The sequence below is a fragment of the Camelus bactrianus genome, chromosome 1 (assembly GCF_048773025.1).
Source record: "Camelus bactrianus isolate YW-2024 breed Bactrian camel chromosome 1, ASM4877302v1, whole genome shotgun sequence".
Taxonomy (NCBI): domain Eukaryota; kingdom Metazoa; phylum Chordata; class Mammalia; order Artiodactyla; family Camelidae; genus Camelus; species Camelus bactrianus.
The window spans coordinates 62,444,344-62,580,145 of NC_133539.1; the positions used below are offsets into that span (position 1 = coordinate 62,444,344).

The window sequence follows — 135,802 nt, forward strand, 5'->3', positions numbered from 1 at the left end:
TTACCATGAAACAGCTTTTACTAACAGAAAAGTTTTTCTAATTTTCCCAAACCAGTTCTCATGCAATGTACCTGCATCGGTCCTAGCTCTGTCCTTTGAAATATCCTTGAACACGTGTGTTTCTCTTCCCATGGCCACCCTCCAGAAATCTGACGACAGTGTTTGTATCATGTGGAATCCCCCCTCCATTCTTTTAACAAATATTCTTCCAGAGCCTGTGTAGGAACCAAGCACTGTGTTGGCATGTTGTAAACTCTATGAGGACAGAGAGTTTAGTCTGTATTTTTATGTGCGGTCTCCATAGCACCTAAAAGGCTCTTACATACAGTAGGCATTTAATAAATATTTGCTGAACAAATGACTACAAAGATGAACGGCATAGCCTCTGCCCTCAAGGACTGAGGTCTCGTGGGAGGAGCAGAACTACAGGCAACCATGATCCAGGGGCAGGGAGAGAACGTCGGTTAGGGGAACCTCGAAGGAGAGGTTCCAACATAGCGTTCACTACTCCCACCTCCCTCATCCACTAGCACTGATCACAGCATTTTGTTTTAGCTATCTGAGGACAGAGACTATCAGGTGTCACTTAGCTTCATATCCCCAGTGCCTAACACAGGGACTGGCATTTCATATTTGTTAAATGAAGTGACTGATTAATGGGTGGCTAAATGAATTAATATATTAATATTCCCAGAGGAAAAACTTAAGGGAACTGCTTTTATTGGCCTAAACTGGTGTTAAGTTTCACCAATACAAAAAAAAAAATGGTGGAATAGAAATAGAAAGATGAAATTCTTGGGAGAAAGTGACCATGGTGTCCTAGGGTTCCCCAAAGTCTCATTGTTGCAACATTTAATGAGCACCTACCCTGAGTTAGATATACTGCCAGACTGTAGGACAAAACAAATAAGACACAATTTCTGCCTTTCAGAAGCTCCCAGACTAGCTCACTAGCTAGTCATCAACATATGTGGCAAATTGGCCACTGACTTGTAGACATTTTCTCCAGAAAGGGAAACAAGCAAACACTGTCACCATGACAGTTTCACAGCAACTTTATTCAGAACTTTTAGGTGTATGGGGACTTCTCTGTCTCACCTGGCACCTGAATCACAGCTCCTCACCAACTCTGACCCTTGGAAGGAAATCGAGAAGCAGGAGGCTGAGCTGGTGTTCACAATCCTCCTGAACTGAGCTACAACCCATTTGATGAAATATTTCACTGTTACAAAGTCACACGCTAGCATGAGTGCTCTGACAATGTGCTGAGGCCGCTGTGAGGCGCTGGGGGGTCAGGAAGGCTCCTGGAAAACAGAGATGCCTGAACTGAGGGCTGAGGAAATTGTCCAGGTCAGAAGATGGAGGAAGGCCATTCTATGCAGGGGGATGACACAGGCAGAAGCCCAGAGGTGTGAGAACACAGCAGTTCGGGGGTATCCTGTCTGGGGAGTGGGAGGGAAAGATAGAGCGGGAGACAAGGCCCTGCTAAGGAAATTGGATTTTACCTCGAGGGCAGGAGGGAGCCTTTGAAAGAATCCTAAAATCCCGCGATGATCAGAGTTGCATTGTAGAAGATTACTCTGACTTCAGTGTAGAAAATGGATTGGAGGAACAAGGATGCTACAAGAGAGATCAGTTAGGACACTATCTGGGACATATTTGGAAAGTAGATGGAGAGAATAGACATCAAAGATGTTAAAGAGTAGCTGCCAGAACTCAGTGACTGGATGTCTACACTGGCTTTCAGGTTTCAGATTTAGGTGACTGGGTGGGTGGAGATACCATCACCCCAGCCTGATAACAAGAACAGCCTAAGGAGCAGGCATGGGGGTGAAGACAATGAGTCACATCGGGGGCATGTGGAGTTTGAGGGCCTGTGGGCCATCCAGGCTGATCCACAAGGAAGATGGATGTGGGTCGGAAGCTCAAGGAAGGGAATTGGTCATGACACGGACCCAGGGGCCTCCAAGAGACCAAGGCAGAGGTCGAAACAGTGGAGTGTGCCCATCACCCAGGGAGAGGGTGTGGGGTGGGGAGAGGAAAGGGTTATCCGAGAGTCCCAACAGTCTTTTGTGAAGATTTCCAAAACATTTTAAGGAATCCTCTGGGTGCCTCAGAATTATTACCAACTTAGAGCAGCTGCCTGTCTCAAAGCAAATACAGCAATGCCAGAGAAAAGTAATTAGAGAGAAACAGCAGTACTAAGAGAGGAGCCTGATTTTCAGATGTCCCTGGTGGGTAGCAACAAAGGCCCATGAAGGGAGCTTCATGAAAGGAAAGAGGAAGGCATTGGATGAGGCCACTTTGAGCGATGTGGTTTTGGCTTATTTGAGATGACTCCCGGGGCCAGACCTGTACTCTACCCTCCCAGGTCCAGCACTAAGCAGTAGGCTTCCCAGGGCGCTGCATCCTGGCCTCCCCGGCTTTGGTCATGAAATCTTTGCAAGTTACAGGCATCTGAGGCACACGATGGCCCGATCGATCGAGCCACATGCATATGTAAAGCTGACTCCTGGCTGTGAGGAATAAAAATCAATATTCAAAAATCTGAATTATTCAGATGCTGTACCTCGGAGGTGATTCATAACCCAAGGGGCGCCTCAGTAGGAAAACAGCGACTGAGGATTTGTGTGAACATGGCTTAGTCCACAATATCCCATACCATCAGTCAAAGGGCTGACAAAAGATAAAGTAACAGAATTGTTCTTACGCAGTGTCCCGAGGAGAGCCTGGAGGAGCAGGGCTGCTGCTGCTGAGACGTCTAGACCGTGGCAATAAGAAGAGAAGCAACTTGCCATCACGAAGGAGCAGAGGGTCCCCGGGCTCTCTATAAGGGCTAATGTCTTCCAGAACTCCTGGATCCTTTGCACAAAGGAAGGCAGTTTAAGCTGGGGGAGGGAGGATTATTCCAAGTATTCCCTTTTAGAAGAAAACTGAAGAGCTCCCCTAAGAAAAGTGGTAACAATCTTATATCCTTGACCCCAAATCACCATGTCATGTAGGTACAGAACCTAGTGCTGGGGCTGGTCAGGGCCTGTGCCAGCAAGACCATGAGCCGCGCCTGGACTGGCCTAGGGGAGGGGGAGGGGGAGGAAGACGTGGTGTGAATGGTCTGGTGACAACTCACCCCACAAAGGGAAGAAGCATCGAAAGCCATTCTAGAGAGAGGGAGGCAGCGCAGCCTACTGCACGTTCCAGAGCCTAGGAAGGATGAAGACCTGAGTTGTGAGTTCTTGGCTTCATGGCTTCACCACCATGGGACCTCGGACAAGACAGTTCTCTCTCAGCCTCAGATTCTGTTACAGCAAAATACTGATAATAATCCCCAACTTACTGGGTTCCTGGGACGATCAAATGAATCAAATGAAAAGAAACACCTTGCTGTTCCCTCACACTGTGTATTAGTTAGGATATTACTTTGGTTGTTGTAACAAAGGGACCAAAATAACAGCGGCTTAAACGAGATGGAAGCTCATTTCTCTCTCATGTAAAACTCCCAGCTGGATGGCAGCTCCGGTCTGAGAGGACATCCAAGGCCCAGGTACCTTCTATCTCATCACCAAGGGTGTTACCTTCCTTTGAATGCTTCTGAGAAGTCTCCCTGCCACTGCCATGTTGCAACTAGTAGAAGGGGTACAGGGGCCGAAGGCAGGCAAGACGCTTCCCCAAAGCCAGGAGTTTATACACCACATTTTCTCATTTTCCATAGGCCAGAATGTGGTCACATAGTCATATCTAGCTGTAAGAGGGGCTGGGAAATGTAGCTGTTTTCTGGGAAGTCACATACTCAACTGAAAACTCTGTGATTATAGAAGAGGAGGTAGCTATTGAGGGACAATTCACAGTCCTTGCCACCCCCAATTTGTCTAACTCCTTTTCATCCTCAGATCTCAGATTTATGTCCCTTCCCTCCGGAGGCCTTCCCTGACCCTCCAGGCCACTTAGACTCTCCCTTTGCTCCTTCACATCATTTTTGATTTGCTGTCTATTTTTCTCACTAGAATATAAACTCCTGGGGTGGGGGGCTGTGCCTGTCTTCCTCCCTGCTGTTTCCCTGTGGCACCCAGAGCTAGTCACAGAGCAGATGTGAGATACACCTGTGCTGACGGACTAATGAGATCTGTCACCAAAGGGCCCTGGGACTTCCTCAGGGTGGGACTTTACAGCTGTGAGGCCTCCAGTGCTCTCCAACTCAGGACTTGTGTGGAACGGAACTGGTACCTCCTGCTGCTGCGCAGGCAGTGGGGAGTGGTCACCGCCCCAAGGGCAGGCAGAACTTTCCTTTTGCCCCTTAGTCCTCTCTCTGTGTAGGTCTTCATAACAGTGCCCATCCTTCGTCCGGGTCCTTGAGAGGGTAACTGTGCCCTTTCATGTTAAATGCTGGCTCTACGGCTCTGTTTTTCAGATCTGGGAATGACTAGCAGGGGTGGGAGAGCTTTCCCTAGCACAGTGGCCAGAACTGAGGACCATTCCATTCCCAGTCTCTAGAATGTAGCTCTCAAGCCTGATGCCTGCTCTGGGATGGGGAGGAAGGGCCCTCAGTGAGGACATTCTGGGGCAGCTGACCTGAACCCACCATGGGGAAAAATGTCCATCAGAGTCCTGACCCATGCAAACCCACTGTTTTGTGTCTGAGCAGCTCCTTAGAACTCCACTTTGGTGACCTCCAACTCACTCCTGATTTGACATAAATCTCATTATTGTCTTAGAAATCTCCTTCTTAGCTCCTTTTCTTTGTTACCAAGATTTCATTAGGGATCTCATCAAACATGACTCTGGCTCCCATGTGGAGAAGGGGAGCAAGCCCCAGGCCCCACTTCCAGGACTTCAGACACAGTCTCGTCACCCTCCATGTCTTTCTTTGATTGGAACTAGAGGACACCCAGGCTTGGGCTCTCAGTGGCCAGCCCTTTTTGGCAGTCTCCAGAGCCATGGAAGGGGCAAGTCACCAGAGAACAAGCCCCGGGGGTTGCTGGGTGCTCACGTTATACTGATACACAAAATGAGCCTTTTCAAGAGCCAAGTTCAAACTTCCTTGCTTGTATTTTTCCGTAGTGGGAGAGACAGCCTGCCAGCAGCCCCTGAGAACTTTGCTCCCTGCCCCCCATGCCTGGCATCAAGGGCATCTTTTCCCTCCTGACCACGTCTCTGACTGAGCTGGGAATAGACACAACTGCAGTTTCATTCCTGCAGCCAGGTTTTTTTTTCCCCCCATAAAATGGCTATGTCCCTTTAAGTCCCTGCCGGTCTCCTCTCTTGGATCCGCTGTAGGTTAAATAAATCAACTGACCAGACTTTTCTCACTGGGGGTTCTGGGCTGGAAATTCCTCCTACTTGTGTTCAGAACAAAGAGCAGTTAAGAAGGGATTAACTTTTCCCTCTGTTGGTTTCTCCCTTCTTTCTCAGAATAATTCCCTTTCTAACTCAGGGATTTGGGTTCCTCTTGGAGTCATGCTTCTTTCCTGGCTCTTTATTGACTGTCTGTAGAGCTGCAGAAAGTTTCCCGGCTGCTTTGGTCTTCCCTGCACCCGAAGTGGGGGCAAGTGTCTCTCTGCATGGATTTCACAGCATGGCTTCTTGCACCCCTGACTCTTGGATTCATCCCTTTCTCTCTGGGACTGGCCCTCTGAAATCCCAAATAACATTCTATTGATAATGTTATTTCCCAAAGCAGTCTTCTCTTCTGGGAAAAGAATATGTTCCTCAACTTATACATATATTCTGGTTCTCATTAAAATCCGAAAGCAAAGGGTGGCAGAGAGCATCGTTTGGGAGTTAAGATTTCTGGGTTCTCATCCTACCTCTGACATTATTAACTAGTGTGTGATCTTGAGAAAGTCATTTCTCTTGGCTGAGTCTTACAGTCTCCTCTGTAACATAAGAGGTTCCTTCTAGTGCTAATGTTCTCATGTTTATATTAAATAGTCTTGCAATCCTCATGACACTTGATCATCATAAATATGCACAGATGAAGACTTAACCTGGTGACCAAGGTGATTATAACAATGAGCAGGATCCTGAAGCACCTGTCCTCAGCAGCCAGTTACCCGAGTCTAGATCTTGCTCTATCTGTGCCCTTTATGGGAAAGGATCTAACAGATTAATGGAGCCCAGTGATAACTTGGACCAGACTCAGAATCAGACCAGAGGCCTGTTATCCCAGGGTCTATGCTGTTCCATTTTTATTCCCAAAAGTGGCCCTGGGTTTTTCTGTGGTCTCATGCTAAATAGAGGTCTGAACTAGAATCAGCTTGTGCCTGGGATACAGTCAGGGTGGGGTGGGGGCAGGGCTCAAGACAGACCACCATAGGCCTCTTTCAGTTCTGTTAGGGCTCTGCAGACTGAGGTACTGCTCCCAGCAGCCCTGGGACTGTTCCACATCAGGCTCACTTTTCCCTGCCCCCAGCATGGCCTAAAAGGCAGGTTGGGCCGTGCTGGGAACGAGTGATGTTTGCACTCAGCCACAGTATCACTCAGCAGCCACGTGTCACTGACTTCAGCTTTCTAAAAACCTGGAAAGAAATCTGCTCTTCAAACAAATGTGAAATATTTGCAAGTTTTGAAAAAGGAGCTGGGTCTGTTTTCCAGAGGAGAAAAAAAGGGAGCTGTAAATGTGGTAATTAGAAACAGACATTTCTTCCATTCTTTTAAAGCAACAAAGAAGTTATAAGGCTTGCAGATCAGACCTATCAGACCTCTCTGTGAGAAGGACACTTTGGAGACACATGAAGTTGGCAAACAAATTCAGGAAAGCAGGCTCTGCCTCAGCAGGGAAGCTGCAGACCTGCAGCAGCCAAGATGTCTTTTCTGGAGCATGGTTGTGCCCAGTAAACACAGTTGCCTACAGGATTGGCCCAGGGCGCATGTTTTGGGGATGGGTAGGAAGGGTGGATGTGACGGAGGAGGAAAACAGCCTTGAGATGGACGCTTCAGGTTGTCATGGAATTCTCAAGAAGAAGATGCCACAGTCTTCTGTTGTCCCTATGTCGGTGTGAGAAGGTTGTGTCCTGGGTCTAATCTCAGTTGTCCCCACTCCCCAGTACTGCTGTCAGACTGTTCACTTTCATCTAGGCTCCCTCAATGGAGAGAATGAAGAGTGAATCATGACTGCCTCCCACAGTCACACAGCCCTGGCTCTACTAGAAATATGCCAAATGGGAAACTGGTTGCTAAAACTTACTTGGCCAGATTTGTTTGTATGTTATTGTTTTATGACCTCCAAAAATCTGATTAACCGAGGTAGCATTGGAACAAGTGTCTCTACTTTTCACCCTATAGATATAGCTTCCTTTTGGCTTTATTTGACTTAAAGTGTGACTATGTTAAGTTTTATCCAAATATTAAATTAATAGTTGTTATGCAAGCCAAACTTATACTCGTTAATTTTGCTCATGTTTAAAACATGATTCACATCCATGGCTGCATGTTGGTATAACCAGGGAAGCTTTATAAAAATTCCCATGCCTGAGGCCCACCTCCAGAAAATCTATTTTAATTGATTTGGAGTGGGGCCTGGGCATTGATTTTTTTTTTTTTTTTAAGCTCCCCAGATGATTCTAATTGCAGCCAGGATTGAGAACTATTGTTCTGAATGATGCCTGAGAAATGTGCTAATTTAGTGGAGGGAAAACAGTCAAATAAGATCTTAGTTTGAATTGGCTGGATTGTTTTGTCAGCGTTCAGCTCAGTATCTGGATAGGAACAAAGCCAAAATTTCAGTGCAATTATGTAAGTTTTGGAGGGTAAGCCACGTCTCCTAAAACTGACTTATTACTGTATCTATATCTCCTCTAGAGCAATAATTTGGAAATACAGTTTCAGAAAAATCTCATGTTTTGTGAATATAATTGGAGTCCCTTAATATTCAATAATAATCACTCCATGATCTGAATGGATAGGAGACAATAATAAAGAACTCTCATATTTAAAAAATAATCTGCACTGGAAATGTTTCTCGTAATAGCAATTAATAATGAGCCAAACAGCACAGATTTATATTGCCTTGAATTTTGAGACATCACTTTGGTGATTTACGATGACTAGAGGTTCAAGTTGCTATCTCTTGCCCCACAGATGAACTTCTGGTTCAATGTGTCTGAAGGCGGAGTGGGGAAGACAATTCAGATAGCAGAGCAGAATTAAACAAAGGACAATCACTGAATAGGCGAATTTGAGCTCATTAGTGGGCTGGGACTGATCACCTCCCAGCGGGATGATTCAGGAGCCACATGGTTGGAGCCTTTGTTTTCCCTTCTCTGGGAAAGACAGGTCCATTAGATCTCCTTCTGCCTTAGAGCTTAATTCGTTTTTTGTTTTTTTCTTGACACCGTGGAAGGGATAGTACATTCCAAAAGTTAGAGGACAGCTAAGGGAAATTTGTCCTCTTTGTAGAATATCATTAAGCATATGGTGCCTCAGGGGAATGGGGAAGGCCACTAACAGACAGGAGCCAAGAGAGGAATTAGCTCATAGTAGAGAAGGCTTTTGAGAGCAGCTGGGCTAGATACAGGAAGAGCTGCCAGGTAGAGACTCAAGCTTGGGAATGAAAACTCAGGTCTCATCATGTTTTTAAAGATTTGTCATCTTTTGAATTGGTAAGTATAGAGTGAGGCCCTCAGAAAGGAGATGCATTAAATTCACTGAGGACCAAAACCCCCAAAGCTTCAGTACATGGGGCCATTCCCCTGGAACGATTCCAGGGCTGGTGTCTGGCTGCCCACAACCAACATCGGGGATCCCAAGCCTCGGTGTAAGAATACAGGCTGAAATACTCAGGGGGTTACCTGATCCCATATTTGCAGAGGCCAGAAGCTACCATTTAAGGCTTGAATAGTGCTCCCTTTACAAGTAAATGACAACCTGGAGAGAGGAATAGTAAGCTAAGGGCTTCACATTTTCTAACTGACTTTCTATTCAAAGAGACTCAGAGTAACTATCACCCCTATCAAGCTCTCACTCAGCCTCCTGGTGGAAAGGGACCCACTGTGGTCCCTGAATGATGCTCAGTCACGCCCCTGGCTTAGCCTGGTCTCCCTTCCGCAGGTCTCTGTCTTCAGTGGGATGAGAAAGACTTTGGCAGAGGATTTTAGGCTGTGAATAAGCCAAGTGCATCTGACTGGCAGGGTAGACAACAACAAAAAGATAAAGTGGAGAAAAGGCCTGCATAATTGTGGACTGAGGCAAAACTTTGAGACTGAATCCTGGGGAGGTCCTGTTACTCATGGCCCTTGCCTCATGGTTGTGGATTAGATATAAACATCTACCTGTACTGGAGGCTGAATTCAACTCCTTTACCAAATATGCAAAAGATCAGTATCTGTTACATAGATCTCTATCTGCCAGTCTGTCTCCTTCTACAACCCCTGACCTGCTCCATACAGGGCAAACCACCTCTCCTCCGGTGCTCCCTAAGCAGTGCCTTGCATTGGTGTTACTGAGCTTGTTCCTTGGACTATGTTGGCAGGGAAAGCAAATCTCCCAGGCTCTGATGGACCAGTGACTTACTTATTCAGCATCCTCATCAGTGGAAGGCTCACAGTGAATGTCTATTGAATGAACCTGTGTGTCTATGCATTCATTCCATCTATCATTTCTAATAAACATTGAAAGTCAAACAGAGAACTAGGTATCCAGTAATAATAAAGTAGAAGTATAAGGTTGAAACATACTATTAAACCCTTCACAGCAAGTTAAATTCTCTCTCTCTGCCTACATCACCTCACTCTCCACATCTGCAAAGGAGGAAGTACAGGGGACAGGTCTTGGCTGAGCACCCAGAGGACTTGGATCAAGAGTCAGGGGAGCTGTCTTCTGTCTAACTGACCGTGTGACCTGGGGCAAGTCCCCTCCTATGGAATGAAAAGTTTATGCTAGATGACCTCCCAAGGTCCTTAAACTTCTGTCATTTTGTAATTTTATGCAGCTAACACCATAATCCCAAGGTATGTCTTATGGCTGAATAATATTCCATTGTGTGTGTGTGTGTTTGTGTGTGTGTGTGTGTGTGTATGTATATATCCCACAACTTCATTATTATTATTATTATTATTATTATTATTATTATTATTATTATTATTATTATTATTATTATACCTTTTGACTCCAAGGTATTGGAGGAAAGACTGTACCATGGTTTGAAGGGCAGAGGACACAGTAGAGAATGCACCAGCCCGGCCTTTACCCAGCAGCCCTCAGGCCTGGAGGACCCAAGTGAGGTTCAGCTTGAAAACACTGTGTCACACATGCCAGACCACAGTTGCACAAAATAGGAGAGATCTTGTTAGGAAATGACCACAGCCCCCTGGAACTGTGGAAAACATTGCCTCAGACAGAAAGGACATTTCTAGTGGGGGAAAAAAATCAGCAGCATTGTGTTTGCTAATGCAGTCTCCCCAGGCAGTTCTCAGCGAATCCTGCCTACGCAGGTCCCTGGCTCTGGGGCAGTTCTTTTCCGCCCGACACTGGTCCTGATGATAAATGCAGGCTCTCTCCTCTTCTGGCCCCAGCTGTCCCAGGAATCAGACTTGGAAGTTATTTTCAAATTCATCTTCAGGCTGCCTTTCAAATGCTTCTTCCAGAGGCAAAAATCACAAAATGCGTTCATTAGAATGGGTTTCAGAGATCATCTCGTGATCCTAATTTAATTGCCTGTCCATGAAGAAGCATAATGTCTCAGCTAGGGAAGTGCCTTGCTCAAGGTCACACAGAGAAGTCCAGGAGGAAGGAGTCCTGATGCTCATTCCAGGCTCTTTTCATTTCCACACTGCCTCGAGCCACGGGGCCAGTTCTCTGCTACCTTCTCACAGCAGCTATTTCCAAACCAACCAACCTGCCAACCAGGTAGCCAACCTGCTTCCTATGAGCCTAGGACTGTGCACTCTGGGGCAAATTATTTTTTTTACTGTCCCAAAATGCAACAGTAAACACTCACCTTTTGGCATAGAGTAGGGCTGGTCTGCATGGTTGTGTCTTCTTTTGATCTCTGGAACTGAAACTTAGAGTTCCACTTATTCCTTGAAAAACTTCTAGAGTTAGTTAGAAAGAGTTGCATATTTTCAAGTGAGTCATATCCCAGTTCTGGGGCAGGGTGGCTTAGGCAGGGAGCAGCACCAGGCAGAGAGGAGGCCCCAGCCAGCACAGGTACAAACCCAGTGCTCGCCCTAGCCCAGCCTCCTCTGTCAGCCGCAGCCACGCCACTTCTTCCTGAGTTTCCTAGGCTGGACCAAGTGCAGCCCTTGCCCAGTCGATGCCCCTCCTGCTAACTCACTCAAGATGATAATAGCTCCTTTCCTTCTTAGGCCACCATAGACAAGACTAGAGTTTTTTTAATATAAATATATTAAATAATATAATGGACAACATAGACATTTATACATATATATACTTCATATGTTTATAAATGCACCATAAAGAGATTTAAGAAGACATTTTTTGAATTGCTTATTCACAGATATCTCTTGGAAGTTCTTTGCTGTTCATCTTATTGCAGTCCAGACAGATCTAGTGCAATCTGTTCTCTTTTAATTTGCTGCTACATCATAAGAAATGGTCTGTGGTCGGAAATGATCCATTTTAAGGGGAAATATTTACTAAAATAAAATAGAAAGTAAACAAAACCAGATGTGATAACATTTATAGATTAGAGATTTATAAAATAAAATTTAAAACATATTTATGGTAGAAAACTTGAAAAATACTTTTTAAGAATCCTCAATCCCACCACTTAGCATGGTGCCATCTAATACGGCAGCACTAGCCACATGTTGCTATGAACATTTGAAATGAGAAAATCTGAATTGAGAGGTGCTGTAGGTGTAAAACACAGCTTGGATTTTAAAGATTTAGTACAAAGAAAAGGGATAAAACCTATCATTAATAACTGAAAAATACTTATGTACTTGAAAGTATATTTTGGACACATTAGATTAAATAAAAGATGTTATCGAAATTAATTTTACCTGTTTTTTTAATGTAGCTATTAAGAACCTTAAAATGACACATGTGACTCACATTATGCTTCTACCCGACAACTAGACCTAGAGAAGACCCTGCTAACATTTTGGTGTGTTTCCCCCATTGTGTGTGTGTATGTATTTGAGGAATCCAGCGTCTGGTTAAAAACCCATGTGTGATTTTCCAGGCCCAACCCTAGGTGAGGCTTTCCCTGGCAGGCCACCCCAGGAAAGCTGCCCTCCCTGCACTGGCTTCGGCATCCAGTCTCAGGAGAGAGTCGCAGCCTAATCTCAGGCCCCCTGGCCAGTCATGCCCGTCACGTATGTACACCCCTAGCTCCCGAGTCTTCATCCCTAGGTCTCTTTATCTGAGTCCTTGGGCAGAGGGCTTCCAGGCACCTATGCTGAGACTTCCATATAGAGGAAGGAGGGAGAACCTTGATGCTTCTCCCTGCTGCTACCCAGTACCCAGCACCCTTCCACCCTCCGGCCTTCCCTCTCCCTATGCTAGGGTCTGTAAAGCTACCAGAGCCTCTTATTCAGGACCCCTCAACACTGAGATCACCCCACATCTGTGCTGACCCATCTGCCCTCCACCGAGGTGTCTTTTGACCAGGAAAATGGAACAGGAGGGAGTGGGTACCTTCTCCAGGTGTAGCCTCACGCTTATACTATCACAGCAAGTGAGTAGAGGCTTCTCTGTTACTTTCATTTTGGCTCATGGTTGCTTCAGTCAGCTCTCTGACACCTGAAAGCTCAGCTCTATTCTAGCTTAGCTGAGCTCCTGACAGTAATTTTTTAAAAATAAAATGGGGATCTTACTGAAATACGATTTTTTATCTGGGTCAGTCAGGGTCCCAACAGGAGACAAACAGCATTGTCAAATTGGGATAATTCAGGGAGGTCTTATTTGTAAGGGGGATTAAATAATAACAAAGACATGGTTGGCGTGTGAGAGAACCACAAAGGATAGTTCAGAAACCCAGGGTTAACAGAGCAGAGCTGCTACTATCCCTAAATCTGATGGGCTAGGAGGGAGGGAGATTCCCAGAATCAGGCAAGAGAGAACTGTGCAGAGTTGGGATGCACTGAAAGGAAGGAAACAGCCAGAATAAGGCCATGTCATAGGATGGAGCTGGGGGAATAAGTACCCGACATCCCTCTCCTCCTTCCCTCTAGCTGAGGTTCTCCTTTGGCCGAAACCTATGAGAAGCCAGAAGACATGGAACCCCTGTGGCTGTGGTCCTCTCTCAGTGCAGAAAGCAGCATGGACAAGGGAGAGTGAATCTAGAGAGGCAAATCACTATGGCACTTTCCTCGAGTACCATTGCCTTGTGGCATAGCCTGTAAACCCGATTTCCTTCCTAATGTAACCAGTGTCTAGTCCTAATGCCTGCACTGACTGAGTGGGCACAATTTACAGGACACCCAACCCCAATACCTCAATCCTGCTTGGGTTTCTAGCCTGGGCTACCCCAGGCTACACACTCACACTGTACACTCAGAGTGTACCATTTGATGCTCTGTGTGTGTGCACACACACATGCATGTGCGTGCAAATGTGCATGTGATAGAATCTCAGTCCCTCCCAGAACATGCTTCCTTCAATATTAGCCCTGGGTAGGAACCCCCCAGGGCTTGCATGCCTATGGCTTTGCAGAGGTGACCCATCTCTGGTAGGCTGGTTCCTTTGAATCCTGCCCTGGTTCCCACTTCTACCTCAGCCTCTTCTTTCTTTACCTTGTCCCACATCTCTCACCCACTGACCCCTCTCCAGTACTATTACTTCTTGCTGGCCAAACACAAGTGACTGGTGCCCTCCTATATACCACTAAAAGAGGGGTCTCGGAAGAGTGGGAGATATTCCTAGGCTAAGATGTTCACAATGAAGTGAGTGCCCAGGGACAGTATGCAGAACTCTCCACTTTCTAATTGAATCTTCAATTGTCTAGTCCAAGTTTGCTGGGGAATTAGATGAAGAAGTTACCCAGGGTGAAAAATTCCAGAGCTGAGGGTCTGGGAACATGGCAGGGAGAGGACTGGACGCGAGAAGACAGGGTTGACCTTCTTTTATCATTTGTCTATAGAGCCAAGGGATGCTGAGTTGAAGCTGAGACCTGCCAGATGCCAGGCAAGGGTTTCTAGGGTCAGCTAGGGGAGCTGTGTCCAGGCTCATGGTCAAAGAGGATTATTTGAAGAGGAAGTGGGAGCCCAAGGGAAGACTGTAGAAAATATCGAGAGATGGTATTGTCACGGCAGGGATGTGGCAAGCAGAAGGGAGTCGTTTTCTAGAACAGGAAACAATCTGTTGCAGGGATTATTATACCTCCAAAGGAAGAAAAGACAATTTAAGTTTTGGGGGAGAAGGTAATTTGAATACAAATTGATGAGGATGACTTCTGAAGGAGCACTCATTCCATGCTTGTCAAGGCCCTAAAAATGCAGGAGGACCCACACCCAGCAGGAGCAAGCCCAAGGGGCAAAGATGCCTTTCTGGCTGGGGAGGAGGTGAGTGAGCAGCGGTGATGTCCTCTAAGCACTATGTGTGGCACAAAGAGGGCACACTGATGCCAGCTGACTGTCAGTGTCTGCACAGTCACCTGATGTCCACTTCAGATGCATTTTTATATGCTTTCATTCATCCCCTCATTCATTCACAGGTCAAAAAAAATGTTTAATGGAGCCCTTTGCTCTGTGCTGAGTGCAGCACTAGGCACTGAGAGACATGAAAGAAGAAATCAGGGTTTCCACTATCAGGGAGCCAACAGTGTAGTGGAGGAGCAAGCCAACATTTCTGAGTTTCCAATGCATTAAAGGGCTGGGACTGGGAGGCGGTAAGTTTGACAGTATAAGGTTTAGGGAGGAGTGAAGAAGACTTCACTTAGAAGTGGAGGGCTGAGGGAAAGAAGCAGAGACTGGGAGAAGGAGGAGGAGAATGAGAAAATTTATCAGGCAGGCAAGTATTCCTTGACCCCCTCCCACTAAAAATGGAATGCAAGCATAAGGATGTACTAATTTGTCTTGTGAATCCTGACACAGAATTTTCCTCTTAGATTTACCTAGGAAGGTGGAATCTACACATTAGGTTTTCCATGGATAAGGATGAGGGGCCCTGAGATTCCTTTGTATTCCCAACTCCTCCAGGGCCTGGCTATTGGTCAGCTGCTGAAGAGTGGACAGATCTGAGGAATCGCTAATCATGGAAAGCTGTGAAAAGATGCCTGGGTGAGGAGTCACGTTTCCAAGTCAGAGAGACTGAGAAACTGCCAACGGCAGCTCAGGGCCTTTTTAAAATGTTCCTGGATGAGAACCAGAGAAGCTGATCCCATTGAGCCCCCAGGCTTGTGGGACCTCTTGGTTGGAAAGCCTTTGCTTCTGTCTCCCTTTGTCCAGCCTCACCCTCCGGTTTACACTCAGCTTTGTCTCCTGCACTTGGGAAGTCTGCTCCTCCAGAATGGGGCTCAGTGCACCTCCCATTCCTACCCTTCCATCCTGTCATGACCCATTTCCCAGATTTCTGGCAAAACACCTTCCTCTATGGCCAACCTAGAAGGGCTCCAGCTTCCACGTCGGTCAAGCCCAGGGGAGTCTGGACACAACAGGAAAAACAGCTTCTATAAAGCACTCACCTTTTCTAGCTTACCCTACTATTCTCTTCCTCACAGGACCGGACCCTCTGGCCCTCCTGTCAATCACTGCTGGCCCTTTGAGAGCCTGCCATTCCAGAACTCATTCTGTCAGCCACAGGCTTACTATAACCAGTAACCTCCAGCAGAAAGAATGTAAAATTATAACATGCACATGGAACCTGCTGTGATGAGAGTGAGCAGAGATGATGCTTAACCTGAGATCTCCCAAACGAACTGTGTACCAGGTACAGGCTGACAGCCTGAGAGCTGTAGCCAAACCAAGGACAAGGATAGAGGCTATTTAAGGAGCCAAAGCAATGCAAGAATGGGAGAGGACTGATTAATCTATCAAGGGCTCATCTACACATCATCAAACAACTGTCTGTGTCTTGTTCTCCTCTGTGTCCCCTGGATAGGTCCTGTTTTCCGCATGCAAGACACTCAGTACTTATTTGTTGGATAAACAAATGAATATGTGAATACTTAGACAGATTTGTCTCAAAGTGTCTGAGGTTTTGACTACCCTGATGAGATATTTGGGGGTCATAAAGACCCAGGCATTGAATATTTCAATATATATTTAAGCGTCTGGAGCTCACATATTTCCTTGTTATTTTCACTCTAGGAAACTATGCACTACTGGGCAGAGGCAAGAAAAAAAAATCTCTGCTGCTTGTTGATAAATGAGGAAAAGAAGAAATTGTGAGGGGTGTGTGTGCGTGCATGTGGCTGAGGACAGGGAAGAAGAAAAAGATCATTCATAAATGGAAAATCTCAAGTTTTAAAGATTTTTCTTCATGAAGACTCCCCTGATCAGCACTTCTGAGGAGAACCCTGTCCCTGCTGTTTGTACTAGCTACCAATCAGTCTTCAGGGGTCTGCTCTAAAGTTGTAGCTGGCGCCCACTTTCCCAGCACTAGGGCCTCCACGCAGACATCCTGGCCTCGTGCAGGAATGATGACAACATCTAATTCCGTGGCTCTCTCATTGCAAGAAAGAATGTCCTAACTGTCCACCAGATGCCTGCTGTCCCCTCTTAGGGATGAGGGTGTGTCAGGTAATTCTATAATTAGGCCTAGACCTGCTGCAGAAAAGGTAGAAACCTTGTCTGGGCCCCATGGCTTAGTACCAGCCAGTGGAGTAGTAGATCCCACTTCCATCCTAAGAGGGCAAGGGTGTTGGAAAAGGAGGTAGGTGGCTAGAGCTGTATAGCAAAGATGCTTATTTAGAAGGGAAGAGATTGTTCCCTGTGACTCCAGTGGGCTGGCATTGGGTCTGGGGAGCAGCTTAAGTGGGGTGAATGCCGGCAAATCTGCCAGCTTCACAGAGATAGGACTTCTGCCTCCCAGCTGATGCGCAAGCAGGGGAAGCCAGGACTGCCACAGGAAATGGGACGTTCCTGGGGTGTGGCCCCCAGTGTGGTTGGTGGGGCTCACAGTTATGCTGCCTGAGAGAGGGGGGGCTCAGGGAGCATGCAGGAAGGCCGTGGCTAATGGGCTTAGAACTGGCCACATTTGAAAAGTCTCTTATTTCCCCAAATCACAAACTTTCCCTAAACAGTGACATGAAGCTGTTTATATTTCCAAGCAAAATATGAAATCTCTTGCTGACCAGATTTGAAGACAGATTGTAGACTTTCCTTCTCTTCAAGTCGGGTGGGAGGGGAGAGAGACATTCAGAGAAACACACACAGGCAGACACAGCCATGATGAATTAGTCTTTCTGTGAAGTATTTGACCAAACACATGAAATTAATTGGAAATCAGCCATCAGCCCTAATATCTGTTTATACCCAAGTGAAAAAAAAAGGTCAGACTGTTAGGTTTCTGTTTTTCTGACATTTTAAATAGCATGAAATAAAAATCCAACAGTGAGACAGCAAATGCTTTGTTTCTCTTAGCTGGGGGGTGGGGAGTGGGGAATAAAAATCTATCTCATACCCTTGTCAGTTAATAGATTGTAGTCGAATTGCCAGGCCGGAGAGTATCCTATTACATGAAAAGAAGCAGACGGGGTTTCCAGTTTATTACTAACCCCAGGATCAACTTCATAGTTTGGCTGATGTTTTCTCTTTTCTTTTTTCTTTCTCCGTTGATGAAAATGAAAGTCCTTTGTGCACAATCTGCCTAAACTTTTAGAGTCATCTAATTGTTTTTAAGTCACATGGTTCCTGTGGGGACACAGGATGGCACTTCTAAACGCATAATCCTAGGGGTAATAAAAACCTAGGTCTACTGATCAAAGGTAAACTGCCTGTTTACAACCCTTCTTTCAAAGGCCTTTCCCATCTTCCTGACAGTTTTATAGAAGTCCTTCTCTTTTTCTTCAACCCAGATCAAAGATTTGGATGTGCAGGGTCTCCCCACCCCCAACCTGGCGCGGAAGGAAGGGATTACCCCAGGAATTAAAAACCTCAGTGAAGTGGGCTTACCCACCTCCCTAGGGGGTAGGGGCCATACCCGCAGCCTTTTCTTAATGATAGGAGCAGAGCCAAACAAAAGCAGGATAAACTCAGGGTGACTTCTCTCTGTTCTTGCCGCGCAGGAGATAATTTACTCCCTCTCCCAGTCTTCCAAGAGAAATTTCCTGATCTTTTGTGCACAGTTTTAATTAATATCTACAGGTTGCTAGAATCATGTTTGTTTATTGGTCAGTGATCTTCTGTTCCCTCCCACCCATGATAAACCCAGGCAACAGTCCCCATCCAGGGCACTGGAAGCTCCCCCTCAAACCCTGAGTCTGGGCATCAGTGAATAAGAGAGAGGTGGGAAGAAGCTTCAGGGTGTGTTGCATCCATTCAGTCCACAGCTTCATCCATTTGGTGATTTGTTTTCAATACCATCCTCTGCCCTTTCCTGGGCACACCTGGATCTACTGGAGACCTTAGTGGTCAAGGTAAATTTCCTGGAAATAGCTTGAGGGCTGGACCCGCCTCTGTCCCTGGGGACTCAGTGCCTAATCCTATAAAGAGACATCAAGAGTGGGAACAGGAGAGCCATGAAGCTCCTCTTTTTTTGAGAACCACCAGACCCACCTTCCTTGCTCCTGTGCCGCTCTGACCCCAAACACCAGGGTTTGGTTAGGACAGACCCTCATGGCAGAGGTGTTGATAGGGGTCGAACACACAGGTTCCCAAAACCATGGAATCTTTTTGTGTAAAGGGATTTGAGAGATCATGTAAGACCCCTCTGTGGTCTAGAGGAATCCTACAGAGAAGCAGGACAAGTCTGGCTCACCCAGAGTCACCCACCTAAGCCAGATCCTGAAGCCAGATCTCCTGACTCAGGCCTCTGCTACCTTAAAGCTCAATTTAGGATACCCTTCAAAGGAATTAAACTCTTGGAGTGTTTGGTCCCTTGGGGACTACTAATTTGACTGGCTGTTCAGGATTTAATGACAGTGGGTATGGAGAATTGCATAGGGAGGTCTGTAACCCAGACATACTCTCTGAAACTGCCACTTCTAGAGAGAGAGGACCCTCTGCATTCTGGCCCCACCAGTCTCTCCACCCTCAGTTCCCTATTCCCAATAACTGCCTCTGCTCTGGCCAGATCCCTCTACTCACTGCTCCTGCTTCCTCTCTTTGCACAGTCCCCTTTGCCCTGCCTGGGTGGCATTCTGCCCTGGTCTTCACTTAAGCAATTCCTATCCATTCTGTAAAGCCCATTTCAAGTCCCAGTCCTTCTCCCTCCTTTAGTAGTACTCATTATCTACTCAAAATGCGGCCACAGACCTGCAGTATCAGCCCCACCCCAGAACTGCTTCATCAGAGCCTGCACTTTACAAGATACCCTGGTGATTGGTATGCACAAGCAGGTGTGAGACGTATGCTCTTAACTAGTGGTACTCCAAGTGTGTTCTCAGGACCAGGACCAGCAGCATCAGCATCACCTGGGAATGTGTTAGAAATGTGCATTCTTGAGCTCCACTGAATCAGAACCTCTGGGGGTGGTACCCAACAATCTGTGCTTTAACAAGCCCTGCACATGATTCTGTGCATGTTTAAGTTCAAGAAACCATACACAATCCTTATCTCACCCAGGGGCTCATGGGCATATGACCATGGTTTAATGTTCCTTATCACTGTCTTGAAATTCCTGACTTTATCTCTGAGCTTATGTTTTGCAAGTGAAATCTGATGAGGCACCAGAGCCCACGTGTGAACAGAGATGTCCACCACCATTCCTTGCCCCTCTGTTTGCATACAGTGTTCCCGAAGCCCGTGAGTGCAGAGCGCCAGTGGATCCATAACACACAGAGTTCAGCCAGACTCAGCCAGAGTGCAAGGAAGGCGTGCTACATCTACGACTGTGTGAGTGGGGTGATGACAGGTCTGAGAAGCCACCTTCTCCCTTGGAACCAGAACTTGCTTTGTAAGCAGAAGAAGGCAATTTAAGAAATACGGATGACCAAGGAACTCTGTCGTATCCTTTCTTACTCAAGTTACTTTCCTGTAGACAATCACGCTAAAAATTATGGCATAGAAGAAAAGGGAAAGAGAGGACAATCCATGGTTCCTTTTTCTTTCCATCTGTTCTTTGTCGACAATAAGCCAAAGGTAAAAAGTGTTGGTAGAAACGTGTGAGTGTCAAATGGCTAAATAAAAACAGTTGAGTCTGTTTTTTGCACCATTTCCTCTGTTTTGGTAAGAGTAGAATAAATACTAGAAAAATGTACAAACTGCAAAATGTGAATTGTGTAATTTTGGTGGTTCCACATACTAATTAAATGTTCTTATAGTGCATTTAAATGGGTATTACACAATGTAAAGATGAAAGGTAAAATTCATGTTAATAATTTTTAAAACCTTTAAATAGAACATCAAATAACAAATAAAAAACATGACAAGGTCAAGAGAAACTGCAGAAGAAAGGGAAAAGTTCTATATTTTACTACATTTGTTTTGAGGGAGGTGATCTGGTATTTATTTATCTTGATGGAGGTACTGGAGTTTGAGTCCAGTACCTTGTGCATGTTAGGCATGCATTCTACCACTCAGTTATACCCACCCCCCACCATTTTAGTACCTTTAACTGCACTTTTTTCCTGCTTTTTGAACAAAGGCCTCTACATTTTAATTTTCACAGGGTCACAGTAAATTATGCAGTAATCTCTGTCCTAGCTCTTCCAGTATTCAAACTGGAACACTTCTGAGAATGACATGGAAATATTATAACTATCGATAATTCCCCCTGGCCACAGGTACAAACTGGGCCTATCCTAAGCAACCTAGGACATATGGTTGTCCTCAATTCGAAACTCCGTAAAGGTGAAGGAGAAAGCAACATCGGAGTAAAGGCATTCCACTTTCTTTCTGTCAATTGTAGGAAATTTTACAAAATTATATTTCCTGTAAAGGTTTTCTAAGCGTGCATTGTGTTAACTAGTAGGCTAACTCTAGATGCTTTAACAGGTTATATGATGGGCTTGAAAATAGATCGTGCCTGCTTTTTCCCTGTTCTGCATGTAGTCAGAAGAATCTTCTTGGTTATTTATTACAGTTATTATAAAATATTTACTATATTCCCTGTGCTGTACATTACATCCTTACAACTTAAAATTTATTTTATACCTAGTAGTTTGTACCTCAGTCTTCTTCACTTATATTGCCCTTCCCTACTCTCCTCTTCCCTCTGATAACCACTAGTTCTCTGAATCTGTGAGTCTATTTGTTTTGTTATATTTGTTTGTTTAGTGTCCCCAAACCTTGAAACCTCAACTTTTTGTGTACTTTTGCTTTCCTCTGACATTCTTAAAAGTCTCTGACGTTCTTCTGTACACAGCCTTGATTTCGTGCCCCTCCTCCCCTCTTTGCGGGTGTGCCCTCTAAAAATAGGAGCTCATCAGCAGAAACGCTGTTTTCTTTAGACGTCTTCTCTTTTTCTTCCTCATCAGGATCATTCACAATTTTAGGTTCTGAATTTTATTTTTAGAACCATCCTTTTTTTTAGCCATACTCCTTTTCAGAGGTTCTCACCATGAGATCATCTGTTTTGAACTTTTCGAAGTCTGCTTTTTTCAAGTCTGTAAGTCTGAAGATACACATCTGACTCATCCTGCTTAAATGGGATGGGCACTTTCCTCAAAACTCTCATGAGTTTCCCATCACTAACAGCTCTTTGCCGGCAGAATCAAGTGTGGACCGTCATTTTCCCTTGCTGTCACTTGGTCCTTTAAGGTGCCGAAATTTTCAATCAAGCCACTTAAGAATTTACTAAACACCTTGCTTTTCAAAAAGCAGGGGACTTACAGACTTCCACAAAAAGTCTATTTAAAAAGTCAAAATTTGTCATTGTGTTTTGTCTCTGTGCTAGTTTTCAAAAAATGTCTGCAACAATATCTCCCATGCAATTTAATCTTCTTACAATGTGACTTTGATATTTCTCCCCTCAGTAGGTTGGATTTGTAGTCCCATCACTTAAACAGAACAGGCTTGTGTCTGTGGCAGAATGGATGCTATGTGACTTCCGAGGCTGGATCATAACGTGTGATCTATGTGGTTCTCACTAGGGATGCTCATTACTGGGATCCAACAGCCACACTGTGAGGAAGACCACACTAGATCATGTGGAGAAACCACATGGAGAAGTCACATGTAGGTGTTCTGGATGACAGCCCAGGTAAGGTTGCAGCCAAAAACCAGCAACAATGGCCAGACTTATGAGTGGAGAAGCCTCCCAAATCAGATTATTAGAACCTCCAGTTATACCAGACTTCACATCTTCCCAAATGAGGTTCTAGAGATTGTGGAGTAAAGACAAGCCATCTCTGCTTTGTCCTGTCTGAATTCCTGACTCACAGAAACTAAGAGAGAGAATGTGATGATGGTTTTTTAAGCCACTGAGTCTTGGGAGATGATTTATAATGCAGCAATAGCAAACTCACACAATAATTAAAAACACATTAACTAAGGAGCAAAAATTAAGACTAAGTAAGAATGCATTATCTATACCCTTCTGACTGATCAATCCTTGGTTTACTGCCATTCCAAAAAGCTATCCCTGTAATTTAAGTCCAGTTCCAGCAGGTGGAAGTGAAGTTATGATTGTACTAGTCCCCAGTCACTGGGCAAAGATTGCACTCCTTTTTCTAAACCATACTTTTGTATGACATTTAATCTTGGTTATTAAAGCAGTTAGATCATCCCTGCTTGGTATACTATGTGAATTTAATAAAGAGCAAAATTAAAGCATTTCTCACATCTCTAGCTGATTAACATAACACATCATTCTATCTAATTTCAGACCCCCTGCTGGAAAATGTTCCCTCCTATTTTAATTTATTGAGTCAGAGATCATTTGGTTGCAATGAACAGAACCTATTTAAACTGGCTTAAACAAAAAAGAAAATTGACTAGAAATAGAGGGATCTGGTGGAACCCAAAGGCAGGAAGTGAGGCCGGGCTTCACAAGGATTGATGCCAGAAATGGCAAAACTGATGGGACCAAGGCTGCTTGTCTCTTCAAATCTCTTTCTCTTTAGAGCTCCGTTGTCTCTTTTATCTAACTCTTTAGGGGCACATGCCTCATCTCTCTCTCCGTCACTTCCTTCCTTTCTCCAGACAGCAGTTTGACATATGGTTAAGGGCAATCTTTGAAATCAAAATGCCTGGATTCAAATACTAGTTCCACCATTTAGTTGCTCATAACTTTGGGCAAGTTCCTTAAGCCTCTATTCTTAGTTTCCTCATTTATAAAGAGGGGAATGAAGATAATAATGGTACTTACCTCACAGGATTGTTGTGAGATGAAGTGAATCAATATACATAAATGTTTTGAACAAGGCCTGGCACTTTGCAAGGGTCTGCTTTCATTATTATCTCTCCCTGCTCACTTAACCACATCTGAACATGGGTGCCCCAATCCCAGCTTCATATCCAATTTATAGTTCAAGTGTCTGGCAGAAACCTGCTAGGTTTCTAAGACCCAGTTCCACATCCCCAGGAGAGAGTATCTGATTGGTCCTGCTGGGGTCACATGTCTTCTCATGGTCAAATCAGCTATGGCAGAAGATTAGAGTGGGTGGTGAGAGGTCTTAGCAGGGACAGGTAAAGTAGATTCTCTGAGATGGGGATATGGGTCGGTTCTCAAGAGAGCGCTTGCACATCTGTACTCTCATATGTGCAACCTCCTCCATTTCCAATATGGCAGCTCTGGTACTTTGAGCCTCAGCTTTAGCTCTCTGCTCAGTAGGGGCTGTTCCTGTTACTGACTGATCCAAATGGCATTAAGAAGGTGTCTTCCTCCAGCCAACATGCACTCCCCTCTCTCCCACATAACTAGCTCTCTTCCTTCTGCTTGGCACTGAGGGCTCTAGTCCTCTGAGATGCCAAAATGCAAGTGTCTCTTCATACTAGACGAAGGCTTTTACAAATCCTCACCTGGATTTCCTCCTCCGAAGCCATAGTGAATTTTCCCTCTTTCAGAGAAAACAAAAAGGATGAGTCAGATCCCTCTCATCTAATATTGTGAGTTTAAGCTATTAAGCATGTGGTAGCTATTTGCTTGTTGAAGCTCTCGCTGGTAATGGAAACTTAGAGAAATAATACTTAAAATTATTGATTTCCTCATAGAAAAAAAAGAAAATTAAACAAAATGTTGAACAGAAAGCTAATTGGTTTATCAAAAAGATAATGAGATTTAAGGAATGCTCAAGTCTCCTTTCATTTCTGTGCATCACTCTAATCTCCATTGGACTTGGTCATTTGGGGTAAAATGCTCTGCAACTGCATATTTCAAAAATCTTAACCTAATCTTCAGAAATACTTGAATGTCATGGACAAATCGATAGTGCTTTAAATCATGGAGCAGAGCTGATTAGTGGTCCTCCCTGGGAGAGAGATGACCGCATCTGCCCACTCAGTGCCAGGCTAGCGTCCAAACTGGCATGAGCCGACCTGGGCTTGCTCTTCTCTTATTGGTGAGTCTTTCTGTAAAGTCTCAGAAACCTTACAATGGCTGATATTCTTATTGTTTTAGAGTGTTACCACTAGACTTTCTTTCTTAGTGTCTGAGCTTGTGCATTCTTAAGAGGATCCTTTCAGAGAAAACAAGAGGTTTTTGGGTGGAAATGACCCATGACTGATCATTAGCTCTGCGAAATGACCAGCTTGAAAGGAGGTATCATGTTCCCATCAACTATAAATGAGAAGATTGCTCACAACTTATGGTCCATATTCCCAGTGCCCATATTTCCTCTCCTCTGAGTCATCCTGTAATGAATTGATTGCTTCTCCCATTTTTTTCTTCATAGAAATTGCTCTCTATGCAAGATTGTCAGACTTACTTACCAAATAAGTTTGAGCCAAAAAAGCAACCTCTTTCACTCTATCCACTTCAACTAGAAGTAGACAGAATTAACTTAATCCAATTTAACAAAGCTTAGAAGAAAATGAGTGTGACCTGTTATTAAATTATTGCTTTATTTAATAAACTGTAGCTGTCATAAATAATACATATAAATTCTCCAGAGCATGTGAAGACAATTAACACAATTTACTCCAGTAATAATTATAGCATCATTTATGTTCAATTCAGATGCCCACAAGAAGTATTATACTTTATGCTGAACTTCCCTGGTTTGCTCTTCCAAAGAGGTCACCCCACTTCTTTTTAGCCTGTCACTCTAATTTAATATTTTTTAATATTTTGTGTAGCACTTATTAGTCCCTGATATTTTTATACTTCTTGTTTATAGTTTTTTTTTTACTTATTTATTATTTACATTCTCTATGACTGTTAGGAAGAGTAGAGCCCTTTCCTGCATCTGTCTCACCACTGTATTCTCAATGTCTAGGATGAAGTCTAGAATATAGAGGCACCCAAAAAATACTTGTTGCATTAATGTGCCCCCAAGGGCCCAGGACCTCCAAGCCTCATTATCAGCTCCTAAAGAGTGTATCATCTCCCTTCCTGGCTCCTGCTTGTTGTGGAACCCTGTTGGCTCTCCATAATCCACGTCTCGGGTGCTCTGGCTATAGTTGTAGCTATAGTTATTGCTGCTGCTGGCAATGATAAGGGTGGCTAGGTGACCAGTTTGCTGGGGAAAAGGAGAGGTAACCTCTGGAGACATTCCACAGGCTAGCTCCATTTTCAAAAGGCATTTTTTTCCTTTGGGCAAACTCTGAAAGATTCAAGTTGGGCTATAAACTTAGTCTCTCAGTAGGCACTGGTCAGGTACCTAGAGTACAAATCCATGCAGAAGCCCATAGGTGCACTGAACTCCAGGAAGCACCTGGAAACCAGGCCTAATGTGTGCTGAGTAATAGGAACTGTAATCCCAGTAGCAGAGGGTACAAAATGGAACCAGATCCTCCTCACAAACTTCCATATTCCTGATCTTGAGCTCTCAGTCACCCAAGACATCAACTCCCTCTCCACTTGCACCACCTCCAAAGCGCCCCTAGTCCTCCGTGAATCCCTCTTGCTTCCCGCATTGGCATCGGCATAGTGGCACCGCACCTCTCAAGGGCTTCCTGCTTGTTTCCGGTCAGTTACGTATTTACATTGAGTCACCTTGGAGTCAGAGACTACATCTTGTCATTTGTCTCCCCCTCCCCTAGCATGATGACTTTCACAGAGTAGGGATTTTAAAAATGTATTATCTACCTCCCCTTTATATCTTCCTAAGCAACAATGCTAATCTAGACAAAATCTAGGGCTTATACAAGGATATAAAATGTACTGGAGAAATTTAGGGGATGGTAAAAATGCATCATTGTCCTTAGTTCCTGATTGTCTGGCAGCTCCCATATCAAAGGCCAAGCCTGAGGGCCACAAACTCATAATTCCTTCCACAGTGTAGAGTAGAGAGCTACTTCTGCATGATGGCCAGGTTATGAGGGCAGCCCTGTGGAAGATGGAGATTCTAATACATGTTGAAGAGGTGGCCATCCTCCACTTCCCACTCAGTGGGTGCTGGGAGAAGAATAAGAGATAAGAACTGAAGAAGGAAATAATAAGGTCAGAAGTACAGCTTACCTCTCCCCCCAAGTTTGAAATCTGAGAAGGAGGGGATGCTAAGTAGCTTTTGAGGAAAGCCAAAAGCAAAGATTTTTCACGAGCCTTCCTATTCCATGGTGGCCCCTGTGAGAGAATCAGCTTGCAGCGTCCTATTACTAACAGGAGGAGGCCACATTAAGAGCTAAAAATGACCGCTTCAAAAAATGGCCAGCTTCAGTGCCTGCAGGCCTCACTCCAGGCTTATGTGCCATGAAAGGGCCCGTAAGTCCCCATATGCCCCTTGGTAGCTGAGGTACAGCAAGTGGGCCTAACAGGGGGCTCCGTGGTGACGGACAGAGTTAGTCCTTCTCAGAGGCCTTGGGGCAGATGGGGGAAGTGGCTGAGACACAGAGGGTGTCTCAGAAGTGGAGATCCTCCACCCCCTGCTCCAGTGGGCACTGAGAGAAGGAAAAGAGATACCCCAGTAGCCAGCAAGGTACCCCAGGCCCCGACTGACCACAACATCCCCTGTGGAAACTGGTCAGACATCTGGCTGTCAGTGGGAGCCCACAGGGCCCAGAGGCCAGCACGTGATAAGCAAGTGTTCCAAGGCCATTGCCACCATCTTGGGGTGGACAGGCGGATGGGAAAGAAAGCAGAACTTCTAAGCATTTACCCCAGTGAGCCTCTCAGAACTGGAAAAGACTGAGCTACTGTTAATTGGCAAGTTACCATTCTCTCCTCACTCCTGAGTAGTTGTGCATAGACCTGAGGCTGTACTGCACATATTTATCAAGTATTTGCTCTCTTTATCTGAAGCTTTACAATAGTATGGTCTAGTGTTATGACTGCCAGTGACATCAAAAAATTTCTGTGTCTTTAGAACACTTTTAAAAATTGATATCTATAGAGAATGGATATAGTTCCAACACCAAGTTTGAAAGAGCACTTAAATGGGTATCCTATTAAGAACAAAAGACATCTTTCTGCTTGGCTTGTACAAAGCTGCAGTAGGGTCCCCCTGTGTACTAAGATGAGTCCCTTCTGGCCTGTCTTCCAGCCTCCCACCCTCCCCTGTGAATTGCAGTGAAATTCAGGGGAAAGGAAGGCAAGGGGGAAATGCCGACAGAAGGGCAAGTTGATAAAAATTGCCTATTTATCACTGCACAATCTCTGCCCTTTTTTATCCGATTGATTTTCATTCTCTGCTGTGTATGCCGCTGTGTCTAGGAGAAAGAGTGTACTCGTAAGCAACCTTGCAGTTGAGTGATGATAGCTTAGGTAAATTAGAGCTTCAGTCAAACTCTCCCCAACCCCAATCTGTCCTCTGATCCCCACTCTTCAGGAAGAAGAGCTGTGTGTGGTAGAAAGGGGTGGGACCCGTCTGTGGGTCTCCATCCGTTACCATTTGTGTGTCCCCTCTGACTGTGAGCTCTGGAAGCCAGGTCTCTGCAGTGTATCCATCTCAGTGTACTTGACTATTTTCCTCAGTGTCGGATGAGTGAGTGATGCATGAAAGAATGCATGAATAATCTGAAGCAGAGATAGTGGCCCAACTTTCTCAGAAGACAGTAAATCCCTGTGGGCTTGACGTGACTGGGGTAAGGTCAAGAAGCATGTCAGTCCGCTGTGGGGGAGATCTGTTAGTCCTTGTCTTCTCCTTGCCTAAGAAACAGGTCTGGGGAAGCCACAGAGAACCTTAGGGTAGCCTGAGATGCTGGCATGACAATGAGAGCTCTAGGGTATCCCAGGTTACTCCTGACCAAGAGGAGCCTCAAGAACCTGTAGTGATTCTACAGCAAAGATTCTAGAGCCTTCAAAGCACACTTGGCTCCCACTTATGTGACAAGAACCCCTGGGGGAATTGTGGGATCGCAGGGAGGGTTGGGGAAAAAAGGGAAAGACCCCTCATGCCTGAAACTGTCATTTCAATGAGGGAGATTAGAGGGGGATGGGAATTCCTCGAGAAAAGCAATATAAGAATGAGCAAGGGGAAAGAGGTGAGAAATGGAGAGAGTCCTCAGAAAGGACTGGGGGCTAGAGAGGGCCCCAGGAGGGACTGATGGAGAATCTGAGTCACAAGGGATGTGGTCATAGCTGTTGGAAGGTTGGGAGTCATTGCTGATGTGGGGAGGGAGAAGGCAGAAGGAGCTACATCTTGGAAATGCCAAGAGATACTGAAGCCTTTTTAAAATAAGAAATATCAAGAGCCAGAAAGCCTCAACTCTCCAATACCCTCTTTTTTTCAACAAGAACACTGAGGCCTTGAGAGGTCAAGCCAGCATCAAGGCTACAGAAGCCAACAGCTCAGGGATATGCAGGCAGGGCTGGGGTCAAGTATCCCTGTACAGTGCCCCTTGAGTCCCATGCAGAACCTCGGGACCCCCAAGAAGAGGCAGTTTGACTGAGGAAGTAGCCAGCGTAAAGAAGGACAAAAAGGATTTTTAAAAAGTCAGGAAATCTATGAAACTTTGCCAAATACTAGTAGATACCCTTCAGTGAACAGTATTTAATCCTGTTAAAGCTTTGGAAGGAACTGGCAAATCACTGAGCCCTTCTTGACTAGAAAGGAATTATTGATGAAAAGAACTGGATTGAGGCCAATGCCCTTCCCTAGATGAGCCCAGAGCAGCCGTGAAAATCAAATGTAGCTCTTCTGAGATGCCAGCAAGACTCCCTGTGCCTCCCCCCAAACCCTACTCCCCGCAAAAGAAATCAAACTCTCCTCAACATAACCTCAAGGGCAGAATAAATGCATTTCTAATGAAGGATACATTTATTATAGGTTTAGACTCTACTGTTTCTGCGTTTTCTTTAATTAGTCAACCAATTGAAGGAAGAACTAGGTCTGATACGAAAACTCACGTAAGAGGCTCCTTCTGTCTAGGACCACAGATCTAGCGCCCCCTCCCCAAGGGCCCTATGAAAGAAAGGTCACAAATATCAAAGCTCATTTCTCTGCCACCTGGGTGTTACTGGAGTCTTCATGACTCAAGAAGGACCCAGGGAGAGAGCTCTTTATGAACTTTTGGACCCAGTGATTAAAGATGGCCCTGACAAATCTGAGAGTAGGTAAGTAGTGTTAGGAGAGGGAGAAAGTGCCGTCAGAGGACGCTTATTGCAGTGTTGTTATCTGCGGCAAGGAAGCTGAAGGTCATCCACAGTCCACTGTGGGGACAGGCGGGGGAATTCAGCTTGAAGTGCACAGAGCAACACACTTGGATCTTAAAGGCACAGTGCGGGGGGTGGCGGGGTGAAGAAGGGAGGAAAGGAATGTGCATGTGACACAGCACCATTTATATAAAATAAAAGCACATCACAGGAAATATACAAAGAGATATAGATTACATCCATGGTTGCCTACAGGGAAGGAGAATCGGGGTGGATGCATGGAGGAAAAAGGGAATGAATCACTAACACAGGAGCAAGGCCTTGCACAGACCAAAGCGGGGCAGTGTGCCTTGAGGTCCATGGGAGTGCGGGCCACAGCCAAGGGCCCTCCTTAGGAAGATTAAAGTCTTTCCTTGTGAGCCTCAAGAAAAATTCCAAATAAACTAGTGCTCTAGGTTCTGTTCCTGTTCTCTGAAGACACCCTAATCCTTCAGAAAGGAAACCTGCTGTGCCTGGTGAGTGACCTCATGGAAGGTGAAAAGCCAGTGGGCTGGGAGAAGAGGGGCCTCTTCCACTCAGTTGCCTCCTGGATGCTACAGCCTATCTAGGGGACTTTGACTCAGGATTCCAGGTGTCTTTGGGGGTACAGAAGTGTGGCCCACAAGGAGCTAGCAGCAGTAGAAAGAAGTACTACTATCCACCAGGAAGGAACATGTTCATGACACTGATGGAACCTTCTGATTAGCTCTGAAACAAATATTATACTCAGAGAAGGAAGTGGCCCCTAGCAAACTCTTGAGGTGCATATAATTATCAATCTGCAGATAAGTAAACTGAGGCTTGTAAAGTTTAGGCAGTTTGCTTCAGGTCATGCAGCTAATAAGTGATAGAGGCAGGATTTAAATCTTGGTGTGTGTGACACAAAGCCTGAGTTCTTAACCTCCATGTTCTAATGCCTCCAGCCTAAGTCTTTGTGCCACATGCTTGTAAACGTGCGCGAGCGCGCACGCACACACACACACACACACACACACACACACACACACACACACTTACATAGGCATGTTACCAAAGTTACATGTTATGAAACAAATTCATATTCCGGTTGCTTCTTTCAACCTGACCTCTCAAGGGCACCACGGAAAGGTATTTCTCAGGGGCAGACACAAGGGCAGTTGGTATGGACGCAGAGTTCCTTGTGTAAAACCAACAAGAATGGCAAGGAGAAGACAGGGGTGGGGAGTGGAGTGGATGGGAGAAAATGGGGAGGTTTCCCAGTGTGTAATGTGGCTTCAGAAATACTCGTGGAAGACAGATCAGAGAAATGCTTTGCAGCAGACATGTCCTTGTGTGTAATTCCATCAGAGGCCAAGAGAAGAGACGAAAAGAATGACTGTCATCCATGCACTAACTTACCTGAAGCACCTCTGACAGCAGATGATGGTGAGAGAAGAGGGGGTAGAACTTCAGGGTCTGAAGGGATATTTAGAGATCATCACAGCTAACTCCTTAGTGGGTGGTGGAGAGGACAGGGACCTGCGCCAGGCCATGCAAGAACAAGAGCAAGAATCTAGGCCTCTGGCTCTCCGGCCAGTGTTCGCCCACCTGTGCCACAGTGCTGCCCTCCTCAGATCAGCCTGGAGGGGTGACTGGCTCCGGTCCACCCACAGACCCTGCTCCTTCTTGCCAGCATTCTCACTCTCTCTGGGAGACGATAGACTCTCAAGAGAAGGGTGAGAGGCAGTGAAGTCAGGAGATGTCTCTTGGATTGGAGGACAAATGCTCAGGGGTGAAGTTCTGGACAGATGAGCACTTTGGCCATGGCTGACCTCCCTCCATGCACCTTCTTTTCCAGCCTCTTCTTCAGGCCCCCCTCCCCAACCCTTCTAAGCCTGCCCACTCTTTCTTTCTAAGCTGAGGATGGGGGCCATGACCTTAATTTTTGAAAATTCTGGTCAATTTATTTTTCAAAGAAAGACTCGGGCCCTGATACAACCATGCAGGGGGTTGGGGGTCAGGGGGCTCCCTCAGCAGAAGAATCAGAATCTGTCACAACAGATTTTCTTTCTTTCCACCAAAGCAAGAGACACTCCCAGAACACAAAAGACACTGAGAATCCTGTCTCCTTGGGGGATTTAATTATTGCCATTAGTTGTCCTCCTCTTCAGCAGTGGCATCTTTGCCTCACTGCTTCCGGAGAAGAGGGACACAGAATTTCAATTCTTCCCCAGGCCGGGTGGGAGACATCCCCTGACAGGCACCCAGTGGGAGGTTAGAGAAGTGGCCACCTACACAGTTTCTCAGAGGCTCTGAGTCCCCAGACACAGCTACCATTCATTGGCTGATCCCTGAAGTCTACCATCAGAGTTTTATTTGTTTAGCTTCGGCATTTATTTGACAGTCAAAATTCAAATATTCCTGGAAGGAGTGATAGTTATGACCAGCCATTTGCAAGTTAGTATAATTTTTTTTTAGAACTCACCCCAAAGGCATGTTTTAGAATGAGAGAGAAAATCAGATTGCCGAGAAAGGGAAGAAAGTGGAGGAAGAGAAGGGTCTGCATATTAGAGGGAAGGAAAGGGCCCAAGAGGAGGCTAGGGTGTAGAGGACAGACCCAACCTGCCCTCACCAGCTGGCTTAGAGCCCTGGATCTCAGTGTGAGTTAAGCAGCGGCAGCACCAGAGTCACCAGGATTCTGTCAGATGTGCAGATTCTGGGGCTACATCCCAGACCTACTGAATCAGAAAGTCTGGGAGTGGGGCCCAGAAATCTGTTTTAACAAGCCCACAAGGGACTTTGATTCTTCGTGAAGGTGGAGAACCACTGGCTTGCAGCGTCTGTCCTCTGCTGCAGGATCGTCCTGTACCCTACTGCTCACAAGCTCCCTTCTCTGATCTGCCTTCTCCTCTGCCCTGCAAGAGTGAGGCATGAGAAACCACCACTGCGTGTGGCTAGGAAAGTGTTCAGCACACTGTAAAGCTCTGCAGCCACAGGAGGAGGGATAGTGATGGAGGGCAGGGCCACCTTTGGTCAAGAGCACAAAGGCTTACAGTGGAGCCTGGGGAATTGCTGATAAAGGTTGAGTGAGTGAAAGTGAGGGATCAGCTGAAGGAAGTTCCCCAGGGCAGCCATCTGGGCATCTGAGAAACTTAAGCGGGGATTGTACTGAATGAAGAGGTAGAAATATGGAGACAGAAGCCTGCTTGAGCCCTGACTGAAGCCCCATAGTGTGCAGGTTCTGGGCCATAAGGCATCACTGGGTGAGTGAGCTCACCTCCTCCCTTCCCTTTGTATCCACTCTTTTTGGGTGAATTTGCTCAAGGTGCATCCTTTAGGCCAGTTCATCTCCTGGTTACCCCCACCATCCTTCAATTCCCAACCCCCATGCCCCACCCAGGCAACACTTGTGGCAGAGGCAAGGAGCAGCCCCAGGAATCAGATGGTGAAGCTTGAAGTGATTCTCTGCAAGCTGGACATGTCCTTCAAGTCCCCTTCCCTGCTCTATTTTTCTCCATAGCACTTGTCAGCATCTGACATTATGTTTTTTTCTTGTCTGTTTCATTCCACTAGAACGTGAGCCCCATGAGGGCAGTGATTTTTTTTTTCTGTCTGTCTTTCAATCCTCACGGCCTAGGATAATGCCCGGCATACAGTAGGTATTCAATAAATTTTGGGGGGAAAATGAATGAATCTTAAATTTGTTCAAATCTTAAACTTCACTCCATGTTCTATCAATATTCATTTTAATATAAAAATTATCCCCTCTCCCAAATACTTGAGTGAAAACCAATGCCTCATATCTTCCACAAAGCTGGGGCTTCAGATGCCTGCATGCACCTCAGCTCCAGGCTCCACCACAGAGCAAAGCTTCACTTATGATCAGACAGCAGGAATGTGAGAGGGTAAGGCTGCAAGGGGCAGGGCCTCCTTGTAAAGGAAGGATCAGTTGACAAAGGCTTATGTCTCTGGCCTCAGCCAGAGCCATGTCTCTGACAGGAGGAAGTATAGGACAGTTATAACCAAGTGACAGACAATGCACACAAACTTGTCTACCCCGTGCCTGGCACACAGTGGACATCCAATAAGGTTGGCAGAATCTCTCTTTGCATCTGATCATCAGTGAAATCATGATGAACAAGACATTCAGGAAACAGCGTCATGAGATTTGCTCTCTTTGACCTCAGGAACCGGGTCTTAGCCCTTTTGTTTCTCTGGTGCTTGGCATCGTATGTGTCTAGAAGGCCCTAAATGAATGCTTGATGAATGAAAAATATTGTTTCCATTGATTTTTTTCCTGGATATTAAATTATATTTCAGGACTTGTGGCTGAAATCCATTCTAAGATACATTTAGCAATACTTCTACATTAGCAAGTAGAGAGTACTGAACCTCCTTGCATCTTGCTCTGGGAATACAGAATCTTGCAAATGGGCATCAGCAAGTACCCCAACTTCCCTGATCATGTGTCATTGTGGGAGGCTGTAGGGAGGGATGCAAAAAGGCTATATGAGATTGAATTTGTTTTAACACCAAGAAATCAAGGGGTACTAGAGTTCCCTGCTATCTTTTTCCTTGAATCTCAAATTTAGAGCTTATAAGGGACTGAGATCATCTACCCCAGTAGCCTAATTTGACAAATGGAGAAACCAAGGCCCAGAGAGGGGAAGGACACTCTCTGGGAGGATGTGAAGAGAATCATCAGAACTGGAAACTTGGTCTCTTGACCCCCAGTTCAACATTCTTGCCATTTTCTTGATTTGCCTCTATCTCTTATGAATAGAAAGTAGAGAACAATTCTAATTAATTCATGTTTAAATTCTATATTAAGGGAAAGATTTGTCTGTAAAGATATATTTATTGAGCTCTTCATACTTAGTACTGTCTTAGCTACTGCATGGGACAAAGCAGACACAAAATTGTCCCAATCTATTGCATAATGATGATCAAGATGATAATAGTTAAGTTTCCATTTTTGAGTCCCTGTTATATAAAAGCATTGGGTGCTTTACATGTATTACCACAAATAATTCTCCCAGCAGCCTTATAAAATAGATTTCTGTGTTAGGCCTCTTTGGGTCACTCATGACAGCAACCCAACTCAAACAAGCTCAGGAAAAAAGGGAATTATTGGCACAGGTAAATGAAAATACCAGGAGCTGTCTAGTTTCTGGGTAGGCTGGATCCATGAGCACAAACAGTGTTGCTAGAAATTTCTCTCTCCTTCCATCTCTTCTATATTAGCTTCAATCTCTGGTATGTTCTTTCCATATGATGAAAAAATGACCCCCAGTAGCCCTGGCTCCCATGAGCCTTACAGTTTATAATTTCAGAAGGAAAAAGTTCTGTTCTGATGTGACATCCACATCAGCTTTCCTTAAGGCCTCTTTGGGTTATGTGAGCACATCTGTACCAATCATTATATCTAGGAAAGTGAGATACTTTGGCCACTCCACATCTCCATACGGTGGGTGAGGAGAGGGTCTTTTAGCTGTGAAATGGAGGAGGGACAATTCATAATCCCATTTTACATAGGTTGAAACTGAGACTCACAGAAATTAAGTAACTGCCCAAGGCCAGAGCCTGTTAGAGGCAGAGCTGGGACATAAATTCAAAATACTTATCTCCAAAGCCTATGTTTTTTAAATTTTTCCTGGGTTTTTTTTTTGGGGGGGGGTATTCATTTTTCCTAGGTTTTTTTTGGTGGGGGGAGATATTCACATACTTTAAAATTCACCATTTTAAAAGTGTACAATTCAGTGAACAGCCTGTTTTAATCATCATCCTAATTTTGGTGTGATCAGTGTTCAGTTGTGATGTATGTGTTAAGCAATTTGTTGCTATTAATAGTTTAATTACCAGAGTTATTGAATGATTTACCTTAAAAATAGAAATCAGAACTAATTAAAGATTACCCATCTAATAATGTCATCCTCATTTCCTTTTACTCTGACGTACTCTTTTAGGTATAGCCAGCAAACCCCTACTGGAGAGGGTGCTGTCACCCATTCTGAGTTTCACAGCGGGAAAAAAATGCTACAGCTTGGAGTACTGCTACGTCTTGCCATAAATAAAGCTTTCCCCACTGTAAGACAGAATGGGTAAGCCCTCAAGGAAAGATACAGAGTATTCTAGGAATATTAGTAAAAAATGACAAATCTGTTCAGAAACATTGCAGATAAGGTTACAATTAAATCAATACCATTTCTAGATTCCAGTGATGAAGTCTAAAAAGAAGTACAGTGAAAAGAGAGAGAGAGAGAGCGCTCTTTCCCTGAAGAATCTAAAGCATTTTGGAATTAACCGAAAAAGACATGCAAAATCTATTCAAAGAAAATTACAAACCTCTAATAGGAAAAAAAAAAGCAAAAACAAAATGAAAAACCTTATTGAATAAATAGAGCTTTTAGAGCTTTTGGCTGTAATCACCCAGAGGGGCCATGAAACTGTGGATGCCCCAGTTCAGTGCCCACTGGCCCAGGCTGCTTCCGGACCCAGCACTGAACTTAAAGGGATGCAGCAAAACAGGTGCAGACAGCGAGCAGGACGGAAGGCACAGGAAAGCTATCAATGTCAAAGCACGACAAACAACTCTGAATATCCTGTGGAGAGAAGGACCAGCGGTTTCCAATGGGAAAATAAAGACTTCTGACAAGAAACAGGGACTTCTGTCAGGAGAGCAGGAATTTCTGACAGGAGAGCAGGGATTTTTGACAGGAGACCAATGGTTTATGACAGGAAAACAGGGATTTTTGACAGAAAATGTTGATTTTCTGACAGAATATCAGTGGCTGACGAGAGAACAATGATTTCTGAAGACTGGTGATTTTTCCCAGAACAGTGATTTTTTAAAAGTAGAGGGGTGATTCCTGACACAACAGTGATTTCTGACAGGAAAACAGTGATTGCTGATAAGAGAGCGTGGATTTCTGACAGGACGTTAGTGCCCATTACAGTGGAGAGTAGTGATTTCTGACAGGTTTTTGACAGGAATGAGGGTTTTTAGGAAGGACAGAAAGCAGTAGCACAGAACAAACTGGAAAACAGCAGAAGAGATCGAATTCCTTCTGGAGATAGCTGTTCGTCCTGGATGTGGAGGGAGGTTCATCAGTAATAAGACAAACTGGATCAGGGGAGGCTCAAATTGGGAAAGATCTGGGGTCCAGCATGTCATTTGGCAGAGAGGGACTGAGTGGGCTAGAGGGAGAGTGTCTAGATTTACGTCACAGATGTGAGCATGACTCGGAATGCATTCCCATCAAGAGACTAGGAGGAGGAAGAGAGTGAAATCTGGCCCTTCTTCAATCCCCCAAACCCAGGAATAGCAAAGTCTTGGTTTTGATTCGGCAAATTCTAATGAAGGCTTTTACTCTCTTAATTACAAATTCTTGGCAGGGGGGTTAGGAAAGGACAGAAGTGATCTCTCTAAGGCCGTAGCCCTAAAGTTATTCAAGAACCAGATAGCAGCTTGGTGAGAAGTCAGCCTTGTGGTAGAGAGAGAAATGAATTAAAGGAGGTGGAGGTGCCCGTAACGCGCCTCTGACAGAAAATTCCTGGGGGGAGGGACAACCGATTCCCTTTGTTCCCGCTCACCACGCATGCGCCTGAGAGCTCCTGGGCGGGGCCCCGCAACCTCGCCTGGGTCACTCGCGCGAGCCTTTCTCCTGAGGTGGTCAGGTTTGCCGCGAGCAAAAGCCCAGCAGCGCACAGTGAAGCAGGCTCTGTCTCAGAGGGAAGGAACGCTTTTTCTCGCAGACTGAGCGCTCATTGACCCCAACTCCAGGCGCCACGTGACTGGATTCTCGCGGGCACCGAGCGCTAGGAGAATTCTAATTGTGCCGCTCCCCAGAACAGCTGCAGCATCTCGAGCCAGGAGCTCCAGACTTGTGCTTCCGACCGGATGCGGGGCTCAGCGGGCTCTTTACACTCAGCCCTGCAGGCCTGCAGCCGAGATGGATGCACGCGGCCTCCTGCAGAGAATTTCCCTCCGTCCGCCCTACCCCTACCCCGCCCCAACCGCGCGCCCACCTTTTGCCCCCTCTGGGGGTCTCTACCGCTTTCCTCCTACAGACCAAGGGAGCAAGAGCTTTTCTTCTCAGCTGCTACCGCCTCTCCTCCCTCTTGAGGTTCCTTTCAACCCCACACTTGATTCAGAGGAAGACACAATTCCCCAGCTTTCCCGCCTCTTGGTGCCCCTGACTGGCTCTCCAGCCACTTTATTGCTGCAAATGCCAACTGGGAAATAGGACGTTCATTACAAAATTACAAATGAGAAGCAGGTTTGAGGTTTTTGTTTTTTTTTTAATCTAAAAAAACTCGCATTTCTGAAGAGAGCAGTGGTTTTTCTCAGGCGATGCTAGGTGCCTGCTGGTGCCTCACTTTGAGAACTATGGTAATAGACCTTCTCAGGCAAAGCTCTTTCCTGTGTCCCTGCCCTGGGAGGCAGGTGGAGAGGCAGGTGAAATCTCTCATGTCCTCAGCAGTGATTCTTACTCCTTCATTATGCCAGTCACTTCCCAGGGGGGGCAGCAGTGGGAACCAGCAAGCTGTTCAGAGCCTCCACGTTAGTCCCTGTCTGTGAAGATTCACAAAGTTTTCCAAGCTGGGTGACTTTGGGCAAGTTGCTTAACCTCGCTAAGCCTTAGTTACCCCATCTGTAAAATGGGGATAGAAATTCCTACTCACATAATTGTTGAGATGATTAAATGGGATTGTGTGTGTGTGTGTATCTGGCACCCAGTAGCCTTAATAAATTTGGTCCCCTTATTTCTCATTGAAGGTAAACAGTACCCTTGGGAGCAAAGCCATAGCAAAAAAGACCATGCAGCTTGTGTCAGTCATTAGGCACCCAGCTGAGCTTCAGTGAACCACGGGTGCTTCACTCAAAGTGTCAGGTGCCCTGGTAGGGCTTTTCTGCCCAAAGACTCTCTTTCGTGCACAAAGGCACTATAGGGTGAGCAGCAGCTGCAGGGTATCTGTGCTGGCAACCAGCCCACCCTGCTGTGGAAAGAGAGAATGGCACTTGTCAGGTGAGCATTTATATTACCTCTTGCCTCACAGTAGGACCAGGTTCCCTGCTTCTCCTGCTTGTAATGGATGCCTTGGCCAGGTGGAGAGCAGCTGCCGTGGTGTTAGGTTCCCCTTCTCTCACTAGAGAGGTGTCCTTGAATGGGGGCTAGCCTGCCTGCATGTGAGCTCTGGGAAGCACTCCTCCTCCCAGCAGGCTTCTCACGGGGGTGATTTGCAGGGTCTCAAGCTCAGAAGCTCTGCCTTTATGTCCCAGGGCCCCCAAAAAGGCTCTCTTTAACCCCAAGCAGGATTTTTTCTTTTCCCCAGTAGGAAAAGACTAAAAGATGGAGTTCAAGGACCCTGCCATCCTGAGACTCTACATAGCTCACGTGGGAAGAGGCTTCCTGTGCAGGGCTGCCTTGATCATTACCCCTTTCCGTCTTCATTTCTGTCTTACTGGGTTGGTAAGACACAAGATAGGATTATATTTCCAAGCATTAACCTGTATATTTTCTTTTTCCTCTGCTTCTCACTGGTACCCAGGGGCATTCCAGTCCACACTGACAGAAATACATATGCTCATACAACTCAATATCAAAAAAACAAACAACCCAATCAAAAATGGGTAGAAGCCCTAAAAGGACATTTTTCCAAAAAAAAAAAAACAAAAAACAAAAAACCAGAGATGCCAACAGGTGCATAAAAATATTCTCAACATCACTAATTATTAGAGAAATGCAAATCAAAACCACAATGAGGTATTATCTTACACCAGTCAGAATGGCTATAATCAAAAAGTCTACAAATAATAGATGCTGGAGAGGGTGTGGAGAAAAGGAAACCCTCCTACACTGTTGGTGGGAATGTAAATTGGTGCAACCACTATGGAAAACAGTATGGCAATTCCATAAAAAACTGAAAATAGAGTTACCATATTATCCATATGATCCAGCAATCCCACTCTTCAGCATATATCCAGAAAAGATGAAGACTCTAGTTCAAAAAGATACATGCATCCCAATGTTCATAGCAACACTACTTACAATAGCCAAGACATAGAAACAAGCCAAGTGCCCATCAACAGATGAATGAATAAAGATGATGTGGTGTGTGTGTATGTGTATATATACACACACACATATATATAATCAAATATTACTCAGCCATGAAAAAGAATGAAATCATGCCATTTGCAGCAACGTGAAGGAATCTAGAGAATATCACACTAAGTGAAGTAAGTCAGGCAGAGAAAGACAAATATAGTATGATATCACATATATAGAATCTAAAAGTAATGCAAATGAATCTTTATACAAAACAGAAACAGACTTACAGACATAGAAATCAAACTTACGGTTACCAAAAAGGGAAAGGGAGGGGGAGGGATAAATTAAGAGTATGAAATTAGCACAAAATAGATAAGCAACAGGGGGGAGTGGTGGAGTGCATGCTTAGCATGCACAAGGTCCTGGGTACAATCTCCAGTACCTCCTATAAAAATAAATAAATAAACCTAATTACTTCCCCCCCACCAAAAAAAAAAGGAGAAAAAGCAAATAGGAAAAATGAAGTAGAGGGGACTGTTTGGAAAGAAGAAAGGAGATTATACTGGAAATGGAGAAAAACTTTAAAAAGCTACATATATTTAATAAATTTAGAGAGATAGTAGAGGATAATCTGTCTATAGAATAAGAACAAGATATAATAAAAATAAAAAGAAAACAAAATAAAACATTTGGATATTTAAAATATAATAGTTAACATTAAAAAGATAAGCAACAAGTATTTACTGTGTAACACAGGGAACTATATTTAATATTTTATAATAATCTATAATGGAAAATAATCTGAAAATAATATGTATATAACTGAAAAGAAAAACCCACACTCACAGAAACCACAGAGCCAGGGTTTAGACACAATGGCTCAGAGAATGCCTGCAGAGCCAGATTTTCCTCTCCCAAAGACTAGACAGAACCGAGCTTGGAGAAGCAGGGAGAGGCAGCTGGGCCCAGATGGGAAGAGTGAAAACACCTGAGTCCTTGAGGTGGGGGAGAGGGTGGTGGGAAGAAGAGAGCAGGTCAGAGGGCATTCAGTGTGGGGATCAGTGTGGGTCCCTACTGGTACCAGCCCTGGGTGCTTGTAAGACGTAGAACAGCAAATGGTGGCCTTAGGGGCCAGAAGTAGGAATGAGGCGAACAGGGAAAACCTCACTCCTGAATGGAACCAGGTGGAAATTTCTTTCTAAGTAGGAGGAGTGATAGACGCTACACTGCTGAGGGGTGTCACTGGGGTGGGAATGCTCTCCTCAAAAGAAAAGATTTCCAATGGAAGAATTCTTTAGAAAAAGCCAGAACCGTTTTAGCAAAAATCCTCAGTTTCTCAGCACAAGGCTAACTGAATTTCTCAAGTAACTGGAATATCTTTTTTTGAACTATTTTTAGGAGGAAGATTAGAAATCAAAAACAAATCTAAGATTTATTTTTTAAAACAACAAAATATCAACAGCTCCTGGGGACTCCCCTGGCCAGTACAATCCATACCTATTACACTTTTACAATAGGAACAATTGATGTTCTGAAGGATGACCCTTGAGTCACCAGGGCATGAAAGGGAAGTTTCAGTTCACTCGGCTGCCAGGATCCCCATTTCCTTTGCATTATAGTGAAGTGGAGCTTGACTGTATTTCTAAATTAACACAAGCTCCTAGAAATTGATTTTTCCAGAATTCTAACATCCTTTGGATAAAGGCGACATTGTATATAAATTGAATGTAATGTGATCAGGAGTGGTTGGTCTTTGAGAGGAACCCCATGTGGTTGCATCCTGTAGACACTTGATTGGACTGGTTCATGCTAGTGGTTGTCAACTGGCCAGGGGGAGAAGGCGGCAGTCCCGCCCCCAACCCCCCAGGGAATATTTGGTAACGTCTGCAGACATTTTTGGTTGTCACAAATGGGAGGTGGGAGCAGAGGCAGGATGCTACTGCAGTATAGTGGGGAGAGGCCAAGGATGCTGCCCAGCATACTACAATTCACAAACCAGCCCTCCACAACAAAGCAATACTGGACCCAAAATGTCAGTAGTACTGAGGCTGAGAAATCATGGCTCAGGGTGATGCAAAGAAAAGCTATACTCCTAATGAGGGCAGAGAGGGTGTCTGCACCAAGGCTACTCACAGGCCTCAGGGCCAGGTTCAGCCCTGTGAGCCATTGCTTGGGACTGGTCTCACCTTACCCAAGCTCTTAGGATGGTTATAAGATCTAAAGCTGGGACATTCATCTGCAATGAAATACAACAATCAGGATGTATGGCTGCCCTCAGTTGGCAGCAAGGATACCCAGTCGAGCCTGGAGTGGAACATAAGGAGTTGTTCCACCAGGACCTGAGACCTAGGTCGGTGCACATCTTCCTTGGGCTGGGCTGGGAGGGTGCTCACGTGGGTGGAGCTACCTCTTCTGGCTTCTACTGGCAACCACATTTTCTTGTAACCAACACCTTGTTTCTTTGGATACATTAATGTCATCAGTAAAGTCTGACTTCAATCTGGGACCAGAGTCCACTTAACATGATTGCATTACTTGACTCTGATCCATTCATTATGTTTATATTTTATAATTTAATGCAGGATTTCCCTGATCTGAGAGCAGAGGGAATTCTTTTGAGAAGCCAGCTAATTGTGAGTGCCTGAATATTGAATAGTTGACATAGTTTCCTCTAGTCCAGTCCTAGTATTTGTCAAAAATATTAATATGATATACCAATTAATAATGTTTACATAGTGGTCATAATTCATAAAACCTTTTGTAAATATGTATTTTGTTAACTGACAAATACTCAAAGTACAAATATTATCATGTAGGAGTAGGTAATAAAAAAGAGGGCTTGGGGGAAAGGATATAACTCAGTGGTAGAGTGCATGCTTAGTATGCATGAGGTCCTGGGTTCAATCTCCAGTACCTCCATTAAAATAAATAAGCAAATAAATAAACCTAATTGCCTCCCCCTCCAAACAAAACAAAAAATAAATAAAACAAAATATTTTGTAAAAAAGGAGGACTTACACTGGGAAAAGTTAGGAACCATTAGTTTGACTCTCAGAAGGTTAATTTCTCATTTTTCTTAGTTCTTAAGCAGGGAGGCACAGCACCCCAGGGTTGCCATCCACCCTCCATGTCCCAAAGGATCTGCTTGCTTACTCTGTCCCTAAGGACACATTGGGAACAGTCTTAACCCCTTGCATTTGCATGCTTTACAATTTCTAAAACATTTTCACATCTATTATCTCATTGGCTCTTCCAACTGCCAGTGAGAAAGGTAGAACAGGGGCTTTCATTTCTACTTTAGGGAGGAGAGCAGGGCTTGGGGACCTGATTTGCCTCAGGATCTTACAGCTGGCAGAGCTGGGGCCTAGGCCCCTTCCTCTGACTTGGGACCCAGAGCTTTTTCCACTCCCCTTGCATTGGTTACAGACCCCTCTGAGGGTTCTGATCCACCCAATACCAAACTCCACTCCATCATAAGTAGTGGATGAAGAGATCCAACAAGTATCTAAGAGCTTGAGTGAACTCATCTTTCACATACTTCTGAATCCCAGGTAATTTATGAAAATTGCATAAAGATAAAAGGAACAGAAAGTAATGAAAAAGCCCACATTCAGTTGCCATGGAAATCTATGCTTACCTTAGGGCTCATATTTGGTAAAATTTCCTGAAATTTCTCTTAAGTGTGCTAAGTGATCTTGGGGTTCTCTGAACCTCACTTTCTAAATCTGAAAAGTGAAAAAAAAAACAAGCCAGGTTATTTTATCTTTGACATTCTATTAGTCTAATTCTATGAGTTCTGTCAACATCATCATCAGAAGAACTCTAGGATAAATGAATATTTTGTTACCTTTGGTCAAGAGACATCCATCTGATCATTCATTTGTTCATTGAATCATTCAATAAACTTTGATCAACTGTAAGGCACTGTGCTAGGCTCTGTAGAGAGTACAGACTGGAAAACAGACCAAGTACATTGAACACAAATCTGTGCAGCTAACCTCTATAAGGAAATCAAGAACAACTACAAAAAAGTCATTATAATTGGCTTACAGTTGATGCTTTAAACCACTTTTGATGAAAAGTTACAGGCTCTTCTATTGGAATGTAAAATATGAAGACTAAGAAAATTTCCTGCAAGTGACTCAGAAATTCTCTGAATTCTAAACAGGCTCTCAAATGGCTATAGCGTTTAGAGAAAACTAGCAGTGGAACTCTTTACCTTCAGTTCTTTGTGATGAGAATCTAAAACTTATCATAAAAACTTCAAATCAGGTTCTAGTGCAACTATCTCAAGGGCAAGAAAAAATTTATTTGTTAGATTTTATCTAGAGTCTGGTATTGACTGCTGTCCACTAAGGGACTTTCCTCCTGTCTTAAAAAAATTATAAAGTACAATTTCATTATTCATAAAGTATCTTTTCATTTGATCAAAAAGTAACTACATTTTATTTGGTAGAGGGAGATGGGATTGATTTGGCAAATGGAAACCAAGAAGATATTTCTAGATGGATGTTTTCACTTTCACTGTTACAGGAACAATGACAAAATTAGGCAGGAAATTACAGAAGTCTGTGACACAAAGGAGGAAATTACTCATGTGGTACCTGTGTAGAGAGGATACACGGAGAAGGTGCTGCAGACAGATAAAATGAGGGACTCGGTAAGCTTTTGTTTTTGTTTATTTCTGAGCATCACTGCTCACATCAGTACCAGGTGCCTTGCCCCGAGTAAGGGCACAAAGATGGGTAAGATGCTGTCCCTGCTTTCAAGATGCTTGTAGTCCATTTTGGGGAGACTCAGCCACATAACTAGACAGTTCCAGCCCAGAGTGATCAGGACCCTAATGGGCCAGTACTGGGATTTGGGCGTATATAGGAAGGCCCTCACACATAGGCTGGGGGAGTCTCTCTAATGTGCTTTCCAGGACTGACATTTCATATGTGGCTCTGAAGAGAAAAATACATACAGAACTACCGGTATGATAAGAAATCCTTCAGAAGCAAAAATGGGACATGAAAATATTATCAAATCCTCTAATACGTTTACTCAATCACACTTGGAAGGAGACAGGCAGACACGGAGGCTCTGGAGCCGGCAACACCTTCCTCCCAGATTTGCTCAGGTTGTTAGGGGCTCTCCAGAGACATCCACTTTTCCCATTAGCAGTGAGTGGGGCCAATGGATGCACAATGGCTGTACTAATATTCACTTCATTGGATTACAAAGCCGAGTAATTGCCATTTATGTTTCAAGTAATGGTGAGGGCATTCATCTGTGTTTTCGTTTATTTGTACAGCAATTAATTTGTACCCAAATTAACAATAAAAATGGTTATGTGATCCAATAAAGTAGAAATGATGTCAAGAAAAAAAATAACCTCATCTGTTTTACCCTACTAAGCAAGGCCAAATCACACTTTTCCCCTTCCACTGTTGTTTGTCTTTCTGGAGCAGGTTATTTTCAGGCAGGCAGAGTGGGAACTGGGCGTGCATGCTGGCCTCTGTCAGGGGTCCAGCCTCAAAGGCTGTAGACAGGAAAATGGGATTTGTGTGATGAAAATTATTGTTGACTTGAAATGATACAGGCAGGTCACTACTGCAGGGTGCTCCCAAGTAAGGCCAGGAAACAGGCCCTCTGGAATTGTTTAAGGCAAAGCTAGACACCAACTAACTCAGATATTAGCACAGAATTAACAAACTGGGGCTCTTGGGCAGCATATGGCTAGCAGACACATTTTGTTTGGCAGGAAAGGGTTTTAACTCTTTGGATTTGTTTCCAATGCTTAAAAATTAGGATATTTCACATGAATATTCAAATCTCCAATTCTCTTGAAAAGCTGGAATGTTGCTTGCGCGGCATCTACATTCCTGCCTAGCAAAACTTGGTTGGAGCTGAGTGATCATTGTCCCCTTTAGTCAGGCGGTGCTGACCAATTTACTGCAATCCCCATCACTCCCTATTGTCCTGTACTGTGCCTGCTTCTCTTGTTATTAACTCAGTTGTCTCCCACAGGAGTCTGTGACCCTGTTTTAGCATTTTCCTTACAGAAATAACTTGCTTTGTTCACTCTTTACATCAGCTTCACCTGGAGCATTTTGTTTTCATAGAGTTTGAATGTCTTGGGCATAGAGGGTTCTCCCTGACTGAAGGTCTTACACCTGCTGCTGTGCTCTTTGGTTTTGGCATTGAACCTGTTGCATAGCTCCATAGACCCATCCAAAGGGAAGTTACTTAGGACAGCATCTTACCTAACTGCCTCATCTAGGAACAGAGGCTCAGAGAGGCCAAGGTACTCATTTAAGCTACACAAAATCTTGAGACAGAACCAAGACTAGAACCAATTCCAGTACTTTTCCTACTACATTTTAGTCCCTTCTGGGGTCCTCATTCATGATACTGCATGTCTCAAAGCAAGAATATAATTTCCTAAACTTCGAAAAGTTTGAATAATGTAGGCTCGTTGAGCATGGCTATCTGCTCTAGAAGATGGCACCCAGTGATAAGATGTGGTGTTTAAAGCTTATTTTCTGATTCCATCTGTTGACTTCTGAAAGCCTTGAACTGGGAGTGAGGCCAACAGGGTTGGAGTCCCAGCTCTCCCTCTTACCAGCTGTGTGACCTTGGGCAAGTTTCCTCGCCTCTCTGAGTCATAATTTCCCAAGTACAAAAAAGGAATGCCTGCCTCACAGGATGTCCTGACAATCCCAGGACATAACAAACATGAAAGTTCTCAGAAAAATGAAAAATTTAGATCAAGTTACTATTACAGGTTATTGAGCTTAGATATCAGAGAATCTCAGAATTCCCTTGTTTTACAAATGAGGCACTGAGCCTTCGAGAACAGGGTCATTCAGCCAGCTATGGGCAGAATTAAGATGAGCAAGCAGATTTCAAGTCTTCCTTGCCACTACCATCGTTGGACTTCTGGATCTCATTTAAAGCTATGTGGGCCCCAGCACGTGGGCACCTGGCCATAGGGTGAAATGGGAAACGCCCTAACCTCTCCACACAAGGGTTTGTAGAAGCAGAACCCCAACCTCAGAAACAGAGCCATTAAAGGGCTCTCATTCTAAGTGCAGAGTCTGCATTTGCTGGTGGCTGATTCCCAGTCCAGGAGCATGGACTTGGGAGGCATTATACTGTGCAAATGAACACTTTTTGCAAATCTATGGGAACTGCCAGCTCTCTCAGTTTAACTAGATCTCTGCAGTGACATCCAGACGTGTTCTGCATTAAATTAGAGCTGGTAATTTCAGAGGGAAACAGCTCTGAAATGGCAAGAAAGACAAAAATCTGTTCCTTGAAAAATGACACCATATGTGCCCGCATCGCTGCAGTTAGGGTAAAAGGCTTTCCCTCCCTTTGTTACTCATCAAGCCGCCAATGTTAATGTCAGATTTGCAACAGAACCATATACTAATGGAACCCAAATTAGCTCTAAAATTAGCTCTTAACAAGAAACTGGAGGCTAGCTCAAGGCAAGCAGATTTCTCTGACTGTGAGAGACAGAAAGCATTTTAGCAAAGCAGCCACATATTGATATTCTCAAGCCTCAAAAAAGATCCCTCTTTGCTCTAAGTGAATTGCCCGGGAAAAATTGTGCACAGCCTCCTGTCTGCCTGTGCCTGAGGAACTGGCAGCTCAACCTGCAGTTTTAAGAAACCTTCCCCCAAACAAAACAGCTACTGGGAGTCTGGGGTGTGGGTGAGGACAAAGAAGGATTTTGAGGGTCAGATCTGGGTTGGGGACTGGGTCCTAGGAGTGACAGTGGTTCCGATTTTAGAGCGTGTTTCATTATCACTGCTTATCTAACACCTTTAGAGAACTCAAAGACTACAGGAAAACCAGTGATGGAAAATCTTTATAAACAATATTCAGCAACTGAAATGGTTCATTGTGAGTTATTTTCCACCATCCTGAAAAATTTTGAACTGAAAATTTTTCTAAAGAGTATCATATCAGTAGTACCATTCCTGAGATATTAATAGAATGGTAAACTTCATTAACAGGTCTCCACACCCACCAAGTTTTTGCTGCCCCTGGCTCCTCAATGGTCTCAGGTTGGAATTGGAAGGTCAAAGGGTCTGCATTTTGAAGGCCACTTTGCTCTTGGGGTTCACTCCAGGTTTGTGGACCAGGGCTGGGGGCAGGAGGGCACAGGGAGTAGGATGGGTAGTTAGAAGCACTGAAACTTACCCAAGGGAAAAACAACATAATGAAGAAATCAAAGTAAAGAAGCAGCTGGGGAGTAGCAGGAAGGTGGCATTAGTCTGGGTGTGGGGTAGTGTGAATTAGGCATTCCTCCATCAGGAAAAATGTATCTAGTTCTTTTGGATGAGGTGCCTATGTTCCCATATACTGTGAAAAACAACAAACTCCCAATTGGAGCGCCTCTGAACCTGACATATGGGGCATGTGAAATCAACTCATCTTCACGCCCAGAACATGTGTTGAATGCTGTCGGTTGTGCATCAAGTGAGTGGGCTAATAAGTCCTCCTCTCAGCCTCACAGAGCTCAGTCTATTGGGATGATAAGATGGGTACACAGGAAACCAAAATATAAGCACCTAATATGGGGCGAGAGCTCCGAGGAAGGGCCCGAGAAAGCACTTTGGGGCTGCAGATGAAGGAGCGATTAGTTCTGTGTTGTATCTGGGGAATCTGCACAAAAGAGGTGGCATCTGAACTGGGCCTGGAAGGACTGGAAGAAATTTGTTCCGGGACTTTTAGAGTCAAATTCTAAGCCTATTTGTGAAGAAAAAATATTAATCTCATGAGAACAGTTCTGACTTGGGTTCTAACCCCAGCTCAACATTAAAAGATTGCTATGTAACTTCAACCAATTCATTTAACTTCTCTGGCAATTAAAAAAGATGGTGTATATGAATGTGATTTATAACAGAGAAAACTACACAAATGCTAGTTATTAGTAATGAATGATACGTGTATTGCCTCACAGAGTTGTTATGAGATTTCTTTGAAAGTGCTATTCAAAAGGAAGTTACTATTATAAAACAAATTCTAGAATTTTCTGGCCCCAGAAAGAGCTACAAATGTAATAAAGGTTTATCAAATTATCAACAACTGAAGGAAAAAACTGAAGCCCAGAACATACTGTATTAGGTTACCTGGAATTATAACTGGCAGAAACATTTTTCTTATTTAAAAAGAGCCTTTTAAGTGAAACAAATATCAAGTTCTCTAATGATGCTTTTAAATCAGTTTTTAAGATGAAGAACTTGCTATCATAATTGCTCATTTTCCCTGGCACTGCTTGGCAGGACAAATCTCATAAACTTACAGCCTTTTGTGTCAATACAAATAGATCCATCTTCTCTGATTTTCTCTACAGTTTAGGATCAATGGTACAAATGTACTGGCACTGGAGAGCATGGGCTTGCATTTTGTCCTTTTTCTAAATCTGCCAAGAGTTTCAGGAGGTGGTTTCTAATAAATCTTACTCATCAATAAAACAAGCTCCATTTGAATCTATCCCTCAAACTCAAGAAAAAGAAAGACTCCCAATTAAAAACAAGAGACTACAAAACTTGACAGTACCTAAATGGGAAGTACAATTTGTTAGGGCGGCTATAACAAAGGACCGCAGACTGGGTGGCTTAAACAACAGAAATTTATTTCCTCAGTTCTGGAGGCTGAAAATCCAAGATCAAGGTGTTAGCAGGGTTGGTTTGTCCTGAAGCCTCTCTTCTTGGCCTGTAGGTGGGCAACTTCTCCCCATGTTTTCACATGGTCTTTTCTCTGTACCTGTCTGTGCCCAAATTTCCTCTTCTTATAAGGATTCTATTCATATTGGATGAGGTCCCATCCATATGACCTCATTTTACAGTAATTACCTCTTTAAAGGTCTTATCTCCAAATACAGTCACATTCTGAGGTACCACAGGTTAGGACTTCAACATATGAATTTAAGGAGGTGGGGGGGGACAGGACATGATTCAGCCTATAGGAAGGCAACACTCAGTATCTCATGTAAAAGGCCACAGAAAATCTCCATAACACCAGTGGAAGGCAAAGACTTATTACTCACTCTCCTGTACAAACCACGCACATCTGTAATGTGTGTTTCACCCAGTCTTGGGGCCAGGTGTGGCCTGTGCAAGAGCACAAATGGCACAAGGCTGTACCTTTCCATCAAAGCAGCCCCATGGGAATGGGCTGTGGGAGAGGAGGTGGGGCTTGTCTGTCAATGTCAAGGTCTGCTGTGCCAGCAGCCAAACCGCAGCTGCTGGAGCAGTGGGAAGGAACAGGAGAAGAAGGGAGGGTAGCCGTGCAGCTTTTCTAGGAACCATGTTGGTTGTCTGACCCCCAACATTTTTTTTAAAGGAATTCTTCCCAGTTAGGAAATCTGGGAGCAGATCCTGAGTCCCTGGAGATCTGATCCCCCTCTCCCACCCCAAACCTAACGACAGATGACAGTTGATGGGGAAGACAGAGATGAAAAAGACTGTCTCAATAGTAATGGGCTCTGCCTTTTCAGATTTCCGAAGAAACCTACAAAGAAAAACAAGTGTGTTCAAACACCACTCCACCCAACCCTGCTGATGGGGGGCCTGGGCCCCCCAGTCTGGAAGCTCCCTGCTTTTCTTGTGGGAACAGTGGATGTGCTTTGAGGCAAGCTCCAGAATGCCTGTAATTTTCCACCTGTGGACCTCCATGACAGACACAAGCCTAAACAGGAGTGACATGGGAAACAGGGAAGCATAGCTTCTAGTCTAATGAAACAGGATCACCTAGAGACACTGGGACTAACCAGTCATGACAATGACTGGAATTACTGAGTGCCTCTTGCGTACCAGGATTACAGATATTATACAATTTAATCTCCGCACTCTGAGGTAGAGATCATTATCTTCATTTAACAAATGAGGCCCAGTTCAGCAAAGTTCACCTCCCCAGGACCACCAACTGTAAGTGATGGCTCTGGGATTGGAAACAAAGCTGAGATAGCTGTCCACAGGACAGCGCTGCCTTCCCCTGCGCCCAGCCACTGGTAACAGAATCCCATAGGCCCTGTGGCTTCCCTGCAGGCCTACCATACCTCAGGGGCCAAAGTCACTGGAGTCAGCCCCAAATGGTTCTCTCTTCTGCCTCTGCCAAGTGCAACCTCACATGGCCACTCAGTGTCCTGCTCAGGAGAGCACATAGAAGGCCCTTAACAAAGGGGAACTAAACTCAAGTACCATCAGGTCATGACATAAGCCACTGGGGTGAATGCCATTACCCTGATTTTAGATAAAGGTCCTGGGAGGCCCAGGAAAGTCCTTTGCCAAATTAGCAGAGTGCTGGCCTGTCAGCCACAGATGAGCTCTCAGCTTCAGTCCTGCAGGATGAGGGAAAAAGGATGAGAGCAAAGACAAATTTCCAGACCTGAAGGGACAGCCCTCTGTGATCTGTGGTACCACTTTTCCTCTCCTTTACAGTAAGGTGCTTAATATAGAGTCTTAACGATAATTTCTAGTCTGAAACAGCAATTTAATCAAGACGACAGAAAGTGGAGAACAGCTATGTCTAATGCTGTCACTGTGTTCTTTTGGACAAATCATTCCCCCATCACATGCTTTGCTTCTCTAGCTGCCAAACTGAGCCGATAATGCTGACCACCTATTTCCCTTAGGGGAAAGAAGAGAGTATTTACATCCAGCAGAGCCTGCAGCTCCTGGAGAAAAGTATTAGATAAACACTGTACCGTTCAAATGGAATCTGGGCTTGTTTTTACTTTTACTGCCAAGCTAGAAGTACACAGCATTTCAGATATGTCCTCTAAAGCTTTAAGAGCTGTTTTCATTTTCCTGAGTGCTTTAGGAAAGAGAGTACTAATGTGTTTTAGAAAACTATGCAATTTTCTCTTTTGGAATTTGGAATCTCTGGATGGGTAAGGGAAAAACCAGATTAAGAAATCAATCTAGTCTATCACTTCTACTCACACACACACAGACCCTCCTTCTTGGCAGGTGTCAGTCAAAAGTTTATGGAAACACTGCAGTCTGGGGGAAATCCTGACTCATTTTCTCACCCTCAGGGAAAGCAAGTATTTGGTTTTCCTTTTTCTTAATCGAAACTACTTTCTTCCCCAAAGCCTTTTCTAAATAGCTATTGATTTCCTTCGACTTGAATAGGCCATTAATAATGCTGGGTCCTCAGGAGTCCCTTTAATGTCTTGTCTTTGGGATTGTATTTGCTTGCTGAGGTCCTCTGGGGGCCTGCATCCCAGTGGCAGGTGAGCAGCCCAAAATGGGCTTTCGGGGTAATTTGCATCACAGCCACACCCCAACCCAGGACCGAGGTTGGGGAAATGAGCTTGCCTGATGCCCACCCTGACCCCAGCATCTGTACCCACAGCCATGTCCAATCCGAGGCCAGCTCCAGTTCTCAGGGGTTGCCAGCAGGCAGGAACCTGCTAAAGAGCTAACTGGTAACATGGCGACAGCTGCTAATAATAAGAAGGATCATCCCTGAACCAGGTACCGCTTAGGCAACTCCAGAATCTCTTTGGCCTCTCCAAAGGCCACTTGTTTCAGCCCTGGTCTTCACTGCAGTGACCTGCTCTGTGTGGGCCCCAACAACTTTCACCTCAGCCCGACCCCACAGCGCCTCTCCTGAAGGCCACTCCATTCACCACCATCATGGGGACAGGGCTTCCCTGTTGACCCTGACAAGTAAAGTGCCTTGTGGACCACCTGGTGCTCGCGCATGCGCAGCGTGGAAGAGTAGAGGAACTCATGCCCATGGGCCAAACGTCTCCAATAAGAGATGAGAGTTGGCAGATACACTCTTCTCTCTTCCTCTTCCGACCGACTGAGAAGGAATGTTGTATATGTTTGTCATATGGCCTCTCAGAAGATGGTCTCGTAAAACAAGCAGTCGTGGTTTGTACAAGTTGTGGCCAGTTTGGAAACATGCCCTTCTATTGACTCTCCCTCAGCTTTACTCTGCTTTTCCCTTCCTTCCACTCCATGGGGTTGCACCCCCTAATAAAGCAGATACTTAAGCATTTACCTCAGGCTCTGCTCTCTAAGGAACCCAGGGTAGATCATCCTTCATAAGGATGTGAGCATTTTCAAAGGGACATCTTGAAGGAAGAGGTGTTGAGACTCTAAGAGGCATTCTAGAGATGGGATCCTGGACAGAGGGGTTGAAGGAGGGTAAAGTTAATCCAGATTTTCAGAAGTGGGTGGGGAGGGAATGATGCTGTCTTTGGCTGCCTTGTCACTGCATGCCAACAAGCTTCCTCTTCCTTTTGCCCTTGCTGTGACCCAAGCTTCTCTCTGCCTGGCTCTGCTGTGACATGTTTGGTTTTTTTTTTTCCCCCACTTGTACATTCTGCTTCTCAAGGTGTTTCATCCCAGAGAAACACCTGCTCCCTCTGAAGGAGGTTGCCTGAATTATAAATGAGGCTCCAACAGAGAAAGATGTGCTCAAGTGAGGGGAAAGAGAAAAACAGGTAAACAAGTGGGTCAGAACGTTTCTCTGAGCATCCCAGGACAATGCAAACTTTGCTTTCCCTTGAGCTCCTAGTTTGAACCCTGAGACCTACCTCAGGATGGTCTGAAATCATCCTGACCACCACTTTCTTCTTATGTTCTGGGCTTCACCACCTCTGTTCTTTGCCTCACTCTCTTTCCTCTGCTTGTAATGTGACCTCTTTACCCCCATCTCTATGTCCAAATCCTATGTGTTCTTCAGGACTCACAACAAAATGCTAGCTCCTCCAGGAAGCCTTCCCAGATATCCCAGTTGGGCATGATCTCTCAGGCCTCAGTCCTTTCCCTGTCTTTACTTTCTTACCTCTGATTGTAAGCATCTTATTAGTGGGACTCCGGCTAATTCTCCTCTGTGAGTAAGTAGTTGGTCAGGAAATAATGAGAAAAGGCAGGAAGGGAGGGAAGGAAGGAGGTACTGTGGGCCCAGACAAGTGTCTCCTGAGGCGGGAATACAGCAGGGTCAGTGGCTAGTTTTCTTTGCTTTCTCCTTTTTGTGCACGTTTGGTGTTGTTAATGACAAGTTGCAGCAGAGAATCTCAACTTTGCTTCCCTCAGAGGAGGCGTTGCCTGAGGTAATGTTCTTTCGTTGCTTCTCTTCGCCTCATTGAAAAAGCCTGTGTCTGAAGCCTATTAGTGACTCCAGTGTGGGGACTTTGCAGGGAGGAGTTACCAAAGGACATGACAGACATGGATCCCAAGCGCCCAGTCAGTAGGGAAAGAAGCTGTGCTGGGGGATGGGAAGCCCCTGACCCTTGCATTCTCCTCAGTCTCCCTCCCCAGCACACCGTCCTCACCTTTCACCTTGTTGTCTCCTTTGAGTCTGGTCTCCTCTCCTTCCTCCAACACTCTCTGAGCTTTAAGTCCCTAGTGACTAGATTTATTGTCTTGCACATTTAAACAGTGCCCTTTTGCACATAGGAAGCCCTCAAACATATGTATTGAGTTAGTAAAGACAGACCACTTCCTTAATCCAAATTGCTTGAAGGGTAAAGAGACCCTCTGTTGAAGGCAGGGCTCTCCCCTGGGGACATGGGTGAGGCACATGGGACATCCAAGTGGCTTTCTACACCTGCTGAATCCTCTGCTTGATATGGTCCAGGCATCCCATAGAGCTGCTGGATAAAATCTAAGATGCCCAGTTAAATTGGAATTTCATATAAACAATGAATAATTTTTAATGTAAGTATTTGGAACATACTTATACTAAAACATAATGTGTTGTTTATCTGAAATTCCAATTTAAGTGGACATCCCATATTTTTTTGCTCTATCTCGCAAGCCTCCCTGAGAGGATCCTGGAACCCTTTGTTGTAGCCAGTTACAGATCCCCCTCTGGGTCCCTGGGGCCAGGGAGAGGTGGTGTCAACTGCGAGAAACTTCAGGAGTTTCTGTCTTATTGATTTCTTCCCCTCTAAATCATTTTACAACTAGAAAATAATTATTGCCATTTTTTTCTTTTAGGATTACTTTTAAGATGGGTTAAAAATACATGCTTTGCCATACTGTATATGCTGTATGTCAGAGAAAGCACTAACGGAGCATGGCCACGCACAGTCTCTCTTCACTCTCAGGATGACCCCGGAGCACAGGATGGACAGGTGGATAATCACTATCTGTCTGCTTCATAGTTGGGGAACTGAAGGTCCAGGGAGTACAGTGACTCACTGAGAGTCCCAGGAATGGTGCTGGGGTTGCCAAAACAAGTCTTAGGCTCCTGGTGCAAAGGCTCCTCCCTCCTTGCAGCCGCCTCCTCCTTCGCAGGTCACTGGGCTCCAAGTTAATTAGGCAGCAAAGAAGTCTTTGGAGGAAGTTGAAAGTGAAAGGAAGTCCCCTGGAGGGACTGGTGCGGGGCGAGCAAACCAGAGTGGCCTGTTTTAACTGATCTCTGACTGTGCCGAGGATGGCGGCTCCCAGGGCGAGCAGCTGCTGGTTCTGAGTCAGCTCCTTCGGGTGAGGCTCAGCCTGCCCAGAGTGCAGGCCTTTCTGGCTCTCTATCTTTTTTCTTCCCCAAGCTCTTTGTGCAGGAAGTGGGTCTGTGCAAAGCCAGAGGTTTCTTCTGCTTTCTTAACTGGCCAAGCAGCTTGGAGCCCGGAGTGCTGGGAATACTGTCCAGGGTCACCTATCGCTTCCCCCAACCTTTCCACCCAGTTTATTCTCGAAGCCCCAAGAGATCTGACTCTGCAGATGAAGCTAGACATGGCTCTAAAAACGCTGCAGGAAGCTTTTGAAGCACAAAATACTTTGTGAAGGAGTTTGAAAACTTCCATGCAACTTAGCAAGTTTCTTGGCATTAGAGGTTTATTCAAGGCCACCCAGAATGCATATGCTTATCTATAACCCTGGACAAAGAGAAGCCTTCCAAGAGGGAAAAAAAGAAACTCTCTCCATTCTCACTAGAGGCCTTGGGATTTGGAAAGATCTCCAGAAAGAAGGACCTTGGATTTGGGGGCCCTCTTGCCACTGAAGTCACATAGCCAATGATTTGCTTGCATCTCCACAAAGATGTTTAATAAGCATCTCAAAACTAACTGAACTCCCTCCCTCTCACCCCCAACATGTGCCTCCCCTAATCTTCCTCATTTCCATAAAAGACCTCACCATCTATCCCAAAACAAATGGTTTCGGCTTAAACCAAAAATATAGATTCATCCTTGATTCCCTCAGCCAATCCATCAGGAAGATCTTTTGATTCTACCGTCATGAGATATCTCGAATCACCTCCATTGCCACCCTTTTCTTCCAGGTCACCATCATCCATTTGAACAACCTACATAGCTCTATCCACAGCCACTCTGGCTCCACGACAATTCCTTTCCCCATACAACATCCCAAGGCCCTGTATGATCTGGTTCCAGCCCACCTACCCCACAATAGACCTCTCTTCCTTGAAGTAAGAACTAAAGTGATACAAGACCCTGTTTAATCCCTTTAGTACCTGAATCTGCCGTTTTCATATTTATTCACCTATGTTTATTGTCATGACTTCTTCATCAAAATATAAGTTCTATGTCTTAGTCTCTGCTAGATGCCCAATATGTCAATGTATTAGTTTCCTAAGGCTGCCATAACAAAGTACCACAAAGTAAGTGGCTTAAAACAACAGAAGTGTATTATCTCACAGTTCTGGAGGCTGGATATCCAAAACCAAGGTCTTGGTAGGGCCATGCTCCCTCCAAAACCCCTAGGACAGGAACTTTCCTTGTCTCTTCTAGCTTCCAGATGCCATTGTCTGTGGCAGCATAACTCCAATCTCTGCCTCCGTTTTTACATGGCACCCCTCCCTCTGGGTCTGTCTGTTTCTCTTCTCTTCTTATAAGGACACCAGTCATGTTGGAGTAGGGCTCACCTTCCTTTAGGATGACCTCATCTTAACTTGATTATATTTACAGACTTGATTTCCAAATAAGGTCACTTTCACAGATACTAGGGGCTAGGACTTCAGCATATCTTTTTTGAGGGGCACAATTCAACCCATCACAGCCTGGCACAGTAGATGCTCAGGAAATATTTGGGGGATGAATGAATATTTTCAACTGGAGTCAGTAGAATAGTAGTGTGCTGATTTCCAGAGCAATAGCTTCGAGGGCCTTGGGGTGACCCATAAGTAGCAGGAAGCCTGTAACTCTATAATGCCACAGCATCCACTAGAAAGAGAACATTCAGATAAATGGGTTATTTGGTATTACACAATTTTTAAAATCTTAGATACTGACTTTAGTTTTTTTCCCCCCACTGATTTCAATAAGCTGGCCAAGTCAGCCTGCAGTTTAGAAATGCTTCTACGTGCATCTGTCTTCAGCTCCTCGCAGAGGAGTGAGCACACGTAGTGGCTGAGAGGGCAGGAGCTCTGAGGGAGGACGTGGCTTGCCGAGGATAATGGCAGGGCCAGGATGGGGTCCAGGCCAGTCCACCTCCTTGGACCAGTGCCTCTGAAGGCAGCCACTGTGTTGGTTTCACAGGCATGGGTCAAGGTTAGACAGTGTTTATGTGGAGCTACATGTTAAATGCTTGAGAATGAGGAAGAGGACAAGATGGAAGGAACTTTGCTCAGCTTTAAAAGAATCTAGCCAGGGCCTGAATGTTCAAAAATGAGACTGATTCTGTACAATTTCATTTTTAAAAAACCCTCTATTTTAGAGTAACATCTTTTGAGATCATAGCATCATAGTATTTTAAAGCTGGAAGAAAGACACTGTATTAGGTTCTGGGAAGAGGCCTTTGTCCTCAAAAAGGATGAAATCTCAGGAGTGGGGTTAAGCCTCAAATGGCTCTAAGACCAAAGCAGAACGTCCTAAGAGTGTCACCAAAGGTTCTAGAGGGACACAGTGAGTCTCTCTCACTGTGACTCTTAAGGAAACTTCATAGGGGAGGGGAGATCCGCTTGATCCAGGTCTATAGGGAAAAAATGCAAGTTTCACAGGCAGAAATACATTCTGAGAAGAGGGACTAGCTTGAGCTAAGGAGTTTTGAAATGATTGGGTGTGTTAGTAATATAGGGAGCACTGAAGGATTATGACCAAAAAGTGAGTTGGGCCAATCAGCTTATTCTGCACGGGGACCCTTCAGTGGGAATACTGCTGGCTTCAGGTTCCAGCTCCAGCTCACTGATCCTCCAAGAGACCTCTCCCTGTGCCTCTAGGCCTGTCTCCTCATCTATAAATAAGAGAGTTTTCCAGAGATATTAAGTAAGGCTGCAAGTTCTATAAAGATGCTGCTTTGATAGGCTTTCTCATTGAGCTGCCTGAATTTTAAGAATGGTTTTTATGTTTTAAAAATGTTTAAAAGCCACTGGTCTCAATAATTGAGTTTCCTGCAACTGTGTAATTCTATTTCTTTACGCTGCAGGCTTCAGAGTGCCTCTGGTTTGTTATTCAAATGAAGCATGACTCATTTAGGATTTACCAGGTCCCTCTGAATTGTCTACAGCTGTAATAAGTCATTTGACCTGTTTCCAGTGGAAAATCCATTTTTATTTATATCCTTAGGAGAAAGAGCCTGGTGTAGCTGAAGAGTCCTGAGTAGCCAGTCAGCAGATCTGGCTCCATGCTGTAATAACTAATATCATCCACAAAGCAGTATAAATAAAACAATGAATATCTGTTGAATAAATACTAACTAGTGACACCATCTTGAACAAGTCTCCTTGCCCCTCTAACTCTTGCTTTTACCATCTCTAAAATAGGAGAAAGCCTGCTGGCCTGCCTCACAGCAATTTTATGAGGCTTAAATGAGAGAATAGACACAAAAGCTCTTTACAAACTATACAGCGCTCCACTGTGTACTGTCCTGGGTGGTGCTGGGGGAGTCAGGACTTGACAGAGCAACTCTTCTGGGTGAGAGCAGAGGGGTGGTTTTTCTGAGACCTCAGGACTGCTTTTCTCCAACAAGCATTTCTCAGTTTGGTCATATAAAAGAAAAAGACAGGAAGGAAGCAAGGGAGGGAGGGAGGGAGGGAGGGAGAGAGAGGGAGGGAAAGAGGGAGAGAGAAAGGAAGAAAGGAAGAAAGAAAGAAAGAAAGAAGAAAGAAAGAAAGGAGGAAAGAAGGGAGGGAAGAAAAAGGAGGCAGGGAGGAAGGAAGAGAGAAGGAGGGAGGGAAGAAGGAAGAAAGAAAGGCAGGGAAGGAAGAAGGAAAAAAGGAGGGAGGAAAGAAGGAAGAAAGAAAGGCAGGGAAGGAAGAAGGAAAAAAGGAGAGAGGTAGGAAGGAAGAAAGAAGGAAAGAGAGGGAGGGAGGAAGGAAAGAAGAAAGAAATAGGGAGGAAGGAAGAAAGAAAGAAAGAGGGAGGGAGGAAAAAGAAGGAGGAAGGGAGGAAGGAAGAAAGAAAGAAAGGGAGGGAGGAAAAAGAAGGAGGAAGGGAGGAAGGAAGAAAGAAAGAGGGAGGGAGGGAGGAAGGAAGGAAGAAGGAAGAGTGAAAGAAAGAAAGGAAGGAAGGAAGAAAGAAAGATAGAAATGTGCTACACACTTTAGATGTTTCACTTCACTCCAAATCCCAGCACGCTTTCTCAGCCACAAGGTAACTGAAACTAAGACTTGTGATGAAAAACTGGTAGAGTCCTAGGGGAAGATGGCTTGACCAAGACAAATCATCAAGGAAGACAGAAGTCTAGCTTCCAAAGAAATTTATCAGTTCTTTGCATTATTTGTGAGTTCAAGATGCGGCTTATTTGTGTATCTATTTATTTTTACCTATCATTTTAGGTCTTTAAGTGTATTTTTTTTAATTGAAGTATAGTTGTTGTCCAGTATTATACAAGTTACAGGTGTACAATATGGTGATTCACAATTATTAAAGGTTATACTCTATTTATAGTTACTATAAAATATTGAGTATATTCCCCCTGTTGTGAAATACATCCTTGTAGTTTATTTTATACCTAATAGTTTATATTTCTTACTCCCCTGTCCCTGCATTGCCCCTCCCCCTCCCCTCTCCCCACTGGTAACCGTTAGTTTGTTCTCTGTATTTGTGAGTCTGCCTCTTTTTTGTTCTATTCACTAGTTTGTTGTATTTTTTAGATTCCACATATAAGTGATGTCACACAGTATTTGTCTTTCTCTGAGGGCTTTTTCAGTTATTGTTGAATTCCTAATCAAAGTCACATCATTAGGCCAATGAATGGACACAATTTCTCCCACAGTTTAAGGAAGCACTGATTCCACTGAACTTATTCACTGACAATTCATCTATTTACCAATACTGAACCAATGACACCTGGACTTCTCTAGCCCAAACCATCTCCACAGGTTTCTTTGACCCTGCATTGCTAGAGATAGTTCTCAGATGATTCAAACATGCTAGCCTCCTCAATCAAGGGGGACTGAAATATCAAGAGACTGCAGTCTGAACTAGGCTGTCACACTGGAATGCCAGAAAGAATGCCTTTGCCCAGCCACATTCCATGGCTCCCCATCTTGCAGAGCCTGCATCCCTTAACCTGGTGGAAGGTCTCCCCAGTCCAGCCCCATTCTGGAGGCAGTAAGGTCTGCTGGTGGAAGCCCTGAGCTGAGGAGAGGGGACAGATCTCAGTCTTACCTGCCTCAGCCCCTGATAGCCAATAAGCACGTCCTTCTTTGCCTCAGTCCAATAAGAAGATTGAACTAGTCCAGCTGGAAAGCTCCATTCCTTTTCTGGGGGCTAACCCTGGAGTAAAAGGGAAGCTGAGAGGACAGAGCAGTTCTGCTTTTAGCAGGTTGATACCTGAGTAAGTTTTTGTTGGGTGAAGAATTCTGCTGCTAAAAAATGCTTGAAAAACACTGGCCCTCACCCCATGACTCTGAGGCTGCCCCAACAACATTCCTTCCCACACCCCTGCGAGAAGCCCCGCATACTCTTGCTGCAGTGACTTTACTCAAAGCCCCTATCCCGATGTGTAATACTTGGGCTCCAATTCCAGCCTCACCTCCTCCAAGAAGCCAACTCACTTGCGAGGATCTCTGCTTCTTCTGAACCACCCACTGGGTGTACCTAGAGCTGTGCTGGCCTTGGAGTGCCTCGTGCTGAGTGTCTCAAGTGTACTCCACTTGCCAACAAGATCTTATGACCCCTGGAGGCAAGGACCAAGCTCTGGGTTCGGCATCAACCCTGGAACACAAGGGATATCTTGTGAGTTTCTCTGGATACTGAAGGTGACATCACTGACAGGGCCTTCAGGCTGAAGGCTGCCTAGAAGGGGGTCACTTCCAACCCTGGGCCTCTCCTCACCCACAAAGTAGGTGCCAGTGCAAGGGGCAGAGACAAGGAGATTCCTAGGGCTGGCAGAACATGAAGCCAGTCTGAGAAAATACAGAGCGATCTGCCAACTCAGCTCCTTTAATAGCTCCCCTTCTCCTGCCCCTACTCCCGCCCCCCGCTCCCAGTCCTGACATGCCTTGGGTGAGGCTGCTGCCACCTTATAAACAGAATCTGCAGCTGCACCATATTTCCTCGGAGACTTGCTCTGGCTCCGTTTCTTCCTCTCCATCTGAGCCTAATCCATCACCACCCCTGCCTCTAATCCATCTCCACCCCTGATAGTGGGTGAGTTTGGGAAAGTCCCTTCTGATCTCTGGATCTTGGTTTCTGAGGTCTTGCCTCACTGACTTTTCCAGAATTCTGCCACCCCTTTGCCTGGATGCCTTGCTAGGCTGTATCCTGCCTGCGCCCTGGGGTGCACCCTGGGGCCCTTGCTCTTGGACCTCCTTTGGCTCCAGCCCTGGGTCCTGCCTAGCCAGAGATAACAGCTTAAGTTGACAGCTCAGGCCTACCCCCTCCAGCAGGGGAGCTGGGACAAAGGCAGGCTTGGCTTCTCCGATAAAGTTCATGTCACAGACCAGGGGAGCACCCTACTGTGGAATAGCAGATGCCTTGGGATCTGGTATCAGTGATACTTTCTGGGCAACAGAGTAGCCAGCCTGACTTGCTTAGGGTACTGACTAGAGCTTGCAATGCTGAGAGGGAGAGAGGCTTGTGGGGGAGGCCCAGCTCTGCCACTAAGGCCTGTGTGACCTTGAGCAAGTCCCCTTCCCTTCCTCCCTCCCTCCCTTTCTCCCTTTCACAAACATTTATTGAGCATCTTGCAATGGCCAAGCCCTTTGCTAGGCTTTGAGGCTTCAAAAATATAGTCCTTGACAAGGGCTTAATTTCCAAAATATACAAACAACTCAACAACAACAAAACAAACCACCCAATCAAAAAATGAGCCAAACACATTTCTCCAAAGAAGACATACAAATGGCCAATAGGTACATGAAAAAAATGCTCAATATCACTAATTATCAGAGAAATGCAAATCAAAACTACAATGAGGCATCACCTCACACAGTCAGAATGGCCATCATTAAAAAGTCCACAAACAATAAATGCTGGAGAGGATGTGGAGAAAAGTGAATCCTCCTACACTGTTGGTGGGAATGTTAACTGGTGCAGCCACTGTGGAGAACAGTATGGAGGTTCCTTAAAAAACTAAAAATAGACTTAACATATGATACAGCAATCCCACTCCTGGGCATATATCTGGAGAAAACTCTCATTTAAAAAGACACATGCTTCCCAGTGTTCACAGCAGCACTATTTACAATAGCCAAGACACAGAAACAACCTTAATGTCCCTTGATGACTGGATAAAGAAGATGTTGTATATATCTATACAAGGGAATACTTCAGGGCCATAAAAAAGAATGAAATAATGCCATTTGCAGTAACATGGATGGACCTAGAGATTATTATATTAAGTGAAGTAAGTCAGACAGAGAACAAATACCAAAAGATACCACTTACATGTAGAATCTAAAAAATGACACAAATGAACTTATTTACAAAACAGAGACAAATTCACAGGCATAGAAAACAAACTTATGGTTACCAAAGGGGAAAGTAGGGGTAGAGGGGATGGATAAATTAAGAGTTTGGGATTAGCAGATGTAAACTACTATACATAAAATAAATAAACAGCAAGGTCCTACTGATGGCACAGGGAACTATATTCAATAACTTGTAATAACCTACAATGGAAAAGAATATATATGTATAACTGAATCACTATGCTGTACACCAGAAACTAGCACAACATGGTGAATCAACTATACTTCAATAAAAAAGAGGAATATTACCAAAAAAACCCATATATATATATATATACAGTCCTGATCCTCGAGATTCTTGTAATCTAATTGCAGAAGCAGAAATGTGGACAAATTAATATTTTCCTCCCTGGGGCTCAGTTTTCTTATTCATAGAATGAAGGAGTTCCAGCCTTGAAACTCTTGTAATTCTCTCATCATGTTAGACCATCTGTTCCCACCAGTCTGGTGAAGTGTTAGGTCACAGTCAGCGGGTCATCCACCGGGAAGAGTTAGTTAGTAATAAATGGTAACTTGGATTGCACTGAGGGCAGTCTGCAGCGTGGTTCATTGTGGCCAACAGATTGCTGTGGTCTGGTTCTTGCTCTCCAAATTTCCATTCTCTCAGCTAATACAGCTGAAACTGTCAAGATTATTTTCGGCATGTCCAGGGGATCCAAGAGGGATCAGATGAAAGATAGATTATACCGAGAATGTCAGAGCTGGCACCAAACTCAAGATCCTTCTGATTATTGGTCCAGACTACCTGCAGGCCCACCAGGTACTTCCCTTCTTTGGTTAGGAACTGAGGAATATGAAATACAGGTCTGGGCATCTAAGAAGCTATCAGGTTGAAATTGTTTCACAGGATTTCCCAGGACAATGCATTAGGTGCATTAACTAATGTTATTCTGACTGGTGGCAAATCTCAGATGTTAGTTGCAGAGTTCCTTTCTTTCACATCCTCATCGTTCTCTCTCACACACACACTACACAGCAACCATCCTCCCTCTTCTCTGTTTCTCAAGTTGAAACCTAGCAAAAGGCAAGGAAGATACCCAGGCTATTCAGCTCATCCAAGATGTCTTCACAATCCAATAGAGGGCCTTCAGCCCAGATGAAAATCAGTGGAATAATGATCCTGTCTTGGGAACCAGTGACATCCTACCAAGTCTATGTTTATGCAGCAGTCTTGGTCACTTGTCTTTCTTTTTTTCCCCCTAGTTGTCTCTTCTTGATATCTTCTAGAACTTGGATTTCAGAGTCTTTGCCTTACATTTGCAAAATATTCAGGGAAAGTGGTCCTAGACAGTCCCAGCTCCCATGAGCTGGAAGATCTACTTCCCTGGCTCAAAAGAACACACCTGTCTGGTTCTCAGCAGTGCAGGGGCTGCTAGAGCACTTCTCACTGCATTGTTCAGCTGGAGCATCAGGCCTGAGAGAGGGGCATGGCTGGGCAAACTTCAGGGGTAGCTGTGGAACTATCAAAAGGTTTGTGATGAAAAATGGATCTAAGGGGGCAGGTATAGCTCAGTGGTAGGGTCCCTGCTTAGCAGGCATCAGGTCCTGGGTTCAATCTCAGTACCTCCATTAAAAAAAACAAGAGGATCTGCAGACTTCCATCACTTAAATGTGCAGTGTGGATGCTGCCCATTCTATCCAAGAGAAGTCTATATTAGCTTCTTCCCTGGAAGAGTCCAGAGGTGAGAGGGCTCATGAAAGCTGGTTGGACAGAGTTGTCTTTACCCAGCTGAATACAGCCCTGGTCACAGGGAGTCAAGGAAGCCTCCACTGTCACCTCTGACAGGCTGATATCAAAGAATCCAGCTTGACCAATAGAATATCTCAGTCTTCTATTTGTTTGACTTTCCTTTTAGCTTTGGAAGCAACTCTCATCTTCACTGCCCTGCTGTTTGGCAGAACAGCTTTTGATTAGGCATAGAACAATATCTGGCAGTTTCTTCCTGAAATCGCTGGATGAACACGGAGGCTAATACTGAAGTGTTGCGCTGAGACACTCTGGAGTCCTGCATGGGTCACGGCTGCTGAGAGAGTGACTCATAGAGGAAGCCCAGGCCTGCCTGGGAAGCAGGAAGGGTAGCATTTAGGGATTGATGTGCCCTGGACCATGACAGACAGAGGCAGATGGGATGCGGGCCACAGGATATTGCATCACTCTGGGGGTGACCTGGACAGTGCCAAAGGCAGACAAGATGCCAGGATGACCACCGTTATTCTGTCTGACGGGTCTGTAAAGCCTTGTCTCTTGCCATTTCCTTAAAAGAAACCTCTTCTGAATTGTCTGTGATTTTAGTTAGGCTCTAGCCAAGCTTTCTTTTAAAAATAGGACACATTACCTAGTTATTGAATTACCAAGCTTTGTCAACATCAATATCATCATTATCAAAATATGAGCCAGGTGTTCGTCTGAGCAGATCTCTGCATAGGGCAATTTAAATGAATAAGCACACTTTCTTCTCATCTTTGGGAATTTAACTGAGAAGCAAAAAACAAAACTGGTGTGGATAAAAATGTAAAAAGATATGCAGACATGCACCATGTGCACAAAATCTGAGCACACAACATCACGAAGGACTAAGAGGCAAGGGTGCCTAATTCTCAGTTATATCTGTATCCACCGATGGCATGACAGCCCGCTGATGGCTCTCAGTCTGGGCTGCTGGAGAGAGAAGAGTGAATTTGAAGGGTCATTGCAAACCCTTCTGAGTCAAAATGACCCAGACTCAGAGCCCTTTAAGACAAAGACCATGTCTTATTTATATTTGAATCCTCACCATCCCACACAGGGCCCAGATGTAGTTTGATTATAAGAACTATTATTTCACTGTTGTTATCTCTATTGTGAATGTCCGTATGTCACTTACTAACTATCCCATTAGATGAGACTGTTATAATGAGAGTTCATGTCCACACGCATCTTCAACGTGCTTAATTTTGTGGGAAGTCCAACATATCCCAGTTCTGGAAGCTCTTTTCCCAGAATTCCATAAGCTGGAACAACTATCTATGAACACCATATATTAAGAGATTTGTTAAGAACACCATTGTATTGCTGATACCATGAAATGGGTGCACTGGAAAAACGAAATTGTGTTTTGATCAAATAATTAAATATATGTATAGAGCAGAATGGGGTTTTATATCCCTCTCACCCATAGTCCATTTGGGCTGATATAACAAAATACCATAGACAGGGTAGTTTATAAACAGCAGAAATTTATTGCTCACTGTTCTGGAGGTTGAAAGTCCAAGATCAGGGTGCCAGCATGGTCTGGGGATCCACACATGGCAGGAGGGACTAGAGAGCTGTGTGGGGTTTCTCTTATAAAAGCACTCATCCCATTCATAAGGGCACCAACCTCATGGTCTAATCATGTCCCAAAGGCTCTACCCCCTAATACATAACCTGTGGGGGTTAGGATTTCAATCTATGAATATGAGGAAAGACAAACATTCAGCCCATACAAACTCTCACCTCTCTCCCCTGTCTTTTCCTGGGGCCTGACAAACCAAAGTCAGAACAATCCAAGGGGGAGGGAGAGCAGAAAGTCCCTAAGCATCAATACACAGGTGGTACACCAAGCTATCAGCTTGGTCAGGAGTGAGCTCAGCTCACCTTACAGAACCCAATGTCCTGTTTCTCCTACCAGCCTCCACCCAAGTCCCAGCCCAGGCAGAGGGGAACCCAAACTGCCTGCCCCATCTTGGAGGCTGAGGATGCAAGGCAGGACCTGGGAGTAGGAGCTGCGGGTTGAGAAAGTCTAAAGAGGCAGGATTGGGGGTGAGGGGGTGCTGAAAGGAGAGAAAAGTAAATGGGAGGGGCCCTCCGGCCTAGCCCAAAGGACCCAGGGCTGAGGAGGGCCCAGGTATTCCCCCAGCTGGAGTAGAAGAGCCACTCCCGATTGATTTGGAAGCTACAACTCACACTCGAGGGGCTGTTCTCTACATTCTTCTGGATTCCATGGCACACAGAGAGGCTAAAATTGTGTAAGAAACTGAAAACTGCTCTTCCCTACCACTCTTCAGGGAGAAGCTCTGAATTTGTTTTATATGCATTTTTTTCCTTTTCTTTCATAAAATAAAAGGAATTGTACTATCATCAGTTTTTTTTTTTTTTTTTTTTAAGTTAGTGCTGGAGAGAGCTCAGCAGTAGAGTATATGCTCAGCATGCACAAGGTCCTGGGTTCAATCCCCAGTACCTCCATTAAAAAAATTAATTTAAAAGAAGTAAACTTGGTTCCCAACCTCCTTAGCTTTATCTGGGTCTGACGGGAGCCAGCTAATCACTAAGACCTCCCATACAAGCAGGGTGGAGCTTTCTAAATGGACATTTGTGAAGCCCTGGGTACTGGCTGGGCTGGGCAGGGTCAGAGAAATGCAAAGCATCCCAGGCATTAGCCCTGGAATTTACTCCCAACCTCACCTCTGCCCACAGCAAAACCCTACCCCCACCCCCCTGCCCCAAGGCCTCAGTCTTCTCTACTTGGAGCTGAAGTTACCCCTGTTGGCCCAGATGGAGGGAGGGAAGAGGCTCTGGTCAGAGGGAATGCCTAATGAGTCATCACGTAGTAGGAACAGGCAGAATTGGAGCAGCAGAGTCTGCTGGTCAGGTTCAAAAAAAGGTGTTTCCAGTTTTGTGAGTTCAGTGGACAGGCAAGCAGGATGAGAGCCCGTGGCCAGTGGATATAAAACTCCTGGAAATTCTGCTTCTTGAACCCTGGGGCAGGCTCAAGAGTAGCCGGAAGGGCACGGACTGGAGCTATCATCTCCTTAGTGTAGCAATCGGGCCTGACACCCTCAGTGGAGTCAAGATACAAAGGAGGGATGTTGAATGAGGGATTAAGGATTAAAATAGGTCTAGGGGGCTGTTCTAGCCCAAGGAGCAAAACCAAGTGAGAAAAAAATATACCTCGATTGACAGCATATTCCAACAAATTCCAAGGAGAGGGGGCATGGGGGTTGGGGACCTTTACCATCAGCAGCTCCTTTTGCAAACCTGAGGTGACTCACTAACTGGAATGGGGTGGGGACAGGAGAACTACATGATGGCAACTTGGTTAGTGCGTTACATTTTACAAAGCATGGTCACAACAAACATACCACTGAATGGGACAGCAGTCCCAGGAAGCAGTGTCATCATCACACTGCACCTATTTTACAGATGGTAAAACTGAGACAGGTACTAGCACTTGCTGCAGTGGTGTTCCTCAAAGCCAGGGCAGAGGACCCTTGGTTATGCACAAGCTGAATCAGTGCTACTAAACACCTGAAGTAAGACATATTGACTTCAACAGGCATGCAACTGTTGCACAGAGCCTTTAAAAATACAACTAAAGCCATCAAAACTGTGATTTCAAGGAAACTTGCTTAGAAGGAGGCTATGTTTTAAAAGCAAGTTTATTTAAAGTTTGTTTAAATAAAGTATTAAATAAATAATATGATGTATGATACTTGGTTTTGATTTTTTAAAAGTGAAGGTAGGAAACCAAGTACTGATGGTGATGATGATGACAGCAACCCGCTTTATAACACTTACTATGTGCCAAAAGCTTTACACATGCTCAATCATGTATTATCATGACAGCTCTGTGGAGTTGAACCTCACAATTATTAGCCTCATTTTACACAGAGGCCAGGGGGAGACCCTGGAAGGCACAGGGTGGAGGACTGCATCTAGGCAGTCAGACCGCAGAGCACAGTTCACCATGCGGCTATGAGAGCACCTGGCTGGGAGCACAGCTGCAGGGGCTTTGAGACAGCCTCTGGGCTGGGGAGGGGGTCAATGTGCCCTCCTTGCTTCCAAGGCAGAACTGTAAGAGACCGAATCTCATGACAGCGTTACTTCCCGCTGCAAATGAGGACAAGCCAGTGACAAAAGACCAGCTCCAGAAGGGTGTTTTTTGCACCAGGCAGTGGTTCTGTTGCACAGTTGATGTGAGGGCCTGGGGCAGAATCCTGGCTAACTCAATTTCAGGCTGGCTTTCCTGCCTGCCTGCTAAACTCTTTCAGATGATTTTGGCCGGATCTGAGAGGCTTTGACAGACAGGTTGTCTCTGCGTTAGAGGAGAGGAGGGACATCTGGAAAATGCCTGGAGAGAAGAAAGGAGAGATGGTCTGAGTTCAAAGGCTCGCAGGACCAGCGTGGACCAGGAGAGGAAAGCAGAGGCTGATAGGTCCTAGGAATCCCTCGGCAGAAAGCATAAAAAACAGTTGTGCTTCTTACTTTCACACAGTGGTTAAAAATTTTCCAGCACATCCTCCAGGTCAGCATGGTGTTTAAGAGCAAGAGCTATGGAATCTCAGAGCCACTTCTCATTAGCCAAGTGGCCTTGCCTCTGGCGGTTCCACCTCTCTGGGCCTCAGTCTCTCCACCTGTAAAATGGGAACATTAAAAGTGCTTCTCCTGGAGGGTACTGTGAAGATTAAGTGAGATAGTCTGAGCAGAGTCAAGTGCTCAACCCTGTAGTTGTTACTGTTATTATTATTATCCCTTGGGATGAGGTGCAGGCTCACAACATCTCTGATGAGACTTGACTCAGATTTTAAGTCCAGGATGATCTACCAAAGCAAAGAAAAATTTTTTAAATTCTCATTTTGATGTAGTCAATGCCCCAAGATAATAAAAAAGGAGGCACATGGGCAAGTGTACTGATTTAGTGGGACGTTTTAGCCCAAAGTAAGACATCAAGTGGCCAGAAAAGCGATCCAAAGTTGAATTCATGGTCTCTCCCTCAAAACCTACTCTTGCCTAGCCCATGCCTCACAGCAGGAGCTCCAGCCACCCTGCTTTCTTTAACTTCTGGGAGATTCATTCTGCCTCAGAATCCTTGCCCACGCTGTTCCCTCTGCCTAGAATGCCCTTCCTTCTTTCCTCTCTCCCTCCTTCCCTTCCTTCCCCTACCTCTGGCTAACTCTTGCCCTTCTTTCATATCTTAACTCAAACGTCACCTTTCCAGGGAAGCACCCTAGACCAGATCAGGTACCCTACTAAAACGTTCAAGGGTTTGGTGAGCTTTTCCTTCATAGTATTTATCACAGATGGTAATAAGATATCGTATGGTTCTCTGATTAATGCCTGTGTCCCACACTATACTCTAAGCTCCAGGAGGATAGGGTTATCCTGTCTCTCAGCACCCAGCATGGTCACTGGCACACAGAAGATGCCAGTAAATATTTATTGATTGACTGGATGAAGGAGAAAAAGTACTGGAGAAAAAGGTGCAATCCTAGTAGGTGGTTTTGGAGATCAAATGCCCTTCTTCTGGGGAAGTGGAGCAGACTAGGGAGACACCGGTTAGGGTATTTACGTATGAGTGGGGGCAGGGGACAAGGATTGGCCTGGAATCAGGGACCAGAGCTAGCAGCTGCACTAGCTGTGTGTGAAACATGAGTGTAGCAGTATAAGGAATAAACAAGAGTGGAGCAAAGGAGGTGATTCCTGGTAGGACCCTTCTCAGGTGGGATGCACACAGGATTTGAAACTTGTCCACAAGTCTAGGAAATGCTATTACTGGTACCAGCCGCAGCAAAGATCACCAACATTTCGCTGGGTGTAGAGGCTTTCAGGTTGCTGCATCCGCAGGTGAGCAGAGAATTCATTATTTTGTGGGATGTACAGCATCTAAATCCCCTCTTTAGTTCTGGGGAAGCCCCATGGCATGAGTCTTTCGGGGAGGCAGCCAGCTTTGTTTCTTCTACCTGTTTTCCAGGGCTTATTCTCTAGCCTTCCTGGAGAGTCTCCATGCTTCCCAATATCCCTGAATAAATTCCTTTTCTGCTTAAGTCAGCCAGAATTAGTTTCTGTTGTTTTCAGCCAAGAACCATAACTGGTATAGTCTGGGGCCAGTGACATGTGGCTTCTCTGTGTAGCCAAGCATGTGGCTGCCAGCCACGCAGACACCCCAGGAGGGGGCAGGACTGCTTTGGCAGCCTGGAAGTTAAGGCCTCCTGAGGAACAGGGAAGAAAGTTGGCTATTCTGAGCCAGCGACAGCCTTTGGTTAGAGTCAGGGTTCCCACAACTCTGGGTAGAGGCCACATCAGAGGAATCATCCTATTCTTAGGATATGGGGTGGGTCACCTAACATACCCCAGACTGGTGGCCTGGGAAACACTCTGATAGGTGGAGGCCCAGTGAACCCACAGTTGGCTCCTGGCCTCTTGGGAATGCAAACTCCCGCGCTTCTGGGCCTTCCTGCATTCTGGTAATCTATTCAAGATATTTTCCACTTTGAGGACTCTGAGTCCACTCTAAAGAACAACACCAGAGGAAATAAGCAGAGAGTCAGAGTGCACTTACCACACTTCCTGATGCCTCAAATAATAGGATGTCAGAGTAGGAAAGGCCCTTGTGAACTATCTAGTCTTGTGGTCTCAGAGGTCAGTGGGCCTCAGAATCAACCAGAATCACCAGGTTAACAGTGTGAGTTCCCACAGATTTCTTCAACCCCATAGCTGACCCATGAGGCCTAGGGTGGAGCCCCAAGATCTGGGTTTTGTACAAACTTTCCCAGGCGATTCTAACATGAGTTGTTCAAGAATACTGATCTTGGACCTTCATCCCATTTTACAGAGGAAGAAAGTGAGACTCAAAATGAAATGTCCTCCTACCAAGTCCCCACAGGGAATCAGCTGTTGACCTGGACACCAAGCCCAGGCCTCCTGACTCCCACTCCCCTGGGCTGGCTGGGGCTAGGACAGGTCATGGATAGTGTTTCTTTCTCAAGTTGTTTGCCTGATTTTGATCCCCTAACAGGGCCCTCCCTTTTCTGATTTTAGGAGGGCAGCTTGTCATGGGAAAGTGCTAAAATTCAGGATGGTCATCTTGTCTTTGCCAGAGAGGCTGCTATGGCCTTAGCTGAGGACGAAACCCACGGGCAAAGCCAGGAACTGATACAGCAAGGTGTTTGGTAGCAGGTCCAGTTTGTAGTTCTGGGTCTTCCAATGCCCTATGTGACCTTGGACAAGTCAGTCCCCTCTCTGAGTCTCTGTTTTGTCCAGTTTATAAAATGAAGATAAATCTGCTATCTGCTATCTACACTGCCTACCTCATGGACCTCTGGTGTGACTGTGCTTTGTAAACTCCCAAGTGCTGCCCCAAGCAGGAGGGATTACGGACACTGAAGATGTGACAAGAATACTGATTTCCACTCAGGGTCCCTTGAGGACGTGCTGGGCCCATCTTGGAAACAGCAGAGGAAGCTAAGAAGCTGCCAGCAGTGCTTGGGGGAGACTCTCAGAGTCTTATGGGCTGGCTGGCAGGGAGAGCCCTTCTGCTCACAAAGCACTCCTGCATCGGGGGATTTGCCATGGCCCAGGACACCCCCCACTTCTAGATGCCTGTGTGTTGGGGGTAGGGGAGTCACTGGATCAGGGCCTGATACAACCAGGACCCTCTGTCCGTCTCCTAAAGAGTCATGGCTCAGGAACCCTAGTAAGTGTTCAGAAGACCCTTGGGGTATCAGGGGAGTCACACCCCACCCTTTCATGCCATAGCCTGTTTTGGCTGTTAGAACAGGTTCCAGAGGGTGGATTAGCTCACTCTGAATATATTTTTCCTTCTCACCATATCACACCTCTCCGAACCATTTCTCCAGCTGGCAGGAGTCCCAGTTAACCTTAAGTTCTCAGGATGCCGGGATTCTTACAATGTTCAGCCAAAAACCTGCTTTGTCACCTTGCTCAACCCCTTCACCTCTTTGAGCCTGTTTTCTCATCTGTATATGGAGAACATAAGCCCTGTCCCTCCTCCATCAGAGGTCCGCTGTGTCAAATGAGAACACCGTTGAGGGAGGGTTTTGTTGTCATAACCTTGTAGGAGAAGACAGAGGAGGCCTGGACAGGGAGGGAGTTGGGGTGGGCATAGAAATGACTGACCTTCAGCTCCAGGAGGCAGAAAAGCTCTGCAGAATGACTTCATTCCTGTCTCTACTTGGGGCTGTCTCAGGGCAGCAGGTCCTTTGTTTTACAATGCCTCTCATTCGCCAGTGCTGAGCTCAGCCTGGCCACTAAGAGGAGAAGGCATCTCAGACTCAGGGGCCTTGTGGTGTTGAAGCCTAAAGGAAAGCTTTCAGTCAGAGACTTAAGCAGACAGAGGTGTGAGGTCATCTAGGCTGGCGCTTTCCAAACTTTTTTTTTTTTTTTTAAAGCAGAACACTTCACAAGATCTTAAAGCAAACCCCTTACCAGTTACTTCTGAAGAATCACTGACTCTGCATCACTGATTTACTGTGCAGATGAGGGAAACAAACTCAAAGCAGGGAGGGAATGGTGGCCAAAGCCAAACAATAAACCAGTGGTTAAAACATATTTTAGAAACCATCTGGAAATCAAGTCTCTAACCCTCAGCACAGGTGTCTCCAGTTCAGGAAGACATCAAAGAGAAACAGAAAGTTTCCTTCATTTCAAGCCATTTACACACCCCAGTGGAGGAGTCCCAGAAAGGGGGTGTAGGGTAGTAAATGGGGGAATGTATTGACACTGCAGTAATAAACAAATCTTACTGGAGAGCAGGGAACTCACCATCTCCTTTGAAAATGAGAATGTTTCGCAGGATGTTTCTGAGGCACTGAGCCCCTTGCTGACATAAAGCAGAAGCAGGCCCGGCAACTTCAGACAAAGGGAAATTCCTTCCAGCTGCCTTAGCTCTGTCTTCCATTGCTCCCCAGAGCACTGGGAGCCAGGCTTTGCTCCAGGCCACCATGAGACTGACTCACCTGCAGAAGGGCCCCAGGTGTCTCCCGCAATGGTCACAGGGTACTTGCAGGAGTCATCAGCCAAAGAGTGACTTTTTGGTGTAGCTTTGGGGAGCTGACAGCCTAGGGGTGGGGAGTGGACAGAGTCAGACACGCCAATCGCCAATCGCTGCACCATGTAGATGTGGGGCAGGTGCTCGAATGGAGGCACAGTCCACACGGGAGGAGAGGACCGGTAGGGACTGAAGACCAGGCACACTGCTGGCTTTATGGCTAGGAAGTTTACGAAGACTCAAAAAAAAAAAAAAAAAAAGTTTACGAAGACTAGACCGAGGTCTCAGGTCGCTCGTATGGAGCTGGGGCAGGGGGTTCACACAGCAGAGAAGGGCCGAATAGACCCCAGCTGCCCGGCCAGGAGGCAGGGAAGGGGCGGGATCTGGATGACGCAAGAGGAGCCCAGATGAGCGGCAGGGCGCCAGGGGCCAGCGCGGCGGGGCCACCCGGCCGCCCCGCCTCCTGCTCCGGCCGAGTCTGAGCGCCGCCCCCGTCGCCTGGGGATCCGAACTGCTGAACCGACGCCGGGGAGGCTGGGGGGCGGGGGACCGCGGCGGGAGCGCACCGCCAGCCTGGACTGACCGCAGGACGTCGCCGCCTCCATTCCTCTGTTCTACGGGGTGGGTGTCGCCATTAGTTAAAGCAGAGATACTTTCTGAAAGGAGCTGAGGTCAAGCAAAAGGCCCCCCGGACCCCAGCTCTCCTAGTGGGGAGATTTTACTCACCTGGAAAACAGGCGATTCTAGGTCAGTTAATCACCGCGCAGGGGAACACGCAGACAGGTTCTGATCAAGCCCTTAATCCCAGTGTCAGCTGGCAGACGGCAGGGTGCCATGCCTACTAAACCCCAGTGACTCCTGGCCTTGACTCAGAAATTTCCAAGGGGAGGGGCCCTTAGAGACTAGCGCTCTAGAGTTTCATGGCTTTCACGCTGTTCTAGATCGGAGGCACAGCCTCCAGGGTAGTGCACTGGAGGCCGAGGGGTGAGAGATGAGGCCCCATCTCGCCCCCTCTTTCATCTTTACTGCATTGAGACTCTGCATGAGACTTATTTAAAGGAGAGACGGTAACTAAACACAAGTTCTAGGTCCTTTTTCAAGCCTATTGTTCTCCCATTTTTACTTTATAGTGCATGACCTTGGGCAACTTAAAAACCTCTGTCTCAAGTTCTTCATCTGTAAAACCAGAATAGTTAGTATAGGACTACCTCCTTAATAGGGTTGTTGTAAGGATTAAGCAAATTAAAGCATGTAGTGTTCTTAGAACATGTTGTGCCTGAGTCACAGTAAAAAACATGTTAGAGGTCTTTATATTATCATTACTTCTATTTTAAAATGAGGAGAGTGAAGCCCAGAATGGAGAAAGGACTTGCCCAGGTGACAAGGGAACTTGGTAGTAGAGCAGGGAGTAATACCAAGTTTTCCTGGCTGTCTAGATGGAGTCCTTTATGTCTTAGACATTGAGGTTTATGTGCCATAGAAAACTTCGAAGATTAAACAAAGGCCCAAAAGAAGAGGCCACACTGTATAAAGGTTCTCTGGCACAACCTCTGTGACCCTCAGGAAGCAGAGGAGGAGGGAGAGTGCAGAGAAAAGGAGGGAGAAGAGAGGAGGAGGAAGAGAGAAAGGCAGGGAGAGGAGGAGGAGGTGGAAGAGAAGGAGTCTGGAACCCTTTTAGCCACTAAACAGAAGATGTCTTAGCTCGGGCTGCTGTAGCAAGATACCATAGACAACAGAAATTTATTTCTCACACTTCTGGACACTGGGAAGTCCAAGATCGAGGTGCCAGCTTGGTCAAGTGAGGGCCATCTTCCTGGTTCATAGCTTGTGCCTCTCTCTGTGTCTTCACGTGGTGGAAGGGGCTAAGGAGCCCTCTGGAGCCTCTTTTATAAGGACACTAATCCCATTCCTGAGGACTCCACCATGATGACTTAAGCACCTTCCAAAGTCCCCACCTTCCAATACCATCATCTTTGGGGCCTAGGATGCCAGCATATGTATTTGGGGGTCAAACAAACACTCAGATCATAGCAGATGATCATACTGGGGATGCTCTTGAGGGGACATTTTCATTAGTTGGAGGAACTAGGCCTCAAAAATACTTAAAGTCTAAGAAATTTGTTTGAAGAATAAGGACTACAGTTTGGGTTGCCCAGCGTCTCAGCCTGGTTTATGATCACTTTTAGTGCAGTCACAGCCTCCTGAATCTCTCCTCTCAATCTAAGCTGAGCCCAGCTTGGCAAGGTCCCTCCTTGCAGCTTGAGAACAGTCAGGACTTGGCCTAGCAGTTAAAGAGAATCTGGATTTAAATCCTGTCACTTTCTGACTGACTGGGCAAGTACTTAAACTTAAGCCTTAGTTTAATCATCTATAAAATTGGGATTATAAATCTTGCCTCATAGTATCATCAGGAGGATCAAATGGGATAACACATATAAAGTTCTCAACCCAGAGCCTGGCATGTAGGAAGTGCTCAAAAAATGCTCTTGACTGTTATTATCAAATGTGGCTTCCTGCCCCCATGTGTGTGCAATGGCTTCCTCATCTTCTGTCTAGCTGTGGCCTACATAAATTAGGATTTAGTTTACCTACGAAGAAATAATCCCAAACTAGTGGTAATGCAGAAAAGACAGAAGTTTATTTCTTCTCACATAAAATCTGGATGGGTGGTCAAGGGTGGATATATTCCTATAGAAGGGGAGAATGGATATCAGAGACCAGTAGCAGGCTCTGCCCAAGCCCCTGGCTTGTCCAGGCCAGCTGGGTAGCTGGGAGCCAGATCCCTGAGGACTGAAAAACAGGGATGGGAGCATGCTGCTTCTCCTCAGCTATCCCCAGTGCCTCTGTCTGCAACAGAGATGTGGACCTGAAACTCAGGCTTCCTGCCATGGGTCAGAGAAAGTCCTATCCTTCACAGGCCTCAATTCTAAAGGCCAGAAGAAAACTGGAGAGGCAGCTGACTGCCCTCTCCTGGCCAAGGAGAGGACACTGAGCAAAACAGGGTTCAGGGTGGCAGAGTGACACAGCAAGCAGGTGGGCTTGGCACAACTTAATGGAATCGCCCGGGCAGGATGTACACCTGAAAACTGTGGGGAGGCTGGGCCACCAACTAGTGCCACAATCCAAATGCCAAAATTGACAGACAGATCTGCTATGGGAGCTTCCACCTTTCTTTTCCTGATAATGGCAACACTCCAGCAGGCCACCAGGCCTCTGCCAGGGCTCAAGGAATACCTGTCCTCCCCACTAGCCTTTACTTCATCCCACAAAGGTTTTTGGAAAGGGAGGAAAGTCCACCAGCATCTCCCTACCCTGGTGCTTCTAAAACAAGCCCCTAGACCCTTTCTGCTTCAGGAGTTTCCCTGCAAGTAGCAACAAAGGAACAGGAAACCCAAAGTCACAGATGCCCTGGCTCTCCCCTTATGTGTGCAGTGGAGGAGCACAGACTAGGAGCGGAACACCCAGCTTTTAGCTACGGATGTGCCACTAACTCAGGGTGTGATGTCCCCTCTTCTTTCACTATCCCACTCCTGACTGTATCTTGGAATCACTTCTTAGACATGAGGTTCCTGGGCTCTCCCTCAGACTCACTGGCTCTGTTTTTTAACTAGTTCCCCAAGAGATGCACATGCAGGTAATTTGGGAACCAAGAGGCTGGATGACCTCGAGGTCCAGCTTGGAGTGATCTGGTTCAGATGGCTCTGAGGATCCGGGCTGTCTGAACACTGCCCTCTGAGATCTCACACCCCCTCCTTTTACTCCCAAGGGCTGGGATTCTTCAAGCCTCCGCAAATTATTGCACTTTCTCTTCAAGAATTCTGTCCTTCCCAGATGCTGGGCCAGTCCCATGTTGTTCCCTTCAGTATGATTCTCTTGCCAAGTGCCCTCCCTCCCACTTCTTCCTGTCAAATCCTCTTCACTCATCAAGTCTCCACTGAATTCCCACCTCCTTTTAGGGAGCATCTGTAATCTGCCCAATCCAAATTCTCTTCTGCCTCTCCTGGGCTCCCACAAACAGTTGGATATCCGCTGCAGTATAGGATGTCCCAAATGATAGCTCCTCTAGCTTGGTGCACAGCCCAACTGCCCCTCATGACTGGGGACCCCTAGGGGCTGGGTATGAAATCTTACTGCAGATCCCCTGAAGCCTGATTATAGACAGCACTTAACCCTCAGAGCTTGGATACCAAAGGAGAAAAGACAGAGAGGAAGCTGGTCCTGCTAAGACATGACTGAGAGGGGAAAGGAAGAGCCCAAATACATACAGCCAAAGTTGGGAGGAATTGGTCCATTCTCCCATCATCCTCCCCAAAGCCAAATGAATGGGTTGATCCCCTGGACGGTTTCAAGGGTTTGTACTGCAGAAAATACCTCTTCCTTTGCCTTCCCAACATTTGCTCTTACTTTTTCTGCTGCAGGAAAACAAGAGCTTCCTTGAGAGTATCTTTCTAGTGTCTGTTGCATTCTTTTGTTGTACGTTTAACTTCACAGAAAGTCAACCCCCAAAGTTGAAAACTCCAAGGTTACATTCCTTGAGGTGGTGTCCACCCCTCCATATCCGTGCTCAGCCTGAGCATCTGCTCTGCTTCTACCTTCAGCCTCTGGAACAGGTGCCTGGCCCCTCATGGCACAGAGCCCCTGTCTGGTCGTTCTGCAAGTGGTCTCAGCACAGTTTGCTTGGCCACTTTATTTGGTGGGCATCTGGGCATGGCCCAGCAGTGTCTTTCCAGGGACGCTTACTTTTTATTTTTTCTTTGAGACAGCCAGGGGACTCCGCAAGTAGGGAAAGACCTCTGCCCACTCATGCTCCTTAACGTCTGCCGTCGACCTGGGGGCTGAGGAGATGAAGGGAAGAAGACAATTTAGGTGGTGTGTAGATTGAGAATGACTGTATTTATTCATTTCCAGTAGAACAAAGCATTTCACTTTCTCCCTAAATCATGGTATCTGTCACCCTGTGTTAAAGTTCCCTAGAAGGGCAGTGGGCTGCCTGCCATTGGACACCCTGTGCCCAGTACAGCACCTGGTGCAGAGGAGAGACTCAACTAACAAAGGGGGCAGAGGGAGATGGGGAAGATGCTATTAAGCACAGAGGTCCCAGTGCACCTCTGAATGTGGGAACACTAAGGGCACTTGTTCTATCCTCAGCAATTGCTCCTCCATTCCCATCAAATCTCCAGAAACCACACCATGCCTTCTGCCAGTTTCTTCCATTGGAAGAAGTCTGTCAGTTCTGCCAGACTGCAGGGAAGTCTGTGGTGCCCTCCATAATGTCACACCTCTCACCCATCCCTAGTGGCCTGCTGCTCGTTACCCATTTCCCTGGAGGTGCTCTTGAGTCTCTATAACGTGTGCGTCTTCTCATCCAGCACCATATTCTTTCCTTGTCTCTTAAGGCACATCCCATACTACTTTGTATACCTTGTATATTATGAGCCAAAACCTTTGGCCAGAACACAACATAAGTAGAAGAGAGAGGCCCCAGCAGAGTAAACAACCCAGTAATGGAATGAAGATGGCCCGGCAGAGTGCTCGCTGGCTGAGAGCAGGCCCAGCTGGGTGGAGGCTGGGAGACGAGAGTGCCAGGCGCAGTCCTGAAGTCTGTCAAGCCCGCTCCACAGTCTGAGAGCAGAGCTTAGCAGCACTGAGACCCTGGGAACAGTGGGTACTTCCTCCTGAAACCCCGGTGGCTACAGCTGAAGCTGAGAAGAGCAATCAGCCCACTGCTATTTCTGAAGCCGCCCAGTGTGGTTACTCAGTGAGCTGTTGTAATTAAGCTCATCTATAATTTGATAAGTGGAAGCAGCCTCACATTTTATAGAGTAATTAAGTCTCACTGAGAGAGCAGCACAAGGCATTTCTGGGCTCCAGCATCTCCTGAAGCGGGTCCCCATTCATACTCTCTCTCCTTCAACGCATGCCCGTCGGAGCTGAGGTCAGGATGGTCCTCAGCCATGGCTCTGGGAATACTTCCTGGCCCTGCGCTCTTCACCTCAGGCCATCAGAGCCCAGGCCAGTGGCAGATCCAGACACAATGGACACACCTGCAGTGAGATGCATGAAAGGCTCAACTTCCCTTTCCCTGCCACTATCTGCAAAACTGTGGGCTGGGAGAAAGTTGAGTTTAATGCTCCGCACCCATCACTCCTTCACAGGCTACATGGCCAGCCTCTGACTGAATGGTCCAACCCAGCTCCAGGGCTCTGATGGAGAGACTAAGTCATCCTCAGGGTAAAAGAAGGGGCCCTAGGGATAGAAGCCAGGCCTGGGTATTCTGTCTTGGCTCACCCACTTCCAGGCTCCGTGATCTCGGGCAAATCACTCCACCTCCCTGAAGCTCAATTTCCCTATCTGTAAAATGGGAGTAGTAGCCCTTCCTAATTCATAAGCTGTTTATAAGGATCAGATGAGAGATGATTCGGGAGCACCCTTGGTTGTGAGGGGACATACGCATGTCGGCATCTCACCAAATGTGTTAAAACTGGTCTCAAAGTTCTTGCTGCTTGAAGGAACTTAGGTGGCCATTCAGCCTGGTGTGTGTCATCAAGACTGAGAGATGGAATAACCACAGCTGAAAGCTTCTGTTCAGAAAGTGAGGAGTATGGAAATCTTATCAATTGAGGAACCTGGGCTCTTGAATCTGACTTGGCTGTTTCCAAAGGTCCCATGTTCTGTACAGTTCCGGGTCAGAGCCAAGTGTCAACGGCATTATGTCAGAGGTGGTATATTTCAGCTGTCTTTGGATAGATTTTCCCTAACCAAGGAAATGCTGTCTTTGGAAGTAAGGAGATCCTTGTTACTGGAGGGCTCCAAGGCCTGGCCAGCTGCCTGGAGGCTGGGAGTCACACTTGATGACGGTTGAGTCCCTTTTCCTACTCCGAGGTTGTGGGGTTCCTGGCAGCCTCTCCCAGCCCTAATCTCAGGCCCTGGTCCTTGGTTCCTGCCCAGCAGGTGCTCACCCTACACCTCTGAAGCCACAAACCTCACAAACCACCTTCCTTAGTGCCTACACACACCAGGAAGGCCTCAGATGCTCCGGGTTGGCTTGCTCACTTGTTTGGTCTGCAGCAGAGCCCCACGGCCCTCCTCACTTAACATCCTTATCCTAGGATTCTCAAGCTTCATGCTTATATAATCCTTAAGCCCTTTGAGAGCAGCTCCAGAATCTGTCTCTCTCTGCCCAAGGTTTGGGTTTTGGTGTTCCTAGAGAATGCCCTTAGAAACGCCCCAGATGGGGCAGTGTTCGCCCAGGCCAGGCGGACTTCCTCCTAGAGGGACGCCGATGGGCTCCTTTGTCACAACCCCTCCCAGGGAGCCATGCCCAGGGCCCCGGGGAGGGAAGGAGGAGATGGGGAGAGGAGATGACTCCTGGGGCAGCACTCTGTAGTTGCACTGTGCATATGCCTTCAGATCTTTCTCACTGTTACATCACTGAGGTATTTTGTTTTCCCCTCCTTATTTTAGATCCTGGTGCCATCTGCCCTGCTTTTCATGCATCACTAGCTCCAGGTTGGAGGTTAGATTTGACTTGGCCGCCCTGTTCAATCCCTCACTTGGTGAGAGACTTGGGATAATCTGTTTCCTTGTGTGAGATGAGATAATAACCCCACCCTGCCCACCTCCCAAAGCTGCTGTGAGAACCAGGGAGCACAGTCTCTGAGCTGGCCCAGAACCGCATGGATGAGCCTGGTGACGATCTGGCAGCCTGAGCCTGCTGCTACCCAAGCCGAGGGAGCCTCTGCTTGCTCACATCTGCACCTGCAGCCGGAGAACTTGGCACAACTTTGCAGGGCCAGGCCCTGTTTAAAATACAGGAAGTGAGCAGGCCTGACAGTGGGAGCAAGGGGCAGCCTTCCCGACCCCCTCGAGAAGGATCAGCTCTCTGCCAACAGACAGCCAGTGAGGGTCTAGGTGCCAGGTGACCCTGACAAACCCATCTGGTTCCCAGGGCTCTTGGGGCCACAGAGTGAAGTGGTGGTGAACAGCACAGCTCAGGAGACTTTCGTGCTGGCCCCGGGTCTGCTCAGGTCCACTGTGATGCTGCTGGGTGAGTCACTTTCCCTCTCTGGGTCTCAGCTATGTCATCTGTAAAATGGGAACAACCACCTCTGGCCTGCCCACCTCAGCTGTCTCTTGTAAGGACCAAAACTAGACCTGCACTCAAGGAGGCTCACAGCTGCTAGAAGGTGAATAGTAACTGAGGTTTTAATTAGCATTGAGATTATCTGGAGTTAAGTTGCTCTGGGCTTCTCAATCACTGGGATAAAAATTAAAAATCTGCCAACCTAGCAGTCCTGACTTACCCCTGAAGGTCTCAGCAGACAAAGATGCAGCTTCTTCAGTGTTCAGTTTACTGCTGATCTTGACCCACAAGTGAGTGACCATCTCACTTCCCCTCCAGTTCCCAGGCATCCCTGCACATGAGCAACTTCAAGTGCTGCACACATTTTCCTTTAATAAAATTAGTATGGAAATGAAATCTCCCAAGATAGAAAAATGAAATTCTGAAAAGCAATGTGGTTCAAAAAGCTCTTATTGTTATGTGAAGACCATGGCCATCAAGTGTCCCACCCTGGGCTCTGAAGGGTTTCAGCCTGCCTGCCCACCCCATCATCCACACAGGCCCTCTGGGCCTCACCGTGCAGGCAAGGAGCTGGGCAGGGCATCCCTGGTTGACGACAGAGGGGACCCTGGTCCGAAAGTCAGGCTGAACTTGCTCGTTGTCAGACTCCCCTTTTCCTTGGCACTGCCTAAGCCCTGTGGCCTGTTCCAGCTGCCCAGGTTCTGCCTTCTCTTGGCACCAGGCTCCACGTTTAAGCCAGGCAGCTACTAGAAGAAAAGGAACATTGTTTCTGTGTCTTTGTGCCCAGACTGCTTCCAAGGCGGGGATCATCAACCCTTTAGAGACCGCCGGTTTGGGTGGGAGCTGAGGCCACTCTGCTGTGAAGGAGGCAGGGCTCCCCCTAGTGGCAGGCCTGGCCCTTCCAGGGCGAGGCGGAAGTGCTAGTTTGACTCTCAGGGCTGGAACTCAGGACTCTGTCCAAAGGCCTGCAGCTACCTGAAGAAGGGTGTTGCCTAGTTTTGGTCCAAACATGGAGGCTCTGGGCAATTGCAGGAATAATAGCCTTCAAACCCAAACCCAAGAAGTGATAACACAGAATCTGCTTATCAGTGACCTGGCTTAATTAAAAATAAGGCCATAGCAGGAAGGTGAGCCATCAATGCAGGCCACCCTGAGCGCCACGGAACGTGTGTGTTTGTGTGTGTGTGTGTGTGTGTGTGTGTGTGTGTGTGTGTGTGTGTGTATAAGCACCATGTGAGACAGACAGGGAACCTCGACCCACCCCTGAGGGAAAAGATGCCATAGTGCCTGTCCTATGTATCATGGGTCCTGCCAAGAAAGCCCCATCAACCTGGGTCCCTCCCCAGGGAAAATCAAACCAGACCCAAACCAGAAGCAAACCACCCCTTAGCCAATGAGCACCTCCACACAAGTATGTCCTAAGACAGGATGGAGAAATCTCAAATGGAAATCTCCAGAATGTCACTACCCCCTCGACACAGCTCTGAATCACTGGCTGCAGGCTGCACATGGCAGCACCATGGACATGCAAAGATGTGCACGGTGGGCACATGGTGTGTGTGGCTCGGGCGAGGACACAGAGCTCATCACAATATCCTCAGGTAACTGGCTCCAGAGCAGCCCCGGAACACAAAGCGTGAAGTGTTTCTATGGCACTGACAAGAACACATGGCTTGCACCTTTAGATTTTATACAAAGCAGTAAGAACAACATTGATTTATAAACAATAAAAGGATAATTCATATCCTCTTCATGCTGAAAATTCTTCATGTACAAAAAGAAAAATAAACTGTCTGTTTTTACTCCTGAGGCTGATTTAAGGATCAAATGAAAGAACTTTTTTGAACTGATATTTTGGCTTAAAAATGTAAAGGATTTGGATTCTATTTCATAATAAATCTGTTGCTAATATAAAGATGTCTCCCTAAAATCTTTATATAAAATCAACTCCAGAAAGATGCACCACGTTTGCCCTGAGGTTTGGGGCCCTGTCCACCACTCTGCACCACGACTGAGATGGTCCGAGCCACTCCCTGGGCACACAAGTTGGGCTGGGCTACCCGCTCTGGTTAATGCTCAAACTGGTATTGGGTTCTCCAGAGACGGGGATAATTCACACATGGGTAATCAAGAGGCGAAGACACAAGCCCCTCACTCCCTCCCTCCTTTCTCTTCCCTCCCCCCAGGGCTCCCCAACAGACACCAGTGGGAAATTCCTCAGTGTATGTAGATCCTGTCGGAGATCGCTCCAGGCAAGTGGGTCATGATTTGCATTCGCACCCACCAGTAGTAGTCCATGGGGTGGTAGCGAGTGTAGGGGGTGGCGGAGGTCAGGGAGTGGGTGACAGCTTTGATGACGGGGGACATGTCTGTGGAGCCGCTGTTGCAGTAAGTCTGCATCCTCACAACTGCCTCATCAAAGTACTTCTTGCCGTAGTCCTTGCGCACTACCTCAGGCAGCTCATCCCACATCTTATTGGCAATGGCCCGGATGTGCTCAAGGCTGTAGAGGCTGGTGGCAGCGATGAAGTTGCCAGGTTCCACCACGCTGACCTTCACTCCCAGTGGGTGCATCTCATAGCGCAGGCAGTCAGAGAACGCCTCCACCCCAAACTTGGTGATGCAGTATGGGGAGCGGGCCGTGTTGGCCATGCGGCCCATTACGCTGCTGATGTTGACGACACGGCCTGTGGAGGAAGATAGCAAACACCTGCTATGGTGTGGGGGGCACTGCCGGTGGGGTGCAGAGGGTCGGGGGTCTGGCACGTTTCAGGAGGTCTGTCTGGAACCCGGCCTCCTGGCCCCTGACACCAGTTTTGCTGCTTGCTGGGCTGGGGCTCGGCCTTTTGACCCACCCAGGGTCAGGGTGCCTGTTAATTTATAGTCAAGGCCAGCTCAGGCCCACACATCAGCATCCCCAGTATTTCCTGGGCAGCCGGTGGTGCCAGGCAGGACAGGACAGGAGAAGAGAAATACGTGAGAAACAGACCTGCATGACAGGAGGGCACAGCATAACGGGCAACACACAACTAAGCTGTGTCTCACCTCCCGCATTCTCTCACTGTATTTTCACACCAAATTGTTATCACCTGGCAGGGCTCTGTTGGCAAGTGGGCAGGGGCAGGGTTCTGAACCTCACTTCAGGGCAAAGACATGTGGGCAAAGTCTCGGCACTGGTAGAGAGAGGGGTGCCTGGAGAGGCTCTCCCACGGGCCCAGCCTGGGGGTGCTAGCAGCTGATCACAGCTTCTCCCAGCCCCGGCGCAGCAGGTGGAGGTGGAGCCTATCCAGCATGCCCAGTAAGCCCAGGCGGACCTGTGACCCACTTGCTCCAGGTGTGCACCCAGGAAGTTAAGGCACAGCCCACCTGGGCACTATGGGGAGGCACATTTCAGAAACCACTAACTTGGAAGTTGCCGAAAGGTTGGGGTTTTCTTCTAAACCCTACAGCTGCTCTCTGGGTTCTTCCTATTATTGCTGGGACCTTGGAATCAATCGTACACCTCTCCCTTTCTTCCTCTTTTTGCCATAATTGTTTGCTATTATAGGGAGAAAATCTGAGTCAGTGACACCTTAGGTGGTTTGCTTACGTCTGGCTACCTAACATGGTTTGGGCGTTTTGTCTGTTTTGCCAATTTCTAATCTTGATTATTATTATTTTTACCAACTACCACAATTGTCTCATTTTTTATCTATGGCATAGTAACCCATAGCATGGATATACCAAAATTTACTTAACCACACCCCTACTGATGCCTGATGTGTACACACAGCTCTGTGGTTATTTGTCCAGATTAAGTTCCCAGACTGGGATTACTGCTAGAATCTTTTAGCCTTTGGTGCAGAGACTACTGACCTCTTACCTGCTCTGCTTTCTGGAAACCACATATCCCTCTCTGCCCGCCTGTCCAGGGCACCTTGGCTCGCCACCATACACAGGCCCCACGTGGCCCCTGGGAGGCATGTGTTCAGCCAGTGAGGCCGATGGATTCTGAACAAAGATGAAAGGGTGGAGCAGGTCCAGGGGACAGGAAGAAGGTCCCTTTCTGACTCACCTTTGGCCCTTCGGATGAGGGGGAGAAAGGCTTTTGTCACTTGCACTGTGCCCCAGAGGTTCACTTCGGCTATCTCCTTGTAGGTCTCCATGCTGGTGAACTCCACCTCCCCGAATGTTGAGATGCCCGCATTGTTAACCAGGCCCCACAAGCCTGGACAGGAGGAGACAGAACCACAGTCATCTCAGGGCTTGGCCTCAGATACCACCCATCAGCCTGCAGCCTATTGTCCTCCCAACTTTTATTCCTTTTCCCCGTAACTTGCCAGCTACTTGTCCAAGGCTCTTGGGACATGTTCTAGAGTCCCCCAAGAGTAGCAGGGAGATGGAGAGGCTGAAAGTGCTGGCTGCAACCCTTTCGTCCCGAATGTCCGATCCTCATCTGACTTCTGCGTGCATCGATTTTCTGACCCATCGTGAACCAGCCCTGTTGGGTGGCCTCAGCCTGGAGTCCCACCTCCCCTCACTCACTCCCACTCTATTCCATCCGGTCTCATCTCACACCCTGCACCTGGGCACATTTATTCATTCCTGCCTCTGAGCCTCCGCTTGCATTCTCCCCCTTGTCAGAAACCAGGAGAGCCTCAGGAGTCTTCCAGGCCAAACTCCCTGGAGGACCAGAGAGGGGACCCAGCGTCCAAGGTCACACAGCACGTTAGAGGCTCAGCCAAGTCTTGAGGCAGGTCAGGCTTCCAGTCTGGCTCCACTCTGAGACCCTCCTACAATTACTCTATTCTCTGATCTCCCCTCTGTGAACCATCACTATCGGCTGGGGGTCATGTGGTAAGCCCTCATGAGCTGGTAAACTGTTTACCAACATCCCACGTGAATACACCTGGTCTTTGCAGGTAGAGAACACCTCTCAGCCCTGTGCGGTCCCACGGGGCTTAGTATAGGGTCAGAGCAAACATAAACTCTCCAAGTGTACTTGGGTTGACTGTTTCCTGCAAAACCAGCTAAGGGACAGCTGGCTTGTGTCGACTCAGAGAAAACGGGTGCTGGAAGGATGATTGGAGTTCATTTAGTCTGACAACTGCTCTTGCAGCTTGGGAAATGGAGAGCCCGAGGGGAAAGACTGGCTTCAGTGTGCTCAGTAAGGCAGAAGCAGAGATGAAGCAGGGTACGTGGCAATGAGGAGGCACCCTTGTTCTGCAGGGCCCTCTCTTTGAGTTCTGTCTTTGGAGCGCAAGGGCTGGATGGGCTGGAGCCTCAGGACAGAGCCGGGCCCTGCCCCTTTCTTGAGGAAATCCTCTGGGCTTGGGCTCCAAGGCCCTGAAAGCCCAGTGCTCCTTCCCGAGACATCGCCTCAGGGCAGAGCTGCCCTCCTAGGGGCTTCCCCCACTACCCACCCTGCCTCCCTGCCTGCGGGGACTCTGGCCCCACTTCCCTTCCCCAGTTCACTGTGGAAATGAGTTTGTGTAAATGACAGAGTCATTGGTCTCCAGCTGCTTTCCTTCCGTGTTACCCAAATTAAAGCTTCGTCACCTGACCTCTGGTACTGTCGCCTTCAATTATGGAGAATTAAGGACATTTATTACAGAAAGGAAATTGCTGGTTAACAAAGTGCTCATGACCTTCTCACTCCCACTCCCTGCGGCAGCCAAGATGAAGTCTCCCCCCTCCCCAGCTCTCATGGGTGACCTCACAGGGGTGCAGCCCTACACGCCCTGCAGACTTTCCCCTGGAGTCTTCACCCTTCTCTCCCCAGGAAGAGCAGGGGGCCTCTTACCAATTGTCAAGGCTGACACCTCACTCTCCACCTTCCAAACCATCAGCCAGCAATCCTTCCCTCTTTTTGAAGCAACATTTGTGCTTCCATGGCCCCTGGCTCCCTCCCTTCAATGTTGTGCACATTAGATGCTCAATAAATGTTTTTCAGATGAACAGATGTCTACAAATACCATGTCTGCATATTCTAAAGAAACTTCTTTTAACCATGCCACCCCCTCTCGCGACTGTCTGCTCTCCTTCCCTCTGTGACCAGCCTTCTCTCCGTTCCCCATTTCCCTGCTAATCTGGGTCCCAGCCCCATGCTGCCCCAGGGTGTTCAGGGCACCACATGCTAAGGATGCTTCCCCACCCCCACCTTATCCATCTTCACTGACCTCAACTTCCCCCTGGTGTGAGCACTACTCATGGTTCCTGACCCTTACTTCTCCCTTGGCACTAAGGATACCCAAGCATCTCCTCCATCTTCCCTGACCCCTTCTTCTATCTGCCCCCTAGTGTCCTGTTCTAGGCCACCTTCCCTCAAAAGACACTCAGTGCTTGGGCAGCCTCGTCTTCTTTATGTTCACGGAAATTTCCAGCTGCTTTGTGTTTGATTCATATGGGACAGTACTACACGACATAAAATAAATACAGTCCTTTTGTCCACCTAAAAATTAATTACATCTGACATTGATATTGAACAAAGTTTAACTGAACTTGACCTGTGGAAGCCCACTGCTCCTGGATTACAGCTCTGCTGACATGAAGAGTAGCAAAAGTCTGTGGACCCAGAGGCTCCTGAGAGCCCTCAGCCAACGGTCTGAATAAACTCACGACATTCCTTCTGGTCTGGATGACAGCTGTTTCCCTCCAACAGCCCCATCGCCACTTCCACGTGACTGTTCCCGTGTATCCCTCGGGAGTCCTGGCTCTCTCCTGACCCCCTCTCCTCCTCCTGACAGTTATTGTCACCTAAGTGTCACACAGGTCTCCAACTCACCCTAACCAACCAACACACCAAGTGCCCTGTGGCCCAGGCCTGCTTCTCTACTTTGTTAATAGTTTCCCTTTCATCTTTGATTCCTTCAGCTCCTTCACTTCTCCAACTAACGAGTCACCAAATGCTGCTAATATGACTCATAAAGATCCTAAAGGAGAGCTGCCGGGCCCTGAACTAAGCCCTTTGCATCCATTCATTCCCCTGATCCTCACAACCAATCTACAAAGTAGATACTAAATGGTCCCATATCTGGATGAGGCAACTCAGGCTCAGAAAGGTCAAGCACCATGCTCAGCGTCACCCAGCTAACAAGTGGACAGGACGGCATTGGGAGCCAGGTCTGTTCCACTATTGGCTTCCTTTGATGTGTCCCTAGAATTGGTGTCTTCTTTCCTGTGACCACAGCATTAGTTTGAGTCATGTTGCCTCCCTCCCGTGTTATTGAAGAAGCCCTCCGGTCTCCCTGTCACATCTCTTTCCTCCACCTCCATCCTGACCTGACCCCCTCAGCTTGGCTCTCGTCCTGTCAGGCCCTTCCTGCTCCTGTGCTCCCCTTCCGGAGTGGGGCATGTGAGGCCTCCTTTCCACCTTCTCACCTACCCTCTGCCATGGACTCTGCCCCCTCTGAGCCTGAACAGCCCACCACTCCTCTGACGTCACGGCCCCTCCTGCCTCTGCTGCTTCCTGGCTCCGCTCAGCTCCCCCACCCTTCAGCCTGAAAGCAGCTTTCGTTGAAATGCTCCTGCCATGGTCAGATCGAGGTGTGAGCCTCACAGATGGGCAGGCTGAAGCCCACACAGGTGAATGTATAGCCCAAGCTCACACTTCTAGTAAGAGGCCAAGCCCGGAGAAATGCCACTCTTCTTACTCCCAGACCAACGGTGTCCCAGACATTGGGTCTTCCTTGTCCCTCCATAATGTCCCCAGTACTACAACACTTCCTCACAAGTCCCGCCGTGAAGCCACCAACTTCTACTTGGCTGGTGCCCAACTGCAAATTTCTCCTGCCAGCTCATACCCTTTCTGGTGCCCAGCACACTATCAAGTATACAGCAGGTACTCAATACATGTTTATTGACTGCAAGGTAAAGGACTGTTTCACATCAGGCCGTGCCCACAACCTGCTGGTTGGTCCACTCACTCTGCCTTTCCGTGGGGTGGGAGAGGAGAGGGCTGGTCCCAGGCTCCCCATGTCTGGTCCCTCAGAGTCCTGCTGGGGAGCAAAGGGGCTGGCGGCAGATGGCTCACCAGCCCTAATCTAACAAGCCCCTTCATCTCACTGCCAAGGCTCGCTCCCCTGGCTTTGGCAACAACCGTTCCACGGAGCCAGGCTGAAGGGCATCAGACTCGCCATCAAAAATGTGCCCTCCATGGCGGAGGCAGTGGGGGTAGGACTTGTTTCCTAGAAGGCTCCTGCCAGGGTGGATGGCTCGAGTGTGAGTCTGAAGCAGCCATGGGCTCAGGGAATGCTTCTGGTCTGAAAGCTCAGAGAGGCGCCACCTGGAGGCCAAAGACAGTACTGCCTGAGAAGGGGAGAACTTGTACTGTTTTACCAAGGAAAAAGACAGCCCATGTGGGGAACAGGAAGGGAGAGAAAAGAGGGAGAGAGAGAGACTTGCTCAACCACGGATCTGACAGATTTATTTTCTTTTTCAGACCTAAAAATCTTCAAATCTTTTTCCAAAAAAATGCAGTATGGGTTAAGTAAGGTCATGATGCCCTCACCAGAATATGTTGTATGGAAAAAAGCAGCAGGGAAAGGCTTGTGCTTCAGAGTGGTGCTGGGGTTTGAGCCCAGTTCAAGGGTTGGGGGTGAGCGCCTCCTCTTGTGGCTCAGGGTCCACCCTGCCTTGCCCCATTAGGCTAACTGGCCAAACCTGGACAGGGAATGGAGATGGTCCTGCCCCGGTGGCAGAGGACAAGGACCAGGGCCCCAAGCAGCCCCCAGCCCTGGTGCAGCCCTGTTCTGCACTCAGGTCTACACTGACAATTCCTTTCTATGGGCATTTTAATCACCACAAACCCACAGGCTTAATGAAGTGGCTTTATGGAGCTGACTGCAGCTGTTTTCTGGCCTAATAGTTTATGAAGGCGGCCCAGGGAAGGCGGGCTGGAGGAAGATTTACCATCAGGCAGGGGATGAAGCAGGCTGTATCTTCCAAGCTGGTAATCATCCCAGTGGGACCCATCCTGCCTTTTCTTAATGGGACAGGAGTCCTGGCTCTGCCTGTTAATTACTAAATAGATGTTCAGTGAGTTCGGGAACTCACAGGCCTCTCCTCAAAGAGCAGAGGGGCCTGGGAATGGTCTGCTGGGGGCTGGGGGTGGCACTGGACTGACAAGGTGATGCATCAGTGGTAGCTACTCGGGACAGGAGCCCCAGGGGTGGTTTCTGGGGGGTGACAGTGTGCTCAGCAGGGTGACCAGCACAGGCCCTGGTCACCCCACCCACTTCCCCCTTCCCTACCAGCGACTGAAGTCACCACTCAGGAGAGCTGTTCCCACCCCGTCCTGCAGGAAAGCAGAGAGCTGAAGGAAGCATACCCCTTTTGCCTGGGCTGTCATGTGTCTCAAAGATAAATGTCCTGGATGAAGTGAGTGGAACAGAATGTGGCACCATTACCACTGTGGTCTACAGGAACCATGACCCCTCCCCTCTGTGGTACAGCAGAGCCTCTCCTACCAAGGTCCTCCATGGGCTGAACTGGGAGGGCAATTGAGTGCTTATGGAATTTTCTGTAGCACATGACCCTGTTGGCTACTGGCCCCCAAACTTTCTGTTCCCTTAGCTTCTGGGGCACTGTACCCAACTTCTCTGACAGTTGTCTTCCCCTTCTCTGGCTCTTAATTGCTTCTGCTCCTGAGGAGTCCCTCTGTGCATCTCCCCCACTCCTAGTCTCACTTCTGACCATGGACTCCTGATCTCCAGCCCAGGAACTTCCCTAGGGGGCTCATGGGCACTTCAGCAACTCCCATCCCTCAACCTGCTCCTGCAGTGAGGGGCACCAGGTGTCCAGGATACAGACCTCTTGCCTCTCCCACATCCCCACATGCACCAGTCACCAAGTCCAGCCAGCTCTGTCTTCCCCGTACTCCTCAAATCTGACCCCTCCTCTTTCCCAGCGCCCACTGCCCCCGTGCAGGATGCTCACACGCACACTCTCCCCTTAAATCCAGCCTCCACTCTGCAACCACAGTCCCAGAGTGAGCCTTTACAAGTCATTCCCCACATGAAATCCCCTGCACTGGTTCCCACTGCTCTCCAGAGAATGGCCACACTCCTTCGCCCTGGACCACATTCTTCCCCCACCTCATTTGCTGCCAACAGACTTGCCTCCCCTGCCCTCCGACCTGCTGTCCCCCAGCACAGCCTGTGTGCTTCCCCCACAGTTCCTGCTCTCCCTCCTCCTGGAAGGCCCCTCCTGTGCTCTGCCACAACCTGCACTGACTGACCCATCCCCCAGGCCACCCCGAGACTGGGCTACGTCCTTCTGTCCTGTGCTGCTCCCTGAGAGGGGATGTGGAGATCATCTGGGTCAGCCACCTACCTCCCCAATGAGCTGTGAGATCCTTGGGATCAGAGATTATGTCTTGGCCGTCTCTGTGTCCGCAACAGCAGCCCAGCACCTGGCCCAGAGCGGGCACTCAATAAGCGCTGGCTAGACTGACCTGCACTGCCTCACTGCAGTGTGAAATTTAACCCACTTCCTCCTGCTCTGCAGGAAGGAAGAGCTCAGACAATAGAGAAAGCTGTCTTTTGGCAGGATGTTAGCAAATGGAAGGTGGTATTTGGGGAAGGCCCCCTGGGATGGCCTGGGCGCTACATCCACTGCCCCAAGGTGCCCCCTACCTTTCTCAGGGTCCTTCAGGCTTGAGCGGATGATCTCCAGCACTTTGTCTACCTCTTCACTTTTGCAGACGTTGAGCTGGACGGTTCTTAATCGATCACTCTTCAAGTTGTCCAGCTCCTTGACCCCATCACCCTCTTTGTCCTGGGGAGGACAGAAGAGTTGCTTCGCCCGCCTCCTTCCTACCCTGAGTCCAGGGTGAGGTCCAGGGCCAAGGCAGGGAGCTGCCCCAAGTCCCAGCCAAAGCCCGGGGCTTACTAACAGCTTACTAACAGCCGCAGGTGGTGGTCTCCGGAGGCCCTCCCGGGCCCGCTCCACCAGCTGGTGGTTCTAGTCACCCCCTGAGCACTGATGACATATCAAGCCCAAACTAAGACACAAATTCCCAAAGCCTTACTGGCAGGATTCTTTCTCTAAGCAGAGGTTGCAAACTCAGTACCTACCAAGGCCAGACCACGGGGAGGGTGGGCCCTCAGGAATGGAGCACATGCCTTGCCTCTTACCACCTGCCAGCTGTTGCCCACTTGGGTATGTAAGTCCAGGGTTGCCAGAGGCTTACATTTTTTAAGCTAGTAATTAGGATCTCCTAACTTTTTAAGTGTTGGCAACTTACACTTAAAAAACCAAAAAAAAAAAAAAAAAAAAAAAGAACTAAACCAGTATATGGGCCAAAGCACATCCACAGCCACATGTGACCAGCAGGCTGCCAGTTTGTTACCTCTGTTCTAAGCCAAGAGCCAGTCATCTCCAGGTTGATCAGAGACCAGAGCCCGGCTCTAATTCCAGTTCAGTCTCTAACCAGTCTCTGCACGCAGGTGCAGCCCTTAAGAGGTGCCCAGTTTTTCCAGCTACGGTTGGAAATCAGAGTATCGCCACCTGTCCTGACCTGCTCAGGTTAATGGAATGAGGAAATTGTTGTTGCTGTTATTTTAGACCTGCTAAATGATAAAGCACTATGCAAATTTAGGTATTATTAAACATGAGAAAAGTGTCACTCACTCAACAAACATTTCTTGGGCCTCTATTATATTCCAGCACTGTGCTAAGAACACAGGCACAAAAATAAATATCTCTTCCACTCCTAAACTGTCATCTTCCACAGGGAGCCTCCCCAGGGGCTCTGGAGGAAGCAACATGGTGTGCCCCCAGCCCCTGAGTTTCTGCCCTACCTGGCAGCAGGAATGCCAGCTACAACCAGAGTCACCTCTGCACAGAGCAGCCAGGTGTGAGGCTCCAAGGCTTGGCTCTGAACCCCCCTAGAGGTGTCAGTCTTCCCAAATGACATGGTGTCCCATCTACAGGGGAACCAACAGGCCTGGAACTCCTGCTGCCATTCCCACAGAGGGCCCCACCAGGAACTCCCTGTGATGCCATCTTCAAGTCCAGAGGCTGGAGGGGCTGGTACCTACAGACATCTCTTTTTCCCACCGACAGCACACAGGCAACAGGAAAATACATACCTTGTTTTAATTTAGTCTTGGTATCGTGGTTCCTTGAACGGCCCTCGAGGCAGAGCCTGGGAGGTCTGAGCCTCCAAGGGGTGCTGACGTCTACTGCCACTACAACAGATTGGAGCTGAGGTGCACGAAAGCCAGCTGAGTGTCCTTTCCTCCTCTGGACTTTGTTAACCCTGTTGTCATCTTGCAACAACTTCAGACCCCATACCTGTGCCTCTGTCAGCATCAACCCGATGCCCTGCAGCCCCAGAAGGAGCCCTGCACTCCAGGTCAGGGAGCCCGCAGAAGCTTAGTTTGACAGCTTGGTAGCTAAGTCTTCTCATGGAGGAAAGCGAGGGTTAATCTCACTGCCTACAGCTTCCGGGTCAGCATTCAGGCCCCCAGGAGAGAAACACCACCTCCTGCCTTCTCCTGACAGACTTGCCCAGGAGTCCTCCTCTGGCCTCTGAGCTGCCTGCATGTTCTGTTCCTGACAGCAGGGATAGGGACGGTCAGTTTGTCCCCAGCTGATCCAAGAAAACCTTTCGCAACCCCCCTCAACCCACAGCCTGCTGACTGTGGCAGCCTGCCCACTTCCAGAGCCACCTGTCCGAGGGCCAAGGCCGAACTGCCTGGGCCATACTGCCTCCCTGGCTCCAGGGTTTCTGTCTTTGTCCACGTCTGCCTTGCTGCTCAGGAACAAGCACTCTTTCCTACTGTGTGGTGCCCTTGTACCTGGTTTTTTGATAAACCCACTTCTTTCACTATCCCTTTAAACTTCCAACGGTAAGCTATTTTTTCCACTCCTAGACGAAACTTCAGGCAAGTCTTATAGATTTTCCACTCACTCTTAGATCATAGAGAACCTCTTTGTTTTGGCATAGAGTCCAGTTCAGTCTATTAATCAAATAATTCCAGCCCAGGCTGGTTGGAATACCCAAAGTCTCAAACTTGTATTCAATGTAGAGCCTGCCCTGCCCCAGGCCTGACAGGGCGCGGGGAGTGGGATGCCGGGCAGCAGGGCTGGAGGCTGTCTTTCTCACTATCTTCTACCTCCTCCTCCTCTCCTGGTCCTTAATCTCTGACCCTTTCAGCTTTGGGTGCAGGGGCTAGCCAATGGGAGGGCAAGACTTCAGTCTTCTGAGGGTGGTACCATTTTTGTTGGCCCTTGTTGCCCTGGGTCAGCAGATACACATGAGCTGGACCTCCCGCCTTAGGATACTTCTGTGGGTTCCACAGAGATCCCTCCACTGGACCATCCCCTCCTCCAGCTGGGCATCTCCTTCAGCCTGGGCTTCAGTGGGACACCCCTCTGGCTGGGGTCACATGGAACCTCCTCGGTGTCTCACTGGGCAGATGCCCTTGAGATGACTCCAGGCAGCTCTCCCCTTGTCACATCAGGTCCAGGCAGCAGTGTCCTGCCTGGGTAGGAGGCACCCTCTCTCTATGCAGTTCTCTCTGCTCTGCCTCCAGACAAGCCACGCCAGCTCATTTTAGGGCTTTTAGACTTCTTTTGGTAAATATCAACACACCATTCTGTGACCTCCAAACTCCAAGGCACAAAAGGTAAGCTTTCCAAGAAAGCTCTCTTGAAGCACACCTCATTTCACTTGAGACCAGAGGGAAAATATCACAGCACACTAACTACTCTTGCCAACCTCTCAACCTCTTCTCCTCAAGTTACTACAACATTGAGGCAGGTGAAGGACTCATCCTGACAGAAAGGATTCACAGTCTCTCAGCACCAATTGTTAGGTGGTCTAGCACCTCAAGGCAGGATGGGAGGATGCTCAGCACGTGTTATACATGAGCATTTATCACACGTATTAGAAACACAGTGACAAGAGAAGCAAGCCTGGGGCATTGGAATATTTACAGCATGAGCCAAAGGAGGAGCCAGCAGAGAAGATGGAGAAAAAACGAGAGCAGGGTGTCCACGAAGTCAAGAAACAAAGCGTAACAAGCAAGAGTGGTTTGTCAGAGGCATTCAGAGCCCCACCTTCCTTTCTCAGCTTCCTTTTCCTTCAGCTACCTCAGACTCCCGGTGGTGCCTGGATATGTCACCTCCACTCACCACAGGGAACTCCTATCTGTCCTTCCAGATGGTGATGAAATGCCACCTTGGCCCACCAAGCCTTCCCTGCACTCCCAGAGAGAGACAATCTGTTCCTTCTCTGATACAGATCTTACCACTGCCACCTCCATTCTCATTCGTGCTATGCCCCTCTTACTTACCGGACTTCAGCCACAGAGGCCTCTTGCTGTTTCTCTAACACCCTGGGTACACACCCTTCTCGGAGGTTTTGGCTTGGCTCTCCCGTGTTCCCCACACGTCTGCAAGACTCGCTCCTTCGCCTACTCCCAATGTCACCTTCTCAGTGAGGTCTTTCTTCCCTCTTTAAAACCAAGCACCTCCTCTGCCACATTCACCCTCCATCTTCTTTTCCTGTTTTATTTTTCTCCATAGCGTTTATCATCTCAAGGAGAAGGTATTTACTTATTTACTGTATTCCTTGTCTATCTCCTCCCCTCATGTAGGCTCCACAGGGCAAGAACTTGTCAATGAATTGGTACAAGCTGTATCTCCAACTGAGAATATTGTTTGCTCATAGTAGGTGCTCAATAAATATTTTTGGATGAATAAATAAACAGAGCGGTAGGAGCAAAAGCCTGATCCAATTTGGGGAAAAAAAAAATGAGAAGCAAATAAGTGAAACTATGTAGTGCCAACATCCCTCTGGGGATGCTTTTCTACAACGGGAAGCAGGGAAATGGTGTAGTAGTACACACAGGAAGTGGAGCTGTGTCGGGGTGTGTGTGTGTGTGTGCACATGTGTGTGCATGTATGCCAGAGTCGGGGGTGAATTATGTAGGAGGGTGGAGACATCTGATGGAGCAAAGTCCTTGGGTTGGCCCGAAGCGCAAGTGGAAGGGTGACTCTAAATAAGGGCAAGCAGAATGTTTGGCAGATGTAGCCAGACTCCATCATGCGGCTTAACATCTCAGAACTAGGTGGAGGACTGATCTCCCATTTTCAACTCCTGCAGCACTTTATCCATAGTCTGCAGTGGCTCTGACCACCTTCTGAGCTGCATAACTCATTCAGACCTCTAGTGACTTCCAGTCCCGCTAGCTTTTAATCAGAAAAGACAGACCATGACACCATAATACTCAAGAGGTAGACACCACAGACATAACCTGGCAGTGATCTTGTCTGGTATTCTCTTCAAAGTAACTCATAGAATTACTGCCTCAGGAGCAGAAGGACCTAAGATATCCAGTCTGACCCCCTTATTATAAGTAAGAGCAGATTGAGGCTCGGGGAGGGGAGATGTTTGCCCAGTCTTCAGGTTAGTGGCTGATCTGGGACTAGCACACGAGGCCCCAACTCCCTCTCGAAGGCTCCTCTGTAGCACTGAGTCCAGGCGCAGCCCCTGTGGCACTGGACAAGGCAGCACAATGGTACAGGTGAACATATCAGCAAGAACTTTAAAGATACAAAACTTTTTGTGGCATCATAGCTCCTGCCAGGACCTGTTAAGGCAGGTCCTCATTATGCAGAGAACCCATCTCTGAGCATGGCCACACCCTTCATCCCCATTAGAGAAAGTAGGCACTGCCATAGCTCTTGAGGGGAGCAATCTGGCAGATTTGAATAAATTCTAAAATCTGCATACCTTTCCACCTAGCACTCTCACACCTAGAAATGTTTCCTAAGAATTACTAATGAAAGCACGCAAGAATAGGTACAAGACTATTCACTGTGGTGTTGTTTATAATAACAAAAGTAAGAAATAAAGTGCACAGATGAATTTCAGTTACTTTGGGGCAAGAAACTGAAATGATAAGACCCCACTTTTTTATATCATACACTTTTGTATTATTTGACTCTGTTATGTATATGTACTATTTTCATAATTCAGAAGGAGTAAAAATTAAAAGGACAAACTCTTCTCTGACCTGAAAATATGCTCAGACCATAGCAATACAAATTACTTTATTATTTGTATTTATTTATATTATTGAAATTTTTACATTGAACAGATGTTGGTCTATAGATATTAAACCTAGAGTAAAAAAATTCCTTCCCAGGGTTCCTACTGCCTTCAAAATAAAGAAAAATGTCTCATCCATTGAGCAGAGAGAGAAAGTTGTCATGAATACCCATCTTCCCTTATTCTATAGCAGTAAAACCCCTGTCTTAAAGCAGGGTACATACTGTCTCAGAATACTGACTGTATTTCCCAGCCTCCCTAGCAGCCAGGTAGGTCATGTGACTAAGTTCTGGCCAATAGAATGAGAGCACAGGTGCTGTATGTGCAACTTGTGGTCATGCCTTTAAAGAACAGTAAGAGAAGCACTCATGGTAAAAGAAATATACATTAAAACTCTACTGAGATACATTTCTCACCTATCAGATTGGCAAAAATCGAAAGTTTGAGGTACATTCTGTTGATGAAATTATGTGGAAACAGGTACTCTCATACATTACTGGTGGGAATGCAAAATTATACAACCTCTATGATAGAAAATTGGGAAATATCTTTTTAAATGATGATATATTTTATTAACCCTTTGACCTAAGAGTAATCTTACTCATAGGAATTTACCCTAAAGATAAACCTCCAATAATATAAAAATACTTATTTACAAGGTTATTCATTGTGGCATATTTGTAACTGCAAAATACTGGAAAACATCCTAAATGCTTGTACATATATAGGAAACTGGTGGAGTAAACTGTGGAGTACTATGATGCTTTTAAAAAAAGTGAGGAAGATCTCTGAACTCATGGAGGGGTTTCCAAGATATACTGATAAGTTTTTTTAAGTATGAAAGAGCATATACAGTATGCAAACAGTTGTGTAGCAAGGGTGAAATAAAAGAGGAGAAAACATAGGAGGTGGAAGAATATTTCTTTTAAGTTTATATTTTTATATAATTTTGATTTTAGATCCTTGTTAATGTTTTACATCTTCTAAAATTAAATTAAATCAACAAGAATGAGGGGAGCAAAATACAAACAAATAAATGAATCAAACTCTTCTTCAAATTAGTAATATAATAATAAAGAAAAAAGAATTAATCCAAGTAACTTCTAAACACAGCATTTTGTATACCTTGGTCAATAAATTAAAAAAACACTTTAAAGAAATTCTGAGCTCTACTGTGGTGGCCACAGTAGGCTTCCTTTCAGGACAACCTGCTGGGTTTTTTGTTTTGTTTTGCTTTTTCGTTTATTGGGAGTTTTCATTTGTTTGTTTCAGGAACTGGTGTTTATTATCAAAGTCATATTTGATATCAACAAGATACAACTACAGAAAAACTGAACATTGATATCTCAATGCAAACAGTCAAATGGAACCCTAGCTATTAAAAAAGTAATTCAAATTAAGCAATCGAATTTTTTAAACATCTTTATGCGTATAGTCAACAAATTAAGATGGTTAACAAGAAAAATACAAATTAAGAGGTCTGGTATTGATGTTTAAAAACAGCAACTGCTTAAGCATTTCTATTGATTCAAACATCAATCTCTCGGCCACTCAGCTTCATCCCATTCATCATCTGGCAGGCTCTCTCAGGCACCTCTGGTGACTCAAACTTAACCACACCCTACCCCCTTGGACTTCCCATTCTTCATCTTGCTGTTGGCATACAGCACGCAGCCACATTCATTGACAGAAGGTCTCTGGCTGCTGTACCTTTAGATTCACTGTGGCATGAGTGCCATGGCCACGGCCATGCTTGCCTGGGCTGCTTTCAGCCAATGGCCAAGCATGGCAGGACTACTGGGCCATTCTTGCCCAAGGCAGATCTCCTCTAGCAAACAACCTTTGCTTGGGGACTCTCCAACATCCTAGCCAAGACTCTGACTAGACTGCAGTCTGAAGCTCTGCATAACTAATCCTCTTTCCTCCAATTTCTTTTCTCAGATCTGTATTACAATCTAAAGGATTTCCCTGACTTTTACTGCTCCATACCTTTAGCCATTACAGGTATTTTCTAAATCAGTCTCTTGCACATCTAATCCTACTTTGGCATCTGCTTCTTGCAGGATCTGAACTGACATTACATCATAGTAGGTTTGTTGTTTGTAACAATATGAATGGAGCAATTCTGAAGCAATTGTGTGTGTACTGTAGGATAAACCAAATTAGTAAATCTGTCAGTTAGTTGGGTATCAGGGTTCTAACCGCAGGAAAAGAAACAAATATGCAATGAGTGAAGCAGGAAGAATGCTATTGTGTTGAATTGAAATAGGTCAGTATAACCTTATGAATACTGTGTGTGATATTTACAGGAAATGTATATAGGAGACGGATAGATATAGATATAATGTGTGCATATGTATATATGTGTATATGATTATCTTCTAGCTCTGTCCACTGAGAGGAACAAGGAGCAGCAATGCCCTATTAGCAATGAGCCCATCTAATGCCCAGATGTTGGTTTCTAAATTCCACTAAAAAGAACCAAGTAGAAACATATGTCTACAACGAGACATGCATGTGAGGGTTTATAGCAGCATTAGTCATAATGGCCAAAAATCCAAACATGTTTATCCAAATATCCATCAATTAGTAAATAAATTTTTTAATGTAACATATCCATACAATAAAATACTACCCAGCAGTAAAAAGGAATGAACCACTGATAAATTCTACAATATGGATGAATCTCAAACATATTATGTGAAGTAAAAAAAAACCAACATAAAAGACAATTCATTATATGATTCCATTTATATGAATAGTCCAGAAAGGGCAAATCTAGAGAGACAGAAATCAGTGGCTACCTAGGACTAGAGGTAGGTATGGGTAGGTGTGCAAATGATAAGGGGGAAATTTTGAAAGCTGGAAATGTTCTAAAAGTGGATTGTGATAACAGTGTCACAACTCTCTAAATTGGGGGAACTGTCCCCTAATTACTTTTGCAGCTGCATGTCCCAATGCTTCTATTTCATGTACCCAAAATTCCACTTGATTAGTCCCAAAAGATCCTCATGCTTCCCAGCCTATGGCCAGGTTACTCCTTCTGTCTGATAGGTCATTCCTTCCAGTCTCCACCTATGACAGCATTATTCATTCTCCCTGGCCCAGAACAAATGTCACACCTTCTGTCATGCCACAGTCAGTCCCTTCTTTCAATGCATTTTCATTAAACATTCTTTGCACAACACTGAGAGTGCTCTCCACTCTAATTCTTCCAGCTGTGTCTGTGCATGGCTGTCCCATCACCACTGGACAGTACTCCTTGGGGGCAGAGACCAGGTCTTATTCTTCTGAAGCACCTAGCAAAGTGCCAGGCACATTATTAGCATTTGGCAAATGAATGAATGAATGAATGATGCTAAAAGGAAGAGAGACTGATGTGAATGGAAAAAGTATCAGCTGTTTTAAGCAACAGATGAGCCAGTTATTAGGAAAGCAGTTAAAAAATAACTACAAATGCTGGCCCAGGTCCTGAGTAATAATGATATTAAATAAATTCTCAACTTGAAGTAGGATTCTGGGAAGATGGCAAAGCAGAAAGCACCAAGAATCTGTCTCCCCACCTAGACAATAAGTGTGCTGGCAGCATCTGTCTAATGTAACAATTTTGGAACTCTAGAATCTATTGAAGGCTTGCAACTTTCTGAGGAATGCTTGTATGGTAAATTGTGGTTAATTTTGACCAATCTCACCATTTCTATTCAACATATTACTGGAAGTTGTAGCCAGAGCAATTAGGCAAGAAAAAGAGATGAAAGGCATCCAAACTAGAAAGGAGGAAGTAAAATTACTGCTTGCCAATGATATGATCTTATATGTAGAAAACCCTAAAGATTCCACAAAAATAAAATCTTGTTAGAACCCATAAATGAATTCAGAAAAGTAGCAGGATAAAAGTCAACACACAAAAAATCAGTTGCATTTCTATATACAAACAGTGAACAATCTGAAAAGGAAATTACAAAAACAATTCCATTGACAATAGCATCAAAAAAGAATAAAATACTTAGGAATTAACTGAACCATGAAAGTGTATGTTGTTTCTTGTACAATGAAAACTATAAAACATTTCTGAAAGAAATTAAAGATGACAGAAATAAATGGAAATATATTCCGTGTTCATGGATGGAATGACTTAATATTGTTAAAATGCCAATGCTACCCAAAACAATCTACAGATTTAATCCAATGCCTGTCAAAATTGTCACAATATTTTTACAGAAAGAGAAACACCCATCCTAAAATTCATGTGGAATCTCAAGGGACCCCAAATAGACAAAACAATCTTGAAAAAGAAGAACAAAACTGGAAGACTCTGCCTTACTGATTTCAAAACTTACTAAAAGCTACAATAATCAAATAGTCTATTGGCATAAAGACAGACATATGAACCAATGAAATAAAACAGAGAACCCAGAAATAAACCCTCATATATATGGTCAAATGATTTTTGACAAGGGTGTCTTGACCACTCAATGGGAAAAGGACAGTCTTTTCAATAAATAGTGCTGGGAAACTGGATATCCACATGTAAAAGAATGAAGTTGGATCCTTACCTAAAACCATATACAAAAATTAACTCAAAATGAATTAAGGACCAAAACAATAAAACTCTCAGAAGCAAACAAAGGCCCAAAGCTTCACGACATTGGATTTGGCCATGAGTTTTTGGACATGACACCAAAGGCACAGGTAGCAAAATTAAATAGGCAAATTGGACTTCATCAAAAATTTTAAAATTTGTAGATCAAAAGACTATCTGCAGAGTGAAAAGGCAACCCACAGAATGGGAGAAAATATTTGCAAATCATCTATCTGATAAGGATTTAATATCAAGAATATATACAGAAATCCGAAAACTCAACACTAACAACAACAACAACAGAACAACCCAATTCAAAAATAGGCAAAGGACTTCAATAGACATTTCTCTAAAGAAGATGAATGAATGGGCAATAATCACATGAAAAGGTGCTCAACATCAAAAATTATGAGGGAAATGCATTTCAAAACTAAAATGAGATACCTCCTCACACCCATTAGGATGGTTACTATAAAAAAAAAAAAAAAAACAGAAAACAGTAAGTATTGGCAAGGATGTAGAGAGATTGGAACCCTTGTGCACAGTTGGTAGCAATGTAAAATGGTACCATTACTGTGGAAAACAGTATGGCAGTTCCTCAAGCAATTAAAGATAGAATCATCATGTGATCCAGTAATTCTACTTGTGGGTAAATACTCAAAAGAACTGAAAGCAGGATCTTGAAGAGATAATTTGTACACCCGTGTTCACAGCAGCATTATTCACATTAGCTAAAATGTGGAAGAAACCTAAGTGTCCATCAACAGATGAATGGATAAGCAAAGTATGGTTTATACATACAAAGGACTATTACTAAGTCTTAAAAAGGAAGAAAATTCTATAATATAGTGCAGCATGAATCAACCTTGAGGATATTATGTCAAGTGAAATAAGCTAGTCATAAAAAGACAGATACTGCCTGAGCCCACTTATATGAGGTACTCAGAGTAGTCAAATTCATAGACAGAAATTGTTGCTGGGGGCTGAGGGGAGGGGAGAGTATACAGTTATTGTTTATATTAAGTATAGAGATTCAGTTTTGTAAAATGAAAAGTGCTATGGGGATGGTTGCACAACAATGTGGATGTATTTAATACCACTAAACTGTCTACTTAAAAATGGTTGAGATGGTAAACTTTGTTATATGTATTTGACTGCAATTTTAAAACCCAACCAAATAATAGCTGTGTATAAGGACAGTGATGATGAAGATGACCATCTCTTACCTTCATCAAGCAGCCAGCAAACACAAGGAAGCCTTCTGAGTGCAGATGCTTGGCCAAGGAGAACCCAAATCCAGAGTCACAGCCTGTGACCAGGACAGCTTTGCTGCCAACCTGTTTTAAAATGTCAGACTCCACATTAGGAACCCAGGATCCTAACTAGATGCCCAGGCCTCCCCTGAGCAGTAATAATTAGGGCTTCCTGAGTGGGCCAGGCCTGGCCTTCCCTGCCTGTCTCTTGTTGTTTGGAGAAGCACCATAGTACAGTAGAAGTGCCTGGACTCAGAATCAGGGGACCAGGTTCTAACTCAGACTCTGCCACCAACTAGCAAGTTCGCCTGGGGAAGCTACTTCCTCTTTCTGGACCTTATCTAGTTTCCTAATCTACAATCACCATTATCTCCACCACCATCATCGCTGTCATTTTCATCATCAGGTATGGAGTCCTTGCCATGTGCCTTCATCATGCGTGCATTATTTTTATTTAATTCTCACAATAACTCCATATAATAAGTACGATTATTGTACCATGTTACAAGTGAGGAAACAGACATTTAAAAAATGCCCAATAAAATTAGTGATAGAGCTGGAATTGAAATTAGGACTGAGAGACTCCAGTCTAAGCTCAACCTGTAACTTCATTTGATGGGGTTGAGGGGTCATTCAGCAAGTGAGAGTGGCTCCAAGGGGCTCTAAAGCCCTGCTCTGAGGGTGGATCAGGGCCTGGGAGCCCACAGAGGAGGGCTCTGACCCCCGGGCTTGTTCCCAGGTAGCCGGGCTGCCACTCACCGGGTTCACTGAATTGGCATAAGTCCGACGGCCAACAGCGACAAAGGAGGCCGAGTAAAATGGCAGTGAGTGTCTGCAAGAGGAAAGAAGGCCATGAGCAGAGGCTGTGGTCACACCAGACCTTGTTCTCGGGGCAGAAGCAACTCAATAGACACTCAGCCACCAGTGAGCACCCCACTACTGTCACCCCAGTCCCCTGAGGACAACCTGCTGGTACTACTGAGGAGGGGGCCCTTTTCCTCCAGGGTTACTGACCAGTCTGGAAGAGAGCGCGCCAGCAGTTGCAGTGGCCATTTTTGCCACTGGGTGGAAAGAACCTTCCAGTGATATACCTTTGCTAACAGCTTTCTGCAGATTCAGTGTCTTAACCCTTAGGTTTTATGCTGCTTCCTGACAGTCTTTTAAATTAAACTTTTTATTTTAAAATGATTCTAGATTCACATATAGTTAAGAAATAATACAGAGAGATGCCCTGTACATTTTACCCAATTTCCTGTAAAGGTAACATCTTGCAAAACTCTAGTGCAGTATCACAACCAGGATATTGACATGTGCAGTGAAAATATAGAACAGTTCCATCACCACAAGGATCCCTTGTGTTATCCTTTTATAGCCACACCCACTTCCCTCCTAGCCCACATCTTCTTTAACCACTAATCTGTTCTCCACCTCTATAACTGTGTCATTTCAAGAATGGGATCATACAATATGAAACCTTTTGCAATTGCTTTTTTCATGCAACATAATTATCTGGAGATTGTATGTATCAATAATTTGTTCCCTTTTATTGCTAGATTGTATTCCACGGTATCACGTACCACAATTTGTTTAACCATTCACCCGTTGAAGGTCGTCTGGGTTGTTTTCCTGTTTGGGGATATCACAAATAAAGATGCTAGGAACCTTCCTGTACAGGTTTTGTATTGAGTAAATTCCTGTTTTTCTGTTGGGTAAAGCCCCAGGCCCCAGGGGAGCAATTGCTGGTCATATGGTAGTTACATATTTAGTTTTTTAAGAAACTTTCAAACTGTTTTCCAAAGTGGCTGTAGCATTCTTCATTCCCAGCAGCAATGGATTAGAGATCCTGGTTTCTCCATATCCTAGTCAGTATTTGGTGGTATTACTATTTTTTATTTTAGCCATGCTGATAACTATGTAAATATCTCCATTGTGGTTTTAATTTGCATTTCCCTAATGGCTAATGATGTTAAACATATTTTCATGTGCTTATTTGCCATCAGTAAATCCTCTTTGGTAAATGTCTCTTTATGTCTTTTGTCCATATTCTAACTGGATTGTTCATTCTTTCACTCTTAAGTTTTGAGAGTTCTTTATATGTTATAGATGCTAGTCCTTTGTCGCATATATGATATGCCAATACTTTCTCCTAGTCTGTAACTTGTCTTTTCATCCTTTTAACAGGGTCTTTTGTAGAGAAAAAGTATTTTGTTTTGATGAAGTCTGATCATTCATTTTTACACACCATGCTTTTGCTATCAACTTTCAGAACTCCTTGACTATGCCCCAACCCAAAGATTTTCTCTTTTTTTCCTAAAAGTTTTATAGTTTAGTGTTTTACAGTTTCAGTCCATGATCCATTGTGAGTTAACTTCTACATAAAATGTGAGACTTAAGTCAAAGTTGGTTGCTTTTGTTTCTGTTTTTTCCTATGAACATCAGTTACTCCAACACCATTTTTTGAAAATGTTCTCTTTCCTGCATTGAATTTCCTTGCACCTTTGTTAAATATCAGTTAGGCGTATCTGTGTGGGTCTACTTCTGGATTCTCCATTCTGTTTCACTGATCTATGTGCTCCCACCTTATTTTTCTTTTTCAAAATTGTTTTCACTATTCTATTCCCTCTGCCTTTTCATAGAAATTTTAGACTAATCTTGTCTTTTTCCAAAAAAGTCTGACTGGGATTTTGTTTTGTTTTGTTTTGGTTTTGAGGGGAAGGAGGTAATTAGGTTTATTTATTTATTTTTGGAGGAGGTACTGGGGATTGAACCCAGGACCTTGTGCATGCTAAGCATGTGCTCTACCCACTGAGCCACACCCTCCCCACTTGACTGGGATTTTGATAGAAATTATGCTAAACTTGTCTATTAGCTCAGGGAAAGTCAACGCCTTTACTCTTTTGAGTCTTTCAATCCCTGAACACAGTGTGGGACTCCATTTATTTAGATCTTTGATTTCTTTCATCAGCATTAGATAGTTTTCAGTGTACAAATCCTGTATATTTTGCTGTATTTAAACCTAGGTAACTCATTCTTTTGAGCAATTGTACATGGTATTGTTTTAAATTTTGATATCCACACGTTCATTGCCAGGATATAGAAATACACTGATTTGTGTGTGTCATCTTGTATCCTGTGTCCTGCTGAACTCACATATTAGCTCTCAGAGTGTTCTGTGGATTTTGGGGGATTTTCTACATGGTCAACCATGTAATCTACAAATTGGGACAGTTTTATTTCTTCTTTTACAATCTGTATGACTTTTATTTCCTTTTCTTGCCTTATTACACTTCTTTATTGCTCTGTGGTGGATCCATGGTGAGAGCAGACATTCTTGCCTTGCTCCCTATCTCAAGGGAAAGGCATCTAATCTTTCACCAGGAAATATAATGGTAGCTGCACAGTTTTTGTAGATGCTCTTTACCAAGTTTAGGAAATTCCCTTCTATTTTTGGAGAGTTTTTGTCATAAATGGGTGTTAAAATATGCTGTTTCTGCATTGATAGATTCATGTGATCCTTCTTCCTTGGCTTTCAATTTGGTGGATTACATCAACTGATTTTCAACAATGAACCATCTCTGCATCCCTGGAACAAATCCACTTTTTCATAGTTTATAATTCTTTTTATATATTGCCAAATTCTGTTGGCTAATATTTTAAGCATTTTTGCATCTATATTCATGAAGGGTATTCATCTGTAGTTCTCTTTTTTTGTACTGTCCTGGTCTGGTTTTGGAATCAAGGTAATACTAGCTCCATAAAATAAAATGGAAGGAGTTACTGCTGGGTGGGGAAGGGAGTTCCAGCTCCCCACTGGGTCTCCACCAAAACTCCCTGGCTGGGAGGGGTTAGAGTGCCTCATTTCTGGTCCCCAAGTGTGGGAGTGTGAGGTGTCATTGCTGCTGAGAAGTGGAGAAAGTCGTGACTCTCCCTCTCCACTAGGTGTCCTCTGACACTCCCACCCCTACCCCACGCAGGCAGGGTGCCTTATTACTGCTTGGTTAGTATGTAAGTCCTGGCCCCAATTTGGCTTTCTCTGACATGACCCCTGGTAGTGAGATTGGTCATAAGTGAACAGAATGGGGAGGTCAGTGCACCCAAAACTAGTTAATTGACCTTATCTAAAAATAATCACTGTTTTCCCAGGATCTGCTCCACAAAAAGGACAAGGTGTCCCTGGCAGAATTGGATCATATGTGCTTGTCCCCTGACACTCCCTTTGCACTATTTGATATTTTTAAAAGTAACAATAAGGTCACAGCAAGGAAAAATTTATTTCAAACTGCTTTGTGGCCAGATTTTCTCAAACCTACCTCCCCATGCTCAAATATAGCCACTCAAACTTGACTATCTCTGGAGGTAGCATACCAGGCTCGACAGCTCAGACCCAGCTGCCAATGACATATTTCTCCTTCTCCAGAGAGCACAAAGCCCCATCCCTCCACACTCAATCCCCAGGAGGCAGAGTCCTGACGGTGGGTGAGTCGGACCAAGAACACTGCTGGGACGGTCCAGCTGACACAGGAGTGCCCTCCTGGGCACTGCTTGGCTTCTCAACCTTTCCTTCTCGGCCATAGCTGGGAATGCCTCATCCTGCTCTCATTTCTTCTCTCACTTTGCAGCTTCTGCAGGTGCTATGGGACCCCTGGCTTAGGACTTCTCAATTTGGAGGGGCCTTGGGCCTGGGAAGGCTTTAGCACCTCAGTTCCATAACTTTGGTTAACAAGCACCTGGGAAGCTTGTTAAAATGCAGGCTCCCAGGTCCCTGATTGACATTCTGATTCAGTAGGAAGGGGTGGCCCCTGGAAATCTGCATGTTTAACAAGCACCTCAAGTGATTCCAGTACAGGCGGTCTAGGGAAAGGCCTGGTTGATGTAGGTCAAGAGCATCAGTTCTTGGGTCCGCCTCCCTGGTTGTTTATTAGAATCACTTGGGAATCCAATCATGATTATGTGCTCACATTATTAAAAGGAATCCTTACCATTTAGAGATAGATACCTAAATATTTACAAGTCAATCATGATGTCCAGAATTTGCTCTGAAATAATCCAATAAAGGGAGGGGGAGGAGAGTGGGTGGGGACACAGATGAAATGAGACTGGCCATGAGACGGTCACTGCTGAAGCCCCAATACCCCAGGTGTCAGTACACAACTTTCTACCTTTGTATATGATTGAAATTCCTTCCAAAATAGTTTAAGAAGAATCACTAAGGAAGCTTTTTGAACTATTTGCACAGTTGGCCCCATCCCTAATGAATGAAATCCAAATCCCCCGGGGTAGGGCGCAGGGAATCTTTTCCCCCCACTGTCCTCTAGGTGATTCTAATTTGCAACCAGAGTTCAAAACTGCTGCCTTAGGAAAAGAGAAAAAGTACTTTTTCCCCATGAGGTTTCCTTTTCAAGCCTCTTGCCTGCCAAAGCCCTATCATCTCTGGGGACAAAATCAGCTCTGGGCCACAGCCCAGTTCAGCCAAGGAAGACACTGCTGTTTGCCGCCAATATCTCTCTTTTCATCTGCCTCGTCATCAAAATTTTGTCTTGGGTAGCAATGTGCCCAACTCTTCCCAGGCTTGCCCTGTGATCATGTGACTATCCCCAGCTCATAATGCATAAGCAGAACCCTGCAGTGATTGCTGGGAGAGTTGCTCTCCTGATGCAGGGGCAGCTCCTCCCTTCCTCCATGCTGCTTTGCTTTTCCCTGCCTGGACTGGGGCTGGAGGTGGAAGAGAATCATGGCACTCTGAGGTGAGAACAGCTATTGGGACGACAGAGCAGAAAGATAAAAGAAGCCCGGGTCCACTGATGCCACTCCAGCCCTAGCCTTCTGGAGGTCCTTGCTCTTCTTAGTGTGATGCAGTTGTGATACACTGGCTTATCAAGGCTAAGAATGCCCCTGAGGGGTTAAGTCCAAGCCCCATATTATGAAATAGTGTGCATTGCCCTGGAGGGTCCCCTCTCCCCAGGAGGGGCTTACGGTAGCAGCAAACTGCTGGTCAACCAAACCACTCACTCTGAGAGCTATGCAAGTCTCACAGGTGGTAAAAGTTAAACTCAGGATTGTCAGTAACCTTGCAGAGGGGTGAGTCCCAAAGAGATGGCCACCGGATTCAGAGGAGAGCTTGCTGATTTCCATCCTAACCTAGAAGTGCAATCAGACAGGGTGGAGCAGGTGCAGGTTGGCACTTCCCCAAGGGCCTGTGGAAGAAATGGCTGGTTCCAGAGCACTGGTGTCCAGGAACTTCCAGGCCACATTCAAGACACCACCCAACGCTGGCCAAGGCATTAATGCTGTCTTCTTTTCCATCCTTCTAGTTTATGTCTCTATCCCTTTGTTCCTTCTGTCATGAATCAGCGACAATAAACAGTAATGCAGCTGTCTGCTGAGAGAAGTGAGGAGTCAATTTGACAGGCTGAATCTAACAAGATGAGCTTAGGAGGGACAATTATCAGTGACACAAGTGCAGCTGGGGAGAAATGCAGCCTCCCACAGCAGCATCTGTGGAAAAAAATGTAGTCTGGTCGACCACGAATCGTAAGTGATGGGGCTGCCAAAAGAAGCTATGTGAGCCTAGGCTGGTCAGGGATGAGGGAGGCAAGGGCCCCTCTCCACTCTGCCCAGGTCAGGCTGCCCTGGGGTATTACACGTCACGGCCGGGCAGGCAGGGCTGAGCACTGGGGCCAAGCCAACTGGTGTGTGTAACCAGGATCCGGGAGGTAGTGTTCCAGGTAGGGAATGCATCAGTAAGTCACTGGCTCCAGGAGGGAAGCCAGAGCCTTCTGGCAAAGCCAGAAATCTGAAATCTGAGGGCTATATAGTGTCAGTAAGCAGAACAGGGTGTCCGGGCAGGGACCACACCTGGCCACCCCTGGGGAGGTTTTGTCTGGACAGGACCTATGTACTGATTGACTGCTGCCCTGAGGAATGCAGGTATGGGGGTGCACAGGCCAAAAGGACATCATTCAGGTGGAAGACCTGGGTGCTGAATGGGGAAATCATGGGAGATGAGCAATGACAAAACACGCAGACGCAATAAGAGAAGTTGGGGACGGAGGTATCGGGGTAGTATGGTGTCTCTGGGGATAAGAGATGAACTTATTCAGGATGAATGTAGATGGCAGACCCAGAAATAAGAGGAACAGAGAAAAGATTTCTGCCCAATGTGAAGAAGGACTTTATAATAGCACTGTCCAAAGACAAGAGGCCTGCTGTGAGAGGTGCTGATGGTCCCATGGCTGGAGATATTCAAATAGAGGCTGTAAGTTCACTTGTTAAGGATGTGATCACAGGATCGACGTACAGGTAGTTGACTGGAGTCTGAGATTCAAGCAAAATGATCAGGCCAAAGTTCTTCCCCACCCAAGACCTCCTGTCTCATCCAGGCACAGTGCTCACCCACCATTCCATCCTCCTCACACACCTGGGTCTCCCTCCCTCCCTGACCTCTGCTGACAACTTTGCCTGGAAGACAGCTAATGCACTTGACGCAGCTCTGCCCCTGACCACCCTGCCCCAACTCCCCTCAGCCTAAGCAGGTTATTTCTGCAAGCCTTCTAGAAGATTCAGAATCCCCTGTGACAGCTTTTCTTTCCACTCAAATGAGCCAGAAGCCTAACTAATGCTTCACTTCCCTTTAATTTTTTTTAAAATAATAAAGTACTGAATATTTCATGTCATTTCACTAAAGTGAAAAACAGAATGTTCAGATGGATACAGAGCAGTTAATTCACTTCCCTTTAATTTGAAGATAAAATCTTTGTAAAAGTATTTTAACCTCCTTTGGGATTACTTTCTCCTCTGTAAAAAAACCTCCAGAAATCTCTAAAAGCCTCTTTTGAGACAGACTTTTACCATTTCTATGAATCACTCACTGAAAAAAAAAATTTCAGTAAATCATCTTCCAAGAGTCCTGCGTCAGAGCCAAGTTCCATTTCCTCTTTGATGGGATGTCACCTCTGCAGTAGGGGCTGTAACTGAACAGGACCCTACTGTCATCAGTGATCATCTGACAACTGTAATGGTGTTTGTAACTGCTTAACTGTGTGATGGTTTAAAGGGTTTTTCTCACGCTCTTGCTGACCAGGGTTAGACCGGAAATGAGGGAGGCTTGGGGTACAGAGGCCGTATTTCAGCAACAGGGCCATTTAAAAACTCTTTTTATATGGTGTCCTCTGGTAGTTGAAGCCCCATCTCCAATCAAGCTTTAGTATCCCATGGAATTGTTTTTAAGCAAATGCTGCTAAAAACCTAAATTCATGTTCTTCTAAATTTATCTATTGGCATAGAAAATAACCATCAATTTTCTAGCTGCCAGGACTTTGAATTTAACCTGCCACTTGATTTAACTCCTCTCAAATATAAAAGAAAGAAAAAGTCATTACTTTTTCCTTGCTCTGGCTGCAAAGGAATAAAACGAGGTAGCTGAGCACACTAAATCCCCTTGGAAAAGGCAACTTCCAGGAGCTCTCAAAGAAGAGCTGCTTCTTTCATTTTTACTTAATGCTTTCTCTAAATCACACAGTTCAGTGAAGTCTTGGGACATTTTGCTTAATTGGTTTCACATGTGACATTTTCAAAGCGCCATTAGCCAGGTAATCAAAGTAATGGGATCTGTGCCTCCTGATGTGATGCACCAAGATGGGCACCTCCTTACCTTTCCAAATATGCATATTTGAATCTAAACACGAGAACATCCCAAAATCCACACTGAGAGATAGTCTTCCAAGGTGTCAAGGTCATGAAAAACAAAGACTGAGAAAGTGCCCCAGGAGGGAGAGAGTAAGGAGACACAACAACTAAATGCACTGGGGACCCTGGTTTGTATCCTGGACCAGGAAAAGGTCCATTACTGGGTCATTTGGTGAAATCTGAATTAGATCTATAGGTTAGTTAGTAGTATTATATCAGTGGTAATTTCCCGGTTTTGATGATTGCACTACGGTTTTGTAAGATGCTAACATTTGGGGAAATTAGGAAAGGGGGATAAGGAAACTTTTGTACTATTTTTGCAACTTCTGTGTAAGTGTAGAGTTATTTCAAAATAAAAAGTTAAAAAAATAATCTGATGAAAGATATTCTTCTGTGCCCTGTGAGCCGTCCTTTGCTGATAGACAATGGGTATTGAGAGACATTTTTGAGAGTCAAGCCTTATTATGTGTGAAGAGCTTTGCTTTGCCCAGAAACTATAACCCTCAAGGCTACCTCCACCCTTCAATTTCTTACCTGGTTCCGTTTCCTCTATCAGAGAAACTCAAGGTTTTCCTTGGGAGCTGTGACAGGGGTCTGGAGAGGCGGGCGGTCAGCATTGTGGCCACAAGAGGCAGAATGGTCAGGCTCCTCCTGGTGGGTTCTGAAACACAAAGGCACCCTCAGCATTGCCTTGTTGCCTTCAGGGGTGGCTATATTCCTTCCAGGTTGTGAAAGTCAAACTGGGCTCTGTCTGACCCAGGTCCAGTCATGCTACCAGGCAGTCTCCTCTTGCCACCTTCCTCTCAAGCTTCATCCTCACATGATGGAAAGAGTCAGGAGACTGGGACATCTGGAAACCTGGGTTCTGGCTCTGGCTATGTCATCAACTCTAGGGCAACCCTGGATGGGTCATCACCCATGTGCAGCATAACAAGGTTGGAATAGACTAGTGACTGTCAAACCAGTCTGTGGAGGGGCACTGGGGGACCTGCCTCCTCAGAGATTCCAGCTCCATGAGTTCCTCTCTCCTGTCTGTGTTCACCATATCCAGCAGAACGTGCATCTCAATGTGCCCACATGCCTCCGGGCAGCTTTTCCAGCCCCGGGCCACGTAGCATCTGATTCAGCTCTCCACCTCTCTCCCCACCTCACCAAGCACAGGGTCCAACTCGGGGGCTGAATTCATCAGCAACTCATAAAAGCCTGGAGACTGGAGCTAGAATTTGAGACACACTCTAATCAACCTCAATTCACACACATACAGAGTCTCCCCCACCATCCTACCAGCCCCTGTCCAGGTTAAATCAACTTGGTTGTGACAACGACATGTATCACTTGGTGTCACCTTAAGGCTACTCAGCACTGTGACTAGTCGTGCATTAGGAATTGCTGATCAGCAGGTATATTAGTTGCCCTCTTAAACTCTGCTTAATTCTGTTCTGGTGATTCCTCCCGGCCTAAGGGAAGGGAAGGGAGGAGACAAGGGAGTTGAGCAAGACAACTACAGCCGGGGGGAGCTATTGTTCTTTTCCTGGTGAGCCATTCTAGTCTCTCCTTGCACACCCGCCTCTGGTTTGTTAACCTGTTCTTATCAGTAATAAGGTTCTGCCTGAGAGGCAGCTCCTTCCCTGTCCTATTGCCAGCACCCCTAATCTAACTGATAACCAGCCCCCTGGGCCAGTGGGTGTGGAATAAATTCATTAACTAGCCAACCGCAGGGTGTTCACTGCAGGAGGCAGGTGGAGTTCAATCCTCAGGAAAGGCAAACAAATAGGGATCTTTTGATCTATGTGATCCTTCCTGGACCATGCAGTAGGCTCTTGCTTCCACCCCTGCCCCTACTCACAACACTCCATTCTCAGCCCTGCAGCCAGAAAGATCTTTCTAACCCCAGTCAGGTTATGTGACTCCCTTGCCTAAAAGCCTCTCCATGCCTTTTGGAATGGACCTCTGCCTCCCTTGCTCTCAGTTTCTGGCACCACCTTCCCTGGGCTCACTGCACTGGAGCCACACTGACCTCCTGAACATACACCAAGCTCTTTTTCACCTCGTGGCCCTGGACCTTGCCTTTCCCCACTCTAGATGGCTGAGTCCTTCCCACCCTTCCAGCTTCAGAGAGGCTGCCCCAACCCCCCATGCAACACACAGGGGCTGCCCTCTGTAAGATCATCCTTGGGGAGAGGGTTTACAGCTCAGTGGAAGAGCACGTGCTTAGCATGTACAAGGCCCTGGGTTCAACCCCCAGTACCACCATTAAAACAAACAAGTAAAAACCTAATTACCACCCCCTCCAAAATAAACAAAAGAAATTTAGAAAAAAATAAATATTATTTTTAAGAAATCATCCTTCAACCCAAAATTACTTCATTACTTTATCTTCCCCTTCTAAAGCATAAGCTCAGTGAGGCCAGGAACCTCGTCCATCTTGGTCACCACTGAATCCCTCATTCCCAGAAAAAACCTGACCCAAAGAAGGCGCTCAGTGAAGTCTCTGCTGAGTGGGGATGAGTTAAGTGCTCGAACCCTACCATCACCGCCACACAACCCCCACTATAGACTGGTCCTCCTTAGAAGGCACAGGCCCATGCTGGGCTCAGATTCTTTAAGGGGTGCCCCCACCCCACCCAAATACTGACCAGTTGGCTGAGCACACGTATCTCCACCTACTTCTGCCAGGACTGGAGTTTGAGGTCACCACCGCTGGGTGATTTTTAAATTCAGTTGTCTCTAATTAAAGCCCTTTCCCGTCCCTTCTGCTCCATGCCTGTGGCAGAGAATGCCTCAAAGTTATCTCCAAAGAGAGGGCTGCTTTCCATTTTATTTTCCTTTGAGTCAGCAATATTTAAAAGTGCTGCAGTCAAAATAGCTTAAAGTGGACAAAAACTCAGCTCCTTTAATAATGCACCATTCACAATGTAGTCTCTTACATACAAAATGTTAGAATTTTAGAACTCTTTTTCTTCTCCTTTTTACGTTTCTTAAATATGTTGCTGTTTTCACCCCCTAAAACAATGCTATAGGCAGTGGGATTCCTGCACACTCTTCAGGCTTGTTTGTCATCTTATGTCTTGGGCTGGGCTTTATTCTCTGTAAATATTAGCTTCTCAAACGAAAAGCCTTTTGGTTTGGAAACAAATGGTTGTGGGAGGAGGGTGCTGCAAGGAGGCAGGCAGAGTCCCTGTCGGGGTGAGACCATCTCCTTAGCCTTGACCTCAATCAGCTGCTCGATTATCAAATTTATAAGATACTGTCACAAAGTCAAGATGCTCACATATTAATAAACCTGGGAGAAACTTTTCTAACACTGAGAACACTTAGGTCTGCTCTCAAGGGCACGTCCTTTGCATTGTCAATGTAAAACCCATGGACTGCACCCCCCCTCCAAAAAAAACCGGTGTTCATCCTGGTCTTGACGCTGGGCTCGCTTGCTGCATTCTGACAGGACTATCTTGCAGAGGACATAGCTGGTTGCATTCCTGTGGGTCAGGGTCAGCGTGTCCCCGGCAAGTGGCAGATATCCCCAGTACTGACATCCTCAGAGGACACAGGGCATCAGCAGTGAATTGAGAGAAATCAGGAGGCTGGACTTAGGCAGGAAGGAGAAAACTCTTGAGTTTCTGGACATGAAGTCTGGATGGGCCTTGGTAATACCAGGCAGGAAGGGAAGGCTCTGTTCTACCGAGGAGGGCATGCTGGGTTTAGGCAGAGAACCATCCTGTGGAGAGACCCCACACTGAGGAGCTTAAAGCCAGTGAGCTGTGTGAGACTCCAACTGACAACTCGCAGCCTGTTTCCAACACATTCTACTTGGCTGTTTTTTTTGGCCAACCTAGTGTTTTAAAAGGCAATGTAACTAAGCAGCTGTGTTATGCTTGAACTCAATACAAAAAGTTTGCACTTACTATCTTAAGCCTACCCACATCACCTCTGTTAACTGCCTGGACACTGTGGGCATTTGCATTTGAGATCTCTCACCAGAAAAATGTCTATTACCCTTTGGCTATTTCCCTTCTGATCACTTAGCATTATCTTACCTGAAAGTTCCAGCTCAGCTCAGATATGTGTGCTCACTGTACAGTTAATGGAGGATTCCTTGAGGCCATCAAAAAAGGAAACCAGACAAGTTTTAAAGCCCTCATTCAAAAAAAGATGCCTATTATTCCTTAGAGAGATAACTATTCTGGAACAAAAGTCTAAAAGTATTATATAGGAACATCAAATGATAGAGTAGAGGTTCTCACTACCATATTATCATAAATGCAGACATGACTTTTATATAGCTGTCTTTAACAGAGACCTTCAATAAAAGCCAAGGATTTAACTTTAGCCCAGTTCAGCAAAGGCAAACCTAATGCAGACACTTGGATTAGTCCAACACTCTAGTCACCAGATTGGATTTAGGTGATGGCCAGTTCTCCTCAGAGAACAACACATCACACTCTCTGCAGAGGCCATCTTTTGGGTGTCTGTCTTGTTCACCTGATCCCTGTCCTCTTGGACCTGTCTCTTGCCCACAGGATTTGGCCTCTGTAGCTGTAGTTGTGCAATGAGAACCCCGCCCCCTTCCCCGGGCCACTGGGTCAAGGAAAGACAACAGATGAATCTATCATTCTGTCCCCTGGCACTATGGAAGAATGCAAATCCATCCCTGCAGGGCAGAGACATGTGATCTGGCTGATAGAGTGGGGAGAAAAGTGGCTATGCTACTTTGAGCATGAAGCCAGAAAGAGAGATGGAGAAAGCCAGTCTGGAGAGAGAGAGAGAGACAGACAGACAGAGAGAATAGTCAGGCACATATGTAGAATGAAACAGAGATGGAGGTGGAGAGAGAGAAAAAACAACATCTGAGACTCCAGAGGGGAGCTCTGCTCTTGGAGACCCAGCTGCCGTCCTACCTTCAGCTTCATGCCATGTCTTTATTCTCTGTGTTGATTTAAGCAAGCTTAAAGTTTCTGTTAGTTGCAGCTGAAACAATATTGGTGAAACCACACTAAAAGCAGGTTCTTTCTGCAGATCATTATCATTAATTCCTAAGCTTGCCCCATATTCTAAGAATGTCACACTATAGATCTCATAACATAACAGCAACATGAGCCTCCCCCTCTCCATTCTGTCAAGGAGACATCTGCTGTTCCCCAAGAGAAAGTGTTACCAGAGCTACCAAAATGGCCATAACTACAACTGCTAGCTTAAGCAGGCATTCCACGCCTAGGAGAACAGGGCTTGCCTACCAAACTCAAGACAGATCACTAAACGATGGAGTCCCAGGGCTCCCTTCTTGGTCTCTTCTCACAACCAGGCTGAGCTCTCATTGCTTTAAATATGATTTACATGCTGCCATCTCCTAAATTTTCATCTCCAACCAGCTTCTTCTCTGAACTCCAGGCTTAATGTATCCAACTACCCATCCAACATCTCCACTTGAATGTTTAATAGGTATCTCAAACTTAGCCTGTCCAAAACTGAGCTTGTGCCATGGCCCTGCATATCTGTTCCTCTGAGTCTCCCTTGTTCTTGACTCCTCCCTTGCACACTCCACAGCCAAGCAGTCAGCGAATCCTGACTCCACCTTCACAATATATCAAGCATCCTCTGCTATCATCTTTGCTAAGACTTCATCCCTTCTTGCCTGGGTTGTTGCAATCGCGTCTCAACTAGGCTCCCTGCTTCCATCCTAGTCCCCCAACAGACACTGCTCAACACTGCCTCCATGAGCCTACGAAGTACAAATCAGATCATGTCACTCCTGCACCAAATTTTTGCTCAGAGTAAAAGCCAAAATCACTCAGACTGCCTACAATGCCCTCCATAATCTAGGTCCCCATGACGTCTCTGATCTCGTCCCTCCTTGTTCACTGCACATAGGTCACAGTGGCCTTCGTGCTGTACTTGGAACATGTCAGGCAAGCTCATGCTTCAGGGCTTTTGCCTGATTTTCCCTCCACCAGGAACGTTCTTTTCCTCACTCTCCGCAGGGCTCATTCTCTCAATTCAATCTTTTATTCAAATGTTTACTCAGTAAGGCATTATCTGGCCACCCCATCAATCCCATCCCTACCCTGACATTTTCTATCCCCCTTCCCTGCTTCCTTCTTTTTTCCTCCTTGGCAACTTGCCACATTATACATATTGTACTTACTTATTGTATTTATCATATTTCAGTCCCACTAGAATGTAAACCCTGAGAGCAGGAATTTTTGTCTTTTTTGTCCCTGTTGTATCCTCAACACCTAACGGTGCCCTGTACACAGTAGGCACATGATATTTGAATGAATTAAGAGAGATTTCAGCAGGGGAATACCACATCAGACGTATTTTAATAAGATAACTCTCACTGGGTTAAGAATAGACTGAGGATGGACAAAGGCAGAAGCAGGAAGACCATTTAGAAACTATGGCAGTAATCCAGGACCATCATGTACAGCCATGCAGGTTGTGCACTGCACAACTCCAGGAAAATGTGAAAAAGTATTCCCTGGAGATATATAAAGGGCTGCCAGCCCTGGTGGAAACCATGGAGGTAATTAGAAGTGGTCAAAGTCTGGCTATGTTTTGAAGGTATAGCCCATTGCAATTTACTAACAAATTAAATGCAGGATATGAAAGAAGGAAGAATCAAAGATACTTCCAAGATTTTTGGTGCAGATGTAAAAAATGATATTAGTATAATTGACAGATTAAGGAGTTGTCCTATTCATAAGTGCTTACTGCATTTCAAATCAAAGTGTACAAGCCCAGTATTCTGGTCCTTGCCAGGCCCCTCCAAATAGTCTCTCCAAATATATTTTTCTCATCTACCCATTATATCATTTGCTATGCCATCTCTCAGTAAGCCCTGTACTTTCCAGTTTTTGTGATTTGCTCATCCTATACCAAATCTGATGTCTCCTTCATCTACTAAGTCCTAACTGATTCAAATAATACCTCCTTCAAGATACCTTTCCTGATTCCCTAAATCAAAACTCAATCTCCTGCCCATACTTGCATTTCACTCCTTCCTTCTGTGCCTCTGAAACAGCACTTAACCTAAGTTGTGCAGTATTAGAGGTATTTCTGTTTATAACCAACCACAGCCCTCACCTGACCACCAATCTCAACCTGGACTGTGAGCATCCCACAAATAAGACTCACGTGTTCTATCACTGACCAAGGCTGGTGTCTGACAGGAAGCAGACACTTTGTAAATGTGTACTGAAAGAATATGAAAGCTACACAAATTTCAAAGGTCAGCTTCCTCGCCCGCTAGGGGTATATGCCCTGTGCAGGGCCAGGCTCCAACGCTCTGGTGAAAAGTAGGACTTTTGCTGCTTCATAAAGGACCCCAGCAGCAGGAGGCCCACGGTAATGAAACGTGTACCTCTGCAAACCCTCGCAGGGTTAGACAGTGATTCAGCATCAGCTGACTCCAAGCAGATTTTGGCAAACTGGCTGGAAAAAACCACGCGCTGCTCAAGGGAGCTCAACATCACGCTCAGCTCCAAACCCTCCCCCAGCAGCGCGCGGCCCCGAGAAGCGGACACTGCCCTGGCGCAAATCTGCGACGCGCTCCAGCACGCCGGCAGAGCGCGCAGGCGCCAACTCGCTCAGCGCAGCTCCAAGCCCCACACTTTGGACGGAGCAGCCAATCACGTGGCCGCAGTCCCTTCCTATCCACCAGAGGCGGGGAGCGGAGGGGGCACGGCCCCAGTGGCGCTCCCATTGGCTGAGATGGCACCATCCAAACAAAGCCGGGCTGTCCTCGCTCCAGTGCGCTGCGGGGGCTCCAGGACTTGCTGGCCCGGGCCCACCACTACCCCAGCATCCCCGGCCTGCCCCCATGGCTCCTCCACCTCGCTCGGTCCTCCTCCTCTCCCGGTCCTATGGCCTGTACGGTCCTCCAGCAATAGCCAGCTCCGCTTGTACTCAAGGAAGCTGGGACCGCGGCCTGTCCTGTCCAGCATTCTTCCCGAGGGCACAACGGGAGGAGAGGAAGCACCCCACTCCCACCCCCCAAATCCCCGAGAACAGAGCCTCGTGGAGGACGCAGGAAGACGAGGGATACGGGGCAGAACCGGAGAGAAGGGAGCAGTGCCTAGAGCTCGGGCTAGGAGGCAGGACTACCGCTCGGCCTCTGAATACGATGTGACCTTGGGCCAGTTTCTTCCCTTATTGGGACTGGGCTCGTCTTCTGTGAAACGCGGCCGCTGAGAAGGATAAGTGCTGAGGGTTTCACCTGGGAGACTCGGGCCGTGTGTTCAAACCGGGACTCCTTTTGCCAAGTATGTTATTCCGAGTAATAAAGGTCAGGACGGACGCCCTGGACAGAAGGTCCAGGAGGGCGGCGGATGAGGACAACCTGGAGATGAGACGGGTCTGGTTGGGATAGGTCCCTCTTTCCACTCTTACTCCCGCCGCAGCCCCAGGGCCCAGCCTACAGGACTTGATGTCCCCCTCCCCACCCGCATCCTGGCGACCGGGCTAAAAGGCAGTGCAAGTTCAAACCAAACCAAGAAGAGGGCGCCGGTGCATCACGCCGATCTGCAGAGCTGCGGACCCCTACTCTTACCCCAAAGCAAACGGGTGCAGGGGCTGCAGCTACTGGGGGCTCAGCTGGTGCGTTCGCCGTCACCCCGCGCTTCGCAGGTACCGGCGCTCGGGTCTTGTACCACCGAGTCGGGCCGCTACCGCCGTTTGCTTCTCGAAGCCCCCCAACCGGCTCCCACTCCTGCGGCCTCCTGCCTCAGCTACCGGCGTGCTGCTATATACCTTGGGTTCGCTTCGTAGGGCTGCGCAGGGCGGAGCCAGACGGCAGGCGTCGCCGGGGCGGGGACCGTTCCCGCGCCGACTCCTTCGTCCTGCGGAGTCCCGCCTAGCCCTTCTCCCGCAGAGGATCCCCCAGTCGCTAGGTGCTCAGCCCGAGATTAAACCCTGCCGCCAGTCCGTCTTGGTCCTAAAGAGGGTGTAGATTTCCTCCACCGCCATGCCCCTTCTGCAGCAGGCGGGAAAAGATTTCAACCCCGAGGGGTTGCGGGCAGGGTGTAGATGCTGCTCCAGGAAGTGAGGAAACCTGGCTCCTCCCAGGTCCTATGCACGTTTGCTGTCTTTCGAGCTCGTCCTGGTTGTTGGTTGATTGATTTTTAAATTTGTCTTTTGATTAGATGAAATTTATTTAAAAATTTGTTCCTATGGGTTTTAACAAATAAGTTAGAAATAGTACAGCTTCTCAGTTTCAGCAATACAACACCAGAGGTCAATCCGCCACAGATCAGGCTCCCCTGCCAAGTTTTCAGGATGAGAAACCGGCTGAGGAGAAGGAACCTATGGGGCAAATTAGTGGCAGAGCTATGTTTAGGTCAAATTAGAGAAGGACTGACTGGAAAGGGATCAGGCAGATGAAAATAGAAAGGAAGGAAGGACCTGGAGGGACTTTAATGAAGCCTGTCACTTCTGTTACTTGAGCTTCTTGAGGGCTGAGGCTGTGTCTTACTTCTTTACCCCCGGCTCCTGGCACATAGAGCTTTAAAGGCTGGGAGAACCATAAATGTAGGATGCACTGGGTTCTCTGTACCCATTTCACAGACATACTCAAGCTTGCTTCTGTGCTGTGTTTCAGAATAGTCCCTGGTACAGCATGCCACAGCCATAACATAAATCTTTATAATGAGTCACCAGGTTACACTTTGCAGGTCATGCATTGCTAGAAAAGTAGTCAGCTAAAGGAAGAGTTAATATTTCTACCTAGGAATACCATAGATGCTGTCTGTGAACTGAGAATTAATAGAAATAAAGTTCTATTTATGGAAGACAAAGACAGGACATTTGAAGGTCAGTGGCTGATCTCACACCCTCCCGGCCCATCTTTTTATTCCAGTTTTGCTGTGGCAACCAACCACTTACGGGTATAACCTGAAATCACCTTGCCTCAGCTGTACCTGGTATCTTCCTGTCTCAAGACTTCTCTGTCGCTGCAGCCTAGGACCCCTGCAGGAAGCCACAGCCCATTCTGACATATGCATGAACCTGGAAGTGCAAAGGAATTAACATGTCCTGGGACAACTTTTGACCAAGGCAGACAGGAGCTGGTGGAGAAATATTCCACTCTTCTGTTCTTCCAGTGGGCAGTTCCAAGGTACTTTCTATACCACACCTAAGATGATAGAGCCCTGGCTGCCTGTAGTCATGCCCGACTTGATCAGCTCAATAATGCACCCTTGGATTGCCTTTCTCTTTCCTTCCTTGTCTGTTTGACTCTTCCCAGTCCTCCACTACCCTTCCTTGGGATTCATTCCCCAAATAAACTACCAGCATACAAGTTCTTGCTCCAAGTCTGTTTGGTGGGGGGAACCCAGGCTAAGCCAATGGTTAATCCAAAAGAGGCATCTCAGCTCACTGTTCATGGTCATTGTCAGCAGACCTTTCTCAAGTCTTCTAACGAGAAATCAGTTTGCTCATTTTATTCCCCAGTTGCCATGTGCTCTAGGGCATCAATAATAAGCTCTCAGAGGCAGGAAGGAAGTATCAGAAACTCCCAGGAGTTAGAGCCAGCTGAAAGGCTGTCTAGGTGAATGCCCAACAAAGCCATTCTCAGCCCCATTTTATACCTTTTCCCTCCTTCCAAGGTCCTGGCTGCTGACCTTCAAACTGAAGAAACTGAACTCTCAGATCTGGGGTTGAATGTGGAAGCAGAGACAGAGTGGGACCCAGGTCACTCCCAACACAGCATGTACCAAGATTATGTCTCCTTGACCTCCCCTTCCTCTGCCCCCACTGTAAAAACAGTTCCTCTGCCCAGATGCAAGGTCTCAGGCCTGGGTCCTTGGCGCCTAGCACATTTCATCTCATTTCAACACCAGGAGGGTGCTGTTGCAGATTACCAAACTAGGTTTGGGAGGAAACAGCCCTTAGTCCCAGCCTTCAAGAAGGAAATTAGACATATACATAAGCTAAATGAGTCATTAGAAGCCCTGTAAGTCTTCTTGAAGAGAGATATGTAAGTGTAGTGGGAGTTCTGACGAGGCTTCAGGACAGGCTCTGTAGAAGGGTAGCATCCTGAAAGACTCTCAGTTAGAATGAAGCACCTTCCAAAGATCCCCCTGCCCAGAGAACCGGTGTTTGTTCCTGTCCCTGTATTAGTTCCTAATTGCCTCCTAGTTCACACCCTTCCTGAATCCCAGCTCACGCTAATCATTCATCTTCCTAGGCCCCAGCCCTCCCCTTCTAGATCTGGCCCTGCCCCATCTCTGAATGCTGCTGCTCTTCTCTGCCTTTAGTGTAAGTGTTGAGTGCCAGATTGTGCAGGTTAAATCCTGCCCTTAGCCAGTTACCTAGAAGCCCTCCAGGAGCCTACAAGTGCTGTGCTGAGTTCTGCTGGGGGTTAGAGAAACACAACACCAAACTGTCCCAAACAACCGCAGGTCTTTCATTTGTTTGATGTGATTGAATTTTCTTTTTTAAAAAATTTTGTTTTTTGGGGTTTTTTTGGTTAGAAATCATGCCCTTAATCTGCAGAATTTTAGAAGTGCCAAGTAGCTTTTTCTATAATTGACAGTGAAGGAAAGAAAAAGCCTAATGTATTATTCTAGACAAAGCTGTAATGATCAGACTCTAGTGTGCTGAAGAGCTCTTGATCCTACTGTGACTTTAGCGCTGAATTCTGCCCATGGATGAGAACTGGAGGCCCAACCTTCTCTCTCTAGTGAATGAGCAAGGAAAACTAGTGCTTGGACCTTGCAGTGAAAGAGGAATGTATCACGCATCCACATCCCCACTCCTTTTCTGTCTCTTGACTCTAATGTATTTAATTAAAATGATTGTTTCTTTAAGCCACAGAGTTGTGTTGTTTTGTGTATGTGTCTGTGTGTTGCAGGGGGAGGAGTAGTTTGGAAATTTAACCAAAGTTCTTTTGAGATAATTGGGATCTTTGAAGAGGGAATTGTATGAGGAGATAAAAAATACCTGTGTCCCCACCGGCGCCTGTCCTCCCTGAGCTACAGCACTGCGTGAAACCCCTTCCTTCTTTCCTTAATGCAGTTCACGCTGACTGAGTCCTGACATCCCAGGCACTGTGCTTTGTGCTGGGAATGCAATAATCCCGTGCAGGGGCCCTGTCTTGAGTAATATGACTTGGCAGTTAATGACTGATCGCTGTGTACCAGATACTATGCCAAGTGCCTTGTGTGCATTATTTCTCTTCAACTCTGCAGCAACCCTAAAAGTGACTGAGATTATGCCCATTTTGCATCTGAGGAGGTTGTGGCCAGAAAGGTCAAATAATTGTCCATAGCTAGGAAAGGGCAGAGACAGTTCCCACACGTCTGTCCCACTCCAAAGACTTTCTTTCAGCACACCACCAACTGTTCTAAGCTTATTGCTTTGAAAAAAAAGAATAAAAATCCCAGTTTATAAGGCTACTTGAAGTTCAGAGTTTTTTTTTTAATAACCAGTTGGGCATTGTTTCTGTGAGTAATCTGAACAGAAGCTGGAATTGCTTTGCTTTGCTGAAATTCCTTTCAATGAGTACAATATAGATGCCAAGATCTGATGCCCTTAACTAGGAAAAGTCATCAGAGGCCCTAACTGATCACATAAACTGAAAGACAAAAATATGGGGCAAAATTTTCAACCCTTATACCTAATTTAATTTTCTGAACTTCAAATTCTATTTTTTCAAAGAACATTTAATATGTTACAATAAACTGCTGTAAAAACCAGGATACAAAGCCATATGCTTATTTTGATTAATATCTTTTCAATTTTTCCCAATGAATGTGTATTATTTATATTTTCTGCTTATGGCTACCAGGGACAGAGCCTACTATTTCAAAAGCTGCTTGCCTCTCATTTTTGGGTTGCCAACACCTTTTCCCAAAGGCATATTTGTTCCTCCCCAAACCCCTCCCCTCAAACCAGGCTCTTCCCAAGACTTGAAGGTTTTCCTTCTGCTGACAGTTCTCATGCTCGACGTCCTTCATGTTAGCTGGCTGTAGCAAGGTTCCCTCAGTGTTACTGGCACTCAGGATCCTCTCCAGGCAAGTTACAAGCCAGGTACACCTGGAATCCTCTTAATTCTCAGTTAACAGAATGTAACAGACACCCCTGCAAACCTCTTCCAGGCTTTCTGTGTGTAATCTCAATGTTTGCATTTAGCTAGGAAGGGAATTTCTCACACTTATACAATAAGCATAGCCAATTGATACAATATTCAGAGTTCTGGATGTTTGTGTGTTTGTCATTGAAGAGGCAAAGTTCAGCTTCGTAACTGTTTTAAGCTTAAAATGTCTGGGAGTTTGGCCCTCTGACAAGCACAGGGTCAAGGTAGATGCCCTTGCTTAGGGATACATAAGAAAAAATAATGTCCAAGGGCATCTCTGGCTGACTCCATCATGAGCTTGCCCTGCCAAGTGTGTGTGGGCATAAATGAGCTTAGGAACCAGCCTGAACAGAATGAGAACTATCCGGGGTGCCCTGAGCATAACCCAGAATCAGGACCTGAGAAAGACTGTAAGATGGCTTTGCACAGGATCAGCTGCAAGAAGGTGGGGCCAAAACACACCCCTTAAACATCACAATGGAGGTGAGGCAGAGTGTGCCTGAACACAGGAGATCCCTTAAGGGCGTCTCTTAGTATTACCATACCTGTAATTAAAGTCAATGGAAAATTACAGCAGCTGAATTCAGGCAGCATTACTAATGGTCTAGACCTTTCACAAATGAAGGTTTATAAAACTGGTCACCCCATCAGGTAAAGAACTATAATCTGCTGAGGGTAAAGGGAATATAGAATGGGCAGTGGAAAATGGTAATTATAAATACCAGCTGCAAGCTTGTGGCCAGTTACAGAACCGGGATTGTAATTGTCATGAGCATTTCTTCCTTATTTTGTTATGAATATGTGTGTGATAGCTTTCTTTTCTCTCTTATCCCCTTGTAATGTAACATAAGATATTTTGACTCTACATCATAGTGTTTTACATCACAACTTTACATCATAGTATTTAAGTTATGGAATATGAAGAAGAGTGAACATCACCCAAGGACGCTGCATCCTCATTTGAGGAAAGGGTTAGTGCATTTTAGTTGTATACAGGGTAGTTGTATCATGTAGGTTGAATATTGACCTCATTATTATCTTTATTCAGAGAATGTCTTGTCTAGGGAGATGTATATGAATGCTAAATTGACACGAAGTGAACTATGATGGTTAATTTTATATGTCAACTTGGCTAGGCTACAGTGCCCAGATATTTGGTCAAACATTATCCTGAATGGCTTTGTGAAGTTGTTTCTGAATGAGATTAACATTTAAATTGGTGGACTTCGAGTAAAGCAAATTACCCTCCATAATGTAGGTAGGCCTCATCCAACCAAAATAAGTCCTTAGTAGAAAAAGACCTATCTTGCCAAAAGAAGAAGGAATTCTGCTGGCAGACAAACTTTGTTTTGAACCGCAACTCTTCCCTGGGTCTTTACCCTGCCAGCCTAACCTGTAGATTTTGGACTTGCCAAGACTCTACAATTTTATGGGCCAGTTCCTTAAAATCAACACATCTCTCTCTCTCTCTCTCCATCCATACACAGCCTGTTGGTTTGTTTCCCAGGAAAACTGTGACTGATACACCCACTCAGAACAGTCTACTTCCCTGATTGGACCCTGATACAGCATTGAAACAGACCCTCTACTCTGGAATTAGTCCCTCTTTCTGTCTGGAAAGGCAGGAATCAACAGGAGCAGGAGAGCCTTACTCAGAGGTGGGGAGCACGGGCCAGAGTTAGGAGGGTTTGTCCCAGGCCAAGGGGGCACACGGTAAAGCTTGCTTTTCACCCTCTCCATCCCCTCAGGTCTCTGCGGTCACTGCCCTCCAGGGACTCGGAGCCAACAGAGGTGGACAGACACCCGCAGCTTACTCCACTCCAAGGAAGCTCGGGTCGGATGATGTTACAGGCAAAACCATGAGGCTCTGCGAGGATGGAAGAGGGAGCGATTCCTTCAGATTAGGGCACAGGAAAAGGCTTCACAGAGGAGGTGACTGCCTTGGATCTCAGATTATAAGATAGGACATTTTTCCTCCAAATTTTTATTTTGAAAAAGTTTAAACATACAAAAAAGATGAAGGAAGAGTACAATGAACACCCATATAGCCATAATCTAGATTCACCAATTGTTAACAGTGTGTCACATTTCCTTCCTCTCTGTGTATGCAGACACACACGCACGTGTACACTTTGCTGACGTCATAACACAGCACTCACATATTTCAGTATGTAACTCAAAAAACAAGGCAATTCTCCTATAAAATCATAATACTATGGTCACGTTCAAGAAATTTAACACTGATACCAATCATATGATTTAATTAATTTTAATCAAATTCCTTCACTTACTTCTATAATGTCCTTTATTGTTTTATAGTTTTTCCCCTTAGTCAAGATTTCAATCAAGGATCATGACTTACATTTAGTTACCATGTCACTAATTGAGATCAGTACCCTGCCTTTCTATTATGGGGGAGAGGGTCTTTCATTACACTGACAGTTTGATGAGTCCAGGCTAGCTCTTTTGCAAAATATCCCGAAATCTGGATTTGTGTGATCATTTCGTCATGATTACATCCATCCTTCCTTGGTAGGCACACTATATAGGTGATTCTACCTACTACATAGGTAACATTTGATCAGACTGAGATGGGGACGGGTACACCAGGCATAGGGAACAGCAAAAATTATGTCCCTTAGGTGTGAAGACGCCCAGCATGTCTGGAAATGGCTGTGACTCCAGGGAGCTGCACTGGGGCGTGCGGCATGTGGACAGAGGGCAGGACAAGGGTAAGTGGTGGGAGGATGGCCAGGGAAATTTGGTCCACATTCACTGGCCTTTGTCCAGAGGGCACTGGGGAATCACAGCCTCTGGAGGCATATTAGCTTTTCATAAAAGAGCCTCAAAGACCAAAAAGCCTTCAAGACCCAAATAAATGAGTCTCATATGGTGGAATCTTGGGCCCAGAGAGATTTTGAACAATGGGGCCCTCCCAAGCAACCCCCAGCACGTGACATATTATTAATTGGAAAAAGAAAAAATCTCATATGAAAAGGAGCATAGTTACTTTTCACGTCATTTTTCTTTCTTTCACTATTGTGTACAGTTCTGTCTTAGCCATTTTCCTTAGAGGTGTTTCCTTTAGCCCCTCACATCCTTCCCCTACCTTTCTCTCTCCTTCCCAGTCACCCAAGCCTAAAACCTGAGATTCCCCCAGATGTCCTCCCCTTCACCTCTCACATCCAGCCTACCTGGCCCAGCCCTCTGTGCTGCTGCCACAGTGGAGGGTGGGGGAAGGCAGGAGATGGAGAACCTGACCAAACTGATTTGGAGTGAGTAAATATGTAAAATTAAGCAGGATCATTTTGAAAAATGCCTCATAAGATCAAAACATACTATAAAGCTAAGCTAGTTAGAAAAGTATGGTTCACGTGCATGAGTAGAAAATGCAGATTAATGGAACAAATGAGCAGTCCGGAAACAGAACCACAAATTAGTGGAAATTTAATATACGATAAGAGTGGCATTGCCAATCAAAAAAAGATAAATTATTTAATGATAAAGGGACAATTATCTATGTATATACAATACATAAAAATTAAAGATCTAAAAGTGAAAACTGAAACTATAAAAATACTAGAGGAAAATATGAGCCTATTTTTATAGTTTTATGGTTGGGAAAGGATTTGCTAACCCCAACATATTGCCAGGAGACATAAAGGAAAAGACTAAAAGATTAGACTACATAAAAATTTAAACTTTTGTACAAGGAGAGCCACCATTCAAATCATTGGCTGAGAGAAAACATTTGCAACATATATAACACATAAGGGCTACAATTCCACAACATATAAAGTGCTCCTACATGTGAATAAGAAAAAGGTAAATAATCTAATTTTAAAAATACACAAAGGATAAATAAATCACAAAAAATATTATCAACATAACTTGTCACTGATGCTGTTAACCAGATCACTTGGTTAAGTGTGTCTGCCAGGTTTCTACGCTGAAAAGTTCCTATTTTTCCTTTTCCATATTATTCTTTGGATGCGAATCACTGAGTCCAGCCTACACTCAAGGGGGAGGGAATTAAGCTCCAAACCAGTGTATTACTTCTTTAATTGAAAAGACTCCTGGTGGGGATGGTATAGCTCAGTGGTAGAGTGCATGCCAAGCATGCAGGAGGTCCTGGGTTCAATTCCCAGTACCTCTGTTAAATAAATAAACCAAATTACCTCCTCCCACTAAGAAAAACTGAAAGAAAGAAAAGACTTCTGAGAGCAGGGGTGCTGCCCTACACTTTTTTTTTTTCACTCCAAGATTTATTTATGTATACTACAAATATATATTGAGCCCCTACAGTGGGAAGTACTAGCCCCTCATCTAGACACTGGAGATACAGCAAAGGTCCTTCCTGTATGGAACATGCATTCTAGACCAATACTGAATGCACGGTAGGTTAAAATACAAATAAACAACAAACAAAAGCCTACAGGAGCCAAGGAGCTAAGATATGGAACCAAAAGTGGAGTTGGGGAGTGAGCAAGACACAGTCCCCAAATCAGGAGAGTGAAAGTAGAAGCAGAGAGTAGACAATCCTAGAGACACAGTCAATGCCCATGGCACAAATTACTAGTCCTGTCACATACTCAAGCAGGTGGGCTGGACTTACATGAAGGGCTTGAACCAACATTATGGATATGAGGGGATATTATAAGCAATTATGGACACATAGTGGGCACTTCATAGATATTTGTTAAATAAATAGATGAAGGAACAACTACATTAAATAGGCACATTCTCCTTTGCTCATTTCAGCACTAAGAAATCCACCAAGACCTTCCAAGGTAATCAGAGAAGGGAGAATTTCAACCCTGGGGGGTGTGACTGCCCCTCACAGCCCCAACTCCTGCCTCCAGCGTGGCACTCCCGAGGCTGCTTCTCTTTACCTTTACTCCCAGGACTGGGCACAGACCTTCCCCCTAGTTCCAGCAGGGCCAGGAAGGTAAAGTTGTTCTGAAATCAGGCTGAAATATTTGCCCAGTCTTAGCCAGAACTCAGAGCAAACAGAAGAACACATGAGGTGGCAGGTAGCCTGATTCCTAAGGCAACAGCAATGGAGTCACTCAAGGGTCACTGTGATCACAGCTAAGGTGAAGGAGTCCCTGGGCACAGCCACTCACATCTGTGCCCGTCTTTACTCCATCTTCTGACATCTCTCTAGTGTTTCTGCTCCCCGAGGTTCAATGGGACGAAAAGGAAGCATTCACCACTTCTGCCTTGTCCTGAGGGCAGAGAGCCAAAGAAGACCCTGAAAAATGGTGGAGTCCACTCCTCCTGTTCTGTTCTTTATTATTCTCACAGTGTTCTGAGGGAGAGGGTTGTCAAGGGCAACCTGTGTCAAAACGACAAAGCTGTGACAAACTCCTACTCTAGAGTCTAATAAGAAATTAGCAATGTAGCTGGTCTGAATACTTCTCAGAGTCAAAAAACCAGCATCTGCCACTATCTTGCCATGTGACCTTACAACCGCTCTTCCCTGGACCTCCACCTCTGCGCACACAGAACAGCAAGGCAGGCCTGGGTAATACTGAATTTTGCTTAGCGTGCTCAAGGTCCATTAGTTTTATCCAGCGTGATGCCCTCCTGACTCTTCCATGAACTTCACTGCCCTTTCAAGTTCCCAAGACCTGCGATTCAGGGCACGCAAGCAGGAGACAGGGTAGAGAGCCAGAAAAGAGCCCAGCACCCTTTCCAACAGTCATACCAGCACATTGAGAAGCCTCAATGAACCAAACTGGTTAGAGGTGGAGCTCTCTACTTAACTGACAAAGAATTAAGCTGTATGTTGAGTTGATGGTTTAATTAAATATTGTCATCCAACAGTGTATCACGGAACATTTTAGGTAAATAATACTCCCTCAAATATTAATAAGCCTCTGCCAGTGATGAGTGACTCACCACGGGTACAATCGTAATTGCCTTGCTTCTCTTCTAGGAGAAATTAATCTGAGTGTGACAAATTAGTTTGGGCCAGAAACAGTAGAAATTCAATTTAATGGGCTTAAATTAAAATAAAGCTTTAGAAGATGCCTCTAAAATCAAAGGCTAAACAAATTTGGATGCCACACAGTTTTAGATATGTATTCCCTTAATAAAATTACCGTATAAAATGCATCATTTTCATTTATTTCTCAAATGCTCGATAGTATTCAAAGCACTAGCAACCTCAATCCTTAGAGAGTGTTTAGAACCTTGCCTCCCTGACCACTGCTCTCTCTCTCAAGTCCTTGGGATACTCCAAGTGAAGTTTTATAGGTCTTTGATTGCCTTAGAAAGGTAGTGACCTTCTCAGAGATCCAGGTCAGCTGATGATGGGTCCTTGGCGGTAGGAATAGCTGGCAGGAAACTTAGGCTTTGGCATTTCCTTCTGCAAGATGCACCTGTGCTTCCTGACACCACCAAGCCTCCGGCCCCTGCGCCCCTCAGCCCGTACCACTCACTGTTGAGCCTTGAACACTCTTGCACGGTTCATGGCATTTGTCCAGAGTCATGCACCTTGACTCATGACCAAGTCCACTCTGACCTGTCTTGGACGTTCCCACTGTGTCTTATTTTCCGGTCTTCAGGCTAATCTTACCTACTCTTTACATCTAAAACTGATAACCTTTCTCTTATATTTGCTTCTATTCGACCCCACTCCTCTTAGGTGTTCAGTGATCCCCTGGGGCTGGCAAGCATCCTGGGGCATTACTGGGGAAGAGGGACTTCTTATCATGGGAGAAGTCTCTGAAGCAGAGGGACTCAGAAGGGAAGCATCCTTCCATGGGGAGATGCCTTAGAGACAATAGAGCAGAAATGGGCCCCTCAAATCTACTCCTGATTCTAGGAATCTGCCCCTTACAGAATATTCACATTCTATCAAGCCTTGTATATCCAGATCAAACACCAACAGTGTGGCGTTCTCAGAGGGACTGAGGTATCGAGCCCTTTCCTCCTACCTCTGTCCTCTTCTCAGGGTCCCGCTGCCTTTCTTTTTGAGTCTACAAACACACATTAGCTTATTCCACCCCCTCACTCCAGAAGTAGAGCTTCATTCATTTGACAGTTTTGTTTTTGAGCACTTACTGCTTGCTCCAGGCACCGGAGATGTACCTGGGAACAAAGCACATAAACATCTCTGCTCTCATGGAGCTTAAATCCTAGTGAGGGACACAGAAAATAACATGATAAACAAGTCTAAATATTGCCAAGGGTGATCAGTGCTAAGCATAAAGTAGGAAAGAGGATAGGAAGATACCCAAGACAAAGAGATGGAGGTACAATTTAAAATGGCTTCATTCTGAAGGTGACATGGAAACAAAGACTTGAAGGAGGTGAAGTAGCAGTTCATGCAGATATGTGGGAACAGGAATAGATTCAAGATTTGTGGACCTGATGTTTACCCAATTTTGAGACCTCTATTAAGAAAAAAGAATATAAAATTATCAATATAAAATTAGATTCAGGGCTGTAGAGAAGCCTGGTCAAGCGGAGGGCAGGAAGCTTATGTTCTATTAGCTCAGGAGTGACTCTGCCTTGCTCCAGGGAATAGCATTAGCGCTGAGAGAACCGGCAAAGGGCCAAGGGAGGCACGAGCTTGCTCAGTGAGTCCGGGCTCACGAGGCCGCCAGGATCTCTGGAGTAGAGCGAATGAGGGGAAAAGAAGGAGGTGGGGTTGCACTCTGAGGGAGCTGGGGCCAGATTACAGGGGATGTTGGACTTTGACTTCATTGGTTTGGATGGGAGCCACTGGAAGGTTCTGAGAAGAGGAGTAACATGATCTGACCTGGCTTTTGAAAGAATGCCTCTGAGTGCTGTTTGGAACTAGACTGAAGTAGGTCAAGGATGGGAGCAGGGAGACCAGTTAGGAGCCAGCTGCAATAATGTAGGAGAGAGATGACGGTGGCTGGGACCAGGCTGGTAGCAGCAGAGGTGTGAGAAGTGGCCTGATTTTGAATATAGTTTAAAAATAAAGTCTGCAGGATTGGCTACCAACTCAGATGTAAGGGTCAGGTAGAGAGATGTCTGAGACGATTTTGACGATTTTGTCCTGAGTAACTAGAAGAATGAAGTTCCATTAACTGAGATGAGGGGGAAATTTGAGGGCAGATTTTAAGTGGAAGACTAGAATTCAGTTGTTAGCATGTTAACACTGAGATGCTCACACATCTAAAGGGAGAAATGGAGTGTGGAGTGCAGTCTGGAAGAGATCTGGGCTGGAAAAAATAAATCCCTGAAGCTGGATTAGATCACTAATGGAATGAGTGTGGATAGAGAAAAGAAGTGGCCCTAGATTTGAACCCCGAGACCCTCTGATACTTAAAAGTGAGGGAGGAGAGAAGGGACCTGCGGAGAAGACAAAGAAGGAACAGGCAGGAGGCAGGAGAAGAGTCAGGGAAGAGCCATCTCCTGTAGCCAGGTGAGCCAAGTGTGTCAAAGAGGCAGAAGAGATCCAGTGCTTCAAAGGTTGCTAATGGGTCAAAATATGAGGCCCAGCAATTGACCACTGCATGTAACAACAAGTGGAGATCCTTGGTGATTCTGACAAGAGTAGGAAGCATATCGATGAGGAGCCAGATCTCACAGAGTGAAAATCAAGGAACAATTAAACCTTCAGCCTGATATGTCTGACTGTGCTGCCTTGAGCCCCAGTAAGCAGTTCACACCATCTGGTCTGGGACCTTCCACCTTCACTCAGGGTTTTTGAGCTGTTCCTGCCTCCAGGTTCTTTCCAATTCTGCAAATGGAACTCAGGCAGCTGGGCCAACATTTCACTTACTGGAAGCCACTCATCTCCCGGAGAGCTGGGATTCTGTAATTCCCTATGTGAGAAAAAGAGACAGAAAAAAACAAGATAATAAGGAAAAAGATTTTATACATATACCCCTGTAGTTGCTTTTCATTCCCACGTGCGGATCCACATTTCCACCTTATATCATTTTCTTTCTGCATAAAGGACCTCTTTTAACCTTGCCTGTACCTCAGGTCTGCTTGTGATGAATTCCTTCAGCTTTTGTGTGTCTGAAAACAAAGCCTTTATTTCATCTCTGTTTAAGAAGGATGCTGTGCTGGTTATGGAATTCTAGTTAACTGGTTTGATTTGTGTGTGTGCGTGCCATGCTTTAAAGATGCTGCTCCCTTGCTGTCTTGCTTGCATTTTTTTCAAGTGGAAAATCTGCTTTCATTCTTGTTTTTGTTCCTCTAGACATTCTCCCTTTGGCCACGTTTTTTCTCCCTTTGGCCACTTTTAAGATTTTCTCTTTATCATTGATTTTGAGCAATTTGATTATGATGCTCCTTGGTGTGGTTTTCTTCATGTTTCTTATGCTTTGGGGGTTACTGAACTTCTTGGATCTGTGAGTTTATAGTTTTTATCAAATCTAGAAAAAGGTTGCCATTATTTCTTCAAATATTTCTTTCTGTTCTTCCTTTCTTCTCTCTCTGAAGCTGACCTTTGACTGGCTCAAGAGGCAGTATATGTGTCCAAAATGTGCAGTGGCGGGGGAAGCATAGGTAGCTTTTTGTTTTGTTTTGTTTAATTATCTTAGGCCCAGGGCCAACCCAGAGCATTCCTATTGGGCTGCAGTAGCGGAAGGAGGCCCGATGGGGGCGCCCCCCCCCCCCCCGGGCACTATTGCTCTGGCTGCCGACGTCATGAGGAGCACCGTCGCCCCAGCGCCCACCCGCCGCCCCAGGTCAGTAGCGAGCCTGTGGTGGGCTGAGTGTAGGAGCCTTTCTTCCTCATCCCCCGCTCTGGGCGGTAGTGGCTGTGGTAATGTCTGTCCAGAAGAAAATGCAGGTGGACCGGCTTCGTCATCACCTGCTCCCCACGGACAGCAGTAACCCTGCCGAGGAGTTGCACGAGGCTGAGCAGGAGCTACTCTCTGACGTGGGAGACCCCAAGGTGGTACCCGGCTGGCAGAGTGGCTACCAGCACAAGCGGACCCCCACGCTGGTGTCAAGACACAACCTTCCGGCCGGGGGTCCCAAAGGCCCTGCGAGCGGCTGCTTTCCCTCCTGCTTGCACTCGTCCAGCTCGCCCTGGTGGAGGCTGGGTTTCCACTTCTCCTCCCACGCGTTCCCAGCGGCATTCGTTCCCTAAGCCCCACGTGGCAGCCAGCCCCCACCATCACCTCACTCCCGGCTAAGCCTTCAGTCTTTGTGGGCTCTAAGCCCACCACCTGCTTCCAGGTGCTAACAGGAAGTTTTCCTTCTGAGGTAGAAGGGTGGCCAAGAGACAGCGCTCTGCCCTTTCCACGGGCATCACTTTCTCCAGCCCTCCCTGCCTTAGCTTCAGAATTGTTTCCATGGTGACAGGGCCTGATCTATAGTATATATATTTTGTAAATAAAGTGTTTTGTAGGGGGAAAAAAGATCTTTGAGTAAGATAGGTTTTAGAAAAAGGTATAAATAGCATGTACACAACAGCCATTAAAAAAGAATGAAAACAGAGAAGAAAAATGACAGATATGTTTGAAAGCAGAAAATGTTTAAACACTGGCAAAAAAAAAAAAAAAAGAGGAAATTCCCTAAACAAAATCAAAAGATAAATGACAAAAAGAGAGGAGAACACATATGCAATACAAGTCACAAAGATCTAATTAGCTTAATACAGAAAAGAACATTTACAAATAAGATAAAGATTAAAAGAAAGATATAAAAAGACAGTGCACAAAGAAAAATGACTGAGAAACATGTAAATGTGCTCAACATTACTAATTTTAAAGACATGCCTATCACAGTTACTTATACCATTTGCCCCCCCAACAGATTAGCAGAGATTAAAAACCTGGAAATGACCCACCCTTAACATTTGCAGGGTTAGGCAACAATACA

General features: G+C 46.0%; 1 protein-coding gene and 1 long non-coding RNA gene across 5 annotated transcripts; both read right to left on the reverse strand.

The window, feature by feature from the left end:
* Positions 1 to 65,718: 65,718 nt before the first annotated feature.
* On the reverse strand, positions 65,719 to 73,935 carry LOC123618125 (uncharacterized). Its single transcript, XR_006726522.2, has 3 exons — positions 73,236 to 73,935; positions 68,746 to 68,894; positions 65,719 to 68,611 (listed from the first exon to the last, which is right to left on the reverse strand). It is a non-coding gene; the product is annotated as an uncharacterized LOC123618125 (long non-coding RNA).
* Positions 73,936 to 83,023: 9,088 nt separating this feature from the next.
* Positions 83,024 to 120,921, reverse strand: BDH1 (3-hydroxybutyrate dehydrogenase 1). 4 transcript variants are annotated; one of them, XM_010959294.3, is made up of 8 exons: positions 120,658 to 120,921; positions 120,125 to 120,247; positions 112,447 to 112,573; positions 103,987 to 104,059; positions 103,201 to 103,311; positions 91,964 to 92,105; positions 85,405 to 85,557; positions 83,024 to 84,037 (listed from the first exon to the last, which is right to left on the reverse strand). In XM_010959294.3, the coding sequence occupies exons 3-8, from the start codon at positions 112,527 to 112,529 to the stop codon at positions 83,568 to 83,570; spliced, it is 1,032 nt and encodes a 343-aa protein (XP_010957596.2). In that variant the 5' UTR covers positions 112,530 to 112,573; positions 120,125 to 120,247; positions 120,658 to 120,921; the 3' UTR covers positions 83,024 to 83,567. The 4 variants fall into 4 exon arrangements, with proteins under 4 accessions (XP_010957596.2, XP_010957597.2, XP_010957595.2 ...); XM_010959295.3 differs by lacking the exon at positions 120,658 to 120,921 and adding an exon at positions 120,458 to 120,651; XM_010959293.3 differs by lacking the exon at positions 120,125 to 120,247.
* Positions 120,922 to 135,802: the final 14,881 nt, after the last annotated feature.

What these genes read in the sequence shown, in the direction of transcription:
- BDH1 (XM_010959293.3), bottom strand. Translation starts at nt 112,529, where the DNA reads ATGCTGACCGCCCGCCTCTCCAGACCCCTGTCACAGCTCCCAAGGAAA. An exon ending in GATAGAGGAAACGGAACCAG is followed by an intron (nt 104,060 to 112,446) that starts GTAAGAAATTGA and finishes TTCCTCTTGCAG; the next exon opens with ACACTCACTGCCATTTTACT. An exon ending in CCTCATCCGAAGGGCCAAAG is followed by an intron (nt 84,038 to 85,404) that starts GTGAGTCAGAAA and finishes CTTCCTCCACAG; the next exon opens with GCCGTGTCGTCAACATCAGC.